General features: G+C 34.7%; 4 protein-coding genes and 4 pseudogenes across 7 annotated transcripts; 4 read left to right on the forward strand and 4 right to left on the reverse strand.

Moving 5' to 3' along the window:
- Positions 1 to 23,156: 23,156 nt before the first annotated feature.
- LOC120163094 lies at positions 23,157 to 31,036 on the reverse strand (annotated as a pseudogene).
- A 1,777-nt stretch (positions 31,037 to 32,813) lies between these two features.
- On the reverse strand, positions 32,814 to 33,840 carry LOC120163189 (annotated as a pseudogene).
- A 163-nt stretch (positions 33,841 to 34,003) lies between these two features.
- On the reverse strand, positions 34,004 to 35,238 carry LOC120163191 (50S ribosomal protein L3-1, chloroplastic-like). The gene is made up of 3 exons (XM_039173186.1): positions 34,772 to 35,238; positions 34,334 to 34,416; positions 34,004 to 34,240 (listed from the first exon to the last, which is right to left on the reverse strand). Exons 1-3 carry the CDS (start codon positions 35,148 to 35,150, stop codon positions 34,004 to 34,006), a joined length of 699 nt encoding a protein of 232 aa, XP_039029117.1. The 5' UTR covers positions 35,151 to 35,238.
- A 3,116-nt stretch (positions 35,239 to 38,354) lies between these two features.
- LOC120163164 lies at positions 38,355 to 39,324 on the forward strand (annotated as a pseudogene).
- A 2,849-nt stretch (positions 39,325 to 42,173) lies between these two features.
- On the reverse strand, positions 42,174 to 45,237 carry LOC120163165 (probable apyrase 7). The gene is made up of 4 exons (XM_039173164.1): positions 45,114 to 45,237; positions 43,607 to 45,001; positions 43,470 to 43,472; positions 42,174 to 42,852 (listed from the first exon to the last, which is right to left on the reverse strand). The coding sequence occupies exons 2-4, from the start codon at positions 44,742 to 44,744 to the stop codon at positions 42,323 to 42,325; spliced, it is 1,671 nt and encodes a 556-aa protein (XP_039029095.1). The 5' UTR covers positions 44,745 to 45,001; positions 45,114 to 45,237; the 3' UTR covers positions 42,174 to 42,322.
- A 17,730-nt stretch (positions 45,238 to 62,967) lies between these two features.
- Positions 62,968 to 87,255, forward strand: LOC120163090 (protein MODIFIER OF SNC1 1-like). 4 transcript variants are annotated; one of them, XR_005519628.1, is made up of 12 exons: positions 62,968 to 63,114; positions 63,206 to 63,247; positions 65,614 to 65,688; positions 80,838 to 80,918; positions 81,026 to 81,070; positions 81,201 to 81,570; positions 81,985 to 82,087; positions 82,589 to 82,666; positions 82,773 to 84,006; positions 84,076 to 84,343; positions 84,421 to 87,013; positions 87,091 to 87,255. XR_005519628.1 is itself a non-coding variant. In XM_039173103.1 (12 exons), the coding sequence occupies exons 3-11, from the start codon at positions 65,657 to 65,659 to the stop codon at positions 86,920 to 86,922; spliced, it is 4,713 nt and encodes a 1,570-aa protein (XP_039029034.1). In that variant the 5' UTR covers positions 62,968 to 63,114; positions 63,206 to 63,247; positions 65,614 to 65,656; the 3' UTR covers positions 86,923 to 86,939; positions 87,014 to 87,255. The 4 variants fall into 4 exon arrangements, 3 of the variants coding, with proteins under 3 accessions (XP_039029034.1, XP_039029033.1, XP_039029035.1); XM_039173103.1 differs by having other exon boundaries at positions 84,421 to 86,939; positions 87,014 to 87,255; XM_039173102.1 differs by having other exon boundaries at positions 84,421 to 87,255.
- Positions 87,256 to 89,317: 2,062 nt separating this feature from the next.
- On the forward strand, positions 89,318 to 95,004 carry LOC120163091 (annotated as a pseudogene).
- A 24,757-nt stretch (positions 95,005 to 119,761) lies between these two features.
- On the forward strand, positions 119,762 to 124,899 carry LOC120162974 (ubiquitin receptor RAD23c-like). The gene is made up of 12 exons (XM_039173008.1): positions 119,762 to 119,865; positions 120,859 to 121,017; positions 121,343 to 121,396; positions 122,250 to 122,311; positions 122,387 to 122,440; positions 122,587 to 122,764; positions 123,363 to 123,515; positions 123,594 to 123,635; positions 123,742 to 123,789; positions 123,879 to 123,988; positions 124,072 to 124,150; positions 124,773 to 124,899. Exons 1-12 carry the CDS (start codon positions 119,800 to 119,802, stop codon positions 124,836 to 124,838), a joined length of 1,071 nt encoding a protein of 356 aa, XP_039028939.1. The 5' UTR covers positions 119,762 to 119,799; the 3' UTR covers positions 124,839 to 124,899.
- Positions 124,900 to 144,179: the final 19,280 nt, after the last annotated feature.

Consider the following 144,179-nt stretch of genomic DNA (forward strand, 5'->3'; position numbering starts at 1 on the left):
ACGGAAATCAGAATGTCGCGGTATTAGGCAATGTTGAACCTGCTGGTAGGCCGCGTGTTATTCGTGATCACTTAAATCCGATGTTGGATGATCTGAATCCTGGGATTGTTGCACCCGACATTCAAGCTGCACATTTCGAGCTGAAACCATTCATGTTCAATATGTTGAATTTTATTAGGTAGTTTGGGGGTATGCCAAATGAAGATGTCAGGCAGCACATTCACAATTTTCTAGAAGTTTGTAATTTTTTCGCCAAGAGGGAGTATATGAGGATTTTCTGAAGTTAAAGTTGTTCCCGTATTCATTGCGTGACCGAGCAAGGGCTTGGTTGAGTGGTGTACCAGCTGGTTCGATGGAATCGTGGGCTGATCTTTGTAAGAGTTTCTTATTGAGGTACAACCCACCGAATATGAATACATAGCTAAGGAATGACATATCATCTTTTCTCCAGGGGGACAACGAATCCATGTACGAGTGTTGGGATCGTTACAAGAGTTTGCTTCGAAATTATTCAAATCATGGTTTTCACGATTGGACTCAAGTTGTCATGTTCTATAATGGAGTCAATGCACCCACGAGGATGTTATTGGATGCCTCGGCAAATGGGACATTGCTAGATAAATCATCTACTGAGGCGTTTGCTATATTGGACATAATTACTAATAATGATTATCAGTTTTCTTCCTCAAGACTTGGGAGTGGGAGGAGAGCACCTGGAGCATTTGAGTTAGATACCAAGGATTCGGTGTCCGGTCAACTCTCAACTATCACCAATATGCTGAAAAACTTACAACGCTCTACTGAGGTGAAGGAAGTGAAAGCAACTAGCTTGGCATGTCTGTTATGCCAAGGCAATCATCATGAGAGCGAATGCCCAAGCAATCATGAGTCCATCAACTTTGTAGGCAATTACAATTGAGGCAGCAACAATCCTTACTCTAACACTTATAATGTTGGATGGCGTCAGCACCCCAATTTCTCATGGGGAAATCAAGGAGCCCACAATGCTAATCAACCTACTCGGCAGCAGAATAACAATGAGCCTCAAGGTTACCAAAATGCTATGCCATGGCATAATGTTAACAAAGGAGCTTCAACTTCAGCAAACATGAGTTCCTTGGAAGCTACAATTCAAGAGTTCATATCTACTACAAAGACAATGTTGCAAGACCATTCTACTTCAATTAAAAATCAAGGAGCTTTACTTCATAGTCAAGGCGCCTTACTTCAAAGCCATAGCTCGTATTTGAGAGTTTGAAAGGTCAAGTTGGTCAGATTGCTACGGTATTGCAAGAGCGTCAGCAAGGGCGATTGCCAAGTGATACTGAAGTCACTAAAGGGCCTGGAAAAGAGCATTGCAATGTGTTAACTCTTAGGAGTGGAACACAAATCAATCAACAAGTCAAGGGGCTAGTGCGCCATAATATGATAACTCTACTCCCACTACTGAAAGTGGTGAAACTGAATTGCATGACGATACCATTACTGAGAAGGACAAGGAGGAGGGTTCTACTGATGATTCAACTAAGGCACCAGATTCTGATGCCAAGGCAAAAGCAATTCCTACTACTGCAGTTAAGGAAGCGAGACCTCCACCACCCTTCCCGCAAAGATTGAAGAAGCATAGTGATGAAGTTCAGTTCAAGAAGTTCGTGGACATTCTTGATCAGCTCCATATCAATGTACATCTCTTGGAAGCTATTGAACAGATGCCGATGTATGCCAAATTTCTGAAGGAAATTTGTACCAAGAAGAGGAAAGTAGAGACTGTTTCCACGACAACAGAATTTTGTTCTCCATTGAGTAAGTTGCTGCCAAAGCGAAATGATCCGGGCAGCTTCATAATTCCTTGTTCTATTAGAGCTAATTTTGTTGGAAAGGCACTATGTGATCTTGGATCAAGTGTCAACTTAATGCCGAAATCGATATTCTTAAAGCTTGGCATAGGAGATGCAAGACCTACCTCAGTTATTTTACAACTTGTCGGCAGATCCCATGTTAAACCTGAAGGGAGAGTCGAGGATGTCATAGTGAGGGTGGATAAGTTTGTGTTTCCAGTCGACTTCTTAATTTTGGACTGCGAAGTTGATGCCAAGGCACCTATTATTCTGGGAAGACCTTTCCTAGCCACTGGACGTATATTGATAGACTCTGAAAGAGGTGAACTCACCATGAGAGTGTCCGATCAGTGTGTGACTATCAATGTGTTTCGAACGCTCAAATATGTGAAGAATGCCAAGGTATTTCTGAATTGAACTCAGTGATTGAATAAGAAACTGAACATCTTTGCCAGAACAATTTCATTCAGCTAGTAGAAAAGGAATATTTGGTGGATGATGAAAGGTTAATGGAGTCCGACGACTTTCCAATTTTGGAGGAGCAATCTAGCTTACTACAAGCTAGATCAAGTATGAATTTTAAACCTCTGAATTTTAATGAATTCATTCCTCCTAAGCCTTCATTATTGTAAGCACCTACTCTAGAGCTTAAGACTTTGCCAGGGCATCTTAAATATGTTTATTTAAGTAGAGATGAGACTTTACAGGTGATTATTTCTGCTAAACTTACTACTAATCAAGAGCAAAGTTTGTTAAGTGTGTTGATGCAGCATAAGAAAGCAATTGGTTGGATTATGGCCGACTTGAAGGGCATTCATAATCTGCATGCACAAGATTCTGCTGGAAGATTTCCACGGTAATTCAATTGAACCACAACGAAGACTCAACCCTGTTATAAAGCAAGTGGTGATGAAAGAAATTCTGAAATGGCTTGATGCTGGAGTGATTTACCCTATCTTCAATAGCTCATGGGTGAGCCCTGTCCAATGTGTTCCGAAGAAAGGAGGCACGACGGTGGTTACTAATGAGGAGAATGAGCTATTACCCACTCGCACTGTTACCGGATGGAGGATATGCATGGACTATAGAAAACTCAACAAAGCTACAAAGAATGACCATTTTCCTCTACCTTTTATCGACCAAATGTTGGATCGATTGGTCGACAAAGCATTCTATTGCTTTTTGGATGGGTACTCGGGGTACAATCAAATTGTCATCGCACCAGAGGACCAAGAGAAGACTACATTCACTTGTCCCTATGACACTTTTGCCGTTAGGAGGATGCCTTTTGGACTCTGCAATGCCCCGGCAACGTTTCAGCGCTGTATGCAAGCTATATTTTCAGACATGATTGAGGATTTTCTGTAGATCTTCATGGATGACTTTTCTGTTTGTGGGAACAATTTTGAATGATGCCTCGGCAATTTAGCAAAAGTTCTCAAAAGATGCGAAGAGGCTGAGTTGGTCTTAAATTAGGCCACAAAATTTCACACAAGGGTATTGAGGTGGATAAGGCGAAGATTGAAGTGATTGAAAAGTTGCCACCACCAACTTTGGTCAAGGGGATAAGAATTTTTCTTGGACATGTTGGATTCTATAGAAGGTTTATCAAAGACTTCTCCAAGATTTCTAAGCCCTTGTGCACATTGCTTCAACAAAACCAACCCTTTATGTTTGACGAGTTATGCCTCGGTGCATTTACTGAGTTGAAACGACAACTGATCTTGGCACCCAATGTAGTTCCTCCCGATTAGACATCATCATTTGAGCTGATGTGTGATGCAAGCGATTATGTCGTAGAAGCTGTTTTAGGGCAACGCCGAGGTAAAATCTTTCATGTTATTTATTATTCTAGCCGCACTTTAAATGAAGCACAATTGAACTACACTACCACTGAGAAAGAATTACTTATCGTGGTATTTGCTTTTGATAAATTTAGACCTTACCTAATAGGAACTAAAGTTATTGTTCACACTGATCATTCGGCTATAAAATATTTAGTGAACAAAAAGGATGCCAAACCTATACTTATTAGGTGGATCTTACTTTTGCAAGAATTCGACTTAGAGGTAGTAGATAGAAAATGAACTGAGAATCAAGTTGTTGATCACTTATCTAGGCTAGAGAACAATTCTGAATGCCATGACACTTAGATATTAAAGAGGAATTTCCTGATGAGAAACTTTTATATGCCGCGGTAATTCCGTGGTACGTTGATATTGTTAATTTTCTTGTTAGTGGAATTATGCCTTTTGATTTAGATAGCCAGGCTAAAAAGAAATTCAAGCACGATACAAGGCATTATTTTTGGGATGAGCCATATTTGTTCAAGCATTGTGCCGATCAGCTCATTAGACGATGTGTACCCGAAGAGGAACAACGTGATATTTTGTACCATTGTTATTTTGCCCCATGTAGAGGCCATGTTGGTGGAGCAAGGACTATTGCTAAGGTCCTACAATCAGGCTTTTACTGGCCAACTCTGTTTAGAGATGCCCAAGCATTTTACAAAGCTTGTGATCGATGGCAGCAGACTGGAAACATCTCCAGACGTCATTAAATGCCACTGCAAAATATTCTGGAGATAGAGCTATTTGATGTGTGGGGCATTGATTTCATGGGACCATTCTCATCTTCTGAAGGAAAATTATATATATTGATTTTTGTGGATTATGTGTCAAAATGGGTGGAAGCAATAGCGACAATAAGGAATGACTCCAAGACCGTGCTCAAGTTTCTGCACAAGTATATTTTCACTCGGTTTAGAGTACCCCAAGCTATTATAAGTGATGAGGGAACCCATTTTGATAACAAATTGATTGCCAAGGAACTGAAGAAATATGGAGTTCGACACAAGATTGTCATGGCATATCATCCGCAGACAAATGGCCAAGCAGAAATTTTCAATCCCGAGATCAAGCAGATTTTGGAGAAAGTGGTGAACCCAAGGCGTAAGGATTGGTCGCCAAAGTTGGATGAAGCACTTTGGGCTTACAGAACAGCATTCAAGACTCCTTTGGGAATGTCACCCTTCAAGCTAGTATATGGGAAAGCTTGTCATCTCCTGGTTGAACTTGAACATAAGGTGTATTGGGCCATCAAGCGATTGAATTTTGATGCTCAACTAGCTGGGGAGCAGAGATTACTAGAACTTAATGAAATGGAAGAGTTTAGAGCACAAGCATATGAGAATGATCGGATATACAAGGAGAAAACCAAGAAGTGGTATAACCAGAAACTGATGCCACAACATTTTCATGTGGGGAAACAAGTCTTGCTTTACAACTCCAGACTTAAACTCTTTCCTAGGAAGCTCAAATCTCGATGGTCAGGACCATTTGAGGTGAATTATGTCTAACCCCATGGAGCTGTTGACATCAAGAGAATAGACAATGGGACGATCTTCAAGGTCAATGGCCAGCGTTTGAAAGCCTACAATGGAGTTCCACCACCGTACAACAAGGATGTGTTACGTCTGCACGATGCTGAAGCGTGCTAAGAGAAGAACCAAAATTCGATGCCATGGCATTGAATTTATGTCTGTGCATAAATAAAATTTAAAATTTAAGCTTTTGTTTCATTTTATTTTGTAATTAATTTTTAATATGATTTGTAGGGACCACAGTGCTACAAAACCATGCAGGAGCGGTTATCCAATTGGAGGAAAGGACAACGCATTAATGGGAGAGATATTTCTTTGATTTTATTTCTTTTTAATTTACTTTAATTCTGACATTACTTTTCTCTCTCCATAGTTTTATGCCATCATTATCATTTCTTTTGACAGTTTTTTTCCTTCCCCATACACGCATAACCCCCACCCACTAATTTATCTCTTAACCGTCCTATCAACCATTTTCCCTTCTAAATATTTAACTTTTTCTTTTCTCTTTCATCCTTAATATTTTCTTCTTAACTTTTACTTTTTATCTCTCATATTCTTCATCTTCTTTCCTCTTTTCTCCATAGCCAAAACTCTACAAAGCTTTTGAAAGTTATTTCCTTTTCCATTTTTTTTCTTACTTCACAACTGTTGAAAATGGTGCGCACAAGACCGGCTGCACCTGAAGGTTCCAAGTTCCAATAGTTTGAGAACAAGGAGGCTAAGGTTCGGTTTCAAAACTTCAAGAACCGCAAACTCTTCTTCGAGTTCGGTTTCATTTTTACCGAGGAGAACGATGGTGGTTTTGGACCCGATGTAATGGATATGGTTTTGATGACCACGGTAAACGGAATTTCCCTGGCTTCCCAGACAAAATTCTGCCGACATTCAATGCTGAGGCATCTCCAGAGCCTGAACAAGGTGAAGACGATCCTCCAGTTGATAACCCAACACCTGATCCGCATCGATCTGAAACCCCTGAATATCCACCACTGTCTCTGTAGAAGAAACACCTAGTCCTGTCCCTGCACCTGATCCTTCGCCTATACCCCGTAGTGGTCGACGCACCAAGACCACGGCTGGACGTAAGAAGATTGCGCATCACTACTCTTCTTATTCCGAGTCCAGCCCAGCACCCCTTCGAAAGCGCACTAGGCGAGGAGCTGCTAGCACCTCCAAGGCCACGCCACCACGCAATCATTGAGGTACCTATCTTGCATTCATTTTCATTTAGTTGCATTTCATTGCATGGCATTTAGTTTATACTTAGTTTAGTTCTCTTTAAGCATTGAGGACAATGCTTCCCTTAAGTTTGGGGGAGGTAGTGTTCTTAGTAGGACATATGCATGATAGTATTAGCATAATATTATGACATGGCATCAGTAAATGGTAGGACAGTTAGATAGAATGTTTTAAGGATACCCGATGATGATGATTTTGTTAGGCTAGAATCTGAATGTAAATGACTGTTGAGAATGATAGAACTCACTCTAGGGCTTGATGCTTTGTGAAATTTTTTACACGATTTGTATGTTCTCTATACTTAGAAAATTTGGAAAATTTTTATGAATGAACTCTAGTTAGTTTTGGCATTGAAATATGGTATTGTGCTTAAAAGAAAAATAAAAAACAACTCCCTTATAAATGAAACTGTGAATAAATGCTTAGGCATAGCTGTAGAGGGACACTCCTCTTTGCCGTGGCATTGCCTGGAATTCTCTTTAATAAATGGCAGCCTTGTGCTTATAAGTGAATGAAAGAAGTCACGAGATGAATCTACTTAACTAGCTTGGGGGTGGAAGGTATGCTCCCTTTCACCTAGAGTGTGGGAGAGTAGGTGTGATGAGCTGACTCCCTTCGTAACAGCAAGTTAAAAAAATCAGAAAAGAAAAAGGGAGTAAAGAAAATGTGCTTAATGAATAAGTAAATGCCTTGACAAAAACTACGGGACTTGATTAGAAATTGTCTAAGTTTGCTAAGTATAGATTGGATACAATCATGCACACATACACGACCACAAAGAATCTTGACCTAGAGAAAAGTACTTGATTTCTTGATATGTCTAGCATGTTGAAGCCTATTGTTCTGAGGGTTGAAATTCGATTTCGTCCTACTGTCTTATTGTTGAAAATTGCCATGACATTCTGCTTGTGTAACTGCTATCCATTGCTTGAGGACAAGAAATAACTTAAGTTTGGGGGTGTGTTAACTTCCTAAAAAGGCTACTTTTAAGGCCTTTTTCACTTAAGTTATTGTTTGTTTAAAAGCTCATTTTAGGCATTTTAGGATCATATAGTTGCATATAGTTGCATTTGTGGTGGTAATGCTATTTTATTTCTTAATGATGCTGCTTAAAGGAAATGTGCAGTTTGTATGTGGTGTGCAGGGAATAGCAAGCAAAAAGGACTAGATGAGAAGTAATGCCACAGCATCACACGTTGCTGAAGCAGATTGAAATGCCTTAGAATTTCTGGCGTAGAAAATGACAAAAAGATACAGTTGTATGAGGACAGCTGGCACTGTACGTGGAATGATTGTTGTAGCCACATTCTAGAGGACTAAGGCCACCTGGAGAATTAAGTTCATGGTTATGGTGTGATTCTATGGGTATGAGGGGTATTTCGCACCTAACAACCTAATCATTACCCCTAGATCCTTTTATTATAATGACACTTAAAGGAAAAGAAGAGACGTGAAGAAGAGGCACACGCATAGAGCAGAAAAAAATCAGATTTTTATTTCCTTTTCTTCTTCCTTGGGTTTTCCTCCATTGGTTAAGCTCCAAGGAGTGGCGAGCTAGGTGCCGAGAGGAGCTAGCAAGCTAAGGTGATTCGTGGTGGCCGAGTAGACCTCTGGTGGCGCGTCGAAGACTTCTTCTCACTTCCTTTTTTGCTACTATTTTTCGATTTATTTGTGGGTTGTTGGAACGAATATTTGCATGACTTTGTGTTTGGATATTTTGAACCCCACCATGAACTAACTTATTTGGTGGTGGTTGGTTTAATGGATGTTTAGACTTTATTTTGATGATATATTTGAGTTTATTTTGGTTCTTTATTTGTTTTGCTTATGAATGCTTCACCATCTAGGCTTGTAAGAGGCATGGAAATGTCCATTTCTTAGATGAAGTTTAGGTATTCGGGAGAAACCTAAGCTAGAAATACTTGTAAGTATTCGAGATAACCGAAAGATAAGATCCTCATAAGCAATGGGTTATAGTATTTCCAAGGGGCTTTGAACCGGCCTAGGGATATTACAACCTAATCCCTTAGATCTCGGGAGAGACTAGGATAGGATTTCAACGACTAAAAAGGGTGTTTTTATCAATAGGGTAGGCTGGCCAACATCGTTGAGTGAGAGCATATGCCTTGGCATCCTATTCTGTTAGGTTCCTTTGAGAACATTTTAGGAAAGCCATGTCAAGCAAGTAAAGACTAGATAACTTAGATATACCTGATAAATAAGTTTAGCATCCTTAGATCAATTCCTACCATTCAATACATTGGAAGCTTGTCACGTGAGGATTATCTTCTTTTCATTTTATTTACTGTTATTTACCATCTTTCATTGCCTCGACATTACATCATTTTCAACACCAAACATCTTATCTTGCCATTACATTTCCATCTGCTAAACCATCAGACCATTCATCTACATCCACTTTCATACACATTTTCATTTTGCCATGACGTTTGTATATATAAAGACTAACTATACATAGATAGATTAGTGCTTAGCTTTGGTTAGACTTTCGTAATTTCACCCAATCCCTGTGGAGATGATACTCACTCATCACTGTATTACTTGAGCGATTGTGTATACTTGCACATTATTTGCGTATATTTCATAGTACTCACAACACGCAACAATAATAAAAGTATTTATTATGTAATATATATTAATGGTTTACATTAATAATATAAATAATTTTGGTAATAAAATAATAATTAATTTGATAATAAATGAATATTAGTATTAAACGTGATTAGTTCTCTAAAATATAAATATAAACTATATCGTTTAATTTTTGTACAAAAAATTATCTAACAATTATAACATAAATGAAAAATAATATAAATATAAACTATATCGTTTATATAAACTATATACTTTATTACTTTATATAGTTATGCATAGTATTTCTATAAATGTAACAACCCGATTTTCAAAATAATATTTAATTGAAATTGGAGGGTTTAATTGTGAAAATTTGTGAAAATTAGGACTAAATTGAAAGATTTTAAAACTTGGAGCTTGTTTTAGAGTTAAAGAAAATTCAGGGACCAAGCCCTGAATTTACCCTCGGTAGGCATTTGTTATTTATGCGTGATTTCTGTTTTGAAAAATAGAAATCAATTTCACAAATCCTTCCTCACGCACACAACTTCCAAACTCGATTCCGACGCCGTCCGAATTCTGATCGTCGTTTTGAAACCACCGTTGTGTTCATCATCGAGCGAGGAACAAACTCTTCAAATTAATTGAAGTGAAAATGCGGCTAAACGTCGGGAATTTACAGTCAAAGTAGCGACGTTTTTGTTAGCTCTATCGCCGAGAAAATCTTAAATTCACCGCTGATCGTTGCTCCGTTTACGACACCTCCCGCACCATCGTGTTCCTTGTGCCATTCCGAGCCCACCGGTGTTCCCCTTATTCTCCGGCGGCGGCGGCGGCGCGTGGGGAGGTGAACCGGTCAAACTTCCCGATTTGATGAATTCGAGCTCTCCGCCGTTCAAAAATTTGAACCGAGCTTTGTAAGTATCTCGAAAACGCTCAAAATAATTTTTAGAAATTTTTTCGTAATTTTTAGAGCCCCGGAGGACACCTCACGCGCCGCAGTAGGGCGAGTGAGTGACCGGTTCAACCGGTTTTCTTAAGGGTTAGACCGGTTTGACCGGTCACGACCCGACCCGTTGACCCGACCGACCCTTTGACCCGACTCGATCGTTGACCGTTGACCGGTGCTATTATGGTAAATAATTTAGTTTTGGTGCTATTCTGGTAATTAATTCGGAATGGGTGCTATTTTGGTAATTATTTTAAAAAGGGTGCTATTTGTGTAAAATGTTCAACAGTTTGTTGACCTCCTTTGACCAGAACTTTGACCGGATTTGACCGACTATTAAACGATCGTTAATCTTTTCCGAGTATACCTATCCTGATAGTTTTCGACGTGCCGAATCCGTTTCCGTGGTCCGTTTCGTCAAATTCGAACCCGAAGGCCTCTAAATCGATGGTCAAAGTGGTTTACTTTGACTTTGACCAAGAATTTGAATTTTCGTAAAGTCATACTTTATGTTTTTCGACGTCCTGATTCCGATTCCGCAATCCGTTTGGCCAAATTCAGACTCGAAATACCCCAAATTGATAGTCAAACCCTAAAAATGCTTATATACTTAAGAATTTTTTATTTGAACAATTAAGTAAGATTTGTGGCTGATAAATTATTATTGTTTGAAGGTACAAGAGACTATCCGGATCGTTCGACAGCTCGACCCAGCTCTTCTAGATCAGTTAAACCACGTGTGCCAGTATTCACCCGTAAGACCCGTAAATTTTATGATTTTAGAGATTTATTTATGTTACCCATAAGTAATATAGTGTTACTATAAAATATGTTCGAAAACTATAGCAGAGCGTGGTGAAACCAGCAATCAGTAGATCTATTATTGAACCTATTATCGAGGTGTGTTCCCTACTTATTACTGAACTATTTTATTGGTTTTAATATGTGGTACACCGAATTCATTGGTTATTGTTTTATGGATGCACCAATTTAATGTGACAATTTATGGAATATGGCTGCTATCTAATTTTTGTTTTGAAATGGTATATGATTACCATGTTTTTGGATTTATGGAATTTATATCACGGTGCAATTGAATTTTGGAATTGAATTTCGATGGAATAGCTCTGATCAAGCTAAATGGGCCTAATGTGACTCTTGAGGGCCCCAAGATGTTTCATTAGGTCGGCTTTCCTTTGCTGTGTGCTTAAGGGTAAGCTATATGGACTTATTGACTTGGGCTTAAGGATACAAGCTTCATAGCCTATCCTTAAGTCGGCTTTCTTTTTGCTATGTGCATAAAGTAAGCTATATGGAAAATAATTTTGGGAACTACTGATGGTGTACCAGAAAAGGGTTTAAACTATGATTTTCAAAAGTTAAACTCTTTTATGAATTTGTGAGATTTACTGGACTATGATTTGTACCTATTGTGATTTTATGGAAATGTTGGGACACACTGAGCCTAGCTCACCTTTCGAAAATGTTTTCCCCCTTTCAGATATTGTTGGTTAGATACCTCGGTTCGAGCACTTGGAGGATCAACATATCTCTTGAAGTAAATCAGATTGTAATGTTTTTATTTTTGCAAGTTGACTTTATTTTGGTGACATGGACCTTATTTTAAAATATCGGATTTTATAATGATGACTCTTTTGCTATTACTGTTCGGTTTATTGTGATTTTGAATTTGAAGACATGTTTTAAATTAATTTATTACTTATTGGTACTATATTTACGAGTTGGATTTTGATAGTATAATTTGTTTATAATTTCATGTTATTTATAATGTGATTTTATATTGATGGAATAACGTTTTCGAAAAATGTCTTTAATAATCATAATGTGATCCACTAGACTTAGTCGAAACGCATAGGCCGGGTCTAGGGGGTTACATTTATTGGTATCAGAGATTTTGGTTTTTAACCCTCGGACTGGGTATGAGTCCACATTGAAAATACGGTTTTTGAAATATTTTACAAAACGAGTTACTAAGGCCATGTCATAAAGATATTAAGATTTTAACTATGTTTGAGACTCCAAGTGCTTATCTAACCTTAAGTTTACCTTATGTAGTAATCTCGAGATCCACCAAAATGAGTGCTAGACGTGGTCGTCGAACTAGCCGTGGACGAGGTCGAGTGGCTAGATTTACAGATCCGATTGATGAGATACGAGTAGATCCCCCACCTCCGATAGGTGATCCTGCTCCTACGACTCCAACGAATCTGCCTCCAGCCGCTGGTATTGGCATGACTACACCGATCATAGGAGCGACCGATATTGAGTCAGAGTCTACCGGAGTTGCTTTGGATGAGAATTTTGGTAGACAATTTCTGCAGTTAATACAGGGAGCAGTCAGAGCTAATGGTGTTGTATCTGAGGTTCCTATTTCACAGACGTTGATTGCCAATGGAGTTAGAACTTTTGGGGGACAGATTGGTGGAGCTCCTACTAAAGCTGAGGATTGGCTCCAGGATACAGAGAGACGCATGGATCAGTTGGGTTTGGACTCAACTAAGAGATATCTGGGTGATGTAGCAATGTTAGATGGTAATGCCTACACTTGGTGGGAGTCAGTGACCAGTAGTGTTCCTACCGATCGTTTGACCTGGAATTTCTTTAAGGATCACTTTCGGAGTCGTTTTCTGGGAGAGCGCTACTTAGCTCAGAGACGACAACAGTTTCAAGACTTGGTTCAGGGAGAAATGATTGTTTCTGAGTATAAGATCGAGTTCTTGAAGTTGTTGAAGTATGGATTTAGTATGGTACCTACTGAGAGAGATCGATGTCGTAAATTTGCCCTTGGACTCATATACGAGCTGCGTAGGCAAGTTGTAACCCATCAGGATGAAATATTTGATGTGCTGGTGGGCAGAGCCAAAGATGCTGAAGAGGTGGAGGTTTTAGCTTCTGGTAGAGAGCGTGTTGATCAGGAACGATCTAAAAAAATTTCAGGCCCGATGGAGTCATCAGCACAGTCCGGGAAGAGGACTCGTACTTCAGCCCCTCAGAGAAGCAATACACGTTTCAGGCCTGCATCATCCTCACCGTTAGTTGGCAGTCGAGGCGGTTCCTCATCGTATTATAATGGGCCCCTTTGTGAGTATTGTGGTAAACAGCACTCAGGAGAGTGTCGTAAGAAGATGGGTCTTTGCTATCAGTGTGGATCTAGTGGTCATTATCGGAGGGATTGTCCTCAGCTAGCTTCGTTTGAGCAGACCACTACCCAAACTCCTGTGCGTTCGCAGACTACAGTACAGACCCCAATTAGAGATCGTAGTCAAGGAAAGACTCGAGGATCAGCGTCCAGGACAGTCAGTAGAGCCCGTCCTTAGCAAAATAGAGGGCCAACAGCTTCTGAGGCTAGACAGCCATCTTTGGTTTATGCAACTAGACGTCGTGATGACAGAGATGAGACTGAGGTTATTGCAGGTACATTTACTATTTATTCTATCCCATACTTTGTATTATTGGACAATGGCTCCACTCACTCCTATGTATCGAGCTCGGTATCTCGAAACCTTCAGATTCTGATTGAGAACACTGAAAATACTGTTACAGTTACGAGTCCAGTAGGACAAGCGGTATTAGTGAATAAAGTATTTTGGCGTTGTCCTCTTGAGGTTCAGGGAGAAATTTTTCTCGCTAATCTTATGGAGCTTCCTTTAGAGGAGTTCGATCTAATTCTTGGGATGGATTGGTTGAATAAACACAAGGTAAATCTAGATTTCGAATACAAGCTGGCTACTCTGAACACTTCAGATGGTCGGACTGTTGTGTTAATTGGTGAACGACGTGGTTATCTCTCCAATATAGTTTCAGCGATGGAAATTGATCGTATGATCTGGAAGGGATATGAGACATTCATTGCTTGTATTTTGAACACCAAAGGTGCATTGTCCACGATCGAGGAGATTCGTACAGTTAGCAAGTTTCCTGATGTTTTTTCGGAGGAGTTGCCTGGGTTACCTCCTGATAGAGAGGTAGAGTTCGAGATTGAGACTTATCCGGGATCTTCACCTATTTCTATAGCACCTTATCGTATGGCTCCAAAGGAACTTAAGGAGTTGAAAATCCAATTGCAAGAATTATTCGATCGAGGATTTATCCGACATAGTACTTCACCATGGGGAGCTCCAGTTCTGTTCGTGAAAAAGAAGGATGGGTCGCTAAGATTATGTATTGACTATCGGAAATTGAACAAGATGACGGTCAAGAATAAATACCCACTACCCAGGATTGATGACTTATTTGATCAATTGCGAGGAGCTGTTGTATTCTCTAAGATTGATCTTCGTTCGGGGTATTATCAATTGAAAGATAAAGGATCTGATGTTGCAAAAACGGCCATTCGCACTAGATATGGTCATTATGAATTTTTAGTGATGCCTTTTGGTTTGACGAACGCTCTTGCAGCTTTCATGGATTTGATGAATCGGGTGTTCCGACCATATTTGGATCAATTTGTGGTGGTCTTCATTGACGATATTCTGATCTATTCTCGTACTGAGGCAGAGCATGACGAGCATTTGAAGATCGTTCTGCGGACTTTGAGAGAGCATCGTCTATATGCCAGACTAAGCAAGTGTGAGTTTTGGCTTCAAGAAGTGTCGTTTCTGGGGCATATTATTTCTGCGCGAGGTGTTCAGGTCGATCCCAGCAAGATAGAGGCTATTATGAATTGGAAACGACCTAAGAACGTATATGAGATCCGCAGTTTCTTGGGCTTGGCTAGTTATTATCGACGTTTTGTTGAGGGCTTCTCGATCATTGCTTCTCCTTTGACAAAGTTTTTAAGGAAGAATGTGCTGTTTGACTGGGGCGAGGCACAACAGGAGAGCTTTGAGAAATTAAAGGTGGTTTTGACTCAAGCACCGGTGTTGATTCAACCAGAGTCCGGGAAGGATTTTACAGTGTATAGTGATGCGTCACATTCAGGACTTGGTTGTGTTTTAATACAGGAAAGTAAGGTGGTGGCTTATGCATCCCGTCAGCTGCGACCGCATGAGTGTAACTATCCTATTCACGATTTGGAGTTGGCAGCAGTAATTTTTGCCTTGAAGATTTGGAGACACTATCTTTATGGAGAGAAGTGTTATATTTTCACGGATCATAAGAGCTTAAAGTATCTTCTGACCCAGAAGGAGCTTAATTTAAGACAGCGTCGCTGGTTAGAGCTTCTAAAGGATTATGATTGCGTAATTAATTATCACCCTGGTAAACCTAACATTGTAGCGGATGCTTTGAGTCAAAAAATGGTATCGGAGTTGAGGTCTTTAATGGCCAAGATGAATTTATATGACGATGGCACTTTGTTAGCAGAATTGCAAGTTAAGCCGACCTTGGTTGATGAGATCAAGGCTAAGTAGCCCCTTGATAGCTCCTTGCTTTCCATTTTAGAGCAAGTAGAGCAAGGGACAAACTCAGATTACACCCTTGATCAGGATGAAGTTTTATACTTCAAAGGTCGGTATTGTGTGCCTAATGATGCTGAGTTGAGGCAGACTATCCTTACTGAGGCTCATAGTAGTCCATATGCTATGCACCCCGGTGGAGATAAGATATACCAGAATTTGAGAGAGAGGTATCATTGGGTCGGCATGAAGAAGTACATTTTGAATTTTGTGGCTATGTGTTTGACTTGTCAGCAAGTTAAGGCAAAACATCAACATCCATCAGGTTTGTTACAACCTATCAAGATTCCGGAATGGAAATGGGAGCGTATTACTATGGATTTTGTTACCGGCTTACCTATGACTCCTTCGAAAAAGGATTCAGTTTGGGTGATTGTTGACAGACTTACAAAGTCAGCTCACTTCATTCCTGTGCGGGTAAATTATACTTTGGACAAGCTGGCGAGATTGTATATTTCAGAGATTGTACGATTACATGGTGTTCCATTATCTATTATTTCTGATCGAGATCCAAGATTTACTTCGAGATTTTGGAAGGCGCTACATACGGCTTTGGGAACAAGATTGGATTATAGTACATCCTTTCAACCACAAACTGATGGTCAATCTGAGAGAGTGATTCAGATTCTGGAGGATATGTTGCGGGGTTGCGTAATCGATTTTCATGGTAGTTGGGAGAACTTTTTGCCGTTGGCTGAATTTGCTTACAATAACAGTTATCAGACCAGTATTCGTATGGCACCCTATGAAGCACTCTATGGGCGTAAATGTCGCACTCCGATCTGTTGGACTGAGTTGCGTGATAGGAAAACATTGGGACCTGAGTTAGTACGAGAGACAGAGGACACAGTCAGATTAATCCGTGATCGTCTGAAAGAGGCATTCGATAGGAAGAAATCTTATGCAGATCAAATGAGGAAGGATATACAATTTGAGGTTGGAGATCAGGTCTTTATGAAAGTTTCACCCTGGAAGAAATTATTGAGATTCGGGCGTAAGGGTAAATTGAGTCCAAGATTTATTGGACCATTTCGTATCTTGAAGAGGGTAGGACCTGTTGCATATCAGCTTGAGTTGCCTTTTGAGCTCAGTCGTATTCATGATGTCTTTCATGTATCAATGTTGAGGTGATATCATCCAGATCCAGATCACATCATTCAGGTTGAGGATGTAGACCTGAGACCTGATTTGTCATATGAGGAGGAGCTCATTCAGATCTTAGAGAGAGATGAACGAGTTCTTTGGAATATGCGTATTCTAATGGTCAAGGTTCAGTGGAGTAATCGAGGCCCCTCAGAAGCTACTTGGGAGACATTGGAGTCAATGGAGGCTCAATTTCCTCATCTATTTTCATAAGGTAAATTTCGAGGACGAAATTTCTTGTAGAGGGGGAGAATTGTAACAACCCGATTTTCAAAATAATATTTAATTGAAATTGGAGGGTTTAGTTGTGAAAAATGGAAAAATTTTGAACTAAATTGAAAGATTTTAAAACTTGGAGCTTGTTTTAGAGTTAAAGAAAATTCAGGGACCAAGCCCTGAATTTACCCTTAGAGTGTCGGCAGTCATTTGTTATTTATGTGTGATTTCTGTTTTGAAAAACAGAAATCAATTTCACAAATCCTTCCTCACGCACACAACTTCCAAACTCGATTCCGACGCCGTCCGAATTCTGATCGTCGTTTTGAAACCACCGTTGTGTTCATCATCGAGCGAGGAACAAACTCTTCAAATTAATTGAAGCGAAAATAAGGCCAAACGTCAGGAATTTACAGTCAAAGTAGCGACGTTTTTGTTAGCTCTATCGCCGAGAAAATCTTAAATTCACCGCTGATCGTTGCTCCGTTTATGACACCTCCCGCACCATCGTGTTCCTTGTGCCATTCCGAGTCCACCGGTGTTCCCCTTTTTCTCCGGCAGCGGTGGCGCGTGGGGAGGTGAACCGGTCAAACTTCCTGATTTGATGAATTCGAGCTCTCCGCCGTTCAAAAATTTGAACCGAGCTTTGTAATTATCTCGAAAACGCTCAAAATAATTTTTAGAAATTTTTCCGTAATTTTTAGAGCCCCGGAGGACACCTCACGCGCCACACGTGCCGCCGTAGGGCGAGTGAGTGATCGGTTCAACCGGTTTTCTTAAGGGTTTGACCGGTTTGACCGGTCACGACCCGACCCGTTGACCCGACCCGATCGTTGACCGTTGACCGGTGCTATTCTGGTAAATAATTCGGTTTTGGTGCTATTCTGGTAATTAATTCGAAATGGATGCTATTTTGGTAATTATTTTAAAAAGGGTGCTATTTGTGTAAAATGTTCAACAGTTTGTTGACCTCCTTTAACCAGAACTTTGACCGGCTTTGACCAGCTATTAAACGATCATTAATCTTTTTCGAATATACCTATCCTGATAGTTTTCGACGTGCCGAATCCGTTTCCGTGGTCCGTTTCGTCAAATTCAAACCCGAAGGCCTCTAAATCGATGGTCAAAGTGGTTTACTTTGACTTTGACCAAGAATTTGAATTTTCGGAAAGTCATACTTTATGTTTTTCGACGTCCTGATTCCGATTCCGCAATTCGTTTGGCCAAATTCAGACTCGAAATACCCCAAATTGATAGTCAAACCCTGAAAATGCTTATATACTTAAGAATTTTTTATTATTTATTTGAACAATTAAGTAAGATTTGGGGCTGATAAATTATTATTGTTTGAAGGTACAAGAGACTATCCGGATCGTTCGACAGCTCGACCCAGCTCTTCTAGATCAGTTAAACCACGTGTGCCAGTATTCACCCGTAAGACCCGTAAATTTTATGATTTTAGAGATTTATTTATGTTACCCATAAGTAATATAGTGTTACTATAAAATAGGTTCGAAAACTATAGCAGAGCGTGGTGAAACCAGCAATCAGTAGATCTATTATTGAACCTATTATCGAGGTGTGTTCCCTACTTATTACTGAACTGTTTTATTGGTTTTAATATGTGGTACACCGAATTCATTGGTTATTGTTTTATGGATGCACCAATTTAATGTGACAATTTATGGAATATGGCTGCTATCTAATTTTTGTTTTGAAATGGTATATGATTACCATGTTTTTGGATTTATGGAATTTATGTCACGGTGCAATTGAATTTTGGAATTGAATTTCGATGGAATAGCTCTGATCAAGCTAAATGGGCCTAATGTGACTCTTGAGGGCCCCAAGATGTTTCATTAGGTCGCCTTTCCTTTGCTGTGTGCTTAAGGGTAAGCTATATGGACTTATTGACTTGGGCTTAAGGATACAAGCTTCATAGCCTATCCTTAAGTCGGCTTTCTTTTTGCTATGTGCATAAAGTAAGCTATATGGAAAATAATTTTGGGAACTACTAATGGTGTACCAGAAAAGGGTTTAAACTATGATTTTCAAAAGTTAAACTCTTTTATGAATTTGTGAGATTTACTAGACTATGATTTGTACCTATTGTGATTTTATGGAAATGTTGGGACACACTGAGCCTAGCTCACCTTTCAAAAATGTTTTCCCACTTTCAGATACTGTTGGTTAGATACCTCGGTTCGAGCAGTTGGAGGATCAACATATCTCTTGAAGTAAATCAGATTGTAATGTTTTTATTTTGCAAGTTGACTTTATTTTGGTGACATGGACCTTATTTTAAAATATCAGATTTTATAATGATGACTCTTTTGCTATTATTGTTCGGTTTATTGTGATTTTGAATTTGAAGACATGTTTTAAATTAATTTATTACTTATTGGTACTATATTTACGAGTTGGATTTTGATAGTATAATTTCATGTTATTTATAATGTGATTTTATATTGATGGAATAACGTTTTCGAAAAATGTCTTTAATAATCATAATGTGATCCACTAGACTTAGTCGAAACGCATAGGCCGGGTCTAGGGGGTTACAGATTAGTGCTTAGCTTTGGTTAGACTTTCGTAATTTCACCTAATCCCTGTGGAGACGATACTCACTCATCACTGTATTACTTGAGCGATTGTGTATACTTGCACATTATTTGCGTATATTTCATAGTACTCACAACACGCAACAATAATAAAAGTATTTATTATGTAATATATATTAATGGTTTACATTAATAATATAAATAATTTTGGCAATAAAATAATAATTAATTTGATAATAAATGAATATTAGTATTAAACGTGATTAGTTCTCTAAAATATAAATATAAACTATACCGTTTAATTTTTGTACAAAAAAATTATCTAACAATTATAACATAAATGAAAAATAATATAAATATAAACTATACCGTTTATATAAACTATATACTTTATTACTTTATATAGTTATGCATAGTATTTCTATAAATTGCATCGAATTGAAAAATTAAGAATATATTTACAATTAAACCATGACTAAAATGAAAGAAATTAAAAATCAAATACAAGTGGAAAAATAATGATTATTGGATGAACATGAGCCTAATTAACCCAAAATATCTTGTTGGACAATATATTTGGCACCAACTTTCCAAATTTTTCTATTCCCTCTAAATTTCTCAATTTCCCTCTAAATTTCCAATTTCTCTATATTCTCAAATTTTCCTAATTTTCCTCTAAATTCCCAAATAAAATCAAAATTTTTCACACAAAACTCTTTCTTTTAAAAAATTTTCTCTCACCACTCACTTTGAATAATATATATATATATATATAATTAAACATAAGTGACTAAAATAAAAGATTCTAAAATTAACATTAACATTAACATTTAATGTATTTCCCGCGTGTTCTTAGTGTGAATATATATAAGTATATACATCAATATATATATATATATATATATATATATATATAATTAAATGTTAATGTTAATTTTAGAATCTTTTATTTTAGTCATTTATGTTTAATTATATATATATATATATATATATTATTCTTATTATTCAAAGTGAGTGGTGGGAGAAAACTTTTTAAAAGAAAGATTTTTGTGTGAATTTTTTTGATTTTATTTGGGAATTTAGAGAGAAATTAGGAAATTTTGAGAATATAGGGAAATTGAGAATTTAGAAGGAAATTGGGAAATTTAGAGGGAATAGAAAATTTTGGGAAGTTTGCGCCAAATATAGTGTCCAACAAGATATTTTGGGTTAATTAGGCTCATGCTCCTCCAACAATCATCATTTTTCCACTTGTATTTGATTTTAAATTTCTTTCATTTTAGTCATGGTTTAATTGTAAATATCTTCTTAAATTTTCAATTCGATGCAATTTATATAAACACTATGCATAAACTATATAAAGTAATAAAGTATATAGTTTATATAAACCTTAAGCCCTAAACCATAAACAATAAACCCTAAACCTTAATGTATGTATAAACCATGTATAGTATATTTAAACTATATATATATACCTATATATATATATATAAATATAAACTATATAAAGTAATTTACTTATATAGTTTATAGAAACACTATGCATAAACTATATAAAGTAATAAAGTATATAGTTTATAGAAACCCTAAACCCTAAATAGACTAATGCACACACATATATACTATATTAATATAAATTATAACATATAAACTATATATTTTATATAGTTTATACATATATAGTTTATATATATATATATATATACTATATTAATATAAATAATATTTTATAAACTATATAATTTTTATAGTTTATATACTTTTTATAGTTTATACATATATAGTTTATATATAAAGTTCACATAAACATAATTTATATATATAGCTTATAATAATTATATAGTTTATAATAATTATATAGTTTATAATTTTATATACATAGTTTATATACATAGTTCACATAAATATAATTTATATATATAGTTTATAATAATTATATAGTTTATAATATAAATATAGTTTATATATAATTTTATATTATATATATTATATTTTTTTTAATTTTTTAAATGAATGCAAGTTAGTATATTTTTCATTATTTCTTCACATTTTGCATTTATTTCGATTTAATCCTTTTGTGTTTTTTAATTTATTTCAATTTTAAGTCTTTCACTTTTATATGTATTCAATTTAGTCCTTAAATTTATATTTACATATTCCATTGTTAGTTGTTATTTATTTATATTTTTGTAATTAGCCCATAATATTTTAAATGTGTTTAATTTAGTCCTTTTTTATATTAATTTAAACCTCACATTTTAAATTTATTTCGATTTAGTCCCTTACCTATGTGTGTTGTTTAATTTATATTTTAAGATTTTATTTGTAATTTTACATTTCTTCAATTTTGTCATTAAATTTATATTTTTTACAAATTTGATCCATGAATATTTATTTCTCTTAATTTACTCGAAATCATATACAATTACAACTTGCAATTCAACAATAACGAAAGATGACAAAATAATTAATCCAAAAAATAAAAACGACTCTATCTGAACTCAATCCGTATCCGATAAACATCCGACCTGAATTTTATCTGTCAATGATGTGACCCGATCTGAACAAGATCCGACTGAAGTCCACCCGAACCTGAATTAACCTGGTCTTTATCTGCTTCGGACCTGAACTATTTTTACCTGAACTGACATCGATCCGAACTAAAAATGACCCGACCTGAACCCGATCTGGATCTGGTGTCAAATCAACCTGAAAATAACCCGAACTGATTTGACCTGACTTGAACCCGATCTGGATCTGGTGTCAAATCAACCTGAGTTGGCCTATACCCGATTTTACCCGACCTGCCAAGATCCGACTGAAACTTGTTCGATTACCTGATTTTACAACCCTAATCTTAGTAGGCGGGGCATTTGATGGAGGAGCCATGAATCCAGCCAGGGCATTCGGCCCGGCCTTGGTAGGTTGGAGGTGGAACAATCACTGGATCTACTGGGTTGGTCCATTGATAGGCGGTGGTTTAGCCGGTCTCGTGTACGAGTACATGATCATCCCCGCCGTCGAGCCTACACACCAAACGCACCAGCCCTTGGCTCCTGAAGATTACTAGTCAATGTTTGTACCTGTACCTACCCTACTAAATTTGGTCCATGAATGCCTGTTTTCTTTTTCTTTTATGTTTGCACGTACGCAGTGTAATGACAGTAATAAAAAAAGGTGCAGTAAGTAGAGAACGTTTCCTTATCTTCAATTAATTTCTCCATTAATATTTTACAGTAACATAAAGATCCGTATATTCATTCTTTGAGAGTGTACTGTTAATTTTATATTTGATGTTAGTGTTATATTAATGTATATAACTATTGCAATGCTTATGTTAATGATGTTAAAATTGTCATGCCATGATTATGAGAATGAATTTACCATCCAAAATACTGTTATGATTATGATCACTCTGTTACTTTGTTAGTGTAAAGATTTTTGCTTAAAGCTTGTGGAATGGTAATTATGTAAATCTATTGGTATTTTGTTGTATTATACGCTGTTCAAACTCAAATTCTGTAAGAATAAGCAAATTCTCTAGAAATAAGAACATTCCCTTTTACTGCTAAGGTCACTCGACGGTTCCTCAATTATAAGATTAAACTAAAAGGGGTAAAAAAGGATATATATTTTATACAAGGATTAATAGTGTAATTCACGAAAAAATATTAATTACTTAACATTGAAGCTAAAAGAAGAGGCCGGCCAGAAAAAGGTAGAGGAAAAACAGAGAGAAAATATGAAAAAGAAAGTTAAAAGGTCATGGACAGAACAATTGCTCTTCAGCAATCCGTCAATTTACGTGCTTGAACAAGGCCTTGATACTTTACAGCATACATATTTTATTTGTGGGGGAGAAAAATAAAATAAATTTTGAAGCAAAATACAAATAATAAGAAAAAGCAAAGCTATAAGAGCATGAATGGACCTCAGCTACCACACAAACAATAACACAATTGGAGAAGTTCACCTTCAAGTTCAGCATATCTAATATGAATCTCTTATATTTTGCGGCCGAAACAGCCCTTTAATCCATCTCTGTATCTCTTCGATACGAAAATGAGGATCCACTCTTATCTTTCATCAGGGTTTACCTGGTTGATGCCAATGTGGCTCAACTGTACATTCTCGTTCCAGGAGGGGTCGGCTGGAGGCAGCTGATATTCATCGGGTTTCAACGCTAAAGCAAAATCTGGCAATGTCGGAGCCGTCTCCATGATTCTGAATAACGATACCAACACTAAGGTTATTGTATTTTTGTTTAAGTAAAATAAATTGCTGTCGAATTTGTAATAAGAAACCGTACACTTACTTTTCATAAGAGTAGAGGTCACGGTTTATCCGCACCTTGCTAGAAGTGTCTTTCGGAATTTCTCAGATAGATACTTCATGGTTCCCCAAAGAGGTGGGTTTCTGCACCAACCATCAGAAACCTTTAACAAATAAACTACAAGCCAGTATAATCTGCTGGCAGGGACAGAATGTACTATCGGGAAAACTCGCCTTTCTAGAAGAAAAGGCAAGGTTTTCAAGTATAAAGCAAAAACATAGATTTGGTCCAATCGAATCGAGCATATATGAAACATGAAAATCATGTTGGCAAACATCAAAAAATTACCTAGGTGCCATGATCTAAGAACACAGATAGATGCTTCAAAAAATTCAGAAAATGATGAAGAATAACTATTCATATTTATCATGGAGGACAGAAAATACTGTTTATGGACGTTTTACCGAGGGACGAAGACAAACGGGCAGACAGGGGCCTTCCCCCACCCCCCCAATTAAATGGGAAATGTACTTTTTTAGTCCCTCCTAGATAATAATAATAAAATTTAAGCCTTTTAGCTCTTTTAATAAATGGGAAAATTACATTCTTAACCCCTCATAGGAACTAATTTTTATTCACTCCTTTTAAAATAATTTTTTTAGCTTTGACCCCTCAAATATTTTATAATTTTATCTCATCCCCCGTCAAAGTTTCTGGCTTCGTCCCTGGTTTACCCTCATAATAAAATCAAAATTCTACCCTTAGAGAGAATTTTCACCAGATAGATTTATTAATAGGAGATCCAAGGCTTGCAGATGGTTTAGCAGTCAATTTTCACAAGAAGAAGAAGGATCTGAGCTGGTATCCACCTCCACCTGATTTTTATAAATTCAATGTGGATGGGGCTGTTAGAAGTGATGGTTTGCAGGGTGGAATTGGAGTTCTGTTGAGAGATTCGAATGGCTCTACCGTGATCTTTTTCTCTAAGCCTGTCGGACCTGGTCCTCCTCTGTTTGCTGAGTTGAAAGCCATTAAAGAAGGAATTGATCTATTTCTACATTCGGATTGGGCATTGAAGGGAAGACTTATTCTCGAAAGTGATTGTAAAACTGCAGTGGATTGGATTTTCAGGCCTTATGAGGCTCCTTCGGTCTTCAGTTCTTTGGTTCGGGAAATTGGGAATGTAATTTCTGGGAGGGATATTATGGTTAGGCTGATTCCTAGGGCTTGTAATTGGGAGGCAGACAAGTTAGCTAAGGAGGGGATAGGTTGAATGTCCTTGGTGTTAGTGGTTATGTTTGGTATTTTATTTCGGGTGATGTTGTAAATTATAGTTGTATGTAATTCTGGTTTATTAATATATTGAGGTACTCTTTTCCTCCTTCCGCTAGTTGCCTCTTCTCAAGAGGCAACTATGAGGGAGGTTTTTAATGAGACCTCCTATTCCTATAAAAAAAAAAGAATTTTCACCAGAAAATTTCATTGGCACCATCAACACCTCCAGAGGATGAGATTTTCTGGTTAAAGTGACAAAAAGGTTGTCAGAAGTATCAGTCTGAAGCACAGAGCAATCTAGTTGTACAGGGTGCTGGTGCCCCCATGGCATGATCTGGCTGCCGGAAACAAGATTTGGCTGGCCAATGAAATGAAAAAGGAAAAAACAAAAGGGAGAAAATTTCTTAAAAAAATAAAATGCAATTTTATGAAATATTATTATGGAATTAATTATGAGTATATAAGAAATTATTATTGATTTTATGCAAGCCTAAATTAGTCTTTTACATTCACTAAAACTCTATTTGTTGAACTAACCAAACATAATTTATTAATATAATATTCCCGCAACATCTCTTTCCAATGAACCAAAATTTATATAATAACTATTCTACTCCACTAATCCATCGAAGCATGTGGTCACTGGCTAAATGTCATACCACAAAAGGCCAATTGGCCACCCAAAAGCTAAAGGGTGAATGGAAGCAAAATTGTAAATCCGGAAATGATCCAATATAACTTACCTGGATAAAGGACGAGCTGCATTAAACACCTTACAAGCCCTCTTACTTTCTTTGAAATATTCATCAGCGGCTTGCAGAGCAGCTACGGCCATACCATGAGATTTCTCTGTATTTCCCTCATCAAGGATCAAACCATGATAATAATATGCTGCGGCCTGTATTTGCATAAACCAACATGACTAATTAAACAGTTACGATTATCCAGGAAATGCAACCTCAAGATAGTAAGAATTTCTAGGATTGTATATTAGCGGCAAGGGAAACATGTTGACTAACAAATTGATTTCATATAGCAATGTCAGCTCAAACCTACAAAAGTATAAGTAAACAAAAGAGAGGCTTTACAAGTATAATCCATCTATTGCTCCTTGACTGGCTAAAATCCAAGTAAAAGAAGAGAGTTTCCAAAATTCATTCCAATTTATCTTACAGTTACTAGTTGAATCTGAAGTAGGCTCGTTAAGATTGCTACTGTCAGTTTTTCAAAAGGAAAAAAGAAAAAAAAATTACTACTTTTAGGAAAGAGATTTATCATTTATGTCGATTGGGTAAAAAAATTCATAAAGCACATTATCAAAAAGTCAGTCTTCGCATCTTTTATAAAATGTTACACATTTCAAAGATATCAGATGGTAAGCACTGGCAAAGTAGCTTAAACAAAATAGTGATCCTTTTCCTACAGACAAAGTCCAGGATCTTTACCCAATTTTACTCATTAGAATTAAATTAAAGTAAATAAAACTTTGAGAAGTTCAGTTACACCGAACTACTTCCCAAGTGCCAACCTAGAGTTTATATACAGTAGCAGTATTTCAAACCCAATGAAGACGACTTCGCATTATCAGGATAATCATCCCCAAAGTAAAATGAACGTCTGATCATATTATTGCAATACAAAATTAACATCATAAAAAAATTGATCTGAGAAAGAACAGATTTGAACTAGTAAGGTACAATCCTAATAGCCAAAATATAAGCCACTGGAGATTTTTTTTTTTTGATAAAAAGCCACTTGAAATTAAAGTTGACAACACCAATCCCTTATACCAAAACAAGTGATCATACACACTCAAAGTCAAAAGTAAAATTCATTGCAATATCCTAGAGATATAGACACCATGCCAGAGAAGGCCCAATGCAGTAGAAGTACAAGTCAATAGTTATGTATGCTCAAACTTAGGTGTAGCATACAGCTATAGAGGGTTTAAAAGCGGATAAGAGGCAGAAATTCATCATCCCTATTAGAGGGTTAAGATTTTTCATATTACCATATCAGTTGTGTAATTAATCATGCAAGGTTAAAAATGATGTTAACTTTTGGCTCTTGAAAACAAAACAAAATGTAGAGGCCTACCGCTAAGCCAGAAGAAAACAATAAAGAATTATTCATTATTAGAATTAGTAGTAGTTAAGCAGTTAGTATTGGGCTGTTAGATCGTTGGACTTAGGAGTTTGTTAGGTCCAGCTGTCAGTTGGGTTATCAGTTAGTTGGTTACAGACTTTGTTTGTATTTAGGTGAAAATACCATTATCTTGTGAGGCTGGATCCATTTGGTAATCAGTAAAAAAAAAATCAATTCACTTTTCTTTACTCTGTTTATCATTTTGACTAAAATCCCTAACCCTAGCTGGCTGCCTCTTCTTTATCTTCACAGTCACTGCCGATCATCATCATTTCTGGCCAGCTATGGCCCCCTTTTCACATTCATCTTCAACTTATTTATTGAAAATTTGACTCAAACTATGCAAACCAAGTGACAGTCTATGGATCTTTCTTTCTTAAACATTACTGCCACTATTGCAGCCCAAAATGACTTTTTTGTCCTATTTATTATTTGACTCAATTTCCATGCTCATCACACTTCCTTTTTCGCAATCACTTGATTCTGCCCAAATCTGCCCATCGCAGTTCTCTCACTACAATGTACCACTTGCTGTTTATTCATCATGCTGATAACCTTGTCTAATTTGCTAGCTAATCTCTTACTTAACTAGAAGAGGAATATAGCCCGTACTGCTCGAAAGTCTAGAAAATATCCCTTTGATTGATATTTACTACGTTCAGTACTAATTGTTATTATTCCTTCAAAATAACATATACTGATATTTAAATTCAATAACCATTAGGAGAATATTTACACAATGACTGTGTTTTCATGACCAAAACAGAATAGGGAATGTAAGTAAGGGTGAGGCACCTTAGCTTCAATGTATTTCCATTTTATAAAATGCCGGTGCTTTTTACCCCATCCATTAGATAATGGAAGATTCATAGTAGTATCTTGAGCCTATTAAGAAATGGAAATAAATATCAATATATGTTTGAAACTCACTAACTAAATATATTGAGACAAGATGAATGATTCAGAAAATGCTTAGTGAAGAATGAAGACGAACCATGAATTCTGCTGCTAAATATTTTTATGAGACTATGATAAAAAAAGATGCTGTCAGACAAGGTCCTTAATCTCATTCATACTACATCTGAAAAAGAGTATCAGCGACATAATAGAAGGGCTACACACAAAGTAAAAAATAAACAATAATATATGATGTTGGAAAATGAATCAGGAGAAGTGAACCCAAACCCACGTGGGAATGATCAAGAAACCTAGGACTTGTAGTGTCTAAATTCATGGACAACTATAGGTTGATGCTCAAGACCAAGTAGGATATAGAAATCATTCAAGTGTAGCTCAGGATGTAGATCTTTGGAGATTCGTTAAGTCTGTTTTGGTACACTGGTCCTATGAATGAGATTGGCATTGGAATGTGTAATCGTAAACCTATTGATTCACCTAAACATGCAAATAAGACAAAAGTAGCACTGAATTTAAGATTTTATGTGCTTAGCTGGTCAAAACATTAAAAATGATAAAAACAAAATTCATACCTGCTGCCAGTATTTTACCATCTCACACGCAAGCCTTCGTTTCACAGCTAGAGTGGCCTTGGTACTATCAATTGCCATTCCAAGCTGGATATCAACACTCTACACCAAACAAAGATAACATTAAACCATGAGACTACAAAAATTCCCGCGCTACACCTATGCCAATTGGTTCCTAGACACACACAGACACACATTATCAGAATTAAAATGTATAATTCAAATATAAAAAGGCGAGACTTTGTGCAGCAGTATTCAGACATGTCACTGCAGTGTTTTATAAGAAAAACGGAAGAACTGGTTTTTGCTTACTAAAATGTATTTGTACTCATTATAAGAATAAATTCAACAAATGGGTACATATTTGTAAACTTGATTCACAAGCAACCTAAAAATTATTGCCTACATTGATCCGGAGATTAAGTTAGTACTTGTCCTAATGCTTGCGAACAAAGCGCTCGAAGAACTCCTTCTGCTAGATCTACTGGTAAATTTCTCCTACAGTCGAAGTAGAGATCAATAAATTATTATAAAATTTGGAAAGCGAGAAACTGATTGTTAATATATCAAAGAAATTTCGAATTCAAGTATATCATCTTTGTACACCTAACTTCAGATGGCAACTGGGGAAGAACATGTCTGACAGCACAATCCAAGTACCCAGCTGCCTTCAAGAAAATATCAATCGAGGCTCGCCTGCTTTCTGTTTATTGAGAGAAAAAGGAAGTCCCCTCACATTAGGTCCATGGAAAAAATGGTTAAAGCATAAGTAAGAATGAAAATCTAAGCTGAGAAGAAATGGTCAACAGATTGTCCAGTAATCAACCTTTTACACTTTAAAACAAAATTGTGGCGCAGAAGAATGAAAACAGAAGTCAATAGCATCCAAAAAGAATAATCAGCACTGAATAGTTTCTCTTTCTTCTTACAACCTACCTTCTGATACTTTTGGTTGATAACCATCAGCAGAAGTCCTTGGAAGAAGTAACAAGTTGCATTGTGAAAATGATAACATCGCCATCAAATGCAAAACTGACAGAACCTCATACCAAGCATTAAACATCGCTGTTTCCTGCCAAAAAAAATTGCTTTACATCAAACCTGTATTCCTCAAAGAGTAGAGTGACCAAATAATAAAACAAAAAAAAAGCAAATAAAAGGCATGTTGATAACAATAGCCTAAACCCACAGTCTCACCTCAGCATCCTCCTCCTGATTTACCCAAATAAACTGTGCTTTGTATTGTAGCCGGCTCCCTGAATAATAACAATGAACCATAATGTTAGATTTCGCCTTATACAGCACACAAACTTTTCAAGGGAATGAATTTAATAGTATGTTTACCATCTGTTACTAATCCTAAAAGCACAGGCAAGTAGTCCTCAAGAGCCTGATGAAGATCTGCCAAAGTTGAACCTGCTGCAGACAATATGTTCAACTGAAATATCAGTAAAATGCTTGCTACAAACTTTTATAAGGAAACCAGGTTTGCCTGCAACAAGCCATGCTGTGTAGCAGTTTTCCTCCTTGTCCGTGTATTTGTAGGGGCTTCTTGGCTGGCCATAACAACTATACGAGTTCTCAAGGCAGTAAGGCGTTCCACTAATGTCTTTGACAGGTGACCACCAAGTGATTGAAAGAAGTCTACAGGCTTGGGAATTCGTAAGCCTGGCACATACACAGAAACTTCCCCAATATTTCCCGGCAACCTCCTATTTCCTCCAGAATCCTTTGGAGTTGAAACCAGACATCCCATATCTTAGAGTATCTATATCTGTCAATCCAGGCAAAATTAGTCAAATTCCACAATAAAACCAACTTATTTCCAGCATGAAAGACAGTAATTGCAAAGAGTGGCCAATATAATCTGATAGATCATAGAAGTGAATTGCGTAAGTAAATAAACACAGGTATGTGTTGAAAAAGAAGCTGAAATGTGTATGCAATATCCAAAGCAATATAGGGAGAAAAAACTAATTAAATGTCCAACCTATAAAGCAGAAGTAGTAGGCAACTCACGAGCGCCATAAAAGAACTCTTAACTACATCTCTCCAAAAGATTTTCAACCTTTTTTCCTTAAAAAAAAAAAAGATGCTTTTACGCACCTTGTTGTCCCTTATCAGAAGAAGGAGAAGGCACGGGTCAAAAGTCTAGTAGTTTCTGCATCCAACAAAAGTCCAAAACCTTTTTTCATGTAATGAATAAAAATGAAAGGAAGGCGAATTAGTAAACAGACCAAAAGCAAGTGAATCACAAGATAGCCATGGGAACTAGAAAATTTCATTACCTTTTCAGTAGTTAATAGTGGACGGGCTTCCATTATAACACAATTATAGATGGTTTTGCATGCAAAATTCAGAAGAACAATGTGTGAAGAATTATGAATTCGGTTAACAAGCAGCTTTAATAACAATAATAATTGAATGTAGTGAAGGTTACAGCTAATCAAGAAAGCATCTTGGAAATTAGGAATCAAATCAAAGATAAAGCAGAAAGAAGAAAGCAGAAAGCAGAAAACCAATCATCAGAAATAAAAAAACGGAAAGAGGTGAAGATAATTCAAAGTTTTCAATTCAACGAAAAAGGAGAAAAAGAAGTTGAATTCTGACCACGCGCCAGAGTAGAGAGTCAAACTCCATAGTCCAAATCCTAAGGGTGTGTTTGGTTCACGGAATGTAAGATTACTAGTGGGAATAAAAGATTACCAGGGAATAGGATTCCTGGGAATGTTACATTACTGTGTTTGGTTGGTTTGGCAGGAACGTAAGATTACAGTGTTTGGTTGAAAGAATAAAAGATTAATAGAATGTATATTTTACCAAATTGTCCTTGTTCTATAGTTTTTAACGAGTGAAATTCTAAATATTTAAATAAAAATTATTTATATAAAAATTCTATTTGTTGATAATATATTACTTGAGTATTTAAATATATCATGTATTATTTTAATTTTAATTAATATTAATTTTTACATAATTTATGTAAAAATATATTAAAATTTTACATAAACATTTAACTAAAATTTTACATTGTGAAAATTCTTCATAAATATTCATAATAATAAAAAGATGTAAATGATTTTTGTTATCTAAGAATTTTCGAGTCAAGTCGAGCTCCATTTCAGAATTTCCGAGTCGAGCTCAGCAATATTCGAGTTCAACTCAGTTCGTTTACACCCTTAATATTAGATGATAATATGGAATGGGTTTTGATGAATTCATTTAATTGATCCATTAATTAAGCTCAACTTTTTCATGTTCGATTTTGCACCAGAGACCTTAATTTCTATAGATTTTAACTTTGGACATCCCAAAAACTGAAATTGAGATATATAAATAATGTATTAGTTGATAATAGGGAATGATTTTTTATGGATTTGTTTAATCGATTCATTAAGTAAACAAACTCAACTTTCCCCTGTTCAGTTTTGCGCTAGAGACCTTATTTTCTATAGAAAAATTAACTTTGGTAACAATGGTTGATGATATGATGCTTCAACAATCATTGCAGGAAAGCAGTGCTCATGACATCCCAATGATTGAAATTGAGGTATGTTAGGATATGTTTTGCTTTAGGTGATATGAAATGCATGTGTTTGTTTTGCCTTTTTACTCGTAAACCAGTAATACCATTTGTAGAAGTTGGTAAGTCAAGTGTAATGTTCAAATACTAGCATGTTTTTTGTAGCTTAGAGATTACTTTCCAGTAAGATCTGTTGGTTTTAGACAAATAAATGTGGCATGTCAAGAACACTCGATCTAGTAATGTTGAGATAGGGATTGTAGGCACCATTTTAACAAAGTTAGATAGAGGTTCTAGAGATGATGCAACTTTGAGTGATAAAGAGGTGTTCGGGAAGCCAATCAAACTTGCAGGATATGGAGAGCACATGAAGGACCTTAAACTTTTCTATTTAGATCAAATGGTTGGACACCTCTCGGGATGGGAGATGTTTTCTCATTGGTTGAGAAGGCACAAGAAGTTATATGCCAAGAAGATGCTGAAAAATTGCAAAAGAAGATAATGAGTACAAAGTTTCACTTCAATTATTTCCTAAATCAGACTCATGCAATTACTCGGACTAATTGACCAATGGATTAAGTACAAGATATATTCTAAAATAAAAGTAAAAGAAGAATTCCATCTGCATCACAACTCATTCGATCAAATCCCATGCTATGTATTCCTTGAAATAAAACCATAATACATACTAGAATGGCTCTAGTTGCACCTACATGTTGAAAACATTTATTTACTGCCTATGTCCTGAATGAAAGTATTTCGGTTTATGGGAATAAGTTAACCAATCGCAAGTCTACATATTTGCTTCAGGAGAGGCAAGTTCCTTTCGAAGTAGCCTCACCTCCCTCTTCAAGAATGGAGGCAATGCAAAAGCAGCCCTATGCATCTGTCAATAGAGAATAAATATTTTATTTCTACCATAAAATGGTTAGATCACAAAAGAAATTACAGTAGAAGAGATCAGACTTTGCAGGCCAAGATGCTAAGCCATCGAGAAATAAAATAGACCATCACTCTAACTCGATGGGGTTCATTTCCTTCCACGAAACAAACTATAATAGCTTCAAGGAGTCAATGTTCATAACAAAAGTAAATACCAGGTACTCTGCAGAAGAGTGAAAGAGTGAAAACTGAACTTGATGGAATGAGTTCTCACCTCAGAGTTGTAAAATCTAAGTTCTCTCTTATGATGGTAAGCTCCATCTAGCTTTTCAATAGGGTTTATGGGATTCAGAAAATCAACCGGTAGTCCCTCTGTGGAGCATAACAGGAAACCAATCACACCACTGCATTGCAAAAGAAAAGGAAAACAGAAGTAAGAAGTTGGAAATGAGATAGGCTATGATTCGAAGACAGGTCTGCAATTGGTAAATGATACCATATAAAATTACCACTGTCAAAAGCATCATTAATATCTAAAAGAGAACCAAGGGGAAATAACAGCTTAATTAAATACCTAGGATAAGTTGGAACACTTGTCCATGTTACAGAGGACACCACCAGGCCTTAATGCTTAAGCTATAGTCTCAAAAAATGGTTTTCTACAAGCTCTTGAGCATGACCTAAATTGCAAACCGAAGGAGTAAAAGCTTGAATGATGTTGAGTCTTAAAAGAAAAAATACCATGTAAATGTTCTTTAAGAAACCATCAATGCTAAAAATAAAATTTTATCAGATCATACATTACAACGTACCTACAGGATCTAATGAATCAACAATGATCGCATCATACTTCGCTTTTGGAACATGACGAAGAAACTCAATAGCTGTTAAGATTATATGCAAGTAAAACATCAGTTTGGGAATTAAAGCATCATGCTTGACCACGATTGAAAGTCTCCACGATTGAAATACTAAATTTCGAGTACATGAAGTTAAAACAAAATGAGTTATGCAGGACTTGCCATTTTTAAAGTAGCAAGACTAACCAAATTGAAATGAAGTACAATACATGAAACTAGTTCTTTGGTATGTTCTTCCCAACAATCTTAGCCGGGGTTATACGTAGCAGATTTCCAGGCTTACTAGGGACAGCACCTTTGATCATCACGACTCGATGCTCATTGTCGATTTTCACAATCTTGAGCTTTCTGATCTTTCTTTTGCTTCCTCCCATTATACCAAGTATTTTCTTCCCCTTGTACACACGACCAGGTGTTGTTCCGGCACCAATAGACCCCAATGCTGTATGACTCTTTAGAACCATGAGAAATTTGACCTCTTTTAAAATTATAGCGCTTTATTCCACCTGTGTAAAAATTGGGGCAAAAATCATGTATGTTATTACATTCCACCAATAGGGAATTTGAATTGCCAAACCAATAAGACCCACATTATGGTAAAGGAAGCTAAAGCTTTCAAAGAAAAACCCTAGAATTCCATATCAAGATGATAAAACAATGTGAAATGAGCAAAGAACATACTTAGAAGAGAAAATACCAACCAAAAACACAGAGTTCGAATAATATGTGTATGATGCATATAACATCAATAAAAAAGAAAAAGAATACACCCATTTTTGAACTCTGCAATTTGACCAACATGAAATTGAAGTCTGTAACACCAGCATATATTCATGATGAAGCAGTGAACCACACAATTAATTCACTTCAACTTACATATAAGCATTATATGTTCATTCATCAACATCTTCAATAATGTTAAAATCAAGCAATCTACCATCAATTGATCACCTTCAAAATGCAATACATAAATAAAATCTAACCTTGAAATCCTTTCCCAATAGTGGTCCCAGAGACATCGACAAGATCACCTTCCTTGAAAATCTCCTCAACAGATAACTTCTGACCAGTCTCAAACTCCTCCACACTTTGCAACTTAAATTCCTGCAAATGCCTCATGGGAATAACACCAGCTTTCCCCAAATGGCCCAACTCAGGCTTCGTCAGCTTCTTGTCTCTAACTCTCCTGTACCCAACTTGAACAACATCATAGTCATCGGTAGCCGATGTCTTAACTTGGGTCACTATATTTCCTTCTCTGAAACCTTCGACAGTCACTGGAACAACTGTTCCATCGGTTTCAAAGTAACTCATCATTCCAAGCTTTGTGCCCATCACTCCAACGCCTGCTTCCGTACTCATTGAGACTATATACGAAGAAGACCTCTTCTGGGTAGTTTTGAAGGCAACCAAAAACTGGGTTTTTGTGGGTTTTGAGAGAAAAAAAAGATTTGAGTGGCTTGCAAAGGGATTTTAATTTTGGGAATTCCAATTTTGAGCCATAACCAAGTCGAAGAAGAAGAATATTTTAGCCCGAGCGAAGAAGAAGATTTTAGCCCGAGCAAAGAAGTAGGGAGAAGGATATTTTAGACAACGGGGATGGGAATAATGAAATACCTAAGGGAGATGGGGGATTGATATTCCCGGGAAAGCAGAGTAAAAAATCACTGTTGGTCTTAATATTTTCCTGGCACTTGGTAATGTAGCTGATCCAAACGTGGGGATATTTCTCCGGGAAAAAAATATTCCTCCCAGGAATGAATTATACCTTGAACCAAACGGGACCTAACACTAGCTGGGAAGGTGAGTAGGCTCTTTTGGAAATGAAATTCGCAATTATAATGAATGAATTACTTGTATGTTTAAAATTATGAGATGGGAAACGCCATTCTACTACTACTTCTTCAATTAAATAGTAGGCTTGGGATCACAGTTCATCCCGTTTCAGCAAAAACTAAAAAATTAATCTTTGGAATAAAATTTTTCAATCTACCTTTGACCCCTGTCGTTAACATTGTTTACTTCCTTTTTAATTTTAAGAGAAAATAACCTCAGTATTAAAAATGCATCATAATATACGATTTTAATCAAATTTTTTTGGATTTATCAAAATGACCAACTAAATCGCAATGCGATCGATAATTCGCAACGCGATCTCCGGTATCGTAAATCAGTTTCCAGATTCGCAACGCGATTCTGACTATCGCATTGCGATTTCCCAAATTCGCGTTGCGATTTTCCTAATTCGCAATGCGAATACGTAAATCGCAACGCAAATTTAGAAAATCGCAATGCGATTACGTAAATCGCAACGCGAATTTAGAAAATCGCAATGCGATTACGTAAATCGCAATGCGAATACGTAAATCGCAATGCGAATACGTAAATCGCAATGCGAATCTGACTATCGCAATGCGATTTACATAGCGTCATTCGTATCAAACGTGTATTTTTTTTCAAATTCCAAACACGAATATATTAATATATCGGAACACTGAACCGTCCACAGTATGTCCCATAATCGCAACTCATAATCTAAAACTCTAAATCACAACTCAATCTCATCTCCATCTCTTACTCTCTAAGGCGACATCCGTCCCCATCTCCGACGAAATCAGTCCCCATCGCCGACGATATCAGTCTCCATCTCCGGCGAAATCATTCACGGTCAGAAATGAAAAATCAACCAAATCAACCACAGAGGGTTAATTTTTTAAATTATTTTTATTTTGAAAATTTTGCATTACTATTAGGTTTTTCATATTGAAATTGATGATAAGTTTATTGGTGTTTTCAATAATAGATTAACCATTTCACTTAGATTGCTTATTATATTCATTCGATTGCTGCCAATACTGCTAAACTGTTTAGTCTTTAACCCTGTGAAGTTAGTATTTGTCTTTGTTTTGCCTTTTGGTTGAAGTAATGCAATCCATTCAAGTTTCTTTCAATTTTAGTATTTGAAACCGAGAATGACTATCGCAATGCGATTCTGTCGTTGCGATTTTCATTTCGCGTTGCGATAGTCATTTTCGTGTTGCGATTTTCATTTTCGTGTTGCGATTTAAAGTTTCAGAAACTATTCTTCTTCTGCAAATTGAAACTTGAATGAATTGCATTACTTCAATCAAAAAATAAATACTAAATTCACAGTGTTGCAAATTTAAGTTTGAAGAATAAACTATTACTCTTTATGTTTATTGTTCATATCTTCACAGTGTAGTTTTTTAGTATATCTAAATTGGTATGTTTATTGTTTTTGCAGAACTTTTATTCGACTCAATTGACCTTAAGAAATAAAGTAAGCCTGGCCAAAACAATTGCGTCGAAGCTTTCACCTACACAAAAAAAAAATATTTGAGGATACTTGCTTCGGGCCATGGCTGAAAGTACAACATCCGGGTGGAGATGCTATGTTGACCCATTTGTTTCTTCAAACCATGACTAGCGATCTACCAGAGACTATACAACGTCGTGATGAAGAGATATGATTTGATTTTCCACCGGCGTATACGTGTTTTGGAAAATCGCAATGCGATAGTCAGAATCGCGTTGCGAATATGGAAACTGATTTGCGATACCGGAGATCGCGTTGCGAATTATCGATCGCATTGCGATTTAGTTGGTCATTTTGGCAAATCCAGAAAAAGTTGATTAAAATCGTATATTATAAGATATTTTTTGTCACTGAAATTATTTTCTCTAATTTTAATCCGGATTAATATACATTTACACAAAATAAAATATTTTTAATCTTTTATAATAATAAAATTATTGATGTAATATTTTCTAAAAAAATTGAATAATCTTTTAACCTAATGAAAATAAAATATAATGTTAAATATAATTTTAAAAACAAAATTGGTTGAATAATAAAAATAAAAAGTAATAATTAAGATATTAAACATATAGTTTATCCTAATAATAATAAGAGTTAATTGCATCACATTTTCTCAAGTATAACCCTTTTTTAAATTCATCCCTAAACTTTTAAATATTTTAATTTCATACCTAAACTATGATTATTATTTTAAATTAGTCTTCAAACTTTTGAACATTTCAATTATATCCCCAAAATATAAAATTTATTCTAAATTAGTCCCCAAACTTTTTGAACATTTCAATTGTATCCCCAAAATATGAACTTCATTCTAAATTAGTCCCCAAACTTTTTGAACATTTCAATTTCATTCCCAAATTCATCCAAATTAGTATATGCTTATAGCTAGGGATAAAATTGAAACATTCAAAAGTTTAGAGACTAATTTAGAAAAAAGGAATAGTTTAAGGATGAAATTAAAATATTCAAAAGTTTAAGGATTAATATAAACAAAACTCATAGTTTAGAGATAAAATTAGAATATTCAGAACTTTAAAGATTAATTTAAAATAAATATTATAGTTTAAGGAAATATGATGGAATTAACTCTAATAATAATAATAATAATAATAATAATAATAATAATATCACTGTCGGTGGGAGAGGAGTTAACCCAAGCAGCGTTCGTAAACGTGTCAACTGACCAATCAGGAACAAAGCGGTAAATCCACGGAACACCCCTTTAAATACTGAACGTCTTCCTCAACCAAACAGAGAAAAACTGAAAACTGCAAAAAAATAAAAATGGCGAGAGCTTCGATAATGGTGATAAACCTGCTATGTTTGCTGGTGCTCCTGCCGGACAACCGAATCGCCCCGGTACGAGGTGGTACGCATTGAATCCGATTTCGAAATCAGGCACTACCGTGGCGCCACGTGGATGTCTGCCACCGTCAACGACATTTCCTTCCAAAAAACCAACTTATTTGGGTTCCACAGGAGCTCAACTGCACGGTCTCCTCTCCTCTAAATTTCACAGTTTTTATTCTCATTCAATTAATTTTGGGTTTTTCCCTTTAATTTCTGGATGGGATAGGTTATTCCAGTTTATACAAGGTGCGAATCTGAATTTTTCTCGAGTCGCCATGACATCGCCAGTGGTGACGAGCCTAATCCCAGGAGCTGGGCCGCTGCACTCATCGACCTATGTTATCCGATTTTACTTGCCGGCCAAGTTCCAGGACAATCCACCGACGCCACTCCCGGAGCTGAACTTGCGACCTTACACATGGGATCCTCACTATGTTGCTGTGAGGAAGTTTTCAGGATTTGCTACGGATGATACAGTGGTTAAAGAGGCTGAGAATCTGGGTACTAGTTTGAGCTTGTCACCATGGGCCAACTCTACTACTACTACAGATTACACTTTCTCTATTGCTCAGTATGATCCACCCTTCCATCTTTTTAGCAGACTCAATGAAGTGTGGGTGGATGTTGATGCTTCCATTTTTGCTGGAAAAGCAACCATTTGAAAGATTATCAACAAGGTTGGATTACTTCCCTTGGCTTCTTGTGTGTGAAACTTCTATATTTGAATACTTGATCATATTGTAATCTGGTTTATGTAATTATATATGCTAAAGCTCTGTATATCATTAATGTAATCTAAACACTATTGTATGTTTAAAGAAGTTATCCTCTTTGTCACCCTCATCAATCACCCCCTTCTTTTGTAAAATATTTATTCATAAAATATTCTCAATATAAGAATTTGTTTCCAATATTAATTCATATGTATTTCATCAGAATTTATTTCCTCTTTTTGAACAAATTTCTAACTCTTGTTCTTTTAAGGGTTTTGATCTTATACAGGACCTTCTTAAGATATAAAACATTTGCAATTTAATTTAGGGTAAACTGTATAAATGATCACTAAGTTTCAAAAATAATAAATTAATTATTAACTTTATTAATTTATAATAAACCAATCACTAACTATTAATAGCAGTTAATAGGATAACAGAATACTGATGTGGGGGAGTAACCGGCTGACCTAGCACTGCTTTTACCACGTGAGATTGCAATTTTGACCAAGTTTGACTATATTGTTCTAGATTCTACTTTTCTCGTCTCTCCACCGCCCTACCTTCACTACCGTCTCTGTTTCTCTTCCCATGTATTTCTTTCTCTCTCTCCAAACCAACCCTTTTGCTAAACTAAGTGAGCTCATGGCGGTTTAACCGAGCCAAGTACACGATTGTCAGATTTTTCTAAGCTTTTCCATGTATATTAAAGATCTTTAGAGCTATATCTTCGTATCCATGAGTCGGCCAATGGTATTCAATAAAAACGGGAAACCGGAGCAGTGTAGGGGGAAACTATTCATGCATTTGGAAAATCTTAAGACTTTGCCATAACTATGAGCAGGCCAATGGTACTTCTCTTTAGCCTTTCTTCTGCTTTTTTGTACAATGGTTACGTATTCTCTGCAATTGGATGTTGTATCCATTGGCAAGAACACGATCCTTCTTCGGAGTTGCATTTGAACGTGTGTTCTAGGAACTTTTATTTTACATTGCTGTCATATTGTCCTGCTATTATTCTTTGCGTAGTATTATTCCCAGATTATTCCAGGAAAAGAAAGGAGAAGGATGCAAAGTAAATACAAAGAAGACGAGAAGTGAGTGATATCTTGTGATATAATACAACTCATGCAATTGGACACTTGTGTATTGAAGGTACGTAAGTTGAAATTGCATGATTCTAGTGCATATTTTGCTTAAATCCTAATAGCCTTCACCGGAAAGCATCCAATAATTTATGTACTAGAAAACACTAATTTTCATTTATACAATAGACGTGGCATTGAAAAAGCTGAGTAAGAAAGACAACATGTATATATAGGGAGGAAACTACAGTTCTTTTGATTAATTTGGTCCGATGTGTTGGGGCCTTGTCCGGCTTGGGCTAGTATGGTTGGGTGTGGACTAGTCTCTCCTAGGGTGGAATCCTTCTTGTGGCAGGTTGTGCACCAGAAGTTGGCACTGAAGTGTGAATTGTTGAAGCGGAAGGTTCCTGGTATCATTGACACTAGTTGTCCTTTATGTGGGCTGTTTCCAGAGTCGGTTTCTCACTTGTTCTTCACTTGTTGTGTTCTTCACTTGTTGTGTGTCATGGGGTTTATGGTGCAGGTTCCTGCGTTTGTGGAATGTCCCATCTCCCCTTCCTTTTGATCCCCCGACTTTTTTTCAGGCTTGGTGGGGGCTGGTTCCGAAGTCTGAAATATGGAAGTTTATTCCGGGAGCCGTGATGTGGTCTATATGGAAGTATAGGAATCGTATAGTTTTTGAAGGGGGTCTCTTGATTAGTTTAATCTTTTCTTCCTAGCGCGGTATAGATTGGTGGCTTGGTTCTCTGCTAAACATCCTCATTTTTCTTCTTCCTTTGATGTTTTGGTAGGCGACCCATCTTTTGCAGACCACTGCGTGAGCCAGAAGAGACTTGTTTTTCCTCGTTCTATTTGGGTTCCGCCACCTGTGGGATTTTTTAAAATGAATGTTGATGGTGCAGTTAGTTGCGATTGGCAAAAAGGGAGAATTGGCAGGGTTCTTTAAAATTCAAGGGGACTAGAGTTGGGTTCCTTCTCGGAGGCTGTTGGACAGCGTCCTCCTGCATTAGCTGAATTGTTGGCAGTTAAAAGGGGGTTATTGTTTTTTTATAGATTCCAACTGGTGCAATAAAGGGCGGTTGATATTAGAATGTGATTGTCTCTCTGCTGTGAATTGGTAAAAAAACCAGAAATGTTGTCCTATTTCGATGGGCCTTGTTTTGCAAGAGATTGTCTCTCTACTTAGGGATAGGGATGTAATTGTTAGGCATATTAGCAGAGGGTTTAATTGGGTGGCGGATAAACTTGCTAAAGATGGAATTGGTTGATTGGGGGTTGTGTGTAGGAACGGGAGTTTGCTCTTGTGGGGTTTCTTTTGTATGCATGTTAGTGGGAGTCGTATGGTGTATGATGTTGACCTTAATGTAGTATGGTTATGATTTTCAATAAAACTTTGAGACACTCTTTTCTCCTTCTAATGTCCTATTGAAATATTTTTATTTCATAGGGTATGAAGATTTTTTTAATGAGGTCTTCCATTTTTATAAAAAAAATTAATTAAAAGATTAGAGAGAGAGCATATGACGAAAAAAGGTTTTAATAGAAGGGGAAAGAAAGGACGACAAAAGAACTCACATGGGTTTAGAGATGGAGTGGTGATGAAAAAGGGTTTTCTTTCTATTGAGGTATTATAAGTTTTTTTTAAAATTTTCTTCTTTTAATAACGTCGAGTCTTTTGGAATAGATTTAAAGTTGGAATAGATAAATTCTTTTAACCTAATAATTTAGGTTGGATTTTTGAAGTGAATTTATTTGGTTCAAAAAGTTCAATAATTTTATTTTATTTTTTAAAATTTCTACTTCAGTTGTATTCGTATATTCGTTTATAGAATTTCAACTAATTAAACACCAATCACGACTTTACACAAGAATGCATTTATAGAATCTAAATCTATTTTAACAAAATGTCAGATTCTTTTGCAACCTATATAGTAGTTTCTTCAAAGAAACTCCCAAGCTAACAAATGAATGAACGAGTTTTGGTTGTACAATCAGACTAACTACAACAATTACTCAAGTGCTATGTCAATGTGAGCATGTTTGATATCAATTCGATCGGCGTCTAGCATGAACGTAGTAAGATGGCAACAATACCCCGACATTGGAAATCTTCCTGCCGAGCATAGGCAGCTTGATTTGGCTGCAATACACTACAAGGAAAAGGGTTAGCAATATAACTAAAAGGAAAACAGTGGATGAGATCTTCAAGTTTTTTATAGTTGAAATGCTTGCAAGAGCTTCATTAGCATTTAGCTGATGAACTATTGCAGCTCCTAACGTCCACGAAATGTCGCCTGGGCCGAAAACTATCTCTGCATTGCCGAGGCATAAAGCATCTTCAATAAGCGATGCTAAATATGACACCAGGAAACAATAGTATCCAGCGTACTTTTGTCTTTGGATATCAATGTTCCACTCGGTCGATGATGATGAACATAACTGCTCACCCTTGTCCCAAATCTCTGTCACACTGGCTCTTGTACTCAAGTTTAACATGTCGTAAACAACAAAAAACCCAGATAAAGCATGAAAACGTCCACTGTGATGGGCAACAGGTGTCAAATTTAGTATGTTACCTGTGGAAAAATTAATGATTGTAATAAGCATATAAATCCCGACCAAAGAGTAGGCCAAATATCTAAGAGAAAGGGAAATGTTTATCCAGATCTATTATGTGCAAACAGAACCAAGGTAAACATCTAATAAGCCAGTGAGATTAACCAATAAGCAATGCTTGCACTTACTACATTAGCAACTGTGAATTGTGGCCATGATTATGATCATATTTAAAATAAACTGTTTTTGGAACAGAGCAATAGACATGTTATGTCTGCTGCTGCCAAATATCAAGATTCAGAAGTGTGAGAATGCATATTTTCCATCTGCATCCATAAGAAATCAATAAACTTCTCTTCCTCACACGACGAAACGGGCCAATGATAATTGCACAAAAAGATTCACGAGTGTTCTTCCAAAAGCTCCTAAGCATTGTCTAACTAATAATCACCAACTATTTCCAAATAACAAGTTTATTTCATAAGATGAACACGAATTGGAAGTTTATTTCATGGTTAAATCAAATCAGCATATTATCCTTCAAAGAAAAAACAAACACATAATCCGTAGACATTTTATATGGGACTGGGAAACAGTAGCCATTAAGTTGGATCTATTAAACAAAACCAAGCCAAACTGCCTAACCTTTTGTATGTTAACAGTTATCCCTAAATTAAGAGTTGTTTAGTTATATGAATACAGTGGAAGCAACAGATCAATGATGATGAAGGCCTAAGGTTTTAGAAAAAGAAGCAGAGTATGTTTCTAACTTACCACCATAAGAAGATAAATTTGCTTCACAGTTTCTATCAACTTTGTGCTCTGACCAATCTGAATCGCTATAGTTCATTGCAGCCGCCTTCACAAGCTCCTTGCATTGCTCCCAATTTAGGTCTCCAACCAAATGTATCGAAGAAAATCGATTTTTATAAATTTGAACTTCAGAATTTTCCAAATCATCAGTTATGTTTAGCATGGTGCAACCAGAACAAGTGTAATTTTGCACAAAATTAGAACTAAGACAAGGGTGCCTGAGTTCTAGTTTGTTAGAGGCATATCTCCTATCCGCTTGATTTCGACCGAGCATGACCACTGTCTGATCAAATGCCTCATTCAAGCCAAATGCTGGTAACGAGTATGCTAAAATCTTATGATTAGTTGAACCAATATCTGATGTCATGACATTTCCGTTGTCATTCTCGTCAGCCACTTCCACCACAACCTGCAATGATGAACCTCCTAGATCAAGAAGTCCAAAGGTAGATCCTTTTGAGGAACTTCCAAGGCTACCCATTTTATAGTTCAGAGCAACCCAACCATAGTAGGCCTCTTCTTTACCTGTCAGAACCCTGATCCAGTTCTTAGTATATACAAAAGAATGTTCCCTTAGAACAATCTCTACATCATCCAGGACCTGCTTAGCATCCCTGGAAACCAACCTTCTCAACCCAGCAGTAGCTAAAACAATAATGGAAGTATCTACATGTCTTTCACAAGGTACCCTCAGTTCCGTCCATGCAATCAACGGTTCTAAAGAGGCCCTAACTCCTGAAGCATTACCAACAAATTTGTCTAAACCAGGCTCAGTTTGCATGCAATGATAGTGGCAAGATTCACTCTCGGTCGAATCATCTGGATAATAATGCAACAAAGAAGGCAGGCCCTGACTAATTAAACCCCTTTTTCCCCACTCAAATACATTCACTCGTGTTCCGGTGCTTCCACAATCCACGACAACAGTATAGTACGAACTCTCGAATACATTTCGAGCCTTCACGAAATTAAATGCAAGATAAACACCAATAGACGATAACAGAATGAGAAATCCAACAGAAAAAACATTCAAGACTCCTTTCCATGGATTGTATTCCTCAGCTGGGAACTTAACTTTGGAAGGTGATTTGGGTTCCATTTCCAGATTCTAGGTTCTATTCTAACAACCTTTTCAATCGCTCCTTTGAAATTCACCAATCATAATATTAACGCAAATAAGCATCCACAATTTGCAAAACAAATGGAACCAAACAACCGCAGCTTGCTCACCCAGTTCATAATCATTGTTCACTATCAAATCCCACAACTTTTTAATTTCGTTTTTGATTTAAAACAATTTCACTTCACTCGAAAAAGACCAACCACAACTTCTATACTTGTTTCAGTAGAAATCGTCTGTCAGACAACGAATTTTAAGATGATTAGAGCTATGGGTTCTTATATAAAGAATCAGAGTGAAGACAGAGAATACTTGAGAAAATAAAATCTGAAAACCAAATACACGTACCTTAATTATTGCCTGAGAATCCCACCCATTACTCCATTTCTAATTGTAGCTGTCTCTGTGAGAAGAGGGAGCAGAAGATCGAGAGACCAGCTAACAGAACGAATTGATTCATCCATGGATGATTATTAAAAAGGGTAAAGTATATGGTCATTTCTTATTTGGGTAAACTACAATCCACTCACCCAATTATTGGTAAAATTATAAAACGATCATTAAATTTTAAAACATTATAATCAAGTCACTTAATTTAATTTTGTTACAATAAGTCACACTTTTCGGTAAACATAAAACGGACATCTATAAAAAATATATTACTCGTACCGCATAGAGCATGCACATTAACGTTGATGATCCTAAGGTATGTCAAGAGTATTATGACTCACATTTTCGAATTATAAAGTATCATATACCTTCAAATGATCATTTAATTCAGTATTTTAAATTAATATCGGATAAATCATAACTTCAAATAATAGTAACATGACCTATCAATAATTCACAAAATAATTTCGAACAATCATAACGTAAGTCATAACTTCACTTAATGAAATTAGAATATGTACACATACATCAAATAGTCGACTGATAGTTTGAACACTTAATCATATATATATATATATATATATATATATATATATATATACTAATAAATATTATAAATTAAGACTAAAATCATATTTTTATTTTTTTTCATTTTGATCCATATAATTTTAATTTTTTATAATTATAATTCAAACATCATCATAACTTAAATATTTTCCTTAAACTCCCCGTTTCATTTTGTTATATTGTCAATTTTTTTATAAAAAAATCATTTTAGTTCTTATACTTATAATTTCTTTTAAATCTGGTCTTAAATAAACCCAAAATCGTCGATAATTGCTGACAATTTTACCAAAGTAAATTTCAACTACTTGGAATTTTAATAGTTACTATAACATTTATTTTATTTCTCTAAATATTTTTTTCCTTGTCACTATTTCTCTATTTTTTTCAATCACAATATTTCAACAATTTAACCTATTTTATCCATCATAATTATTCAAACATAAATGGCCATTTTTATAATTTACGTGTTTTCCAACCCATAAAACAACTTTAGAGTGAGAATCCTTTAATGTTTTTTTTTATTTTGTGTAAAGTACATAGGGTACTATTTTTTTTTTGAGTCATCAAATTATTAAAAGTTAGAAAGTGATTCCCCAATTATAGGACGTTGCTTTGTTGAGTCTCTAGACTATTAAAAGTTACAAAATAGTCACCTGACTATTCATATGTTTCAAACTCATCATTTTTCGTTCAACCGTATGAGCTAAACGTTAACCATTTGATTGAGATATGATAAGATATAATCCCAAAAATGTTTGAGTTGTATTTTGTGGATCGACTCTTCGTTTACATTATGTCATTGAGTTAGTGCTTGAAATACTATGTCATCGAGTCAATGTTTGAAAGCAACGACGATTCTAGTAAACGTCATTAAAATATGATTTTATCATATTTCAATTAGTAGGTTAACGTTTAGCTCAGACGATTGTCAATTATTAAACAAAAAATAACAAGTTTGAAACATATGAATAGTCGGGAGACTCAACAAAACAACATTATATAATCAGGGACTATTTTATAACTTTAATAGTCGAGAGACTTAACAAAGCAACAGTCTATAGTAGAGGGACCATTTGTATACTGAAGACACTAGTTTTTATTTCATTTGTTTTATTTATTATTATTATTTTGTTTTATTATTATATTATATTATTATTAAATAATTAATTAATTTTAATACATTACAGGCCCAAAACCCGGAGCCCAATTACAAATCAACTCGTCCCAGTTTACATGCCCAGGCCTAATCAGATACAAGCCCAACCTAGATCTAGCTAAACCCTAAACCAAATTTAGGGTTTGTATCATCTCAGTCAGCCGCCAGCTCTTTTCAACCGTTGGATCTGGCCTTGATCCAACGGCCCAGATGACTCCAGCAAAGAAAACCTTAGGGTATCATAACCCTAGGGCCATGTTCAGCCGCCGCCTCTGCCATGTGCCTCATCCAGCCTCCACGTTGACGATTCAGCTTCCAGCCGCCTCGCCAGAAACCTCCACGCCGCTTCGTCGTTGCCACGACACCAAACGAGGATTCCAGAAGCCAGCTGCCCCCCACACGTTGATGCCCCAGGGTGAGTCACCACATAGTTCGCTGACTCACCGAAATTCACTCTTGGGACCGGTCCGAGACAAGATCCGACGAGGTTATAAAAAGCCATCACCTGCAAGATAAAAAAAGGGCAACCAACAGAGAGCAACCAAAAAAAATAAAGACAGAGAGCAGACAACAACCACGACAACAACCCAAAGAGAAAAACAGAAAATAAAAGAAAGAGAGAGAAACTTACCAAGGAGATTATTGTCATCGGAGCCTCCCTACGCCATTAAAAAACCAAAATACTGAAGGTAACAAGCTTAGATCTAGGTTGGGTTAAGGATTTTTAGGCTAAACGGTCCTCGGTTTTGGCTTTAGGGTATTTAGGGCTTCGTTTTAGTATAGTTTAGAATTTTTCGGCCTCCGTTAACGGTGGCTTTAGGGTATTTAGGGCACGGTTGTCGGCCGGAACTCTAATCCCTCCGATGAGGGATTTGAAGAGAGAGGCGAGAGAGAATGTTAAATTCTCTCAGTTAGAGATAGAAGAGAGAAAGGAAAAATGAGAGGATGGCCCTACGGGCCGGCCATATTTGGGTTTATATACCCTCTCCCAAACGATGCCGTTTAGGGGAGGGTATCTGTGTAATTTCCCTTTTAGGGAAAATCATTTCCGTAGCCACTCAGAATTTATAAATTATAAATTGTCTCTATTAATTATAAATTAAAAATTCATATATTTGATTTATAATTCTTTATTTTCAAAATTTTTATATATACTTATTATTTTCATAGTATTTATATATATTATTTTATTAATATTTCATTTTATTTGCAAGTATTTTATTTCATTATTTATTTTTCTGTCAGAGGTTTGAACATTTTTCCTCACACACAACACTTGTATTGCATAACATAAAGCTCTATAATTGAGTTTGTCCATTTTAAGTGGGAGTGAAAGCGACGTCTTCGTGAGAATTTATTCTCCGTGTTAGACCTAGCAAGTAACTTTCGGGGTTCAGATGCTCTATGTCTTCGTGAGAATTTATTCTCCGTGTCAGACATAAAGAAATGTGTCCCCTCGAATTGAACTCGGTCTGCTTAAGTCTGTAATGGACTAGGATTGAGGATTGACAGCCCAAGGGGGCATCAACAAGGACAGTTCGAGTACCTTTACTCCTATAACTAAAAACCTGCATATAATAAACCCTAGAAATTCTCTTAATCTAAGACAATACTGAAACCATATCTATAGGTGTACACAAAGGATAAATAAGCTCTAGCTTTTAATTTATTTAATTTATTATTTTTCTCTCTGAATAAATGCATGCGAACTAGTAATCATGTTGTTAGGTTAATTTTTCCAAACAAAGCATGGAACTAGAAAGCGTGAGGTTAGGATATATTATATACCATGATAGGTAGAATATTTTCTTTTCATTAATTGGTACTTACCAATTTATTTATTTCCTTTCTCATTTTTGTTTTTCATACATTTTGTTTTGTTTTAACTTATTTATATTAATTTCTTCTGTTTTTTGCATGCATTACATGATCATGGCATAACCAAAAGGTGTTGACTTAAAAGACTGTTCATCAAATTGGAAAGAAATCGTAAATGAACAAAAAGTTTTATGATCAAACAAAATATGATGCGGTCAATGAAATACATCCTGAAGAAACTCCGAGGATCGAGAGAAGTTCTGTATATAGAGAACCGGTTATATTAATACCAAAAGTATTACACAAAGATCCTACCAGATTGATACCAAAACCAGTCTATGGTAAGAGCATCAGTCAGGGCATTCAGAGTAGTGGAGGTTTTTATGAAGCTCAAGCATGTTATTTGAAGGACTTGAACGACCAAAGCAAGAAATTGAGCACAGAAATGAAAACCATGCATAAAGATTTTCTGAAGATCAGTCAAGCCTTTCAAAATGCTAGCCTAGAAAGTACCCCAGAAGAGTGGATCACAGGGGTCACCAAGCTGAAAAAGAACTACAACATATATGAAGATCTTGTTCAAGAACTTCTTGGACAGAAAGGATCTCTTACAAGGGAAAATGTGCAACTCTGAGAAGTGACACAGAAGATGAAAGAGAATCTCATGGAAGAAGTTGTAGTCCAGACAAGTCATATGGTTCTTAAATGATAGATTTAGCTGACTTTACAAGGAGATGAAGCAGACTGAAGACTCAAATTTTGAGCATGAATGGAAACTAACCGGGCTTTGGAGAAGTCAGAAGTGAAAGATATCCCTATATGTAAAGTTTTGTTTGATGTACCGAAACTTTTATGTTCAATGAAATCTGTTCTAAGATGATCACTCTTGAGTAACACCTTTTCATACATACATTTGCATTTTGCATCCTTGCATTTTTCATTTTGTATTTATACTTTTATGTTTCATTTTGTATTGCACAATTTACATTTTTATGGTTACATTCACATTTTTATATTTGCATTTTTACGTTTGTATTCATATTTTCATTTTTTGCGTTTGCATCTTTACATATTTACATTTTGTTTAAAAATATTTTGCATACATTTAAACATGTGGAATAATTCGGGGAAGATTCCATGACAGAATTTTTGAAATCAAAGTGGAGCTAACTTGGTCTTCCTAAAGAGAGATAATAGCTATGAATGAGATTTTAGCAAGGGTTGGTAGAATTGAGAAATTGCAAGAGCAACTTATCAAGACTCAACAAGAGATGACTGATCATGCAAAAAAGTTTCAGGATGATTCAAAAGAGCAAATGACCAAGCTGATGAACCTGATGAATGTTGTGATACATGGAGAGAAACCCTTAGAGGATTCTGTTGTGAAAGATTTGAATGGAATTATGAATGATATAGCTGACACAATGGAAACAAATGACCAGGACTTTGTCAGGGAATGTGGAAATCCAATAAATCTACAAAAATCGGGTATGACCCCAGAAAATGCAACAGAGATCAAGCTGAAGCGAAGTAAAGAAGAGGTTCAAAAGCCATTGAAGAAAGCTAAGAAGGGAAAAAATAAAGTGATACCTCTCATTCCAATTCTAATCCCATATTCAGACTTGTTACCATTTCTCTTTGAAAGTGGTCTTGTAACACCCATTCCTCCTAGAGCATATTATTGGCGTCTAGATTGGCAAGAGGTCAAAGATTTATGCAATTATCATTTTGGAGATTTTAGTCACTCTGCGAAAAATTGTATAACCCTGAAATTAAAAGTCTAAAATCTTATCGAAGAGGGGTTGCTATATTTTGAAGATAAGAAACCTAAATTCCTCAAAAACTCAAAGTTGGTTGAAGAAAAGAGATCTTTAAGTCATCATCTTCCTCATGATGTTGGTCAAGAATCAAACATTCAAAGCAAATATATTAGTCATCAGTCACAAGGTCTTCAAGAAAGCAAAGTAAACAATTGTAAAGAGACAATGATGTCAGGGGAGAATCTACCATGTTTTCCTTCAGTTTCCCTTCAGTTTCATGAAGCAAGATATATTATAAGTTGCTCCAGGCCCAGATTATTACTCCATGTCGAGCTAAGCCTTTGTTGCTTCCATATCCAAGTTGGTATAATGAGAAAGTCTTTTGTGACTATCATGCTGGAGCCCGAGGACACTCCATTGAGAATTGCGGTAACTTCAAACTACGGGTTCAAGACCTTTTGGTTTGGGGAATCATAGAAGTGGATGATCAGTCTATTTTGGTCAATCAATTGGGAATCAAACCCCAAAATATAGTGGGTAGCATTAAAACAAGTGAAGTACATACAACAGAGGAAGAGAAAAACAAAGCATTTGAGCCAAAGATAAAACGTTCAATTTTCAATACCTCTCTAATTATAAATGATAAAGAAGTAAAAGGAGAGGTAATTCGAGATTGGCCCACAGGTTTAAAAATGAATGAGAAAGATGCAACTCTGAAGAAAACTCAAACACCTGTATCAGATTTTCTAAGGACAAGTAAGGCAGTGGGCAATATAAAGAGTCTGGTGAATACTACTCCAATCATAGCTGCAAGATGCATTCAGAATCAGAACAAAACTGTCATCACCAAAGAAAGTTGTTCTGAATATAAGCCCAATTTCCAGTCAAAAAAAAAAGATGATAGAGTTTGTTCAAGAAGAATGAGAGATTTGTGCATCTGAAAGTTTATCCAAAGAAGTTGACACAAAAGATGATCAAGAAATGGGGGGCAAATGAGGACAAGAACTCTGGTCCAATTGCACACTTAACCTTATAGGAGTAATGAGGCATGATAAAATAAATAAGTGGAAGTGTTATCTACCATTGTAGTACTTTCTATTTTCAGCATCTTGTTTGAACTTGTTTTTTTGTTCCTTTCTCCGGTTTTTGTGCAATAAATAAATTTGTTTTGCTTTTATGGTTATGAGCAAGGAATCAAGTTTTAACCTTGAGATTATTGAGTATCAAGTAGATTAAATATTCTTTTAATTTTTCAAGAGTTATAGATATTTGGAAAATGGTAAAATTATATCTTCCATATCCCATCCAACGCCAATTACTCGACCCGTACCAAAACCAAATTCTGACACTACAATTATCTGAGACTCTGAAGAAATGTCTCTACCTATTTTTGAGACACTCACTCTAGATGTTTATCTTCTCGGGTAGAATTGATTGATGACACTACATTCCACCATATACATGACTTCATAAGTCACACATTTGTCCTTCCAAATACAAAAACCATCATAAACAAAAAAAAAACCTCAAAAGAACCAAACTTTCAATTATCCGGGAATCTTCCTGCAAGAAAAGATGATATGAGGCATCATGAATCAACTTATTGAAGATGATTTCGAGTGATTGGGGCATACTCAAAGAAGAAGGAAAAAGTGATTAATTGAAATAAATATATCATGCATTAATTACATTTTTTCATGTAAGTAAAGTTAATCTTGAATATTCATCCCCCTGGAGATACCTCTTTTTACAAGGACTTCTATGTATGAGATGACTAAACTTCGCGCACAGATCAAGCACGCCAACTCAGTGTCATATCACCCAAAGATGAATGGGGCATTTGCAGGAGCAAATAAGAACCTTAAGAGGATCATTACAAAGACCATTGAAGCTTACAAAGATTGACACGAGAAGCTAACTTTTGCCTTATATGCATATTGAATTACTGTGCGAACATTTACTGGGGCAACACCTTATTGTTTAGTCTATGGGATGGAAACAGTATTACCAATTGAAGTTGAGATCCCATCATTTTGTATCCTAAAGGAGGAAAAATTGGAGAAGACTGAATGTATCCAATTTCGATTTGATCAATTAAACCTTATTGATGAGAACCAATTGAAAGCTATTTGCCATGGGCAGATGTTTCAGAAATGGATGATGAAAGGTCACGAACAGAAAGTACATCCGAGAGAGTTCTAAGAGTGTGATCTAATATTGCCTATACATAAAGATTTCTATGGGAAATGAATGCCTAATTGGGAAGGGTCCTATGTTGTAAAAAAAGTCTTTTTCGGAAAAGCGTTGATCTTGGCAAAAATAGAGGGGAAAGTTCTGAGAAACTAAATAAACTCAGATTCTGTCAAAAAATATTATGCTTGAGAGAAAAATGACAAAAGGAAAAGGAGGCGTTCAAAGTAATTGAAGTATTATACTCATCAAGTAAAGAAAAAAAAAGAAAAATGAAAAAAGATGAAAAATGAAAAAAAGAAAAAATGAGAAAAAAGAAAAAAGAAAAAAAGAAAAAAGATGAAAAGGAAAAAGGAAAAAGAAAAAAAAGGGAAAAAGAGAGAGGAGAAATTGAATCAAGATGGGTGACTCCAAGGAGCCTCAAGTTACAAGATTGATCAAGTACAATTAATTCAGATATTCATATTCAACAAGAAGAGCAAGAAATGATGAAGATATGAGAAAATGGAAACAAACCCAAAATTTGGCAATCTAGAAGGATCCAGATGATGGAAAAATCCCCAGCAAGGCAAATCCAAGCCAAGCAAAGCAAGATTGAAGGCATCTAAAGAGAATATCTTCAGAATTCATTCCGCCTCTCAAGATTGATTTTTATTTGTAAAAATTAGTTTTTAAAATCCTTAATGCATGATATGAAAAATGATAAAGGGGAGTTCAAGATGTAAATTTTTAAATAACATCTTGAAACCGAAGGAGGATTCGAGTTGAAAACCTAAAAAGGCGGCTCAAATATTGAATGGTGCAACAAACGACATAAGAGACGATCTTAACCTCTTAATGAAGCACCACACATCCCAAAGATGTTCCTGAGAGTCAGACACAAGAAGTATCACTACCAGATGAGCATAACAACGAGAAGTATCTCTATAAGATGAGCATAACAACCATTTTTTCAAGTTAGTGGAAGGCCGAAGCGACATACTGAACCAACTTGAAAGAACCTACTTTACCAAAATCAACCTACACCTTAAATCAGTCAATAATTTTGACACTTGCCATAGGACTATGATTTTTGAATGATTTAAAAGTGTAGTTGATTTATTTGATATTCATTAAATTCATTGTTTATGATTTGATTATATTGTGAACCTGAAAGGGGTAATACTTTACAAAATTCTTTCATTCTTCAATAAAGAAAGGAGAAAAAATATTTTCAAACAGGACAGTCTCAAATGAGGAAGGTCCTTGAAGCAATTGTTTCTTATTCTACCTCTGTTGTATAAAAAAGAATGAACGAGGCCAGAATAATGAAGCACTTCACATTTTTGAAGGCAAGTGGTCCAAGAAGACAGAAAGTCTAGAAAATTGAACTTGTGGCACTCTCCTATGACATTATTAGCAGCTCATCAAGAAAGATTATCGTTTATCTCATGCTGAGGGCGATAAGCATCACCAGACAGATTATTTTCCCCAACCATCAATTCATGTTCTCTAGAAGATTACATCATAGAGCCATGAACAAGTCAATACCTGCACTCTGGTTATACTGTGATGCTAGCTCAAGTCTTGATACATCATTGCTACTTCTTCTATGCCGATCATTTTCCTTGTCAAGATAATATCCATTATGTCCTTCAGAAGATTGCTGAATTTGAATTTGAGGACTTATGGCACAAAATAAGACATTGGAACAGAATATACCCTTATAGGCCTTTTATATAGGGTAACATTGGTTACAGGATTCCAAAAGTTGAAGATGACCAGCTTTACTATCAACTAAACCGTTCCATGATTCGAAAAGAGTGGGATATATTGGAGCAGCAGAAGAGACAGTTGTCGTAGCAGTCATTGCAAGAAAATGCACCAACAAAAATCTTCTTGTTCATCCTGATGATGTATATTTCTTCCAGTAAGGTTGTTACATTGGATGCCACTGACAACAAGGTTGAATTTGACAAATCTACTCATCAATTGCTCCAACCGAACATCATTCAATTCTTGCACATCTGTTTTCAAAGATATGCTAAGACAGTAGAAGGCGACCTCTACATCACTGATCCCAGAAAAAAAAGAGACAGGACATTGATATCACCGGAGAACATGTCTCTAACAGCTCCTCATGTATGGTTTTTAGAGAAACCTAGAAGCATTTCCACCTCATCAGGTTCAAGTGGAATAATTTTATTCCTTCCAACCCATACCAGATTCCATTTTCAGCAATCATCAAGAACATACTTCTGGACACTCGAAGGTGACTCATCGTCATAAGCTTCAAGAGCCTTACGTATCCTTTTTGTCAATTTGGCACTTCTTGTACATGGTTGTAAACAGTTCAACTTTATCCCAGGAAGGTCACCAGTTTGTTGTCAATGGAAAAACATCATGTATGGTGCAATAAGAAAGTAGAATAAGAGGAAATTTGTTCTCAATTGGCAGATTATGAACATAGCCCCTTTTCAGTGTAGCAGCATGAAAATACTTCGAATCTATAAATTCTGGCTGTACATCAGTACTGTGACATTTCAGTCCAAGAACCAACTGGAGCAAGTGTAACACCCCCAACCCGTGTCCGACCCGGATACGAGTCCGAAGTGTCACATTGACTTTTTAAACATTCATTCGTATAAAATAGTGGGTAATTTAAAAACTTTGATAACATTTAAATTATTTCAAAACGTTTACAACAGATATCAGAGTTCATACCATTTATATCTTTAGACTACATGCCAACTACACTCTGTAAATAGTACATACATTTTCTGATCTGACATTTGGTAAGGAAAACTGACCTGTCTTGCTCCGCATTACCCTTTCCTCTTCTCGAAACCTACGTGTGAAACAATCACACGCTAAGTCGAAGACTTAGTGAGGCATAACGACTTACAATGCACTTCATAACATATATCAATACATGCATGTTCTGTTCTATCATGTTATACCAATTCCATGCATTCTTCGTATCATATAAAATCATATCAGATTAATTACAGTAAATACATACAGACACATAATTCATCATTAACAGTTTACCATGTAATCACATACTTTTATTGTTAACCTTTTCAATCAAACACTATACACACACAACATCATATGGTTCACGTAACACATTTCAAACCACTTATAACCCCATCGTATACATATCACATTCAGTATGCTTGTTTAATCACTTTATTAGCCCATGTACACTAGTGAGAACTTAAGGTATGTGAGTACATTGAGGTTGTGCACATATGCTGTCACCACAGCTCGATCAATGTCCCGAAGGACCAGTCCATAGATTCCGAAGAACCTAGGTAATCAGTCCATATGTCCCGAAGGACATAGGTAAACAGTCCATATGTTCCGAAGAACATAGGTAAACAGTCCATATGTTCCGAAGAACATAGGTAAACAGTCCATATGTTCCGAAGAACATAGGTAAACCCTCGACCCTTGGCATGCCAACTATACCCCTAGCTCTCATATCACATAACATGGGCATTATCATTTATAACAGTTCACATTACTTATTCATATTCTTTCTCTTATAACCACATATCTTTTCTTTTCAGTCACGTATCACATGTACGTGTAATCATTGATCTCATAACATATACTTGTTTTCACATATATATTTCATATCATTTCACATATACACTTTCATATCACATGCCATATAAGCTCATAGCTTCTTTTCATATTCTCATAGGATCACATATATCATGTCATATGGCTCATATCTTTCTCATGCAGTCACATAGTTCAGTTTCACATATGTTCATATATATACATTACATAGCACATACTTCTCATAATATTACATTCAAAAGCATGTTAACACATATAATCATGCATACATACAATTCATGTCATTCATATATGTATAATCATATATTCATGCATTCTAACAGAGGAAAAAGACTTGTCGCAAGTCTTGTTTCCATTTAGCACCATAAACTAATTAATATGCACTCACCTGGTCTCACTAGTCAATTCCAATCTCTTATCTTTCCCCTTGATCGATCTTACTTGCCAAACGTTCCGGAATTCTTTATGCGTAGAATCTACATAAATGTACATTTCGAGATACCTACACCTTGTAATTGAATACTAGCAACTTAAACGAACTTATTAAACCAATATTAACATTTTTCTTTAGGGGGAATCGGTTCCCTACCATGGGGGTATCGATTCCCTCAAGACATTCTGGAATTCTGTCGTTTGAAGGGGTATCGGTTCCCCTTGAATGGGTACCGATTCCCCTTGCCCAGAAATCATATTTTCAACCCGAAAATTACTTCATTTCCTCTCAAACACTTCATATATCATCCCCTTTTCATTCTTAACTCTAGTACACATACTTAACCCAATCTATATTCATTTATTTCATCTTAAACCTCAAAATCCTATCTTCCATATGAGATTCAAAAATCATACCAAATTTTCAATATGTTCTAAATCCAATTATATCACTCCAAATCTCTTAATTTAACTATTGACAAGTCAAATTTAACTTCAAATTCTACTTATCAATTCCTTTCCAAAATTTCATATAAAAACTCTAAATCTTTAATCTCTCTTAACCCCTCCATCCTTTGTTTTTAAGATGATTTAAGCTTTCCTTAAGCTTAGTTATCATCTAATAATCAAAACCCAACCTTAAAATCAACAATTCATTTACAAACAAAGAAACTTACCTTTGGCTTGCTCCCCCACGTATGAAGAAGAAGAAAGGAGAAGAGCACTCTGGAGAGTTCTCTCCCCTTTTCACGTGTATATCATTCCTTGAATGATCAAATGACCATTTAACCCTTAATTTCCTTTAATAATTACTAAATAACCTTCAATATATATTCAAATAATCATTGAATTATTTCATTCTTCTACTTTAGTCATCAAATTCTGAAACTTTACAATTTGATCACTAACCCGGTATTGAGGATGTTACAGCAAGTGCCACTTTCTCGTAGTAGAAATAAAGAGGCCCAATAGCATCATCTAGAAGTGTTGTTTGAGATATCTGATCTGGTTCGGTAAGAACCCCAAAACCAATCATTGGATTAGGAAGATGAACTGCATGATCGTCTTCATTAAGAAGCTTCTTTTCAAGCTTAATCTGTTTCTTCATTTTCCAAAAATCATAGCCAGAGTTTCATCTTTGCTTGTAATTGGGGTCATTGCATAATTGCTTCCTATCTTCTACTTAAAGAAGTGCATCAACAGCCTTAGCCATTTGAGCAGCACATATAAAATCAGTCAACTCTGTAATTGATGAATTCGGACCACATCTCTCCATGGCTATTGAAGCATCAACCTCTGAATATCCTATTTTTGTCAAGTATAACAGTTTATTCTCCTCATCAGAATAAGAATTCAGGATTTCCTCGGTATCAGAAAGAACTATCAATATCTGTGAAATCATCCTGAAAGATCGCTTCATAATTAGATGAGTTGTTATCAGAATCAACATGTTGCATGGGTGTGGATTTTTTATGAGCCTGTACCACTATATATGTAGTCTTGTTATTGCATCAGATTACTGTTCGCATAAATTGGTTTCTCTCCCACAGAAAAGTATATTTCTGAGATGGCCTTCACTGAAAGATGATAAGCCACTGTGTCAGCCTGGAACGGATTACCAAGCTATTTATATTGCTCTGTCTAACTAAATCCCTCCAGATACAGAAAATGGCCACCTCATTCAGAAGACACATATCTCAGACGTTTTTGTTAGAATGATTGAGTACTTCTTAAGTTTGTGACAACATGAAGAGAATTTCTCCAGTTACTTGACAATACTATTGTTTAGTGACACCAAAATGAGAGTATTCAAGATAAAAAGATTTGGGGCACGAATAAAGCTACAAGTACCTACAACAGTTCATTGTCAAAATTGGACCTCGTGGGGATCATGACATTTCAGTCAAACAGACATTGAGAGTGAATCAGACATATCTAGAGGGACATCTTAAGGGCCCATTTCAACCAGAAATAGAATATTGGGGCATTTTGAAGGCTCATAACAATATGAATATTTGGGCATTCTTGGAGGCTCATCTCAACAAGAAGTAATGTTGAGCATACTTTTAACATCTGTATTAGCAAATGTTGGGGCATTTTAAAGGTTCCTTCAGACAGATCCATGTGGGGCATTTTGAAGGCTCAGATTAACAAGAAGCAAATATCAGGGAATGCTGAAAGCCCATTTCAATCAGAATTAGGACTGTTGATGCATTTTTGAACGTTCGTATCAACAATGCTGGGACATACTGAAGGCCCGTATCATCATGTGTTAAAGATCATTACCTTGAACAAATATTTCCAATAAGACAGAAAGAATGAAGAATGAAAAAGGTGAAACAGTGACAGTGGAGCTGACTATACATTATTGTTTTGTTCATCAGATAATTACATCAGGATCATATTGTTGAACAAATCTCTACTCAGCAAGAATGGTTTCAAATACTCAATCTTCTTAAACCATGTGTCACATAACAATATGTTATTTGTTAAGCTACATCACAGTTGCATAAATAAGGATGGTCCCTAGGCAAACCATTTGATCCAGGGTTCAGTTCCTCAAGATCTCGGCTTTGAATTTGGTTTTTTGTGTGACAATAATGATTGAACATATTTCTTTGAGATTTTTGGCAGTTAGTTTTCAACCGCGCTGTTGAAATCACAAAGTTGTTTTTCACATCAGTGTTTGTTTACTTGATGATATTAAATAAAGAGGCTCAACTTATGTTATTCTTATTCCCGTTGTTACTAGGGTTATCATTACCAGCCAAGGTGAACTGAATTTTCATCTATTCGGTTTATCCTGTGTGTTTCATCCCCAGCGGCGAGAATTCCATAAACCTCCTTCTGTATATGGATCCTATAGCTGAAGTGTTTATACTTTCTATAATGCTCATTTCGGAAGAAAACGTGATCGATATCACACTTGCCCTTGCTCGAGATGATATCAAGATCAGTTGGTATCTTTTATTCAACTCGACACTAGCATATATCGTGAATTTGACCAACTTTTTGGTCATACCAACATCTCACTTGTATCCCCACTGAGTTTTGTTCTCAAACGGTTTTGTGACATCATACAAAAGTGTTGAACACTATGAAAGAACTTTCTTGATTAGAAATCTGTGCAGAAGCCACAGAAAATGATGAATGTGTTGTCAAAATGTTTTACGAACCAGTGATTATGGTGCTGAGCCAATGTTGTGATCATATGGTTTTCATTTATTGATGCAAGATGAAGTTCTTCAACCCCAAGATTAGAAGTTAGATATGATGAAGATTTCTTTCCACATAAGGGAAGCTGAAATTTTGAACACAAGAAACTAGTGGATCCAACTAAGATTGAACGACAGATTGTTGTTAAGCATCTCAACATGATATGGTAAGAGATGTCTTGTTCGAGATCCAATTAAATATAGAGACATGAAAGAAATTAGGATAAATCTTCCTTATGATATGTTTCAAAGAGTCAAATTAGAACAGACTCTACTCTCCTAATTAATCGCTGCTGAGTCAGACATATCTACATCTACATTCTTCAAAGATGATAAATTCTCTTTTTAAAGATGATAGATTCTCTTTTCGAAGATGAAAGCTTTATTGGATTTCTACACAAGTCCAGACAAAGAAAGCTGATGTTACCAAAGACAAAATGGGGCATCAAAGTCATAGTTCTGACTACGGCAAGAGTTCCACAAATAAAACATTTCTTCTGAGACTTAAATGAAGCAAAGAAGACACAAAGATACAAGTTGATCAGATGATTCTACAGAAATGCAAGCTTGATAGCATAAGTTTCTACACTGATATCTAGAGGTAACCCTGACAATAAAAGATGAAGTGAAAGAAGACCAAGTTCACCACTTTGAAGTCAAATGAAGATTGCATCAACATTCATGCATTCATAAGCATATCATTTACACAATAGATAATGCATTACATTGATACATATGATTGTATTCAAACATAAGGTTTTGCAGATCTTCATATGAAAAAGAAGATTCATGATGAACAATACCTTACAAGAAGAATGTAGAATTCAAAACCTCGAATGCAGGAATCACGCCAACATCTGAAGAATAGATGGACGCAATCCACAAGAATGAACATTATTTTGAGATTGGGTCATGTTACCCAATCAACATGTTATTTTGAAAAATAATGAGAAAACGATTTCCATAGTTTCTCATTCAATCTTTTATAAAAATAAAATTGTTGAAAAGTAAGAAAACGATTTTCATTGTTTCTTACTTAGTAAACTATTTCCCACATCTGTAAGTCCTACAGTGCATGATGTTTCCAAAAAGCCTTCGGGAGCTTTTTGATGTTTTCAAAACCTTCGAGTCAGCTGTAAGCCCTACAGTGCGGAATATTTTTTTAAACATTTCCAGAAGAGTTCATAATGAGAAGAACTCATCTGAAGAAGGAAGAATAAGTTCATAATTAGAAGAACTTGTTCAAACTTTTCGCTTAAATTCATCATTCGATGGATCAACATTGCCAGGTAGAGTTCATAATGAGAAGAACTCATCTGAAGAAGGAAGAAGAAATTCATAATTAGAAGAACTTGTTCAACCTTTTGCTCAAATTCATCACTCGGTAGATCGGCAGTGCCAGGTAGAGTTCATAATGAGAAGAACTTATATGAAGAAGGAAGAAGAAGTTCATAATAAGAAGAATTTTTGTTTTAACCTTTTGCTTTAATTCATCACCCGATGGATTATCATTGCCAGTTAGAGTTCATAATGAGAATAACTTATCTGAAGAAGGAAGAAGAAGTTCATAATAAGAAGAATTTGTTCAACCTTTCGCTTTAATTCATCACTTGAGGGATTAGCTTTTCCAGAGAAAATTCATAATGAGAAGAACTTATCTGAAGAAGAAGAAGAAGAAGTTCATAATGAGAAGAGCTTGTTCAACCTTTTGCATAACTCTTTCAAAGAAGGAGATATATCATCATCAACATTTCCAGAAGGAGTTCATAATGAGAAGAACTCATCTGAAGAAGAAGAAGTTCACAAGGAGGAGAATTTGTTCAACTTTTTGCTAGATTACATCACAAAAGGAGATAAATTGTCATCCCCAGTGGAAAAGTTCATAATGAGAAGAACTAATCCCAAAGAAGAAGAACTTGTTCAACATTTTCATCATAATAAAATGAAGTCAAATGAAAAAAAAAACTTATTATCTTTTCGTCTTTGCCCTATTCTCGTTAGCACAAGAATGAACAAAGAGGGGCAACTGAAGACACTAGTTTTTATTTCATTTATTTCATTTATTATTATTATTTTGTTTTATTATTATATTATTATTAAATAATTAATTAATTTTAATACATTGCATGCCCAAAACCCGGAGCCCAATTACAAATCAACTCGGCCCAATTACAAGCTTTATTACTTTTTACATTTTAATACTATGTTTTAATTTTATTAATCATATTTTACTTTCATATATTTATGATTATATATATTTATCATTAGTATTATTATTTATTATTTATGTCAATATATATATATATATAAATAATATTTATCTAAGTCTTATAAATATATATAAATAATATTTATTTATTTTATGAAAATCCTATTTATAAATTTAATATATTATTTTAAAATCATTTCAATCATATTTTAAAATATATTTATCAATATTAAGAAAGGACAGTCTTAAAGCAACTGGATGTCTATTTTCTGATATTTTTAAATAAAAAAAATAAATATTTTAATATATAAATCTATTTTTATATTATTTTCTATTAAAATTTATTTATTTTTTAATATTAAGAAAAGAGCTGTCTTAAAGCACCTAGAAGTCATTTTCTGATATTTCTAAATAAATAAATATGTTGTTTAATAAAATATATATATTAATATATTATCTTAAAATTATATTAATAAACTTAACAAAATTATGAATTAAATATATTTTTGAACTTTTAAATTTTCAATAATAAAGATAATTTATAATTAATAAAGTATCAAATTTGGGCGTTGTAGGGGTGCTAATCATTCCCTAAACGTAACTGACCACGAATCCCTTTTTATTTCTAAAAAGAACGAATTTTTGGTTAAACGCAAATCAGTTTATCTTTTAACTGATGTTTTCTTAAAAAACTCTTTTAAAATGTAATTTTTAGACTTAACCTAAAAAGATCAATGTCGACTCCCAAAATATTTTTAAAAAAATTATTTTTTATCTATATTATTTTTTTTTCAAGTAAAAAATTTGTGCCCGAAAATCGACATTTACTTTACCCTTTTGTTTTTTGAAATTAAAACAAAATAAAATATTCCTGATTTGATATTAAAAACAGGAGTCACTCGTCCAATCACCATCCCCAACTTCCTTCTTTGTTTTCTCTCGCTTTTTTTCTTCTTATTCTCTTCCGATCTGCGGCCTTCACAGCCTCCTCGCCCTCCTCCACTCCATATTTTCCAATCTCGCGATCTAATCGAACTGCGAGGTTTCGATGTCTTTCTCTTTCTCTCTCTTCTTATTTTATTTTAGTTTTAAATTAAAGGCAAGCATATTTATGATTTCATTTCTCTTTTTAGGGTTTCTTTAGAGGACGGCTCCCCAGTTCCATCTTATCTCAGGCAAGGGATTCCTTGTTTTTTGTTTTCTCTCCTTTCCCATTCTATGTATTTCTTATATTCTAGAGTTTGCTTGTTGCTTCCCGCGAAACAACCGTTCGATAAGAAGACATGGTTCCAAAGAGATGTCTATTGTCTTCCTAATTCATGAGCCATCTGATTCACTTTTATTTTGAGCGGGGTCGTGATTTGATCTTCTGGGGAACTAAAATAACTGGAAGCCGTTTTGTTCGGTTTAACTTTTTTTAGGCCTTAAATAATTTATTTAGCCTTGTACTTTAAAGGGTGATAATACTTTATTGATGTGAATGTTCTATTTCCTTTTTGTTTATCTTTTTAATTTTGGGTATCACAAAATGTAGTACAGAAGTTTTCTAAAGAGAGAGTAGAAAAAGGGATCGCTGCAGATATAACTGCTAGTGATGTTAGTGAAGAAGATATTTACAAGACATGTTTAGTGTTGTGAAATCACGGTTTACCAAATGCCTGGGACGGGTGAATTTTGAAACTTGGGAAGGGTGATTTTTGGACTGGTTATATTGTAAATGTGAAGAGAATAAGAAGATGCTGGACATGGGTTCACTAAGAAGCCCCGTTTAGTAGTGTGGGTCTTTTGTTGTCCTTACTTATGAAATGCAATATTGCAAGGAAACAGGAGAAATAAGCAAACTATAAATAGTGGAACTGTATTTACTTGCTCAACTGATACTTGGAGTTTGTAGGATATTTGGTTTCTTTTGAGTTTTTACTAATTCTGCAGAGAGTTTAGAGGTGAAGATAGATGCTAAGCCAACAATATACTCTCCATTTTTGATTGGTGAATGATTATTTGCTTCAGTGAGTTTTACTTGATAACATTTTTGTTCACATGCTGAGTTAAAATGTTGGAAATGCTCATTGACGATAATTTGGATGGACTATGATGCATAACATATTTTCTGGTGGTTCTAGGGCTTTGAGAAGCTTTTTGTCAAGTTTGGTTATATTGTTTCTTGAGAGGAGTACTAGGGCTGCCTGTAGACCTAGCTTGATTGATTTTTGTGCATTCTTACAGATAGGATTTACAAAATTGGCATGTAGTTTATAGAAGTTATTGTATGAGAAGACTGAATGCATGCTTATGCCCTCTGTATGTAAATTTTGTGGAAATTTTTGGGATAAGAAAGTGATAAATGATAAAATCTCTTTTACTCTGGTTTGTTGCTTTGCAATTAGATAAAAGGAGGTCCAGCTTATTTACTAATATTCATAATATGTTTATTGGTTTGTATAATTGTGAAGATTGGAAAGATAATGAAGTGGAAGTTTTATGCTAGCCTATCGGGTGCATTCAGTTATTGCTTCTGCCATGTTTGTGATTTTCCAAAACTTTGTAATTTCCTTTTGTTTTTACTTCTTTAACTCCCAAAGTTTTTACTCTGTATATCATAGTATTATGATATTCTAAACTTCTTTACACTAAAACCTTTGAACATGAATTTTGTATGATATTTTTTTTTCAAAAAAAATATCTGAAGTTAACATTTTTCATAATCTTTGTATCAAGTCAGATATGAGCGTTCAATTAAAAAAATAAGGTTTATTTATATTTTCTAAAGGAATATGAAGCCAAAATTTCGTGAGATAAAATTAAATACTTTTGGTTTTAATATTTGAAAATATTTCAGATAATATATTTCTTGCTATCATTACTGGTAACCAGCTAGTGTGAAAAAACTTTTACATTCTGTTACTAACATAACTTTTAGGTCATTGCTGTTTTCCTCCCTTTTTTCATTTTTGTCAGTCAAACAAAATTAAATATTTATGGTTTTAATATTTGAAAGTGTTGCAGATAATTTATTTCTTGCTATCATTACTGGTAAGCAGCTAATGTGAAAAACTTTCACATTCTGTTACTAACATACCTTTTAGGTTATTGCTGTTTTTCCTCCCTTTTTTTATTTTTGTCAGTCAAACAAAATGTTATATATCTATACCTATGTACTGTTTTCTGTCTTTCTTTTCTGGCCATCTTTGCATCAATACTCAACTACCTTGTTAAGTGTTGATTATTCTGTTTTCTATGTGCTATCAGTTCTTGTATGATATCATTGCGGGATCTTGACCTATAAGGAATTGGATTTCAGGGGATTGGTGTTGACTTTCTGCTTGTTGCTAAAGTTTTAGTTTCCTAGATTAATACGCAGAGACAAACATGTAGTGCATGTCTTTTCTGGGCTGAGATTTGCATACTAAGATAATATTATTGTTGGATATTCCATGTAGCATATTCTGCTTGTTTACAACATTATATTGTTCTCAATTTGAATATTTTTTGCTCATTGAAAGTGTTCAAATGATGGAAATCAATTGTTCTTTCTTTTCAGGTGTTTCAATCTTTATGAATGACCTTGCAACAAATTCTGAACCATGACATCAAGTCCGCTATCTGGAGAACGGAGGTAATTTTGTTTTTCGAAATCTTCCATTGTTGAGAAACTTGTCTGAATGACAATTTTGCTGCCTTTTTAAATTCGACCATTTATACTCCTACTTGGCTTCTGGTGTTGGTATATTGACAGAAACTTAAGTGATGTTTTTACCTAGGAATTGCTTCATGTGCTAACTATTAGAGAGTCCTAGCCTAATTGATTAAATATGTTTGGAATTAATTCTTTAGGATATATTTGATTTTCCTTGGGCACTGTTGAACTAATTCAAAAGGATGAGGAAATTATAATGACTATTGTACTGATTTAGAATGCTACTAAACTTGTCCTCCACCTTTACTGTTATATTTTATCTTTTAGTGTTTTAAATTGTTTTTTTATAAAAAAGAAGGCCTCATTAAAACCCCCCTCATATCCGTCAAGCAACAAAGACTCAACGAACATTGGGAGGAGGAAAAGAGTGCCTTAGAAATTTTATTTCATAATATCCAAGTACAATAAGAACACACTTCCACCAAGTACCCTTGGAAGCATTCAACACTGTGCAAAGATGCACTACAATTGTGCATTTGTTATTACCCTACACAAAACTACCTCCTAAATAACTCAGCCAGGAAAAAACTTATACAATGACCAAAGCTGTGAACTAATCCCAAGAAAACAAAACAACAACATAAATAAATCACCCCCACTTAACCATTCCCTAGTTTGGCGAATTTATCAGCTTCCCAATTAGCTGCTCTCACCACATGACATACTATAACACCTTTATCAACCACAATCTCTGCGATATCTTTGACTAAGGATAGGAACATCGGGTTGGAACTAGCTTTATTTTTTATCCAATCCACGACCATCGTACTATCGGATTCCAAAATAAGCCTTCGGTTTGCCGACATCCCCAAATCCAGAAACAAATTCAATCCTCTCTTCACAACCATCAATTCTGCCATAATAGGAGGTCCGGATCCAATACTTTCAGAGAACGAACCCAACACCACTCCTTTCTTATCTCGAATCATCCCACCAATGCCATCCTTCGACCACCACTTGTCCATAGCACCGTCTACATTTGCTTTAACAAAACCGAAAGGAGGTGGATACCAACTAACTACCTTTGAGTGATTGACATCACACTGGGAGGAACGAAGGTTCTGAGACAATGAGTGAGATAGGTAGAGAGAGAAGTGCAGAAAACTCGAAAAAGTCCATTGCCTCTACTGAGGAATGGACAGTGTTCATTGACAATCTTAGTAAGAGGGTTTCAAGACGAGTTCTTAGAGAGTTTTTTAGCCCTTATGGTCAGGTTGTGAGAATATTCATTCCGCGGTTTTTAGAGAAATCAAAGTACAAGTCCTCAACATTCGCTTTTGTCCAATTTATTGATGAGGAAAGTAGGGAAAAAGCTATCCAGTCTGTGAATGGGAGATGGTTCGATGGGAGGAGATTATCGGTAGGGGTTGCTAAGTATCAGAAGGGAACTAAGAAGGAGGTCGATGATGGGAAGAGTATGTTGAGGTTCAAGTCAAGAGAGCAGGAGTTGGTTTCAAATGGGCTAAAGGCAAAGTCGATGCAAAGCTTCAGGGATGGCAGAACGTATAAGGAAGTAGCGAGGTCTGATGTAAACAAGAGAAGAGAACAAGAGTCGGAGATGTTGGTGGAGGGCAGCAAACGAAATGCTACTGGTGTGAGGAACGTGTGGGAGATGCATATTGCGTCAGACAATTTCAAGTGGGTGAAACGATCATTAACAGGAATAATGAAATCAACTTATGATTATGAGTCGGTAAAGGAAGCCATGGAGATAGAGGGATTGGGAATTCAGGTGTCGAGATGGGGTTATGCTTGGAAGGCTTGTATCATCACTTTTAATTCTGTTGATGAATTTTCTTATGCTTGGGAGAACAAGAAGGAAGTGTTGTCCTTGTGTTTCGATTGGTTAGCTCCAGCAGTTAATGAGAATGGTGTTCCTTTGGCTTTGTGCCAAATAGAACTGTGTGGTTTGCCCTTATTGTGCTGGAATGAGGCTTTCTTGGAGAAGCTTACTAAGGATTGGGGAAGGTTCATTTGTTTTAAGGAAGAATCAAAGATGAGATACGACCTTTCGTCTGCGAAGGTTTTGTTAAGGGTGGAGAGTCCCTTCGATGTTCCAGAAATGGTCATTGTAGGTTCTTATGGTAGATCTTTCAAAGTTAAGATTCTCATGGGGTCTGTGTTGATCCAGCCGAATGAACTGGGGAGGAAGATGGAAGCGAAATTTTCAAACAAGGTGAACAGGGATTCTGTCCTTTCCGAGTCAGAGGAGGACTGTGTTCCAGAAAGAGCAGTTGAAGGAGAAGATTTTGCAGAGATTTCTGTGCATAAAGTTACTTCTTGGCTGAATAATGGTCATAATAGTGGTATGAATGGAGGTACTGAGGGTCAGGCTACTTCAAGAAAGTCAAATGCAGGAAAGTCCAATTGTGGGCTGTCAGGTTTTGTGGAAAATAGGTCTGTCCAAGTGGAAGGTCACGTGGGACTAGGTCTGAGAGAAAGTTCTTCTCCCGATGAAAAAAACCAATCTGATGTTAATGAGTCTCCCCTAAACTCTACTATGAAAATCTGTCCTTATGGGCCTGCATATAACGTAAAAAGAATTGGAGACAAACTAATTTTCCAGCCCAATAACATTTTAGTCAATCCTTTGGTCCCTGTAGAAGTTGATAATCCTAGGCAAGTGATTATAATTTCAGGGGGGGAGAAGGAATTGGTACAAGCTGAGCAGGGCGTCGAATTGATCGTAGAGCAGGCTATTGAGCAGCGGAGTATAATTGAGGATAATGCGATAAATTCTCATAGACAAATGGACATGGATAGGAATAGTGTATCTGCTGACCATGAGGTGGAGGGTAGATTCTTAGATAAGGAGAGCAGTTTGGAGTCTACAAAAAATTCTGGTCAGGGCTTTTCTCGGTCAACAAATCTAATGAACAAGAGAAGGTTCAGAATTGCTCCTTGTCATTCGGGTAGTGTATGTTCGGAGGGTGAAGTGGAAGTAAGATTTCATGATAGAATATATAGGAGGGTGACTGGTAGCACGGACAGGGAGTCAGTGGAATACGTTAGGGAGGTGTCTCAGCCATCTCAAGACTCTGTTCAAGCCAGGCAGGAAGCGGAACATACTAGGGAAGTCTGTGACATGCTGGGAATTTCTTTTAAAGGGGGGAATCAAATTGTAGAGGATGAGATTTTCAAGATGGAATTGTTGGGGATTGGAAAGGCCTCCTGATTGTACCTTGTGGATTGTATTTGGTGTTGAATGTTATTAATTAAAATGTCAAAACTAAAAATGATTACATGGAATATTAGGGGGCTTGGGAAGTCTGAAAAAATCAGGGCAGTGTCGAGGTTGGTTCTTAGAGAAAAGCCGGCTATTTTACTACTTCAAGAATCAAAATTGAATGTCTGTAGAAGTGGATTAACAAGAAAGCTTGGGGGTAATCTGCTCAGAGGCAGCTGTTTTGTTCCAGCTGATGGTTCGGCAGGAGGTCTAATATGTTTATGGAATGAGAATGACTTTGAGGTTAGTGCACAGATTAACAGTGGAAGATTTATGGCATTATCAGGGAAGTTTAAGATGAGCAATTTTGAATGTGTCATTATCAATGTGTATGGTCCATCAGTAGAGGCTGATAAAGAGGAATTTTTTAGGGATTTTTTATGTGCTGTTCAAAGCATCAACTTGCCGGTCTGCTTGGGGGGGGACTTTAATGCTTATCTAGACCCTGAGGAGAAATGTGGGTTTACTCAGAATTGGCACTCTATGGATCTGCTTAGGTCTTTTATTCAGTCTTCAAATTTGATGGATTTACCGCTAGTAGGGGGGCGATTTACATGGTCCAATAATAGAGAGTCAACTACATGGGTAAGGCTGGATAGATTTTTGATTAGTGGATCATTTTTAAATCAGTTCCCAAATGTGATCCAAAAATGCTTCCCAAATCCCTTTCGGATCACAATCCAGTTTTGTTGGTAGAAGAATGCAATAATTGGGGCCCTAAGCCGTTTCGGTTCTATAATTACATGCTTCAGGAAGATGGGTTTGTTGGGGCGGTGGAATCGTCATTATCAAATCTAAGGAGGGGTATTGGTGGTAGGGGTCTGTTTTCACTGCTTAGAGGAACTAAGCAGGCTATTAGGAATTGGCCAAGGAATAATCACAGGGGACTTTCCGATGCTATTTCTGAATTAGAATCCAGAATTAATGGTATGGAATTGAAGCTACAGGAAGAGGGGACTTCCTTTCAAGAACGGGACTTGATGATTGTTGCGAGGAAGGAGTTGTGGAATTTGCATAGGAAGGAGGAGAGCATTTGGCTGCAGAGGTCACGAGTGAGATGGAGTATTGAGGGGGATAGAAACACAAAGTTTTTCCACATGTGTGCGTTGAATAGGAATAGGTTTAACACCATTTCTTCATTGAAGGTAGCTGAGGAAGTTATTTCAGAACCGGATCAGCTGAGAGGCTTTGTTTTTAATTATTTCAAGGACAATTTTAACTCGGTAACAACCCTAGAGGTGGACAAAATCAATTTGCCTTTTGCTAAATTGACAGATGATCAAAAGAAGCTTCTTGAAGTTAAATTCTCAGAACAGGAGGTGTGGGAGGCAGTCTTCCACTCGGACAGTGCCAAAGCACCGGGGCCAGACGGTTTCACCATGGGTTTCTTTAAGAAATTTTGGCCATCTCTGAAGTCATACATTATGAAATTTGTCGAGGACTTTTATAATGGAAGGATTTGGGAGCACGGGGTCAATCATTCATTCCTAACGTTGATTCCAAAGATCAGAAATCCTGAAGGTATAGAAGATTACAGACCGATAAGCTTAGTTGGCAGTTTGTATAAAATAATTTCCAAAGTTCTAGCTAGAAGGCTTGCGGCTGTTATTAGTGTTCTGGTTAGTCCGTCACAGTTTGCCTTCATTCCCGGAAGGCAGCTACTGGACTGTGTCTTCTTGGCTAATGAAGTTATTGATGATTGGAGGAAAAAAGAGAGGAAAGGTGTTGTTTTCAAGGTGGACTTTCGAAGGGCTTATGATTCGGTGGAATGGCCGATATTGTTGAGACTCCTGAGAATTATGGGATTTGGAAATAGGTGGCTTTCTTGGATTGAGTTGTGTATCTCCTCCGCTTCAATTTCTGTTCTTGTCAATGGTTCTCCGACCAATGAATTCAAGATGGGGAAAGGGTTAAGGCAAGGCTGCAGTTTATCTCCTATGCTGTTCAATATTGTTGGGGAATTATTGAATCTAATGTTGATTAAGGCCGCTGATTGTGCTCTGTTTGAAGGGTTCAGTGTTGGTAGGGCGGAAAATAAGTTTCATTTGACGCATCTACAATTCGCAGATGACTTAATACTTTTCTGCAGGGACTCTTCTGCTCAAATTATGAATATTAGGAGAGTTTTGAGGATTTTTGGCTTAATGACAGGCCTCCAACTTAATTTATCAAAGAGCAAGTTATTTGGTGTTAATATGGATGAGGAGGTTCTAAAGGAATGGGCTACGTTCGCAGGTTGTGGTGTTGGGGCTCTTCCTATGACATACCTTGGTATACCGATAGGCACTTACAGAAATTCGGATCTGTTGTGGGAACCAGTTCTGCAGAAGTTCAATAGCAAATTAGAGGGCTGGAAAGCAAAAACATTATCGATGGCAGGGAGATTAGTATTAGTGAAGTCTGTTTTGTCGTCCTTGCCAATTTTCTTTCTCTCTATCTTCAAAATCCCTCTAAAGATTAATCAAAAGTTGAATTCTCTGATGGCTAAATTCCTTTGGGGGGACGATCCCTCGAAGAAGCGGATTCATTGGGTGAATTGGAAAATTGTGTGTCAACCGTACGAGGAGGGTGGTTTGGGTGTCCTGGATTTGTCGATGGCGAATAGAGTGCTTCTGGGGAAGTGGGTTTGGAAGTTTGCAAATGATAAACATTCTCAGTGGAAGGAGATGATCTGTTGCAAGCACAATATTACCAATTTGTCTCTTTCAATTAATAAGGCTGTTAACCCGCAAGATTCATGGATATGGAGAGGAATTGTGAATAATTATGAGAAAAATGACGATATTGGGAATTGTCTGAGGTCCAATTCCAAGATCCAAGTGGGGAATGGTAGATCAATCGAATTCTGGAATGACATTTGGGCTAATAATTCCACCTTAAAAGAACAATTCCCTAGGATTTATGCTTTATCGATAAACAAAACGGGGAAAGTTGTGGACTTTGGCTGCTATGATAATAATTGTTGGAGTTGGAATATTTGTCTAAGGAGGAATTTATGTGATTGGGAATTGGATCAATGGATATCGCTAATGACTTTGATTGATAATATTGTCTTGATTGATGCTGTTGATGACTTCCTAATTTGGTCAGGGAGTGGAGATGGTTTGTTCTCAGTTAAGGCCTGTAGATCAGCTCTTATTCGAAGCTCTGGAGGAAATTTTCAGTGGGAGAAATGGGTTTGGTTTGGATTGGCTCCCCCAAAAGTTGAAACATTTTTATGGCAATTATCTCACCAGAAATTAGCTGTTAGAGTGGAATTGAAGAAAAGAGGTATTCCTTTGGAAGAGTTATCATGTCCTTTATGCCAAAAGGAGGAAGAAACAATTCATCATTTATTTATGTTTTGTCCTGTAGCTTGGGAGTTGTGGAATTTGTTCATCAATTTATGGGAGGTTAATACTGTTCTGCCCAAAGATCCCCCGTCTCTACTTAGTTCATGGTCTGATTTGAAGGCTTCTTCTTCTATTTGGAAATACATCCCGGGTGTTGTTATGTGGTCGATTTGGAAGGCTAGGAACTTAGTGGTGTTTGAAAAATGGAATTTTGAGAGATCTACACTGTTCTTCATTTGCAGATTCAGGCTGGCCAAATGGTTTCTAGCTAAATTTCCAGAAGTTAACATCCAGGTAGATCTATTAATAGGAGATCCAAGGCTGGCAGATGGTTTAGCAGTCAATTTTCAGAAGAAGAAGAAGGATTTGTGCTGGTATTCACCTCCACCTGATTTTTATAAATTCAATGTGGATGGGGCAGTTAGAAGTGATGGTTTGCAGGGTGGAATCGGAGGTCTGTTGAGAGATTCGAATGGCTCTACCGTGATCTATTTCTCTAAGCCTGTCGGACCTGGTCCTCCTCTGTTTGCTGAGTTAAAAGCCATTAAAGAAGGAATTGATCTATTTCTACATTCGGACTGGGCGTCGAAGGGAAGACTTATTCTCGAAAGTGATTGTAAGACTGCAGTGGATTGGATTTTCAGGCCTACTGAGGCTCCTTCGTTCTTCAGTTCTTTGGTTCGGGAAATTGGGGATGTAATTTCGGGTAGGGATATTATGGTTAGGTTGATTCCTAGGGCTTGTAATTGGGAGGCGGACAAGTTAGCTAAGGAGGGGATAGGTTGAATGTCCTTACTGTTAGCGGTTATGTTTGGTATTTTAATTCGGGTGATGTTGTAAGTTATAGTTTTATGTAATTCGGGTTTACTAATATATTGAGGTACTCTTTTCCTCCTTCCGCTAGTTACCTCTTATCAAGAGGCAACTATGAGGGAGGTTTTTAATGAGACCTCCTATTCCTATCAAAAAAAAAAACTAACTACCTTTGAAGACCTCTTTTCAGAGCACATCACACGATTAGCTAGCACAATATCCCCACAAGGCTATCAAAAGAGACCATCAGTTTTGGAAATTTTGAAGAAAACCATGCTGCCACTCTGTACCTCGAGAGAAAAGATAAAAGAGCACAATCCAATATCCCATTATTAAAAAATAATATTGTTTCTCATTTTCCAAATCGACCACATAACGGCTTCTGAGATAAACCCCCAAACACTTGATATGGGTACAAGATCAGCCCAAATTGAAAATAAAGCTACAGGGCACTCCAGAATTGCAAAGGAAACCTCCCAACGACACAAAAAGCTAGCCCATAACCCCAAATGGAAAAAGTCTTTTGAGAGGTGCAATATGTGTATATATAAATAAAACAAGCTAAAAGTATATAATCATGATAACGAATCCTAAAGCTCTGTTGTTGGACTCATCCATTTTGGTGTCATTCCCCTATTGAAACTGACTTGGGTATGGGATTTGTTCTGGATTCCTTGGATACAACCTCTATTAATTGGGAGGAGGAGAAGTGGAAGGGAGCTGGTAAAAGATAGCAGATCAGAAAGGAGCTTAAGGGCAGATCAGAAAGCAAAAAAGAGACAAAATGGGAAAGGAGAAGGGAGAAAAAGAAGCAGCAGCTGCAATGCCCAAAAGGTGATGATAATTAGGTTGAAAAGCGATTTTGGCATGGGCTTGAAAAAATTCATAATTTGGGCCTCAGCTTGAGAAAAAAGAAAAGAGATGAGATGATAAAATCGCAAACGGAAGGGGAAAAGAAGCAAAATTTAGGCATAAAGATGAAATGTGTATGGCCCAAAATATTTTTAATTTAAAATATAAATTCAATCCAAATAAATCTAGTCCAAATTGGGAAAGATTTGGGTCGTGAGTCTAATGGCTTAGTAGTGTATCTGTTGTCGGAAGACTATAGCGGGGGAAGAAGTAGAAGTTTCAGGTGATCTGCACCATGCTTTTTGTTTGGAGATGGAAGTTCGGATGGTATTTAGCCAACAAGATGAGTTGATGTGGTGGAAAGGCGGCTATGTGCGTGTTTTTTTTTGTATTCTTATCATGTGAAAGCTCCGTGGCCTTTGAGTTAGAAGTTGGCTTATATGGTTTTAGTCAGTTGTCACCCTTGGCTTTTATTATGGTTGTTTTGTTTGGTTGGGAGTCTATCGAGCCACGTTTAGGTTTTTAGTTTGGCCAGTCTGTTTTTTAGGCTGTTCTTGTTGCTTTGTTGGATTAGGTTGGTTCTGGTAGGATTGTTTGTGGTTGTTTTTGTTGTTTTGTTTATATTGGGGGTGGCTCCCTGGTTGTATCGTGTTCTTTCTATGGTTAATAAAATCCTAAGGCACTCTTTTCCTCCTTCCGCTGATTAAGGAGCTTCTCTATAAGCTCCCTTAATCATGAAGGAGGTTTTTAACGAGGCCTGCAATTCATATAAAAAAAAATCTAGTCCAAAGTATTTTCATTTATTACTAATGGATTCAAATTATTGAAAGTTTATAAAATAAAATATTTTCAACTCAATTGTAGTTTTTACAGAAAATATAATCTTATAATGTTGTCGGAACCAAAAAGGAAGTGAAAGAAGCTCCCGCCTCTCTCTAGAATCCAGGGGATTTAAAAAATCCATTCTCTGAAAATCTCATCCACACTCCCTGATGTCACTCCATTTACAACCCAGCGGTCAGCCACCGCTTCGCTGTCGCACCAGTCACCGTCAATAAGCTTCGACCGTCGCTCGCCGACATCGGAAAAGAAAGAAAAATACCATTCGAAGCCTCTCTTCATCCCGGACATGGTTCTGACGCTGGTTTTTTCAAAATAGAAATAGGTCGGCGTAGATCTAGAAGAACTTCGAATCTCCCGATTTCTGACGAATCTCTCCCTGATGAACCATCAAATGAGAGAACGAACGAATACGAGACGGAGCTGATGAGCATCCACCGGCGCTCGTATAACGCAGGAATGCAGATTTGAAGACGTTCCATAAGAGGAAGAGTTAACGAGTTGTTACATCGGTTCGACCTTCGTCTCCTATGCTTGGTTTATATCGGATTTAGATTTAAATCCAAGATTAGGCCTTTTTCTGGTTTGGATTAGAGCAGAAACCGATGGAGACTGAAAGCAATAACGGATCTTTGTTGCTACCACCGTCGTCTCCGCATAATTATAGGATAACGAAGCCTATATCCCTTGCGGGCCTGACTAAGGCTAATAATCAGCAGAATACATATTTGAATAAGTTTCCGATTAAGTTGGGGCTTTACGAGAGTAAAGAGGAAGCTGCGAAAATAGAGTAGGTTCTTGGTCATATCTCTGAGGATGGGTGTTGTGGTGATAAGTCAGGTGCAGTAGTAAGAAGTGGGAGAATCGGTTTTAATTATTGGTGGAAGGAAGGCTACCCAAAAATCAATAATGGGCATAGAACTGGCTGCTTTACGTTATACGTTGAAAATTTACCAGATAAGATCCATTGGAAGAGGTTTGGATCTTTATTTTGTTCCCACGGTCAGGTTATTGATGCTTTCATTCCAACCAAAAGAAATTCAAAGGGAGTTCGTTTCAGGTTCATTCGCTTTGCAACAATTGGAGAAGCCAGGAAAGCAATCTCAAAGATGAATGGTTGTCGCATTGACGGTAACAAAATTGGAGTCTCTTTGGCTAAATACAACCCAAGACATTCTTTTTAAGAAAGTCTTCGCCAGTTGTTCACCAAAAGTCTGAGACGAACGTTGTTACAAGGAATAATCTCTATACAGTAGACGGTGTTGTTGACGAAGCTAAACTTCAAGTGTTGGGTAACTGTCTAATGGGGTGGTGCAAGAACATTACCAAAATCGGCAATCTTGCTAGCCAAATGCAAGACAAAGGACTCACTGGTTTCTCGTTAATGAGAGCTGCTGGGAATTTTGTTCTAAAGATATTTGAGGACTCTTCTACGTTGAGAAGGGTGAAGAATGAACAATCTGAGACTCTTGCAGAGTGGTTTTCCAGGGTTGAGGCTTGGTCAGAGAGTTTAGTGGTGGAGTATCGTCGAGTGTGGGTAGTTTGCGAAGGAATTCCTTTTCACGCTTGGAATTGGGGTACTTTCAAGAACATAGCAGCTAGGTGGGGCAAATTATTAGCAATTGACGAAAGCTCTCAATTTCCTTCATCTTTTGATCGGGCAAAAATTCAAATCCTCACATCCTTCCTCTCTAGGCTGGTTGCTCCTCCGCTGTCGCCAGACGTCGTGCCGGCTGCCACCTCCAGTGGTCGTTGACCACCGTATCTTCAAGGTCTGATCGCCTCAACGCCAGCAACAAGGATATGGGCTTCGTTTCTTCAGGGAGAACCTTCAATACAGTGGATCTACGCCGATGTTCACCACATCGGCTGCTGTCGCCGGTGGCTTTTGAGGCACAATCAAACTTGTTTGGCTCGCTCAAATAGCAGTAATTCAGATCTGAAATTGGATTCACGAAATAAGGCCCCCACCTCCTCAAAAACGACAGAAATCATTTCGGCATATAAGTTTTCGATCTCCTTCGGTGTTGCCTCTCTCGATCTTTCCTCGCCGTCTCGACCTTTTATGTGCTATGTTCTAGATAGAACACATACATAAGACAACTGCAAGATTACTACACATTAACAGAAAGGCCAAGTCGAGAAGTGATGGATCGGAGGACTAGGTGTCGGGTCTACGGACAATAGTGGAGCAGAGGTTCGAAAAGTTCAGGATCATCGTCTCCGGCGCATCGTCGCGATTGCAGCTGGGTGCGAATAGTGGGCTCTCGACGATCAAACGCACACAAAATGGTGCTGCGAAAGCCGCCTCTAATAGATTTGCTCAAGTCATGGCTTCGTAGACCACCGATGAAGACGAGAGGTTTACAGCTGATGTAGGACAATTTAAAGAAAGACGCTGGAGAGCAGCATGAAGCTACTGCACTTTGTGATGAACTTAAAATGCTACAAGAAGAGAATGAAAACCTACTTGTCTAGCTTCGTTCTGCTGAAGAAAAATATGAGGAAGCAGAAGCAAGAGTTGGGGAACTTGAGAAACAGGTTGCTTCCTTAGGAGGTGTATCACTGGAAGCCAAATTTTTAAGTAGGAAGGAAGCACCTTTGTTTCAAAAAGAGCTCTTCATCGCAGATGTGGTCCAAGCTGGAACCAAGGAGTTCACCACAAAGAAGGAATTTAGGCCTGAAGGTTTGCCTCCTTCACAACGAAGAAATTATGGGATTGGGAAGCGATCTTTAGTAGAGGCATCAGCAGCTCAACCTGCCGAAGATGTTGTCCACACTGGAACCAAGGAGTTCAGCACAAAGGGGTGTAGTGGTAACAACTCTGGTGAAGGAGCAAGAACTGAGAGATACGAATTTAATGATTGGTGGAAGGAATGCCATACAAATGTGAGTAATGGGTACAAAAGTGGATGCTTCATGTTATTCATTGAAAACCTACCAGAGAAGATCCATTGGAAGAGACTTGGATCTTTATTTTGCACTCACGGTCATGTTATTGATGCCTTCATCCCTAACAAAAGAAATTCGAAAGGGGTTCGTTTTGGGTTCATTCGCTTTGCAACAATTGAAGAAGCAAGGAAATCGATATCAAAGATGAATGGTGTTCATATTTACGATAGCAAAATTAGAGTCTCTTTGGCTAAATATAAACCTCGACAGTCTTATTGGAGAAGTCCTCGACAGTTGTTCAACGTAAGTCTGGGATGGAAGATGTTTCGAGGAATACACACTGTGAAGTTGAGGGTGTTGTGGACGAAGATAAACTTCACGTGTTGAGTAACTGTCTTGTGGGGTGGTGCAAGAACTTCATCAAAATCGGTAATCTGGTTAACTAAATGCAGGTTAAAGGACTAGATGGTTTCACGCTAATGAGAGCTGCTAGAAATGTAGTTCTAATGGTTTTTGAAGATTCCGATTCGTTTAGAAGCGTGAATAATGATAAAATAAAGACACTTGCAAATTGGTTTTCCAGAGTTGAAGCTTGGTCAGAGAGTCTGGTGGTGGAGTGTCGTCGTGTGTGGTTAGTTTGCGAAGGTGTTCCTTTCCACGCTTAGAATTGGGATACTTTCAAAAACATTGTAGCTAAGTGGGGAAAATTATTATCAATTGACAACAGCTGTGAGTTTCCATCGTCTTTTGATCGGGCTAAAATTCAAATACTCACAAAGGCTCAAGTGAGAATTAACGAGTTGTTGGAGTTGAAGGTCGGTGCTAATTTATTCAAAATCATGGTGCATGAAGTTGATCATTCCTTCAAACCAAATTCTTGGGTCCCTGAAGATTGCGATATTTCATTTAAACTTGTTCTGTCAATTGGATCGTAATTGTTCGACAGCTGTATTCAGAGGCGTTTCTTTTAGTTTTTTGTTGCAAGTATTGGATTTCTATTTTTTTATGTTCTTTTGCAACTTGAGGTATATTTTAGAAATCGGGTTACTGTCTTTGGGGCTTTTTGTTTGACGATAGGGGATTTTTAGGTGATATGGTTTTTTGTAATGGTTTTTTGTAATGGTGTATATTCCCGTATGAGGGTATTCAGTGTTTTCACATGTCCTTGGTGTTCTATTTAATAAATTATGAGGCACTCTTTTCTTTCTTCCAATGTTCTTCAACATACTTCTTAGTATGTAGAAGAATACGAAGGGAGTTTTTAATGGGACTTCCAACTTTTATAAAAAAAAGAATTGATGAGTCGTTGGGTTTGAAGGTTGGTGCTAATTTTTTTAAAATCATGATTCATGAAGTTGAGCCTTCTTTCAAACCAAAGTCTTGGATCTCTGAAGAAGTCAATGATTCATTAGATCTGATTTATTCTCTTGGGGCATCGTAAGAGAATTCTCTGTCAGGATCGTCAGTGTTTTTCTCAGGTTTAAATTGCCTCGTCGAAGATGTTGCAATTGAAGTTTCCAACATAGAAAAGGTTTCACTCATGAAGAGTGCCAAAAGTGATGAGAATTCGAGTAACAAATTTGATGAGGATGATCTTTAGTGTTAGGTCAGGAATGTCTCCTTCTCCTTGTTTAGATTCAGGGTTTCATTCAATGGAGGCTTTGGATCAATCAAAATTTAATATCGTGGAGCATCTAGTTAATAAATCAGTTGACCATTCTGATGGAGTTAGCCCCAGGGCGTCGGAAGATGTTCTTATGATGGGTCTCATTACTTCTAATGGTCAATCCGGTGACGCAATACAAGGAAGATACCCCAGCAGTGCCCCCTTTCCCTGGGAAATTAAGAAAAAATCGTGTGGTGAAGAAATGCAAGCAAAAGAAAAGAGTTCTGAATTAAGTTGCAAGGAAACATTGATCGACGGGAAGGAAGTGTGGTTTTGTTCCATTGAAGATATCTTTAGGAGAAGATTTTTTTTGCTGATTTTGGATCGTGATGGTATTTTATGGAGTTCCCTTCAGAGGCGGATTTTTCCTTTTTATGGTCGCAGGTGTTGTTTTTCTGTATGTTATGTCATTAAGTGTTGGGTTGTTTTCTTTTGCTGGAGGTATATCTTAGGTATAGGTTGATTGTCTCTGGATTTTTGTGGTCGAGGAGTCGAGAGTTTTAGGTGGTTATGGTTTTTTATAATGGTGTATATCCCCGTTTGAGGGTATTATGTGTTTTCATATGTATTGGGTGTTTTATTTAATGAAATATTAGGTACTCTTTTCTTCCTTCCAATGTTCGTTAACATACTTGTTAGTATGTGGACGAATACGAATGGAGTTTTTAATGAGACCTCCAACTTTTATCCAAAAAAAGAAAAGAAAATATAATCTTATTTATATAGAATACTAATGTATTATATATTTTGTAAAATATTTAATATGCGGAATAAATCCTCAAACCAGTATCCTTTTATTAGATCCTTTTGTGCCAAATCCACATGTCATAGGTTCAAGACAATTTATGAGCCAGACATCTAGACTTGTACCACAAAACCTGTACCTGAGTCCCGGCAACATAACTCTAGAGAGTGGTCCAATTATCTACCAAACATGCCAAATTTTATTTTTCTTTTGCTGGCTGATATTCATGATTTCCTTATGGTTCCATGTCTGTTGCTGAATGCTCAAATATCTAGTAGATATTTTGATTCCCTTTCTTACTATTAAAGGTACATCTAATGAAATAAATTATAAATAAATAAATCAGAGAGTCCTTCAATTAGTCTGTCTTTTTGACGTTTATTGCCTTACAAAAGCTTGTCCCTAGATGCATTAGGTGTGCGCTTGATCGATGTACCAGAAAGGGCTTCAGGTGCTTTTTCTGTTTTGCGCTAGTTGCAGCATCTAGGTCACGCCGTGACCTCACATATTTTTACAGTTATCACATAATTTTCGAGTGAGCACAGAAAATGTTACACCTTGTTTATTGGTATTATCTGCCCTTTTACTCTACTGTTTTGCCATTTTCTTCTTCAGTATGGTTCACAATAATGAATGGGTCTTAGCTTATCATGCGTTGCAATGAAAATTGCTTTTGTATCTAAGATGCTAATTTTAATGCAGATGGGCTTCTGCAAGACGAAGTGGCATGACTGTTTTGGGAAAAGTTGCTGTTCCAAAACCTATAAACTTACCTAGTCAAAGGTAACTTTTTTCCACACTGCATATTCTTCTCTCCTTTTCTCAAGGTTAAATAAACAAGCCACTGGAGTTCTTCACTTTAAACTATTCTTACTTTCTGTTGTTTTAAGGTTAGAAAACCATGGTCTGGATCCTAATGTGGAAATTGTACCCAAGTGAGTAGTACCATATCTAAATGCCTTTTTCCCTTTTTAACCTTCCACCCCTATTGTGATTTCTATGTGAGGATTGTTGTTTGGATGGTAGAAATACTTATCGGTTGCTTTGGTGGTTCTATACATATAGGGGTACTCTTAGTTGGGGGAGTAAATCATCTTCTTCATCAAATGCATGGGGTTCCTCGACATTGTCTCCAAATACTGATGGTGGTAGCAGTTCACCTAGCCATCTAAGTGCCCGCCCTTCATCTGGTGGCAGTGGCACACGACCTTCAACCGCAGGGAGTGACAGAGCACCTGAATCTACTATTGCTCAGGGTTCAGATTCTAGACCATCGTCATCTTCTGGGCTATTGGCTTCAAATCAAACATCACTTGCATCTTTGCGTCCTCGAAGTGCAGAAACAAGGCCTAGTAGCTCTCAGTTATCACGGTTTGCTGAACCTGTTCATGAATATTCAGGGACATGGGGTGGAACTGGGACAGCTGAAAAATTGGTATGGTCATGTAGTCAATGAGTTCATTGGTTCTAACTGATTTTAACCATAAAGTTTCTTTTATGTAATATATAGACTTATTGCTATTTAAGTATTTGCTTCAGTTATAGTTTAAAGAACATTGTGGTTACTGTATTTGTGATTATGTGCTCAAGGTTCCTTTCTGATAATTTGTTATTGGGTGCTTACTATACATTGAGGTGCTTGCTGCATGGTGTTGTTGCATTGGTTTAATACGGTTTGTGAGTTCAGCAGTTTTGAGTGGCGAAGTGAGATATTTTAATATTTTAGGATTTGGCTAACTTGATCCATTTTTAAATGCTTCAGTTCCTTCCAAGTATTCCTTCTATGAAGTCTTCTCTCGTGCATTTTGCTCCTGTGTCTAAATGTGGCAGTTACAATTGTTCATTGCAGGGAATGTCATCTTCCAAGAATGATGGGTTTTCTCTCACTTCTGGAGATTTTCCTACTCTTGGGTCTGAAAAGGATACCTCTGGAAAAAACACAGAGTTGCAAGGTTTTTTATTTTTTTGTTATTTCTGATGTAGATTTATTCGTGCAGTTTAAAGGTCGGTCTTCTTTTAAAACTTTACATGAGTTTGTGTTCTCAAATGAACATTTTCCCCATGAAAAACTTGATATACACATCCTGATAAAGAAAAAAAATGCTGCACCAAGTTTTGAACATTTAGGTTTAAACATTTGTAGTGCAATCACTGTAAGGCAAGAAGTTCTATATTGAAAGCTTGATTCGCTGAAGACAAATTTCTATTAACAAACAAATCATATTGGACCTAACAAGGTATTTGGATTGTGTATTTAAATGTTGATCGATGGAGTTTGTTTGATTGGCATTTGATGCCTCATCACCAGGCTGTGATATTGATATCAGTTACAGTTACGTATTTTCTACTTTGATTTGAAGTTTGAATAATCACAGGATAATTTATGGATTTATGTCCTTCAAGTGGGCTATTCTATTCTGTTCTTTCTCAACTCGACTAAACTTCGACTGCAGAGCATGGTTCCCAAGGTCGTCCTGGCTCATCCTCTGGAATAGCACCAATGAAAGAGAGAACTGGAAATTCTGTTGTTGGTTTGTGTGCAACTTTCTGTTCCTATCATTTTGGTTTTGCATCAACTTTTGTTATATTGGATATTGGCACTCTGATATGATTAAGTTGTTTATGCATTTTTTTCAGTTGACATTTCTGGAAATGAAAATCAAAAGAGTGGAGCTGCAAATTTTTGGAGAAGAGAGAATCCTTCATATAGTGAAGATGGAATCCGACCAAGCATGGAGAAGTGGCATGCGGATACCCAGGGACCTCATCCATACCCCAATACTGGTATCCATCCTCAGCATTATGATGGTTGGCATGGTCTACCAATAAACAATCATCCAGGTGGTGTTTGGTATAGAGGACCTCCTGCCGGTCCTCCATATGGGCCACCAGTTCCACCTGGGGGATTCCCTATGGAGCCCTTTCCTTACTATCAACCTCAGATTCCAGGTAGTGCTCTTCCTAATCCACGGCCAGTTCCTCCAGGAGTAGGGCCAAGGGGGCCTCATCCAAAAAATGGAGATATGTATAGAGGCCCCATGCCTGATGCTTTTGTCCGCCCAGGTATGCCAAATAGACCTGCATTTTACCCTGGTCCAGTGCCTTATGAGGGCTACTTTGGTCCTCCCATGGGCTATTGTAATTTAAATGAGCGAGAAATGCCATTTATGGGAATGCCAGCTGGTCCTGCTTATAATCGGCATCCAAGTCTAAATGCTCCAGATCCTGGTGGTTCTCATGCCAAGCCTGGTGGCGGCCATGGTCCTCCTGGAAAAGCACTGGCTTCAAAGCATTTTGAATATGGCCATCCTCATGATACACGAGGACCATACAAGGTTCTTCTTAAGCAGCATGATGGCTGGGAAGGAAAAGATGAACACAGGTCAGAGGATACTGTGACCAGTGTAGAGAAGGGTGATCTAAAGAGAACATCATCATGGGAAAATGATTGGGAAGTGGACCAAAGAAAGAAGGAAGAAGTGAATATGAGGGCAGTGGTTGAAGAAGCTTCCACTCAGATTACTGACCACCATGGAAGGGATTCTATCTCATCTAAAGTGAAGTCATCTGAAGGTGTAAAAAATGCTAGGGCATATGGCGACATTTCAGCACAGAAAATTGAGCATACAGAAGACCATGGTGCCGCAAAAGATTCCTGTCTCTTTCAGAAAATAGAGAGTTTAAACGCAAAATCTCGTGCCTCTGATGGGAAAGTAGCGAAGCATTTTGCAAATGAAGTTATTGGTTCTCGTGCTGTATTTCATGATAGAATGCCTGCTTCTGGAATGACTGGACCTACTTCTAATGAAGTAGGTGTTTCATCTGGAGATAAGAGAATGGACATGGCAGCTGTTGGAGTAGACAACAGCAGGTTGCTTTCTTTCTAGATGCTTTTATTTGATAATTTGCTTGTAGCTCTCACTTACACACACGTTTACAGGAGATCTGCCCATAGTAGGCATGGTAGAACTGATCATCGAGGCAGGGAAAGATTCAATTCTGAAGATGTTGATGGATGGAGAAAGAAACCTCCGGTTATAGATTCTTCAAATGTAAAATCCACCACACGTTTTGAAAACAATTCTGATGCAAATGTGGAAGACCATGTGCCATTAGAGGCTTTAGAAAAGTCTGCATCATATCCCCCAAAAAGGGATGATGGTGAGTTGATGCCTCCTGTGTATGATCCTAGTGATAGTGAAGCACAGGTAATTTTCTTTATAATATATGCATCATTGTTTTAAACCTAAATTAAATGTACAAACTTATTTGACATTTTCTTCAGCGAGCTATGATGAGAGAACTTGCAAAGCAGCGGGCCAAACAACGACAAAATGAGGAGGAAGAGCGGGCTAGGGACCAGAAGGCTAAGGCTCTGGCTAAATTAGAAGAGTTGAACAGACGTACACAGACAGCTGAAGGTTTAACTCAGAAGCTGGAATCCGTTCCAGATATGACTGTCCAGAGTAAACAAGAAGAATCCAGAACACTAGCTGATGATGTCCTCCCAAGCAGATCTGAAATAACATGCTTGGTTTCAAGCCCAACTATAGTTGCAGATGTTGGTCAAATCAGCACTGGGGAACTTGAGAACACTGTTATGTCCAATCAACAACCCTTGGTGTCAACAAGGAATGCTCACAAGGCTATGGCCGAAATGCATAACCATTCTTTGCCCTTGCCACATCCAGTTAATAATGCTGATGCTGCTCTCCACGATCACCCACAGGTTAGCGATGGTAGCTCTTTGAAGCAGAAGCATGTGGACTATAGGAAAAAGGATCCTAACTTATCAGATAAGGGTTCCAGTGAGAAGTATATCACAAGTACAACTGAATTGCCAAATATTCGTACCGATGCAGTAGTTGATGGGGCTTCATCTGCTGAGGCTGTCACATGTGAAATTGACTTGATCTCTGTGTCAGTTTCTACCCTAAATGTTGTGAACACTTCCACAATACACCAGAAAAGGAAAAATAATAGGAGTGGTAAGAACAAACATAAAGTGGTGGAGGCATCATCTTTGGCTTCTTTATCATCTGGGATTTCAAAAGAAACAAGTCATACACGTTCCTCTGTTGAGGGTATGAAGCCCAAGTCTTCTGAATGTAAATTGGGTATTAACTCATTTAAGTCTCCAACTGAATCAAAGGATGGAAACCAGTCTTCAGCGCAGGACTTAGCTCTTCCTTATGAAGAAGCCTCTAGTCAAGTGAATAACCAGTGGAAATCTCAGCAGTCTCGCAGGATGCCACGCAATCCACAAGCTTATAAATCTGCAGTCCACAGTGGTGATGCTGTTGTCTGGGCACCTGTGCGGTCACAAAACAAAGCTGAGATTATTGAAGATGTCAGCCATAAGTCGGCAGCTGAGAATGATGTTGCTCCTCAGGCAAAGAATGATGATCAAGTGCAAAACAATGCCAGAAATAAGAGGGCTGAGATAGAGAGATACATCCCGAAGCCTGTTGCAAAAGAAATGGCTCAGCAAGTAATTTCTCAGAAAACAGTAGCTCATTTGGACAATCAGACTGCAGCAGATGAGATTGCAGGAAGAGCAGATCCTGGGTCCCATGGAATTGAATGTTCTAAACAGTCCGGCACATCCACAGGGATTGTGGGGAACACTAATGAGTCTAGGAATGATGGTAGGCAGGGAAGAGGACATGGATCTTGGCGCCAACGTGCCTCGGCTGAGCCATCTTTGCAAGGTTTGCAAGATGGACTTCATACCAATCCTAGTAAAAATGCTGAGAAATCAGCTGAGCAGAAGCAACAGCAGAAGGCTGCTTCCAGCCTAGTGAAAGAGCAGCCCAAGTATGATGAATGGGATACTTCCGATGGTTGGAACATGCCTGAATATCCTGATTCTACCGTACCATCAGTACCTGTTTTAAGACATCAGGGGACGACAGGCAGAGGAAAACGGCATCCATTCAAGGGACAAAAAGGTGGGGGAAACAACTATAATTCTGATCGCAAGAAAATTAACAATGCTGAAGCTGATCAACTTAACCCACCATCGTCAGCACCTGAGATGGTTCGATTAGACTCACCTGCTGAATCAAAAGAGAATCGTGGTGTTGGGGATCGATCATCATCTCATTGGCAACCAAAATCTTCACCCATCAATCAACGAGGAAGCAGGCCTGATAGTGATCAAAATGTTGGTGCTGAAATTAGTAGGACAAACAGAAAGGATTCTGCCCCTCAGGCTAAGAAGACACATCAACTTCAACCAGACAAAGAAACCAGTAAAGCTGTGACCGTGTCTCATAAAGATCATGTCTCTGAAAAAGGAAGTGTTGAAGAACAAAATGTCGGGCATCATGAGTCTAAGAGGGAAAGGAATGTAGTTTCACTTAAAGGACGCCCACACTCCCCAAACGAAGGTCCTGGTCTTCCAGTCGAGGCACCTCCATTTAATATGGATACAAGAAATGAGCAGCGCTCAACCACAGGGTTCCGCAAAAATGGAAACCAAAATAACCGATATGGTAGAGGGCATGATTCCCGGGGTGATTGGGGCTCATCTGGTCAAGAAATGAAACAGCAAACCCCTGCAAACTGTGAAAGGCAGAGGCACAATTCACATTATGAGTACCAGCCAGTCGGACCCCAAAATAACAACAAAAATAATAATAATAATAGAGCAAATAATCCTGAAGGACCAAGAGATGGATCTCATGGCACAGGTGGAAGGTACAGGGAGAGGGGTCAGAGTCACCCAAGGCGTGGTGGGGGAAACTTCCATGGACGTCCAAGTGGCACTGGTGGTTATGAGTAGTGAGGAAGGACTTCAGGGTAGGTATTTTATTTTATTTTTGGTAAAAACCGCTATCTGCCATGGACAACGGTCTGATCCCTCGTATTTTCAGGTATCATTCATGAGTAGACAGCTTTTTGTGCTGTAAGACTATTAATTCTCTTAACTGATGGTATATGGATTGAGCAGGGCTAGGAGAACGACAGATGATGGTGTCCCTAGGGGAAAAAATGATTGAAGGTACTCTTGTAGTTTTCAACTGTAATTTGGTATGGCCACAGTTTGTATACCGTGGAACCTTTGCCACATTGGTTTGAGCCTTGTATTTCAGTGAAGTAAGCTGTTTTTAGTCTCCCACTTCTCTCTCTATCTCTCTGTTTATGTGTGTGTGTGTGGGGGGGGGGTGGGGGGGTGGGGGTGTGAATTATCGATTTTCTCGTCTCTATGTGCGCGTGTTAGAAATCTGTTGCACATATTTTATTCATCTTTTTTAAAAAATATCTATTCTACTGTTTCAATTTGATAAATTGAATTGATTTTATTATCAAATTCGAATCAAGTTTTTTTTTCTTTGCGAGGGTTTATTTTCGTTTTAATATTTATTCAGTTATAGAATAAAGAAAAAAAGATAACCGTTGTAATTGGCAATTTTTTTTATAAAATTTAAAATGAAGCAAATGTAGATTAGATTGGTGGATCATAATGTACGAGTGTCTATTACATTGTAATTGAGTTTTTGGATCAAGTAGAATTATATTTTTTTGAAAGCGATTTGATAATATTGTATAGATTTTTTTTCATTAATTGTTTGGTATATTACAATTAGTTATACAATTTTTTTTTTAATAAAATGAACTACCTGAAAAGTGATTTACGTAAAAATTAAGTTAATTTTTAGCAAATATTTTACGGTATAAATTTTCATATTATAGATATCAAATATAATAAATTATTACTTTTAAAATATTAGACTAATTTAGTCAATATTATTTATGTCAAAATTATTATTAAAATATTATTTTTTATGATTTTATTAATAAATATATTTTAAATATTTTAATAATTAATATGTAAATTAATAAATATATTTTAAATATTATTAAAATGTTTTATAATATTAAATAATATTACTCTTTATTAATTATTCAAAAATATTTTTAATAAAAATATTAAATATTATTAATTATATTCATGATCTATTATATATCTGAGTATATTGTTACAATATTAAAATAACTTATTATATTATATTATTAATAAATATATTTTAAATATTTTAATAATTAGAATTTTATTAACATAATACTAAATTATTATATTAATATTAAATGTATAAAATAATATTACTAAAAAATTAATAATATTATATTTTTAAAATAATAAATTGTATTAATTTTTTTATTAAATTTAAAATATAATATCATATATTATTATAATATAATTGAAATATATATTAATATAATATTGAATCATATTATATAAGTTAGGATATACTTACACAGTGTAAAACTCTTTTAGTTTTACACAGATTTAAGACCGTTGTATAAGTAAAAATAGATGACTGAAATTGACTCCTTATTTTTTCCAAGTGAATATCTTCTCATTTCTCATTTCCTACTATTAATCTCAGTCATCTATTTTCATTCATCCAACGGTTCTAAATTTGTATAAAACTAAAAAAAATTAATAAAATGTTTTAAGTGTTTATATTTTAAAGTGAAAAGTTTAGAAAATATTTTGCGAAAAATAAGATGATAAAACATTACAAAAAATACAAAAGAATTAGGAAAATAAATTATATTAAGAAAAATCAATTATAACTACTAAACACATGAAAATATTTTTTATAAAACCGATTATAACAATCAAACACTAAGAAATATTTTTCAAAATATATTTTTTAAAAAATATTTTCAAACTATGGAATACAAAAAACAAAAACAAAAATATTTAAAAAATATATTTTTTCAGCTATTAAACACTCCCTTAATTCGAATTCAAATGGCACTCGATAAAACGTTCGATGAAGAATTTTGAAATTGTAGATGGGATACCATAATATTAGGATAAGAAAACAAAAAAACAATGGCACTGAGGTGACGCGGCTGAAAGGATAAGTATGACAGGACATCAGGTTTTTATTCTGCCTTGATAATATCACTACGCTCTGGTTGATGTAATTTGAAATACAGTATCCATCACAAAGACAAGTGGACAACTTTGATTATTCAATTCCTGTTTGTTTTTAGTAACCTAATGATAGAATGTGGGTTAATTAAAAATAGTTGACAAGGCAAATCTAGACTATGGATTTGTTAAAAGAAACAACTATGGAAGGACAAGAAAATCTGGTACTGTGTGCGTTCTTTTATACCTGGGCTTTGCTTCCAAGCTCTTTGCTTTATTGTTTATATGATTTACAGTAGGAGTAGAGCTGTAGAGGTAGAAGATTCTACAGCTACCGATCATCACAAATATCCATTCATTCATTCATTACTCCCTTTCTACTTTCGAGGAAAGAAAAAACAAAAGGATTGATGTGAATTGCTCAATTATCATCTTTCATTCGCTCCTAAATTTCATTTCTTGAGATATTTTCCCAGTTTCCCACTTCTTTCATATTCACCTTGCTTGTAGAAGACAAGAGTTACTGCTACTTAACTTTGAATTCAATACCCTTCGACTTCTGTTCTGTTCGTGGATTCCTGTGTTTTGCTTTTTTTTTCTTTTTTTTTGTTGATATTTTTCGGTCTGGGAATTCTTCAGAGTTCTTCAAAATATATTGCTACCCACATGGGATTGGTTCCAACTTGGAAACCCAGAATCGCAGATCTCAAACTCCTCCAATATGGATTCAAAATTGGGTGTAATCTTCAACTCCCGTTACTCCCAATGCGTCCGCGAGGCTCTCGACGAATTACCCGACAATTTCACCATCACGGATCCTTCAATTCCAGGCCACACAATCGTTTTCGCCAGCCGAAGAAGAAGTAATCGGTCAAAACGGGAATATATTTCAGGGGCCCAAAACTAATCGAAGAACGGTGATGGAAATAAGAGAAGAGATTCGTGAAGAGGGGTGTTAAGTGAATTTGGTGAATTACGGTAAAGACGGGGCGCCGTTTTGGATGTTGTTTCATATGAGTCCCGTTTTCGGCAAAGAAGATGGGAGGGTGATTCATTTCGTGGCTGTTCAGGTCCCGATTACTAGGAGACAGAGGAGGAATCGTGGGGTTAGCTTGAGTGAGGATGCATCGGCCCTGAATGAGATTATGTTCGGCTCTTGTAGGAAGGGAGTGGATACCAATTCTATGCTGGAATTGGGTCTTCTCTCCTTGGATTCTGGTAGTAATGGTTCCTTTTCTCAGCTACATCTTTATATTGTAGCCATTATTGTTTGATCAATTGTAGTTGCTTGAACATTTGATGCAATTAAATTATTGCTGGTTTATCAGAACTAGAGCCAAACTAGCTTTTGTATTTGAGCTAAACTAACCGGACACTGTAGGAAGAATATTTCCATTCAGTTTGTTATCAATTGTTTATGGAACAATTTGAGTTATGACAGCGGTAAGTGGTTTACTCTTTTTGGATTCGACAGTTAGCCGTAGTCAGTGATTTTGAAAGGACGTTGAGTGAAAATAATGTAAGAGAGAAAGAGAGAGAACGGGAGATGAGAGTTTAGATCTCTGTCTTTAGTCTTACAATAATTATCCGTAGATCTGATCTCAACAGATCTCTTGGGTCTGTCAATGATCTTATCAAAGAATTATAGCTGGTCGGAAGATATGAAGTTCCCGAAGTTCCGGTTTACAGAAAACTTCTTCTGGAGATTTCAGTATCTGGAGGAACTGTAGTGGGATTGTGGCTTCCGGAGGAGTACCTCCGGAGATACGACACAAAATTACATTTAATGTGAAAACATGTTCATAAATAGCAGTTTTAACGAATATGCTGATTGCCATATCAAACGCATTTCTCAATTTTCTTTCAAATCATTTCTTTGACCTTTTGGATTGAATTTTGGACTTTTGGTTATCTAAGCTCACTTTCCAACTCAATCACTATAATTTTTGTTAATATAGTTGTGTAATTAGTGCCTACTTTTTGCACTTTGCTCTGAACTTTTCCCTATTCCACCATATCAATTTGTCATTCAATATCTGCTAGCTACTTCTTGCTTTCATTCTTTGTTTCAATGACAATAATTGATACTAATATTCTCATCTTCCATTGCACTTGTGGGTTTTTTCTTCTTTTGATTCTCATAAGTGTATATTACAGTATCAGATACCGAAGAGACACGCAAGGCAAGTGATTCCGAGAAGCGAACTGCAGCAAATGCAGTTAACAACATCTTGTCTGTGCTAATCCGCTGTAGCGAGCCGACTGGCAGATTGGTCTGTGGGAAGAGATGCAGTGTACCTGGGGTAGGCTACATCAGTGCATCACTAAATAAATCACTTGGTAGAATCAAACAAAGCTTTGTGCTGTGAGTTGTTTGCAAATTCGTTGTTTTCAATTTTTATAACAATAACCATCTTTACCAGGGATTTCTGATGTCTCGTTTTTCCTGTTACCTGCAACATATTTCCATGGCCTTGCAGAATTGATCCACTGCCTATAGTTTATGCAAGTGATGCCTTTTTAAATTTGAAATTGACAGGTGCTTTAAGTATCTAATTTACGATACTCGGCATCATAGTCAACCTCGTATAATTACTTCACCTGTGAATAGGGAAAGAATTAGGGTAGATTTTTTTGTAAACTCATTTAAGGATGTAGTTTATGTAGCTGATTACGTGTAACAACCATTTCCCGTATACGTTCCCGTACACAAGTCACAAGTGTCACATGATTTTTAAAAACATTTTCTTATTTATAAACCTGTAAAATTTTGTTTCGAAATTTAAAACAAAATATTTTTAATATAAGGTAAAACATTCGTTGTAAACTATTACAAAGTTATAACTTAAATACATTACATAACATTTTTCTTAGATTCATAAGCATGTCATCTAATTATCAAAAAAATATATGATTGTCCTATAGTTATTGATTAGTCAACCTTAGATTGATGTTCTTTGCTGCACTCCTGACTCTGCTAAGTCTTTGTTTTTACCTACGCGTGAAATCAACACACATTAAATATTTACTTAGTGAGGCATAGTAATTTAAATGAATTGAAAATTCATACATAATCATATTATAGCTATTGAAATACGAACTAAATCGTATACTTCATAAAAATCAGTTAATCATCTCAATTAAACCCATGTTTCTTTTATATAGTCATCAAAACCATTCTTAGTATGCCCAACATACTTCTTTTTCTGTATTTTGTTCCCAGTTATACTTTATTTTGCTCAATATATGTTAAATAAGAATTTAAAGTACAAACATTGCACTGAAGTGTCGAAATGGCCATTCACCTTTTATGAATACCATGAGTGTCACCTTTCTGTCCATAATTCATCGTTATGCATTTTCATTTATGGCACCTTTCTGCTAATAGTGCATCGGTATGCATTTTCATTTATGACACCTTTATGCCAATAATGCACAATTATGCATTTTTATTTATGACACATTTATGCCAATAATGCATCGTTATGCGTTTTCATTTATTTCGATAACATCGATAACCATAACACAACATTAAAATTCATCCATTCATTTTAGAGCAGTTCATACTCTAAAACTTATTCATAATATCATTTCTATATACATTATGAAAATATACCAAAATGTTGTAAAATATATATTTAACAAAACATTTGAGATTGACTCATCGCGAGTCTTTCTCCTTTCATACAAGTACTATAAATGCACTTACCTGATAAGCCTCGCTAATAAGCTGTAATGATGTCCGACTATTCGACAACTTTATCTTTGCCCTTTTTCTTGCTTAACTCAGGAGCTTGGTTATGATTTACACAAGCATCCATTAAAAACACATACCATACCAATGTTAGTATATTCCCTAACATTTATACTTTAATAATACTCAAAAGTACTATTATTTTCAATTTCTATTACAATTTCAGCCTATTTTACAATTCCAGACTCAATACTATCGGTATTCCTACCATGGTATCGATACTTCTATAATATGATACCGATACTCCCTTTCAGTATCGATACCATTTCTGCATTCTGGAATCCATGGTATCGATACCCACATTAGTATCGATATTGTTCATCGTAATTCTTCAAATTTAAACCTATAGTATCGGTACTATTCTTCCAGTACCGATACTCCTACCCAGATTTTCCATTTTTCAGCTTGACTTTTACCAAATTTTCGTTTAATCTCTTACTTTTACCTTAAACTTAACATCACTTAACCCAACTAACTCTCCTCCATTTAGCTTCTTATAACATCTAAATTCTCCAAAGAACATCTCAAAATAAGAATCATACTACTTTTTCTAACATGTTTTTGATCACATCCAAGGTTTCTAATTTCTTATTTACTTCTTTGACAATTCAAATCTACTAATAAATCTCAATAAAAACTCATATTTTAACATACCATTCAAAAACTCATTTTCTTCAATCTCAAATAAATTGTCCATTTCTTAGTTTTAATCTTCTATAACCCTTCCTTAAGCTTCCACATCACTTAAGGTTTCAAGAACAAACCAAAAACGAAAGGAAAAACTAGATAGCTGAAGCCTTACCTTTGACTATGGAGGAGAGCACGGTCACGGGGAAGAAGAAGAGTAGATGACTTAGTTTTGTTTTCAACTTTCCCCTTTCTTAAATCCCTAATAAAATGAATTTTAAATTCATTTCACTCTAAAGTACCAAAATGCCCCTTCATTCTTCCATTCTTTCTAATTGGTCTTAATTAAATCATTTCTTATACTTTACTATTTATTCAATTTAATCCTCCAAAAGTTTAAATTCTTTCAAAATAGTCACTGACCTAATATTTGGGGTATTACATTACGTACTTCTTTGCCTCGATAGGCATGAAATGTTGGGGCTTAATTTTGCAGTTTTGAATGGTGCTGATACAGACACTTCAAGTTTACAACAGGTAAACTGCTTTGATCCAATATAAAAATCGAAACTTCCCGGGTTATATAGTAACTCAAGGACTTTCTTGCTTACTCTTTATTCCAGATAAAGGAAAGCATTCAAACAGAACAAGCATGCACAGTACGTATCTTAAGTTACAGGTTGATACTTTGACACTTCCAATGTTTATCGAAGTACAGGTTTGTCCCCATAAGGTCTAATCATGTATGTCTTGTTAATGTACCAGGAAGGACAGAAGCTCGTTTGGGAATTGCCTTCACTTATCACCTGTTCGTAATTGCTCTGGCAAGGTAATGTGTTATTGAATAGGTATTATCTTTTATATGTCCAGATAAATTCTATGATCTTAATTTTTGTTGTGCTGTTGACAAGATGAATATTATTTACTCTGGTTGTTGGTCACTACTAGTCTCTCTTCAACTTCAAACACTGAAGTTATTGCCGATAATCGAGGTGGAGAACTTGAAATATAGGCTAAGACTCAGTTATTGCCGATGATCGAGCTGTTAATAGCTCATAAATCTGGATTTTACATGTTTTAGTTATTCTCTATCATCTAAAGCCTGCACGGAGAGAATCAATGCTTTAGAGATTGTTATAGTTTTTCTTTTGTGCTTATGATTTGCCCTCTCTTAACCTAATTATATCTGGCTCAGATAGCTTACTTTGTGGGCGTTCAGATAGAGGAAAAGTGTAAGAACACATGCCGACACGGGCTAAGTTCTGAGATGAGGCAACTTAGCACCGTTGGCACGGTGAAGGTTGCAGTGAGGAGCTTGTCAATGGCTGCGGGCTCCTCCAAGTCATAGACGGCTTCTGTATTCTTTGTAGCTGTATATTACACACCAAACACTTGAATCCAGTCTGAAACTTGTAATCTCGTACCGGTGTAGATTATCTTTTGTAATCTCGCCAACGATTACCTGTCCGAAGTGACAAAATGTAAAAGGGAGAAAATGGTACTCCATTTAGAGAAGGAAAAGGAATCATGGACGAGAGATTGTTGCAGGGGTTCATAGGTATGTAACGTTGTTTGTATAGGAAATGTATCAATAACGTTTTGCTACACTCGAGTCAAGTTCGAGTGCGACAGCCACACCAACTAGTTTGTTCTAGTGCGCACTTCCTCGAACCATTCGGTGTACGACACACTGTTGACGACCTTACGGCAAGGAAGAAACCGATGATTCTGATGACAAGCAGCATCAATTGCCGACGACAGTTGAAGCTGACTCTGAACCATCCGTAGTTGCTGCCTACCCTTCCGAGTCTGATGCACCATCGCCTCATCCGAGACATCGACAAGTTAAGCGTTTTCGAGTTTAGCTTTGTTGAAGATCCGTCGATGGTGATGATAACAGTTTTTCCTCTATGAAAATTTGAGTTTAGCTTTGTTGAAACTGAAAATCCAATTAATTTCCGAACAGCTGAATATTTAATCTTAGAAATCAAGGAAAATTGTAATTTGTGTTATTAAGGATTGGAAAAAACTTTAAGGAAAATTAATATGAAATAAATCTATTTTATAAAAATAAATTAAAAAAATTAAAATTAATATGAAAGATTTGAGAACTAAAACGAATTAAAATAGTTTTAAAAACTTGATTGATATGAATAGTTTACCCCTAAATATAGTATGCATATATGATCTTAAAATGGTTATTTTAAATTTATTTTTATAATTATAAAATATAATATATTAATAGTATTGCAATTTTAAAATAATAATTTAAATTATTCAAATATAAAAGTAATTTAAATAAATAATGGTCGTTTAATAAATTTGAATTTAAATTATATATATATATTAGTAAAAGAAATTTAAAAATATACTAAAAATTTAAGTGTTAACGACTATTATTTTTTTTCCAGAAATATCACTTGTCGAAACGATTTTTCTTAAGAAGTTAGATTTTAAAAGTCATACCATTTTTAATTTATCTCATTTGGTTAATTTTTAATTTAAAAAATATGTTATTTAGAAAATCTCTCGTTTCGAGAAAATTTGGGATTCCTTTTAAATAAAAAAGTATGGTTCGAGGAGTCGCCTCCAATATTTGATTAGGGTGTGATTGGACACCCAAAAACGTTTTGTCATTTTAAATAAAAATTAATTTTAATTAAAATGATAAGTTAAGGTTTATGTTACCAAAAATCGAGTTTGGGAGTTGCTTACATGTGGGGAAGGATTAGCACACCCACATCGCCCTAAATCAGTACCTAGTTGATTAATTAATGTCTTTGCAATGAAATTTATAAACTCATTTAATTTGATTTTGGATCCCTTAAAACAACAAAAAGTTAACATTTAAAAGTACCAAAATAAATTAAATTAAAATTACCAAGCCATTAGAAAGATAAAGAATATTCGATTATTTAAAAATATCGAGACCATATCGTAGGTGAGTTCTAACGACATTTTCTCAACAAATTTAAATAGCTAAACATTTCATTTTCTTTCATTCCCAAATTTTAAAGTGATGAATCAAAATTTTTAGGTGTCACTGATGAGATACACTTTTAATTCAAAATCATCAAAACGACCCTCTAATGAGGTAAGACAAGCCACTCAAAACAATTTTAAAATAAAAGGTATTACCCTTAATCCAATTATGTGATAAGAATCAAATTATGCACGTGAGGCTATCATACGAGTTATGCAAAATGATGTATTTACAAACAATTACAAATAAATAAATATATACATGCAGTCCACGAGCATATAGAAAAATAAACACCCTAGTAATTTTAAAGACAATAAAAATTAGACATCATCAACACTAAATTCTAGAATAATTAAAGAAAAACCATTTTAATTATCATTAAAACACATGTATATATATGTATTTATATTAATATCATGAAGGACTAAAACCATAGATATCTAAAAATAAGAGGGCAAAATGTGAAATAAAAATTACATTAAATAAACATGTCAACAGCTAAAATGCAAATTAGCAAAAATGCAAGCACTTGGACTAGTATAAACCTCACACATTCGTAGAACTATAAATAAAAATTAAGCAAAATTACATTCCAAATGTTAAATAACATGTAATTACAAACAAGGTAACCCAGGACGAAAAAAATGCACATGAAATATAAGGCCAAATTTAAAAGTTCATAAAATTCTAATTTTAGGGACAAAATGGACTTGAATAGAAACTAAGAGGACCTGTAACCTTAATAACCCACACGCCAAATATGGCTGCTCTAAACACTGCCGTTTTAATTCCTGCATATATCTATATAATTTTATGTGAAAACTAAACCTAGCCTCACTTCTCCACTTTCAGCCGTTTTGCTCTCCTCTCTCCCCTATCTCTTCTACGCTAAACAGAAACTTCAAACAAAAATCATGGTGACCACCATGGTGACACCCTACGCTAAACCCCGATAAGGTTCTCAAGGAACTTAAAACTCTCTGACCAAACCCTCTCTTTTACCGATTCATAACCCACTGAACCAAATGCCCAGACCGAACATGAAATCGAACCAACAACACATTTCCTACTTAGATTTAAACTTAAAACCGAGCCTCTTGTACGCATACAAGCCCTGACTTCGATGACAAATGATTAGGTAAATTTCTCCCTATTTTTTATTTTCTATGTTTTGAAAGAAAAATAACAAACCACACATAGAATTACTGAATATTTCGAAAAAAGGAAAATAACATGTTTATGGATTGCTTGTATTGCTTTTGAAAATATAGGGAAGACCCCTGTTACACGACTTGATCTTTGAATTCGGGAATGTTGTTTACACTGCTTATGTTTTTCTTGTTGTTCTGTTATGTAAAAAATAAAGAATGGGAAAACAATTTTTCGTGTTGTTTCAAAAATGGTCTCCGGTTCCTCTTTCTTTCTACTGATGGTTCTTTTTCTATGATGACCGATAATCTCTTTGGATTCCTTTTTTTGTTTTCTGTCTGTATCTCCCTTTCTTTTCGTTCCCCCGTTTCCAGTGGTTAATCTCCTCTAAAAAAACTGAACCCCCCATTTCAGTTTTTTTAAAATTCTGCTCATGATAATGGAACCTGACTTTTGGGTAACTTCTGATAACTTGTTAACCTCCCATATATGTCTTCATTTTTTAGGGAGTATTCACGTGGGCTGGAGGCTGCTTTGCTGGGTCATTATTCTTGAATTGAACCTCCAACTGGCTTGGGATATGGTTTGGGTCGCAAGTAATTTTCTATAAGCTCGGACAAAACGAGCATCTACAGCTGCCCCTCTTTGCTCATTGTCGTGCAACGAGAATAGAGACAAGATCAATAGATGATCAAGTTTTTCCGGCCATGAGAACTTCAAAAGATTAATCCGCTTCTCTATTACTTCAGGATGAACGAGACTTGAAAATCTTCGAAAGATGGGCCCACTCCACTATTCTTTCAGGGAATATAGGACTTGAAACATCTTCGGAAAACGGGTATGCTCCATTAAACATTCAGGGGAGATCATACTTAATCTTGATTTCATTTACTACTCTTTCGTGAAGGCTTAAGATTGATTTGCTTCACTACTCTTCCGTGACGACTTAAGATAACCCAGAGAACTTATCATCTTGCTCGAAAGGCTTACAGATGACCCAAAGAATTTAATCATCATGCTCAAAAGGCTGACATATGACTCGAATGATTTAATCATCATGCTCGAAAGGCTTACTGATGGCCCAAAGGATTTCAGCATCATGCTCGAAAGAGTTACTGATGGCCCGAAGGATTTAATCATCATGCTCGAAAGACTTACTGATGGCCCGAAGGACTTAATCATCATGCTCGAAAGACTTACTGATGGATTTACTTTACTACTCTTCTGTGAAGACTTACAAATTACCCGAAAGATTTAATCATCATGCTCGAAAGACTTACTGATGTCCCAAAGGATTTCATCATCATGCTCGAAAGACTTAATGATGGATTTGCTTCAATATTCTTCCTTGAAGACTTACAAATTACCTGAAGAATTTAATCATCATGCTCGAAAGACTTACTGATGACACTTACTGATGGATTTAATCATTATTCTCGAAAGACTTACTGATGGACTTGCTTCACTACTCTTCCATGAAGACTTACAAATTACCTGAAGAATTTAATCATCATGCTCGAAAGACTTTCTGATGGCTTGAAGGACTTAATCATCACGCTCGAAAGACTTACTAATGGCTTGAAAGGCTTACTGAGTGCGAAATATTGGAAATCGCCTTCTTACTTTTCAAAGATTTCATTTTCTTAAAACATTACTTTCTTATTTTTCAATTTCATATGAAGACACCCTTCCCGAAGGTATTCCAGATGGCCCGAAGAACTTATCATCTTGCTCAAAAGGCTTACAGATGACCCAAAGGATTTTTAATTATCATGCTCGAAAAACTTACTGATGGCCCGAAGGACTTATAAAATGCGAAATTGTTTACTAGGTAAGAAATCTTTCTCACTTTTCAAAAATTTCAATTTTCAGATTTTAATGAGAAATCTTTCTCATTTCATTTCATAAAATGACTTAATGGTCGGGCCACATGCCCTGATTCAAAGTAATGCTTCCTTTGTGGATTAGCCCCCTATGTTCCTCAGGTTTTGCCTCTCTAAACATGATTCCCTGTATTCGATGTTTAACTTCTAACTTTCACTTGTCGGGATTTTAACATCCCGCATCTTTTTTTTTCATTGGAAGATCTGTCAAAACCATGAGTTTATGCATGAAACACGAATTCAATTAAATGTATCAGTGTAATGCATTTTCTTTTATGCAAATGATGTTCTCATGAATGCATAAATGTTGAATCGATCTTCATTTGCCTCCAAAGTGATGAGCTCAGTCTTCTTCCATTTGATCATTCCTTTCCAGGGTTTGCTTGCAACATCTCATAATTTCCAACTTGCATTTTTGAAGAGCCATTTGATCTTCTTATATCTTATTGTCGTCTTTGTTTTTTTTCCTCATTTCGGATAAATGGTTTCCTCTCTCAACTTCTTTCTATGGTCAGAAATATGACTTTATTGCCCAATTTCCATCATAGACTCAATTGCACTGTCAGAGTTATTTTTCCAGGACTTTGCTGTTGATTGATACTCGACTGACTTCCTCTTCAAGTTAAGCTCTACTCAATATTCAAGGTTTTCCCGTGACACTCCAAGTTGTAAGACTCATTCTCAATGTCTTCTTGGTTTGAATCTTGTCATCTCAACATGGAATGGGTTTCTGATCATGCACCAATGTGGGTACTCATGGCTCTTTTTTTGCCAACATGGTCTCAATCTAGTATCACAATAACAATATTATCAAATAGCTTGAGGGTTTCTCATCATATTGCCACAAATACTTAAGAAGTGATCAATTTTTCTATCAGAATGTCCTGTATTTTTTATATGAGTTGGGATATGAGTGCCCCTCTTCCAATAAGGTAATCATTTTCTTCTTGACTGGGTTAGCGATAACATCACAAGAAAATGTTACAAGTTTTATTCTCCAGTCCTTCTAATCTCTCAGACCACTTGCTTTCAATATTGTGAAATGTTTCATTATTCTGACATCATTTATTCTTTCTACAATAGAGGCAGAATGAGCTTCACTAGCTTCAAGGACTTTTCACCTTTGAGACTGTCATGTTTGAAAATGTTTTTTCTTTCTCTTATTTTAGGGATCAAAGAATGAAAGAATTTTATAAAACATTGCCCCTTAATTCAGGCTCACAATCAAATCAAATCATAAACATGAGTTCAAAGAATATCAAAAGAATCAATAACTCTTTAATGTTTTCGGAGTTATAGCTCTTTGACAAGTGTCAAAATTGATGGGTTGGTTTCAGGTTGGCTTTATATTTTCTAAAGTTTCGGCCCCCAAAATTTCATTTCTTTCTCGGTGCTTGTGAACATCGAAACATGCTCCTATTTCTTGGCTTGCTATTTTAATCGGATGCAGACAAAATGACGCAACCAATCATAATCAATTACTAGACTTTCTAGAACACCTCTATTTCGGTTCTCTGAAATCTTCCATTTGTTCAAGCTTCATAGACTCATCTAACACAGGCAGTGCAAAAATATCGATGTAAAAATGAAATTCATGAGTGCTCGTGTGAAATTAACTATAACAGGTGTTCCTTAACTCCCTTAGTCTATCTTTACCGAAACTCCTTATTTATAAATTTATTTAATTTGCCATGTTTGGCTAGCTGAATTCAACTTTATTGTATATATATTATAATCGCCTTTATCGGGCTAGCTGAAGGGTTCATCTCATCAAAAAGTGTTTGACTTGACAATTGCAGTGGAGCAAACACCGAACTACCAAACATCCAAGCAATGTCATGGTTTGAATACAAACTATTCATAAAGCTAGGGCTTTTGTGTTTCCTCTATACCGAATTGCTTTAGTGGAATAGCTCAGCTTTATTGTTTACATATATAATTATATTTTGGGTATACGGATTCAATTTCTTAAGCTTGTCAAGAAGAACCTGTTATAATCTAGGTGTTGTTGAAAGTTAGAAAATCTCATCTTTAGAGTTCAATTTCTAAGTAACTGACCTAAACCAGATTCACCTACTCGACTATTCCATCTGCAAAGATTATAATCATCATTGAATGTCATCAACAAAAGTATGGTCTAGTCAGTTTTGTAATGTCATACGCAAAACATGCCCCATTTTGTCCGCTTCTATCTCCTTTTTCAACAAGCGTCTCTATCTTGATTGTAGCTGTGGGCAGAATGGTTTGGTTGCACTTTCATTGGCCTCGGTGTAAGGTATTTACCTTTAATCAAATGGGGATACATATCTGAGATAGAAGTTTGGAACATTTTCAAAGTATTTTTCGATCGTGGGACTTTCCTTGGTTGATTCGAACGGCTAGTTGCTTCTTTTCTTTTACAGTTGCGGGAGCTATAAACGTGACATTCATTCACCTCATCAGCTTTTTCCTTTTGATCATTTGGGCTTTTAGAAGTGACTGTAACACCCCAACCCGTATCCGACCCGGATACGAATCCGAGGTGTCACATTGACCTTTTCAAACATGTACTTGTATAAAATAGTGAGTAATTTAAAACTTTTATAACATATAAATGACTAATTTACATAAAAGACATTTTCATTATTACAAAACCAATCAGAGCGTATATATTTCGCTTATTTATTTACATATAACTATTCAAAACATTTATAAAACTGTTCATAGCTTAAACACAATATATTCTTTTGAAAACATGCCAACTAGAACTTTATATACTAAAATACATATTATTCACATCTTTTCTGATCTGACCTTTAGTAAGGAGAACTGACCTATCTTGCTCCACATTGCTCTTTACTCTTCTCGAAACCTACGTGTAAATCACTTGCACGCTAAGTCAAAGACTTAGTGAGGCAATAAACATATAAAGTAAACAGTAACTAATAATCATACATAAACAATTACTACTATCATTTCATACAACTCATACTTTTACATGTAACAAATATATATACATACATATATGTCATTATCATTCCTATCTCTTATCTCATGTTCCTATGATCTCTTATGTCCATATCATATATCTTATAAACTTATTATTATATATCATCATTTCAATCAATTATACTCATTCACATATACCTTAACCTGTACTCATGTATATCATATAACATATACCATATATACTATAATAAAACACGTACACCCAGGCAACGATAATATCATCTTCATTTTTATTAATATTATCTATTTAATAGCCCATGATACACATGTGAGAACTAAAGATATGTGAGTACATAGAGGTTGTGCACTAATGCTGTCACCACAGCTCATATAATTGCACCGAAGTGCCACATATAATTGCACCGGAGTGCCGCATAGAATTACACCGTAGTGCCATATAATAATGTCCATAAGGACCACATATCATTCCTTAAGAATCATATACATATACTAGGGATCAAGTATGTGTCTCACCAGACTTCACACATGTTTCAAAGAATACATATATGTCCCGAAAGACCACATATCATTCCTTAAGAATCATATACATATGCCAAGGATCAAGTATGTGTCTCACCAGACTTCACACATGTTCCAAAAGAATACATATATGTCCCGAAGGACCACATAGACCCTCGACTCTTGGCATGCCAACTATACCCCTAGCTCTCATGACACATAACATGGGCATTATCTTTTATATCCTTTTACATATTCATGTAACCATATCATATATTAATATAAGCTCATGGTTTCATTCACATATACATGTAATCACGTAGTTCATGTCAACTCTCATATGAGTTCATATTCATATAAACATATGATTCACCTTCACGTATCACATATACTTTCTGTTTCATATAGCTTATAACATTTCTCATGTGTTCATATGATATGTAAATCATTGTCATCTCATCATGTTATCACATAAACATATATTCTTACAATACATACAAAAACACCTCAATACCTATATTCACATATACCTATCATTTCATTATCCTTATTATTATTCTTATCATCACCATTAATCCCTTTTACTTACCATATTCATATCAATAACACATATACTCATGCACACATATAAATCATAACAAATACATACTTCTATGAATTCATGTTTTTCACTATTGGAAATAGACTTATCACAAGTCTTATTTTCCCCTTGAGCCTTATATACTAGAGAATGTGCACTCACCTTAGCATTGTTTGCTTTGAATCAATCTTAATCCTTAGATTGTTCCGGAACAAGCTTCATTCTATATCTACATCATAATAATACATTGATACATATCAATATACTAATTGATATCTTCTAAATTGTCACTTCTTAGGCTAAAAGAAAATCCCATTTCATATTTTAATGAAGGTATGCATCGATGCACTGCACAGTGTATCGATGCATTCCCTACCGATGAATCGATGCACTACTTGTGCATCGGTGCACAAAATACATTCGATGTTTGTTTATTGCTGGGATGCATCGATGCATGCCTTATGCATCGATGCACCAATTGCATTCGATGTTTTTAGATTAAAAGAGTACATCGATGCACTACCTGTGCATCGATACACCTTCAAACAATTTCTGGGTTTTAACCTTGATGCATCGGTGCACTATGAATATGCATCGATGCACTCTGCCCATAATCCTCTTTTTGAACCCAAAAATTCATTCTTTTTTGGATTAAATCCTTCATATTTCAACCCCTTTCATATTCCTAACTTACATATATACATACTTAAACTCATTAATATTCATTTATCTCATCTTTAACCTCAAAATTCCATCTTTCATATGAAAATCAATAATCATACCCAATTTTTCATGTTATCCAAACTTAATTCTAACACTTCTAACTTCTTATTCATATAGATGACAAGTCAAATTCATCCTCCAAATTCATTTAAACCTTCTTATTCAAAATTTCACTTAAAAACCCATTTTCTTTAATCTCTTCTAACCTCTTCATCTTTGAGTTTTCACTTATCTTTAGACTTCTTTAAGCTTTCTTACTTTCCAAAGAATCAAAACCAACTTAGAATTCAAATAATAATCAACTAATAAAAATTCTCACCTTTGCTCTTGGCTTCCACGCGTGAAGAAGAAAGGAGAAGAAGAAAACTCTGGAAACTCATTTCCCTCCTTTCCCACGTTTTTATATCCCCTAAAAGAGAAATAAAAAAATATTCTCTTAGAAAAGACCATAATACCCTTATTACTTTCAAACTTTACTATTAAATCCAACATCAAAATTCTCCAATTAAAATTCTGAACTTTTAACTTATTTCGAAATTGAACACAATGCTTTCAAAATTCACATTTAGGTCACTAGCCTGATATTGAGAATGTTACAGTGGCTTTCAAGTTTCCTTTGTTGATTGCATTTTAATTGACTCCCCGGTTGTCATAAAATCCTTGAAATCATTCGTCGACTTTCCTAGCATTAACTCAAAGAAATGAGCTGAAAGAGAATCGTGAAACATATATGATATTTCTTCTTCTAACAAAGGAGGCTGAACTTGTGTTGACACTCATCTCCATCTTAGGGCATATTCTTTAAAGTTCTCAGTAGCTTTCATCCTTATCCTTTGAAGGTCATGACGTTTTGGGGCTAAGCTTTTAACATATCGATATTGCCCCAGAAAAGCATCAGCTAGGTTGACCCATGTCTTAATCTTCTCTTTGTTTAAACGGTTATACCATACTACAGCTGGCCCAACAAGACTATCATGGAAGTAATGAATCAGTAAATTATCATCATTTAAGTACCATTCCATCTTTCTACAAAACATCTTTAGATGAATTACGTAACAACTAATTCCATCATATTTCTCAAAATTAGGCACCCTGAATTCGTGTGGGGTACCCAAATTAGGAACCAAGTTGAGTTCTTTAGCTTCCAACTCCTTGTAAGAGGCATTAACAACCTTTATATCCTTAATGGTTTCATTCAACCACTTGAATTCGTCTTCAAATTGCTCATAATTGACGAGGCTCTTCCCTAGGTTTGAGTTAGATGCTCCAGGGTAAATTATCACTGTTGATGCATTAGTATGATGACATTAATTCCTTCACCAGCGATTTCCTCTCTATCAACAGCCTTAGTTGCTAGCGCCTAGATCATTTGATTCGATACACCTTGCAGAAAACTTGATTCTTGATTCATCATATCTTGTGGCAATCCGACCAACTGCTCTTGTAACTGATCTTGTGATTTCTCATTAGATAGCTCTATTGTTTTTATTCGTTTGTTCAGGATGATAAGGAGTAGTATGAATGAATGATCTCGGTATTACTGTCACATAACCTCCCATAAATTATTTCCTTGTTTTCATAATTAATGCATATAAAATGCTTAAATAAATGCATGTAATGCAAATGCAGATGACGAATGCAAATACAAAAGGTTTCATTCTAGAGTGACCATCTTAAAACAACTTTCATTGAACACAAAGAATTTGATACATCAAACAAACTTTACATATAATGGACAACTTTCACTCCTAACTTTTCTATCTCATTCAAAAGCCAACTTAACTTCCACTCATGCTCGGGTGTTGAGTTGTCAATCTGTTTCAATTCTCTTACAAAGCCAGCTAAATCAACCACTTTATGAACCACACTGCTTGCTTGGGTCATAGCTTCTTTCATGACATTGTCATTTTCCTCTACCTTGAGTTTCGATTCTCGGAGCTGTACACATTGTTGTTAAATTTTCCTTGCAAGAAATTCAATGTAGTTATGAAGTTTTTTCATAAGATCACTACAATTATCCACAATCTTCATCAACTTCTTATTCCTGGCTCTAGTGGCTTCCAGTTCAGCGTCATTCTCTCTCTTGTGGCGTTGATATAAAATTTCCATATTGGAAATGAACCTATTCAACATCTGATTTTCAACTTGTATCGTGCCTTTTTTCTACAATCTATAAATAATAAGAAAACTTCTCTGTTCGACCTTCTTGCACCTTGCAATTCTTTCTCCATTGCTCAGTATCATTTTTAAGTTTAGTGACCCCTATTATCCACTCCTCTGGGGCATCTCCTATACCAGTAGATTTAAAAGCTTGGTTGATCCTTTGAAAACCATCCCTCATGGCTTCCATCTCTCTACTCAGTTTATCATTTTCAATCCTTAAATGGCGAATCTGAGCTTCGTACTTTGGCAAACAATCATACTCCTAGATGTCCCCACTGATACCCTTACCTTTGGTCACTTTTGGTTCAAACTTAGTAGGACAATCTGTTACCAAACTAGATCAACCTTTCAATTTGAACTCTAATACTCCATGACCCATAAGATGTTGGACTTGATGTTTTAAGGCAGATCAATTCTCAATGGAATGTCCTAGAATTCCAGCATGATATTCACAACGAACGTTGACATCATATCAACTTGGATATGGAGGTTTCCAAGGTTTCACATAATATATGGCCACTTCTCGGGCTTTTAACAGCTCATCATACAACTCTTTATATGATATTAGGATGGAATCAAAACGATAACCACCTCTCAACTTTGATTGAATTAGAGTTTTCAGGTTTATTTCCTCTATTGTTGGGAGTAGACTATCAAATACCAACGAGTTCTAACTGCATGACTTCTTTTCATCTTTCTAAACTTCTGTAGTTGTCACTACTTCATTAATGTTTCCAAACAACTTGTTGATATAAACAATGATTGTGTGTGATTACTCATATTGGCTAGTATCAATAGGTTCTGAAGTAATTCCTTGTGTATTGACACCTTGAGGTTATTTTCATTGAGATCTTTCTTTTCGTTTGTAGAAGTCACTCTTCTTTTGGCCAAAGCATCTATTTTATCCATCATCTTGGACATCTGCTCTTTCATCTCTTTCATCTCATTGTGCTCTTCGTCAGACATATGATCTTTGTATGCACATCTCTCCACTATTCTCGAAGCTTTCTCATGATGCCATTTCTCTGCTGCAATATAGCCTGCTTGATCACAAAACCCCTTGTCCGTCATGAAAACCTTCTACTAGGACGACCACTCAGAAATCAACACCTTTTGATTATGTCATGATAATGCAATGCAGACAAAGAGAAAAACAACATAAAGAACATATTAGTACAAATAAGATAACAAAATGAAAAAAAAATCACAATAACAAAATAAATAAATTAATAACCTAATGCAAATGTCAATGCAAATGCACAAGGTGTTAATTCCAAAAGTGACCACCAAAGAACAACCTTCATTTAGACAACAAGAATTCAGTACACCATGTAGTCAAAATATAAATGTGATTCATCATTTCTCTATTTCCTTGAGTCGTACTCTTCACATAATCTAACATTGTACCCCAAATTTGTCGGCGTATTTTATCACCTTTGATGATGCCGGATGTCCTTAAATTGAATCTTGGAATCTCCATTTTCCCCTCCAATATAAAGTGGTCTTCATGTCTTTATGAAGGGTCTTCCCGTTCTTGGTATGACTATATCTATCTATTGAGTCAACATCTTGGCCTTTGCACCTTTAAAGGAATTCTTCAATCAGCTTCAGATTTTTTCATTCATCGGATGTCCTTCTTCATGGATCGTTTGAACATCTTTGGATCTCTCGGTTTTTGACTACATGGTTAAGAATTTCTTTCCTCAATATGGCTAGCCTTCTTATTAGTTAATCACTTGCGAATTAACACCCTTCGATGACATAAAGATGTAAATGCAATAAAATCACAATAAAATAGACACATAACGAAAATGGGTTAGTACACATAAGATAAACAACAAGATAGTAAGTACCGTAAACATCAAATAAAACATACCCTCACATGCTAGCTACCCAATCATGCTTTAGTATATCCTACCTGACATGATATCTACCCTCATGCTTTGTTATTCATAAAAAATCCTAACCACGTGGTATCTAATTCACATGTTTGTTCGAATAATAAACCTAAACACGTGATCTCTAGTTCGTATACTTCTTGCAAAAATAAATAAATTCGAGAAAAAAGTTAGAATGAGTTTTCCCTTTGTGACTTTTGAAGATCCGCGGACAGAGATTTAGTATAAGACGGTCAAAGTTTTGGTAACACTAACAGGATCCTCGAATTGTCCTTTGATGGTGCCCCCTTGGGCTTGCCAAACCCTTGATCCTCACCCATTATAGGCTTAAAATGAATCGAGTTCAATTCGAGAGGATACATTTCCCCATGTCCATGCGAGGAAATTCAATGTTTCACTCGTAAACATGAGGCATATGTACCACAGAGATTACTTGCTAAAGCTCGTGCGGAGAAAAGTACTTTTTCTCACGTAAGCGTAGCGTTCACCTCTACCTAACGGGACAAAGCACAGTTAGAAGGCTCTAAGTATCGAAAGGTTATAGCAACAGTGGGAGAAACTCATAATCCTTTGCCTCGATAAAAAAAAACAACATACTAAGTAAAGGTCAAAAAGTTGAAACATGTAAATCACACGTCAGTACAACTATTTATTAGTTAATCAAATTACAAATTACAATGCAAACAAAATTTAAAATAAACAAGGGATTAAAAACCAAATTAGAACGAATTTATAACTTTCATTTGCAAAGACAATAACTAATCAACTATCGGTCTGACTCTCTAAAAAAAAGTCCTCAGCGGAGTCGTCAAGCTGTCGAAACGATTTTTCTTAAGAAGTGAGATTTTAAAAGCCACGCCATTTTTAATTTATCTCCTTTGGTTAATTTTTAATTAAAAAATATGTGATTTAAAAACCTCTCGTTTCGAGAAAAAATTGGGATTACTTTTAAATAAAAACGTATAGTTCGAGGAGTCACCACCAATCTTTGATTAGGGTGTGATTGGACACCCAAAAATGTTTTTTCATTTTAAATAAAAATTAATTTTAATTAAAATGACAACTTGAGGTATGTGTTACCAAAAATCGAGTTTGGGAGTCGGTTACATGTGGGGAAGGATTAGCACTGCCACAACGCCCTAAATCGGTACCTAGTTGATTAATTAATGTCTTTACAATGAAATTTACAAACTCATATTTAATTTGATTTTGGATCCCTTAAAACAACAAAAATGTAACATTCAAAAGCATCAAAATAAATTAAATTAAAATTACCAAGCCATTACAAAGATAAAGAATATTCGATTATTTAAAAATATCGAGACCAGATCGTAGGTGAGTTCTAACGATCTTTTCTCAACAAATTTAAATAGCCAAATATTTCCTTTTCTTTCATTCCCAAATTTTAAAGTGATGAATCAAAATTTTTAGGTGTCACTGATGGGATACACTTTTAATTTAAAATCGTCAAACGGCCCTCTAATGAGTTAAGACAAGCCACTCAAAACAATTTTAAAATAAAAGATATTACCCTTAATCCGATTATGTGATAAGAATCGAGTTATGCACGTGAGGCTATCATACGAGTTATGCAAAATGACGTATTTACACACAATTACAAATAAATATATACATGCAGTCCACGAGCATATAAAAAAATAAACACCCTAGTAATTTTAAAGACAATAAAAATTAGACATCATCAACAATAAATTCTAGAATAATTAAAGAAAAACCATTTTAATTATCATTAAAGCACATGTATACATATGTATTTATATTAATATCATGAAGGACTAAAACCATAGATATCTAAAAATAAGAGGGCAAAATGTGAAATAACAAATACATTAAATAAACATGTCAACAGCTAAAATGCAAATTAGCAAAAATGCAAGCACTTGAACTAGTATAAACCTCACACATTCGTAGAACTAAAATAAAAATTAAGCAAAATTACACTCCAAATGTTAAATAACATGGAATTACGAACAAGGTAACCTAGGACAAAAAACATGCACATGAAATATAAGGCCAAATTCGAAAGTTCATAAAATTCTAATTTTAGGGACAAAAATGGAATGGTATATAAAGTAAGAGGACATGTAACCTTAATAACGCACACGCTAAATCTGGCTGCCCTAAACACTGCCGTTTTATTGCCTGCATATATATATATATATATATATATATATATATATAATTTTATGTGAAAACTAAACCTAGCCTTACTTCTCTACTTTCAGCCGTTTTGCTCTCCTCTCTCCCCTATCTCTTCTACGCTAAACAAAAACTTCAAACAAAAATCATGGTGACCACCATGGTGACATCCTATGCTAAACCCCGATGAGGTTCCCATGGCAATTAAAACTCTCTGACCAAACCCCTCTCTTTTACCGATTCATAACCCACCGAACCAAATGCCCAGACCGAATATGAAATCAAACCAACAACACATTCCCTACTTAGATTTAAACTTAAAATCGAGCCTCTCGTACGCATGCAAGCCCCGACTCCGATGACAAATGATTAGGTAAATTTCTCCCTATTTTTTATTTTCTATGTTTCGAAAGAAAAATAAAAAACCACACATAGCATTACTGAATATTTCGAAAAAAACAAGGAAAATAACCTGTTTATGGATTGCTTGTATTGCTTTCGAAAAATATAGGTAATACCCCTGTTACACGACTTGATCTTTGAATCTGGGAATGTTGTTTACACTGCTTATGTTTTTCTTGTTGTTTTGTTATGTAAAAAATAAAGAATGGGAAAACAATTTTTCGTGCTATTTCAAAAATGGTCTCCGGTTCCTCATTTCTTTCTGCTGATGGTTATTTTTCTGTGATGACCGATAATCTCTTTGGATTCCTTTTTTTGTTTTCTGTCTGTGTCTCCCTTTCTTTTCGTTCCCCAGTTTCTAGTGGTTAATCTCCTCTAAAAAAACTGAACCCCTTTTCAGTTTTTTTTTAAATTCTGCTCATGATCATGGAACCCGACTTTTGGGTAACTTCTGATAACTTGTTAACCTTCCATAACTGTCTTCGTTTTTCAGGGAGTATTCACGTGGGCTGGAGGCTGCTTTGCTGGGTCATTATTATTGAATTGGACCTCCAACTGGCTTGGGATACAGGTTTGGTCGCATGTAATTTTCTGTAAGCCCGGACAAAACGAGTATCTACATCACTCTTGGAAAAAAAATAAGGGTAAACTATGCGAACAATCCCTTTGTTTTTGTTCTAATCAAATTTGGTCACCAATTTAAAAATTAAGTATGCATGATCCCTAATGTTATTGTTCCATTCGATTTTAGTTCCTAATGTTACCGATCCATTCGATTTTAGTTCCTCAGCCATGTCACATATTCGTTAAGGGTTAACGGCGAAGGAACTTAAACCAGATAGACCAATAATATTAGGAATCATTTACCCTTAATTTTTAATTGGTGACCAAAGTCAGACATACTCTAAACAAAAAAAGACTATTCACATAGCTTACACAAAAATAAATACAGATTGACACCATTTTCATATGATTAACGGATAATAGTACCCATTGGTAGGTGTCGTTGGCCAACATGTTTTAAGAAGAAAAAATTGGCACGGCTTCTAAAACTGTGCGACTGTGTCAAAGATTGAATTCCATTTTCGTCCACTTTTAATATTTGGTAATTTTTTGTCATTAGTCCCTATATTTTATGCATTTAGTCCATTTAATCTAATTTGATCCATTTTAATTCTTTTGGTTTTCGAATTATGAATTTTTTCTTGAACCAAACGTTACGTGGACAACAAGTTTAAATTTTAATAATGACCTAAACAGTAGTCGTTAAATCTACTCGATCGAGTTAGATTTTATGATTTTATGAGTAAGTTATAATTTTAGTTCATATTCTTTACACTAATCATTTTATGTCCATATAATTTAGTGACATTATCCATAATTATTCGGGTCAAACTAAAATTTTAAAATTAAAAAAAAACCATGACTAAATTTGACAAATTAGAGTATAAAAACATGATTAAACTATAAGAATTTAAAATACTAAATTCAGAGAATTTACAACATACACATAATATGAAAATTATTATTTGACTTAATAGATTTAATGACTATTGACCGAGTTATGCTCAAAATTTAGTCATTTTGTCTATATATAGTTTGAATCAAAACTGAAACTATAAAATTTTAAAGTATATGAATTAAAACTTATCCAATTAGAATAAATGGACCAAATGTACAAAAATCAAAAGATTATAATAAGAACCTATTTGATAAAGAAAAATATTGTTATCCTTAAAGATTTTAGACTTGAACAGTTATAACTATATAGTATATATATTATTAGTTGATTAAGAATTTATATGAACATATAAAACATTGTAATAACTAGGGATAGACATGAGACCCGAACTCAACAGATTCTGACCTGTTCCGATCCGATCAGATTTTTTTTTAAATTCGTATTCGAATTGGGTCAGATTCTTTTAGAGATTATGTTCGGGGTCGGATTCGAGTTTAGAGTGAAAAATATCTAACCCGACCATAAAAAAGTAATTTTACTTTATATATTTAGGGCTAATTGTAATAACACCCCCTCTTTATATTATTTTCAATTTAATCTCTATTTTTATTAAATAAAAGTAATATTTTTTATAAATATATTATTTCTAGTCAATTTAGATTTTATCTTAAAAAGGCGGAATATATTCAAATAGGATGGTGAGTGTATATTTTTGAGTTGGGTTGGATCAACTAAAAACCTGATCCAATCCGACACATACCCATCCCTAGTAAAAACATGAAATTAATATATATATTTTGGTTATCCTCCTGGTTCCAATACTTTACCTTGACTAATCTGAACGACTGGTATCACACACTTGATTTTGATGGACGAGTCTTCCAATAAAGACTTTTTTACATACACAATGATTCGAACTCGAGACCTTACTTAAGCTATATTAAACTGATTACCTTTTAAATCAATCCTACTTGATGAAAATATATTTAATAAGAAAAGATAGTTGCATAGTCTACCAAAACTGCCGACTGAAACAGCGGAATACGATTCCTGATCACCCTACGTCTCTAACGTCATCTGTCGTTGTTTCCATGACGCAAACTCATTACAACACCCCATGCGTCACCTCCCAATAAAATACTATACTACTGACACAAAAGAATATTGCTCAATTATATATATACACACGTGCAAAACCTAATAGTATACTATGATTATCATTATTTTTTAAGCTCATCATCGATACGCTTGTTATGGAATCGGAGAAGAGGAAGAGGGGGGATGACGGAAAGAGGGTCAGGGGAAGGGAGTCGACGGCGGTAGCAGAAGAGGAGGTGGAGGAAAGAGAGCGGAGGGAGGAGAGTCGACGGCGGTAGCAGAAGAAGAGGAGGTGGAGGAGTTCTTTGCCATACTCAAAAGGATACGAGTGGCAGTGAAGTACTTCGAGAAGGTAAAAGGCGGCGGAGGCAAGGTGACGACGGGTAATCAATGGAGGCCGAGCTTTGTGTTGGAAGATTTCGATGGAGATAAAAACCAGGAGGATTCTAAAGAGGATAAGGGTTTGGATCTTAACCTGAAGCCTGCTGTATCTAAACAAGATAATTAAATATATATATATATATATTCACTCACTCTCTGTTACTCATAATTTTCCTTCATCTCTTCATCATCAAAATCACGATCGTTAAATCATTGATTACTGCACTCGAATCAAATTAAAAGAAGTAAAACATCATTGACTGACATAAATAATTTATTCTTATCAACAATCGGTGTGCCTAAAACGTTTCAATAGATAGAAAATTAATCAAAATGAACTACATACCACATTAGATCCTTAGTCAAAAGATCAATAATCATATTAGAGTCTCTCATAAATAAATAATCATCTATATGATTTACCTTAAAATTTATTTTACAACATGTCTATTTTATTCCAAATTCTAAAATCTAAAATCATAACTTTAAATCTTAAATTTAAACCATAAAACCTAAAATTTAAATTCTAAACTCTAAACTCTGAATCATAAAATAGATATGTTTGTGTAAACCAAATTTCGTGTTAGATAATTTCCCCATGCAAAATTTACATAAAAAAATTCAGTCTTTTATTGAAAACTTTTGGACGGATAAATTTGGAGTTATTATTGTATTTTGCGTAAAAACCTTTTCCACAACACTAAATATTTTAATCATAACTCCTAAAATCTAAAATTTTAAAACCTAAAATTATAAATTCTAATCTTTAAACTCTATATTCTGAACATCTTACATTTTAAATCCAAAAATCTAAATTCATCAATCAGAGCCGTATCGAACATTTTTAGAGTTCTAAACGAAAACTTAAAAATAGGCCATTGTACAATGCAAGTATATTCTATTACTTTGAACAATTAATTTAATATTACATTAATAAATTGTAGGAAAATAATTAAATTTTGTCAAACATTGTTTTCATTATTTAAAAAAAACACTTAAATACAACTAAGAGAATAAATAATATTTAAATGTGAGTATGATATTGATCTTGATTTTGAATAATAAATAAATAAAATAAAGAATAGTGTATTATTTTACAGTTAGATTGAGATTGGAGAAGACTAAAGAATATTTGAAAAACTTAAGTATGCGATATTTGAAAAAAAAAATATGATTTGATTTAATTCGAAATTAAATGAATTAATGAGAGAGATGGAAAAAAGATGAGAAATTGAGAATTTTATGGAATTAAAAAAATTAGGGGTCTCATTTATGAAAATAAAAAGTGTGACTAAAAAAATTACGAGCCTCAACTGTAAATGAAAAAAGTGAGATTAAAAAAATTAGGGGCCTCAATTTGTAAAGGTAGAAAGTGAGATTTAAAAAAATTGGCAGACTTGTGTAAATTAAAGTTTACATTATCTGTGTATCAAATAATTTTCTTAAATTTAATGTATTAATTAATTTTATATAATATTATATGAATAAATAAAAATAATTTTTTATTGAATGAAAAAGAATTAAATACAAATGATAAGATGAGTACTTGATCGAGTCGAGTGGATGAAATTCAAGTTATTCGAGTTTATGAGTTTCATTTTATCTTTCAAATATTATTTGAATTATTTTTAAGTCTAGTTTATGAAATTCGAGTCGAATCAAATATATTTGTTTGAGTTTCTATTCAAAATTAAATATAATTATTTATAATATCACGATACTAAATGGTTTTAATTTAAACAATTCTCTTTAACCATATATGATAAACATATATATTTCTTCATATTTTTTAACAAATAATCTAAAACTATATAATATAATTATAGTAATATTTTTCAAAGAAGATATTTTGAGGAAAATATTTATGAAAATATAAATGAGTCAAAAAATTGATGGAAAGAAAGAATTTGTAAAGAGTTGTAATCAAAGGATCATATTGTATAAAATGAAAAGTTGGGGGAATAAATTAAAAAAGTAATTTATTGTCAAAACAGAAATTAAAGTTACACATATTATAAGTAGTGGAGCATATAGTTCAAATTTAGTAAAATAAATTTAAAATGAAGAAAAATTAAAAATAACAATGAAATTATGCAAAATTAAGGAACTAAATTATTAATAAATGAAATTTATTATCAAAAAGAGAAATTAAATCTACATAGATATTATATAGTGATTGAGGAGTATGGGTTTAAATTTGGTTAAAGTGAATTTAAAACAAATAAGAAATTGAAGAAATAAAAAATTATGGACCAAATTATAAAACAATTAAATTACTTAGCTATGTATCAAAATAATATCATTTTAATTTTAATTTTCTCAGTTACTCGAACTTTAAAATTTAAATTAACTCGGATAATTCAAAATTTAAATAATATAAATAGAATCTAATTGTTCATCCCTAATAAGTGGTCCTGTTTAGCAAACGCCAAATATTTTGCATTTGTTTTTTTTTTAATTTATATTCAAATAAATCTTTTATTTAATTTGAATTTTATTTTTTTCGTAAACATTATAGTTTGTTTAAATTAATATTTAAACATATAAAAAACATGTAATAATTTATTATCGAAATGTTTAATAATATTAAAATAATTTATCTATTTCAATGTATACAATATACTAATTTTATACATCATAAAAAATAATTTCATTTTATATTAATATACTAATTTAATACATCATAAAAAATAATTTCATTTTATATTAAATTGTATAATAACAAATTATTTTTTAAAATAATAAAGAATAATCAATAAAGGTACAGAATATATTTTTAATTTTTTATTAGTTATCAAAATGAAAAGTTATAGTTTAATTTCGTCAAATTGTCCATGTGGATTTATTTTCTTTTCTATATAGGTTGTGTGTAGAATTATTTCCTCAAGCAATATTATTATTACAATACACGTCGAAAGTTGCTAGGATGACATAATATTTTTTTTGAAAAACATTTAGGTGGTGTTTGTTTTCATTGTTTAAGGTCTTCAAAGCCCTTATGTCTGTGCCGCGCAGACCACACGTAGACATTGAGCTTCGCAGACCATTTTTTTAGAAAACAGAAGCTCTTCTAACGTCTGCGCGTCCTCTTCTTGATGCAGACGTGGACTTATATCTTCAAAACTCTTCTAACCTCTTCAAAGAACCATTTTGCTATTAATTTTTTAAAAATTATAAAATGTCATTAGATTTAATGAATTATTACAAAATAGTCACTATAATGTTCTAATAAATTATAAAAGTTCAATAATATAATAATTATTTTATAGTATTTAGATAAATTTATTAATAATTTTATAATCTTTTAATAAATTTAATAAGTATTTTATAATTTTTTAAACTTTATTGACGAAAATGATCAATTGTATATAACTTAACGATATCTAATATACTTATTTGAAAAAATATATTAAACTTAGTAAAAAAATATTATACAATTAAACTTAGTAAACTTTTTTTATATAAAAACTTAGAAAATCACGGGGACATACAATTATTAGCATTAAAAGACAAAATAAATGTTTTAATAAAAAAATATTCACACTATTGAAAAATCTGATTCTTATCATTTAATTCTGGTAAAGTACGAAAGTCCCTTTATACATAATAAATAAATAAAAAACAAATAATATATTTTTTCTAAATAGAAAAATACTAATTGATGTATATTATATGGAGTATATATATATTTTTTTTGATGTTACTAGAATCAGATTGTACCACTCGAATAAATTAAGATGATTTAAATGATATTATAAAATCGAGTATTGATATATTTGTGAATCGATAATAATTGAGAATTAAAATATAATTTTTTAACAATTACTTAAACCGAAACAAAGAGATTGAATTAAAATCAAATTAATTTCATTACCGATTGATTTAATAATAATTTTTAAAATAATATATAATATTAAAACCAAAATCTAATAGTCCGTAGATGTAATAATTTATAATAATAAAATTCGTATAATATTTATTTAATATATTTTTTCAAATAAAGTAAACTAGATATCGTTGAGTTGTATACAAATGATCATTTTCGTCAATAAAGTTTAAAAAATTATAAAATATTTATTAAATTTATTAAAAGATTATAAAATTATTAATAAATTTATCTAAATACTATAAAATAATTATTATATTATCGAACTTTTATAATTTATTACAACATTATAGTGACTATTTTGTAATAATTCATTAAATTTAATGACATTTTATAATTTTTAAAAAATTAATAGCAAAAATGTTTATTTGAGTATAGTTAAAAAATCAGTTTATTTATATTTCAGTTTATTTTAGCAGTCTGCAGACGTTAAAAAACAAACAGTCTTCTTCTTGCAGACTGCAGACTTTTGGTCCACCTCTTCTGCTGTAGATGCCTGCAGATGTGGTCCGCAGACTACAGACTTTTACTTCTGCAAAAACAAACACCACCTTAGACTACATAACCTCTTTATCCTAACTGTATGAATGCTCAAAAATCTATAATATTATAACCTTACTAAAGATATTATGTCATCCGAACTTCTTCTAAAAGACGTAGATATATACTGTAACAATCACTCGATATAAAAAATAATGGGTAAACTATTCCAACGGTCACTAAGGTTTGGGTAAGTTTTTGTTTTCACCGCTAATGTTTCAAAAGTTACAAATCATTCACTAACGTTATCGTTTGTTACAAATTGGTCACTCGCCGTTAACAGACGTGACGGAAAACAGACGTGGCCTATTAACAGCAGTTAACAGGCTTACATGGATGGTATAATTACACAAATAGTCCATGTTATTTATATATTCTTTCAATTTGATCCTAATTTTAATAAATTAAAATATATTTATTTTTCATTTGACTCTGCTGTCATCCAGTACTTCTTCTTCCCATATCATTGTCATTACATCATATAAAAGAAACCCTTTCATCATCTGTGTTTTATTTTGCAGTTTTTGAATGTAATTCAAATGGGACTATGAAGTGTACATGCATGTTCCTAATGTGGAAATGTAGGGTTTTCTTCACCAAATTTAGGTAATGGGTTTTGATTCTTTCATGCATTTCCTTGTTGAAAAAAAGTTCGAATTTACTATCGATCATATGTAAGTCCGAATTCGAACATAATGTTGATGGCATTGACCTTATGGGGACATTTAGAGTTTATATTCTGTTTAAAGGATTCTTGAGGGCAAATCACATGCTTTTATGTGATGGGTCAACTCTCATAACATTAAAGAAACAAATTAACTTGAGTTTTAATCTACTCTTTTTGTTGCTGTTGATCAGAACCCAAGAAAAAGAAAAGAAAGAAAAGATAATCCTTTTGCTTGCAGGTACACCAAAAGGGAGAAGATTTAAGTAACAGAAAGACAAGAAAAATTAAAGAAGCCGTCCCTTGTTTCCTCTATACCATCTTATTTTTCCATGTGTCACAAAAAGGTCCCCAAAGTGTACAATTGTGCTGTGAGGCTTATCTTTATCTTTGTTGGATGGGACTGTAAAGTCTCATGCAAAATCTGGGGCTAAACAATAATAATCTGATAATTTGTAACTTTTTAAGCATCAGTGGTGAAAACAAAAATTTACCTAAACATTAGTGACCATTAGAGTAGTTTACCCAAAAATAATTTCCTTTCTACTTCAGATGAATTTTCAATTTCATCACATTATCCAAAATTTTTTGCCGTTCAATTTATGAAGAAAATATAAAATTTATTTTGGCCAGGTTAGTGGACTCATCACCGTTCGATATATTTAATCTATTTTTTTTCTCTTGGTTTCGAAATTTCACTTTAATTAATTCGAATAAATCTACATCGTATATTTGATTTTGATATACAAACCTTTCCAATAAAAGTTATATATATATATATATAAATTCTCGAATTTAAATCCTATGTTTCCTATATAAAAGCATAGAAGCGAATGCACATGTAGGTTTTAGATTTGAAGCTGCTTAGATATTCAGATATTATTTACTTGCCAACGTTCTTCTTTATTCAGCTATAAATAATATTGGCAGATTTTAATCAGAGAAAAAAAAGGAAATAAGTGCGATCGAAGATGAAGATTTTCATCAAAGCTCTCAAAGGCACTCACTTCGATATAGAAGTCAAACCCGAAGATGCGGTTAGCTTCTTTTTTTTTTAAATTAATTTTTCATTTCATTTTTGTTTTTACAATCTTCATGTCGTTCCTGCTAGTTTTTTTTCCTGCTTGTCCTTTTATGTTTTACCCCAATTTTTGAACACCAAATTGGGTTTATGTAGGACCGTACAATTTACAATTCGTTGATATCATTTGGATTATTACGCGCGTGGATGAATTAGTGAAATTTAAATCGGCGATCGCAAATGATAATTTGTTTAGTTTCCGTATTTGTTTGATTGAATGTGTTCATTTATTTTGTTGGGAGGGTTTGCCTAGTTTATCCCAGTGAATTGATACTCCTCCAGTTAGAATGGAAGTATTTTATCTTCTGGATGAATTGATAATTATGTGTAATTTATCAATTTCCATGTTGGAAGAGGCATTGGAAGTGTTGTCAATATTTTTCTGAAGGAAGTCGGAATGTGCTAGTAGTTTGCCGAAAGTAGTGAATAATATTTTGTTTCCGGGCTTTAGTTTTGCTTGATTCTTTGATTTACTTCTGTCCTTTAATAAGAATATATAGATTTCCATGTCAATGGTAGTTCCATCATACAAGATATAAGGTACAAGTGGAAAATACACAAACATTGAACACAGAAATATGCTAATATTCATTTCTGAAATGGTCTTTTATTGGGACTGAACTTTTTTAAATTATGTGATTGCCAGATTGAAGTACACCAGTTGTTTTTAATAAATTTCTGTACACAAGGTGCTATTGTTAGACAGAATGAGAATAAAGTCCTGCATTATGCGTTTAGCCATAATCTAGGGGTTTTTTGTTCAAAGGTCGTGGATATCCTATTATTTTGACGGACTGTTATTATTTTAATTGTTTTTTATGCCTTCTTTTTTGCAATTATAGTCATGCCTAGGTATGTCTTGGGATATAATGCTTGGTGCAGCTGCCTTTTACTTTATCATTGTGGTTTTCTACAATTCTGCAACTAATATTTGTGAGTTTTCTTCCAGGTAGGTAATGTCAAAAAGAAAATAGAAACTGTTCAAGGAGCACAAGTGTATCCTGCTGCACAACAAATGCTTATCCATAAGGGCAAAGTTCTTAAAGATGAGACGACACTGTCTGAGAATAGTGCTGAAAATAGCTTTATAGTGATCATGTTGGCAAAGGTGAAATTAGTTATTTCCCCCATTCCCCCCTCTATTTCTCTAACTCTTGCTAACCTTGCTGGCCTGTTATGCTTGCTTACTTGTAATAAATGCCTAAACTGACACAGTTTTTCATGTAGCTGTTTGATTCAGAAGTTATCTTAGTTTTGATTTAGGATGGAGTATGGTGCCATTAAATTTTTTGAAATCTGGTTGTTCCCTCGGCTTAGTTGCATGTTACAAAATGTCAATTTGTTACTAAACAAGAAACAAAACTTCTCTTACATTGTTTATGTTAATTATTTTCAGTTTGGTACTAATCCTACATTGTTTTCTCTTATGCTAGAATAAGGGTTCATCTGGTGATTGTGCAACTGGTTCAACAACTCCAACAACTAAAGTAAGACTATAATTTTGCCAGCTCTCTTGCTGCGTTTTCCATTATCTTTTCTGAATATTAATTACCTTTATGCATAATTGCTTGTCAGCAGTTATTCTGCTGTGATTTTTTATCTATATCACTGAAAAGACATTTTCATTCAACATGAACTGAAAAAGGCATTAGGATTTTTTTCTCCTGGTGGAGGATGTTCTGTTCAATGCTGTGACGACTGATTAGAAGGCAGCTTGGATTAATGTAATTGTATATGTTTAAATCATTAAATGTTGTAGGTGGTGAATAGCAGTGCTTTAAGTTTTTCAGATATGGCACATGGTTGAGTTGTTTTGTATCCAAATGCTTACTATCTTACTTGTACTATTGAGTGGTAAACAAATTGCAAAATGTTGAAATCTTAGTTTTTCTATTACTAACTTGGTCCCCCTTTTAACATTTTTGAGTTAGTTACCTAATCTCTTATCTGAGTTACTTGGTTCCCTCTTGGCTTTCTCTCTCTTCCCTTCTAATATCATATCAACAAATAAATGGCCGCTATCCTATTCTCTCTTCATGGACTCCACTAGAACAGTTTAATTAGTTAATTTTCCTTTTGATCTATTTAATGCCACAGTGTGTGAATCTGTTATAACTTAGCTATTCACTCTCACAGAACCATTATGTGAATTTTGATCTTCAAGTTTCTTTATGAGCATGAATAGAAATGTGTTTATTCCCCCTAAAGTATGGAGTGATTTTTGGATAGTCTCTTCTGGATTGTGTGCTTATATGCAGGTTGTTGAGTAATGGTTTTAGATGGAAATATTTCTTTCTCTTTTCTCATAGTTGATAAAATCTTATCTCTTTTACTCCCCAGGCAAGTGTACCGCCAGTGGCTCCAGAACCAGCTTCTACCGCTCCACTTGCAATTTCAGCTATGTATGTCTATCTATTCTTCACTAGTTAGGATGCAATGGCTCCATTGTGGATTATTTCTTATCAACTCTTTTTCAGGGTTACACCTGCACCTGTAGCTGAATCTAGTCCAGTTGCTTCAACTACTATAGCGTGCGTAACTTATTCTACGATAATAACTTCATGCTTTTTGAAGGACTGGAAGCATGCTTTTGATTTCATCTGTCTTCTGTTGCTTTAAATAGGAAAGTTCCACGTGTTTTGTTTCTTAATCTCTTGAATAATGTCTTTTGAAAGAGGTTAGAATCTGATGTTTATGGACAAGCGGCATCAAATCTGGTTGCAGGAAGTAACTTAGAAGGAGCAGTCCAGCAGATTCTTGATATGGGCGGAGGGACTTGGGATAGGGATACTTTTGTCTGCGCCCTTCGTGCTGCTTATAATAACCCCGAGAGAGCTGTGGAATATTTGTATTCTGTAAGTAATTCCTTTGTGCCTGACTTGAAATGGTAATATGCGTGCTTTTTTGATGAGTGCCTCCTGTTGCCAACTTATTCGTAGGGCAATTGAAATTTTGTCATTGCCATTGCTTTATTCTTCTCCTTAATCTAGATGGTACTACTCTCATAGGTGTTAGAGATCTTCCTTGTAGGATTCTGGTAACGAAGATAATGCCATCTTTGTCTTTTATAATTAGATTATTTCTACTTTCACCTTGGTTATTTCCCGTCTCCCAAAATGTGTTTCCTTTGTTTAACTTTGCTGGTCCTTTTTATTTGGTGGATCTTGCAGTTTTTGGAGTAGAAGTATGGCATATTTGTTTGTTTTGTTTTGTTTTTTTGTTTTCAAATTTAATGAAAAATCGTATGCCTTATATCAAGAATAGTGATACTCATTTTGTTTCCCTCCTCCCCGAAAAAATGAAGTTTGAATTTATATAATTTGCCATTTCTTGTCCCTGGTCTTTATGACTTAAAAATACTCCTTTCCATTTATCATAGCAAGCATTCATTTTATTCACTACTGTTGAGTTGCTTCTTGTTATTTCATTATGAAATTTTATTGTACATTTTAGGGTATCCCTGAGCAAGCTGAAGCTCCTGCTGTGGCTCGTGCCCCTGTAGCTGGGCAAACAACTAACCCAGCATCACAACCTCAACAGCCGCCTCAAGCGACAGCTGTTCGTACAAGTGGACCCAATGCAAATCCTGTAGACCTCTTTCCCCAGGTACAGTGCAGTATATATTTGATAAATTAGATGACGGAAAACTTAACTGTTGACCTGATTGTCTGTTATTTGATACAGGGCCTTCCCAACACACTTGATTTTTTGCGCAACAGTCAACAGGTCTCTCTCTTGTCAAATGGATGTACTTGGGCCTTTTTCAGTTAACTGGTGTTTACTTATGCAACTTCTTACCTCAAACTACACTCATTTTGCTTCTCTTTTTCAGTTCCAAGCTTTGCGAGCAATTGTGCAGGCTAACCCACAAATATTGCAGGTTATTCTCTGACCCCTTGGTTGTTCTGGTCATCTGTGTTTTCCTTATTCCTGTATTTTCTGAAGGTTTTTGTTTCTTTATTATTGCAGCCTATGCTTCAAGAGTTGGGGAAACAGAATCCTCATCTAATGAGACTTATTCAAGAGCATCAGGCTGACTTTTTTCGCCTGATTAACGAGCCTTCTGAAGGTGGAGAGGGTTGAGTTTGTCCTTTTTATTTGCTGACTTTTCGAGCCTAGTTGTGCATGTCTTTGACTGCATATTTGCTATTTGTTGTCATAGGAACTTATTGGGGCAATTAGCCGAGGAAATGCCACAAGCTGTTCAAGTCACACCCGTGGAGCGTGATGCCATAGAACGGGTAAATTATCGTTTGTTTAAAGCTGACTTGGATGTTTGCATTATCGTTTCTTAGCTATCTTTGATTTTGATTGTTTGTAGAAATATCTTGCTCGATTTCTTTTGCCTTGATTAGATCTGTCAACTTTAACATGAACCTGAATATTTGAACCCAATTTGGTATGAACCTGTCCAACTCAAACCCGAATTGACCCAAACCTAAAATAATTTAAACCCTAACAACTCAAGCCCAAAATGATCTTGAAGAGAGTAGAACTCAATATGATCCGAACTTGTAATGACTCGGTTTGAAAAACATGAACAAATTAAACCCAAAACAACATGAACCCGCAACTGTTCTACCCGAAATGACAAGAATCTAAAATTGACCCGGCCGGAAATTTTTGCCCGATTCAGATTATCTCGACTCAAAATAAACTTAACACACCTAATTGATAGGGTCTAGCCATGATCATTGCAATGAGATTAGTTCATATATATGAACACCACGCGTTAAATACTTGTAGTAGGTAGTAGTTTTGGATGAATGGTAAAAAATATAGGTGTCCGGTTAGATAATTGTCACCTATTTCTTGAATTGGATCTTGTCTTATAACCTCAGCTTGGTTCGCAATGATATACAGCTAGAATCAATGGGGTTTGATAGAGCAACAGTGCTTCAAGTGTTTTTTTGCCTGCAACAAGGATGAGGAACTGGCAGCCAACTACCTTTTAGATCATATGCATGATTTTCTGGATTGATTTGGTAAAGAAAATGGTTAGGGGAAAGCTCATTCTTTTCCTTTTATTTTTGGGGTCTTTGGTTATTTCTGTTCCTCGCCCTCTGCCCCCCGCAAGTTTGAGCAAAGTGATGTCAAGTGTTTTGGTATTGATACAAGGGATAATGTCCATTTTAAGGACCATAATATCGTTATATTCAGCTGCTCTTCGCAAGTTTCGTGCATTACTTTAATGTGTTAAATTTCCAGTTATCCTGTTTTGTGCAAGTGGAAAGTAATGCAAAAATATTTGGTTTGGTTGTAAGCCATAACGTTTACTTCTGGGTCAAAATTATGGGTACTTCTGTTTGCGGTAGCCTAACTTAAGGTTAATTTGTAATGGATTTTAATCTAAAATGTTATTTTATACAATTGATAATAATTTTGGATACAATCAAGAATGTTACATTGCGATAAGTTTTAATCTAAAATATTACATGTCTATTTTAAAAAGTTATACAATTAATAATAATATCGATTGAATGATTTGATAGTAACTTTTAAGTTGTAATTAGAATAATTATGCAATTACGGAATTGTTCTGGAAAGTTTAAAGTTTTTAGTTTCAACCTAAAGTATTATTCAGTTTGTTCCCAAAAGAAAACGTTAATAAATTTTTTGATTATAATTAATTTGTTTTTTCTAATATTATATTAACCTGTTGTATTTTAGATTATCTCAAACTAAGTGGCAAAATTTGATAGGTGAGGTACAAAATTAGGGATGAGTATGGGTCGAGTCGGGTCGGATTTTCTATCAATTCAATCTGACTTGAAAATTATATATCCTGCACTCGATTCGAAAAATATACACCCTCTACCTGACCTGAACCCGATTTAATTTTTTGAGATAAAATTTGAATTCTACCCAACACGAAATAATATATTTATTAAAAAATATTATTTTTATTCAATATAAATAGAGATTTAATTGAAAAAAATAATATATAGATGAGTATTATTATAGATGAGTATTATTGCAATTATCCTTAAATATATAAGATAAAATTATATATTTTTAGGTCGAGTATTTTTCACACCAACTCCGAACCCGAACACTGCTTCTAGAAAATATGATTCGACCCGATCTGAACTCGAATCTTTTTAAAAACTTCGATCCCATCGGATCAAATCAGGTCGGAAACCGTCAGATTCGGATTCCATGTCCATCCCTATGCAGAATCCCCTCCTCTGTAATATACTATTATCATGTTCCTACGTATGGAACCTTTCGTGTAAAATGAATATTAAACCTGAAAATTATACAACTAGTGCCTTTAAATTTCATTTTTTGTGAATCGATATGAATGATAGGTTAAGCATTCTTTCTTCTGCACATATTAAAGTGCTTTCAAAGCCTTTTCATTTGATAATAAATAAATTTGGATATCATGTTATTTTGAGTTACCCAAACACAATTTTCCAGTACACGTTTTTAAAAAAAATTAGTAACCGAGTTTATACCATCATAGTAAGGCGTATTTTCCCCCGCTTTTGTTAAACCTGGCTCTCTTTAGAAGAGTCCGAGTGGAGCTGCTTTTACTCTTTTTCACAGAGATGAGTGCTTTGCACTTGGCTCTTGGATGCTCTTGGCTTGCCTGTGTGCTCTCCTCTTTGGTTTCGTTGAGGGCAGGTCGTCTGTTGCTGAATGTAGATCTCTTTATGTGTCGTCTATCTTAGTCTCACATAGTGTTGGTTTTATTGTTTGCCTAAGGTATGGTTGCTTGTAAGCTAACTATGGTTACATCTCGTTGTATGATGTTACCGTGAATAAATTTTGAGCACTCTTTTATCCTTCCGCTGTCGCAATTTAGCTACCGCTGGATTGAGTTACGAAAGGATTTTTAATGAGGTTCATCTTTCTTTTTTTTAAAAAAACTTTAAACTATATAATTTCTTTTCTAATTCACTAGACAATCACCCAAAGCATTAGATAATCATGGACAACTAAAACCCAAATCTCAAATATTGAGTCCAAAATTAAATGATATCAAAGATTGGGATTAGTTAATGTGATGCTTAGTTGTTGATGAGGGAATTTTAAATTTCAAGGTGGGGATATAGAAGAAAGGGATTGGAAGTATCAATGACAAAATGGTGATTTGTGCAAAAAGGAGAGAATAATGGATCAATGGAGATTTTTGGTTCATATATGAGTATTTATCATGAATATTGTTAGTGTTAAATTAATTTGAGTTCAAATTATGGGAATTCTATTAATTGGACTAAAGGAATAAAAGTGTAACAAGATATGAACCATGAAAATTTTGATTTGCAGTGAAGTACTAATTATGGGAATTCTATTAATTGGACTAAAGGAATAAAGAGAATATTTCATTTATGGAAACTTTTCTTACATGGAATACTATTAAAAGAAAATTTTGAGACCACCAACTCAAGCATTAAAAAAAATGAAAAACATATCCTTTTTCCTCACCTAAAACATGAGAAAATCTCATCCAATGGGAAAAGGGTTTCATTTTCTCTTCTTCCCCTCATTATTATAAGTCTAAGGTTTTGAAAATGAGGGTGTTTAAAGCCAAGTTAAAAAGAAATAATGATTTAACAAATTAAATATAGGTGGTTATATATAAAAACAGAAAGAAATCTTTAGAGAAGAAAAGTTTTGATAATGACATGTCGTCGGCCTAGTGCACCCAAGTTAGATATATCAAGAATAGCACTTTGTGTACCCAAAATTATAAGTATACGGATGGATCGAGTGGTAGGTGGGGCTAATTTCTTCTTGGATCAGATTATGGAATTACAATTAAAACAATAGTGGAAGTGTGAGGCTTGTCGGGGTACAGGGGTCGTAAGGCTACGTGATACACAATAGTATAATCCGTTTGATTCCTATAAATAGAAAGTAGAGATTAAGGTTTTGATATGTAACTAATCTTGTAATTTTTTGACATAGTAAAAATTTCTTCTTCTCTGTAACACACCAACCTGTAACCGACCCGAATACGAGTCCGAGATACCAGGCGACCAAGTGAAAGTGAACAGCCCCGAGAAAATCTTCTAGGGTCTTCTAAGAAAAACTAATAATTTGAATATAAAAAGAAAAAGAAAAAGATTCTTCTTTTTCTTTATGGACCCTTTCCTTTGGACCTCCGACCAATGAGGTGATGACACATGCATGCGTGCATATAAACTACTTAAAAGTGGGTTCCAACCCTGGGTGGCACTATGTAACTCAATCCATTCTAGGGCTATTGGTGGATTTTTTTTAGCTGAGACTTTTAGGAAATTTTTTCGAGATAAGGACTTGCAAAAGTCGAGTAGTCGAAGAAGTAAGGTCTCAGACTCCTTTCGAATGTTGTCATATGGGGAGAGCTTTCCTTACAAAATAACAAAACATTTGAACTTATTTTAAGAAAATACGATAATATACTATTAAATTATGTTCGGTATAAAATTTTGAGGCAAAAACGTATTTATGAACAATACTATATGGTATGAACAGTACCCTACTACAGTACCAAATGCTAAATTTTCCAGATTGCAAACAGGGAACCGATTCCCTGCTACAGGGTACCGATTCCCCTGCTACAGTACTTCCATAACACATATATAAAACTCGTAAAAATTTAACCGTTCATTACTATACATTCACCATTTATATATATACTTTTAAAACGTTATAAAAGTCGATCAGAGCATTCATACTAAAACATTTCTTACATGCTAACATACTATACAAAATCAAAATACATTCTTTATCAATTACTTCTGATCTGATCCTCTAGCAGTGTTGTTGTTCTTGCCACTTCTATTTATGTTATTCTTGGTTCTTGGTACCTACGTGTAAATCACTTACACGCTAAGTCATAGACTTAGTGACGCATAATAAAATATATAACAATGAATTCATGAAACATGCACTCTTACCGTTCAATTGTAACATTATAACCTGCATGTATCCATTACACTACAACATATATGATCATGTCATGTATATATGAAATTTATCGTCTTATTCAAGTTTCACTTCACTTTATCTTTGTATTGCCCATGTACATTATTGAGAACATGAGGTAAATGAGTACACTGAGGTTGTGCACATATGCTGTCACCACAGCTTGTATAAATTCCCACTAGGGGCACTAAATATTTGTCCCGAAGGACCACTGTATATGTCCCGAAGGACCACTATGTCCCGAAGGACCACTGTATATCCCTCGACTCTTGGCATGCCAATTATACCTACACCTCTCATATTAAATAACATGGGCTTAAATATTAATACATTTCTCATTTTCATATTTCTTTCATCACTTTTCATATAAATACATATTTCACTTCACATGTACACATATGATCATTTCCATTATTTCACATACCTGAATTGATTCTATGACAATTACATTCTTTCATATAATATCATATGAAAGCATAAACACATTATGCAAGAAATCACTGAATTCAATATATATATATATGGATGCATGTACATAATAATGAAATCATGAATTTAACTATAATAGATAGACTTATCACAAGTCTTTTCACCATACAATTCTATCTAGTATGTACACTCACTTTAGCCTTGCTGGATTTGAACCAATTCTAGAACTTGTCTCTTTCTCAATCGTTTCTAATCCCTCAATCGTTCTTACTTGTCACTTGTTCCGGAACTCGTTTAGGCTCGATATCTACATAAACATAATTTTTGAGACAATTATCAAAAGCCTAAACCTTATAACTTGATACTAATAGCTTAAACGAGTTTAATGAACCAAACTTCAACTTTTCCTTTAGGGGGTATCGATACCCTACCCATAGGGAATCGGTTCCCCCTGCATAATCTGTAAAAACCCAAAATTTACTATTCAAACCCAAAAATCATCAACTGTTCACTAAATTTTCTCATACAAAGTTCCTTTCATACCACCAAACTTAACTACAACCATTTTAACTAACTTCTATCATTTCAACACTTTAGAATCTCCCATACTTCATTCAAATTCTTAAAGCTAAGAATCATCTAATTTTCCTTGCTATCCAAACTTAATTCTAACACTTATAACTTATTATTCATTCCTATGACAAGTCAAATTCAACTTCTAAATTCACTTATTAACTCTTTTTCAGAAATTCACTTGGAAACCCATTCTCTTTAATCTTTCATAACTCAAAACTCTTTGAGTTTCTAAGCCCCTTTTTCCTTCCATCATGTTTCCTAAAGCGTCATGAATCAAAACCATGCTTGAATTTGAAGAATTAACCAAAAGAAATCAAACTTACCTTGAACTTGGGTCTTCACGTTTGGGAGAAGAAGAAGATGAAGAAAGAATGAAGAAGAAATGAGAGAAATATGGAAAAATTTGTTTCCTACATAAGCCCCACGTGGGTTTATAAAATAACCCAATTAATATTTTATTCATCGACTTGTTCAATGATCGTTTTACTCTTCCTTCATTTGCTAATTAATCCTACACCAACATCTTTCAATTAATTCCTTCACTTTTCAATTTATTTAATTTGGTCATTGCATTTAAAATTCTTACAGTTAAATCACTAACCCGATATTGAGGATGTTACAAATCTCCCCTAAGAAAATTCATCCTCGAATTTTCATTGCACGAACAAATGGGGGCACTGATGCCACTTATCCTCTTCACGTTCCCACATATCCTCTTCACGTTCCCACGTTGCTTCTTCTACCTTGTGATTTCTCCATAGCACTTTGACCAAAGGAATAGTTTTATTCCTTAGTTGTTTCACTTCGTGAGCTAATATTTGAACATGATCCTCCTTGTAACACCCCCAACCCGTATCCGACCCAGATCATAGTCTGAGGTGTCACATCAACTTTTAAACCTTTACTTATTCAAAATAATGAAAAATCCCCATTAAAGAAAACTTACTATTATTTCAAAATAAAAGTTTTCACATTTATCAGAGCATATACAATTCAATCATTTATATGACATGCCAACTACATCTAAAAGAATAAAATACATATTAAACATTTCTTTTCTGATCTGAACTTTGTAAAAAGATGCTGACTTGTCTTGCTCCTCTCAGCTTCTATATTCACTTTCTGTAACCTGCGTGTGAAACACTCACACGCTAAGTCGATGACTTAGAGAGGCATAAAAAACACATATAATGAAATCCATAACCACTAATCATGCATGATTATTTTATTCTATCAAATCATACAACTCATATACTTTTTCCATATAACAATTACATACTTGTGCACATACATGTCATTATATTTTTATTATACTCTTATACTTATACTTATATCTCTTATTTCTTGTTCATATGATCTCTTACGTTCATATTCTATCTCTTATAACAAATTCTTATATCATCATATAAGTCATTTATACTCATTCGCATATACATCAACATATTCATGTATATCATGTAACAGATGCAATCACCCATAACATATATCATGTATAATTCATATCAACATCATATACATATATTACATACATTGTTTTCACAGTTATCTCTTTATTAGACCATGTACACATGTGAGAACTATAGATATGTGAGTCTATAGAGGTTGTGCACTAATGTTGTCACCACAGCTTGTATAAATGCACTGAAGTGCCACATAGAATTGTACCGTAGTGCCGCGTAGAAATGCACCGAAGTGCTATATAAGGTTGTCCCTAAAGACCACGTAGGAAATTCCTTAAGAATCATATACATATGCCAAGGATCAAGTATGTGTCTCAAAAGACCTCACACATGTTCCAAAGAATACATATATGTCCCGAAGGACCGCGTAGACCCTCGACTCTTGGCATGCCAACTATACCTCTAGCTCTTATGTCACAGGCATTAATATTTATGTTATCATACATTCACCTATACACATAGTATCATAGTTCTTTCACATAGCTCATTGTCATATAAATCACATATCACATATACATATAGACATATGGTTCACTTACGCGTAGAACATTTTCATAGGATTTACATATCACAGAGCTTATCACATATAATTGTATTCTTTTTCATATAATCACATAGTCATATAATATTTCATATGACATATACTTTCTCTTTCATATATCTCATGTCACGTATCATATCTTGTGATCGTAATCATGTTACTTATAATCACATAAACTTCTACATATGGTTTAACATCATTAAACTTAGTTCACTTTCCATATTATCATACATTTATATAATCTTATATGTCCTATCATTAACCTATAAACTTACTCATATACTCATATATACTCTTTAATATAATTTGTATAGTAATGCTTTCCATATTATCATACATTTATATAATCTTATATGTCCTATCATTAACCTATAAACTTACTCATATACTCATATATACTCTTTAATATAATTTGTATAGTAATGCTCTATAATTGTATCATATACTGAGTTTACCTAAGTCCTCATTTATAAAATTTATACTACAAGTTCAAATAGTTTCATTCTATCCTATACATAGTTTCTACTTATCTTATCCCACTTCCCCTTTTATTCACATACATCATCTATATACTAGTTTTATATATTTATTTAGTTCAATTTCCATGACTTCTATAATAATCTTTCATAAAGTTTTGTAATTCTTTACTTTATAACTCATAACCCGTAGTTTCCTTAAGATATAAATCTTCCCTATATACTTATGTATCACTTATGTTTATGCCCTCAATTTATACTATCCTCATAGAGTCTCTTAACCTTTCTCGTGTAATCACTTATACCATATAATATGACTTATTACTTGGTATCTTATGTTCACACACACACACACACACACACACACACTATATATATATTATATCAATGATTCATTAACCTTGTACTTATGTCACATGTTCATTTCATTCTTTATGTCTTTATCATAGAACTTATTTCATGTTCTTCCATTATTACATAATAATAGTGTTTTACACAAATCATATAGCATGTACAAAGCATATCAATATCTTTAGTCATGCATACATACAATTAATGTAATACATATAATCACATATAGCACATATAATTATGAAAAACACATAATCATGTTCATGACTTCATGCATATTACTCTAGGAAATAGACTCATCACAAGTCTTATTTCCATTCAACACTATATATCACTAGTATGCACTCACCTGCCTCACTAGTCAATATAAATCTCTTATCCTCCCCTGGATCAATCTTACTTGTCAATGATTCCGGAACTCGTTTAAGCTCTGAATCTACATAGTAATATATTGATACATATCAGTATACTAATTAATATATTCTAAACTATCAATTCTTAGGCTAAAAGAAAACTATTTTCATCTTTTTAATAAAGGTATGCATCGATGCACTCTACAGTGTATCGATGCATTCCTTAACATGTGCATCGATGCACTACCTGTGCATCAGTACATAAATCACCTTTGATGTTTTATTCTTAAGGGAATACATCGATGCACTCCTTATGCATCGATGCACTAATTGCATTCAATGTTCATTTATTTGAGAGTGCATCGATACACATTGAAGATGCATCGATGCACATAACCCAAAAATTCTATTTTAAGCACGAAATTTACTCTCTTTTCAGCTCATCTCTTCATCTTTCACCTCCTTCCATATTCCTAAGTTTCATATACATACTTAAACTCATTTCTACTCCATAATCATTTTTAAACTCAAAATTCTATCTTTCATATGGAATTCAAGAATCATACTAAATTTTCTACTTGTTCTAAATTCAATTCCATTACTTCATATCTCTTAATTAAGTTGAGGACAAGTCAAATTAATCCTTAGAATTTCAAAAACCATTATATATCAAGAGTTCAATTCTAAACTCTTAATAGAAATTCCTTTCTAATTCTCTCTTCTTGATGTTTTAAGTTTATATAAGCTTTCCTTAAGTTTATATAACCCCCGAAGATTCAAAACCAACTTATAAATTCAAGAGATTAACAGCTACAAATAAAACTTACCTATAAGCTTGAGCTACGGGAAGAAGAAGAAGTGAGCAAGAAGAAGGCTTCCAGAAATGTCCCAAAACCCACGTGTATAACTCTTATTTAAAGGGGAAAAAATATACTTTAAGCTGAAAAGACTAAATTGCCCCTTTAATTATCCATCTATACTATTTAATCCATAATCAAAATTCTTTACTTAAATCCCAGAACTTTAACTTATTTCAAAATTGAGCACAAAACTTTAAAAATTCTCATTTTAGTCACTATCCGGATTTTGGGATATTATAAATCTCCCATCCTTTAAAGAAGATTCTTCCTCAAATTTTCACTGCATACCTTTATAATATCATGCCTTCTAATATTTTCATGTTGCTTCCCTTTCTTAATCTTTCATGTTACCGCTAGCAAACTTACCATTTTCTCATACTCAACTCTTCATATACATCCACATCTTTATAAGTCCATATAATATCATTCATTATATAGACAGTAACCCCAATCCTTATTCCTCAATATTATAGATCAATTGATCTTTTTCATCATTCTCTATGTGCTTTGCACATAAATCAAACTTTTGCTCATTTCTTAATCCTTGTCTGTAGTACTATATACACAATCTTTTCATATAACCCTCACGTATTTTTTCAAAGAATAATCATTGATTCTCGTTTTCTAATAATTGAAAATTGTATCATTTCAATATCAAACTTATAACTTATATCTCAATATACCTCTTGTCATACTTGATCTTTTAAACTCCATCTTTGACTTTACTATCCCTTTATTTTTTCATTCCTTCAAAATCAAAATTTTCTTATACACATATCATATCTTTTCTTTAATGTTCACATATTCTTTTCTTATCATTTATACTCATATCTGATTACCGATCTTCATCGCATCTTCATAACTTTGATAATCCGCTTTACTTATATAAACCTCATTCTTTACCATCTCTTGTACTTGTATTTCCTTCCTCAAATCCCCTTTTTAAACATACAAATACTTATTTCCTTGCCTACATCATATCTATTGATCAAAACCATATCCAATCCACATCATACTTGATTAACTTAACTTTATCTTTTCTTCAAATCTTATAACTTTTATCCATACTATTACAATTAATCAGTAATAGTTTTTCAATTTAGGGCATAAGCTCTAATCAAAATATATTCTTTCTCAGTTGAAATCAACCAGTGCAATTTACTCACTTATCCAACCCACACTCTTATTCATATACATTACTATTCTCTTGTCTCTTCCATTACCTTACATTTCCATGATCAAAATACATAATCATGTCTCAATTCACACCATACTTAGTTAATTTACCCTGACATCATCTTCTAATCCTTTAACTTTAATACACTTACCATCACATAATTATGTTAGTCAGCACCAATTATTCCAATCTAAATCATAAACCTTCATCGAACCATTCATATACATTCATTCCAGTCGGAATTATCTCAGCACTAGTTTACTTAACTTATCAAATCCATATTTATTCTCATACACCATGTAATTTCTGTTGTTCCAACTCAACATTCTAACTTCCTTTATCTTATGAACTGATCACTGATGTACCCATTCTTAAACTCTTCTTATCAATCCTTAGCTTTACTCAAACATACGAATCCTCACCTTCTTCAATATGTCACATTATTATGATCAAAATATACAACTGTATCCCGATTCACCTCATCTTTGGTTGTCTTATCCTGACAACATCTCAAAATTTTAAATTTCTATACATTTTCCATCACATAATCTAGTTAGTCAACGCTAACTCTTTCCATCTAAAATGCAAACCCTTATTCTATCCACATCAGTAGATCTTTTAACTTTCTTACGGTGACACTTGTTCACCATATTCTATCTTATCCATGAAATAATAAGAATACTTCATATCACTTTTCCGATTCAAACATGTGAAAACATTCTATCACTATTATAATATGATTTCAACTTTCTAAAATCAGTCTTTGATCTCATGAGGCACTTCCTGAGGTGTCCGCTCTTCCTCCTGCCTGGCCAGGGCAGGTGAATTGCCATCACAATCAGGAATATCGCCTCTCACTTCACTTTGAAACTATTATAATCAAATTTCTACTATATAATACTAATTTTATTCTATTAGCAAGATAATACACTCCTTACACTTATCAGATCAGAAATTATTGACTTGGTGTTGGCATGTACATATTTTACAACTCATTTAACTTCGGTTTAAGCCTAGAATCGACTAAATCTTAGCTCTGATACAATTAAATGTTACACCCCCAACCCATATCCGACCCAGATCTGAGTCCGAGGTGTCATATCAACTTTTAAACATTTACTTATTCAAAATAATGAAAAATCCCCGTTAAAGAAAACTTACTATTATTTCAAAATAAAAGTTTTCACACTTATCAGAGCATATACAATTCAAATCGTTTATATGACATGCCAACTACATCTAAAAGAATAAAATACATATTAAACATTTCTTTTCTGATCCGAACTTTGTAAGAAAGATGCTGACCTGTCTTGCTCCTCTCAGCTTCTATATTCACTTTCTGTAACCTGCGTGTGAAACACTCACACGCTAAGTCGATGACTTAGTGAGACATAAAAAAACATCTAATTAAATTCATAACCACTAATCATGCATGATTGTTTTATGCTATCAAATGATACAACTCATATACTCTTTCCATTTAACAATTACATACTTGTGCACATACATGTCATCATTTATATTTTTATTATACTCTTATACTTTATATCTTTTATTTCTTGTTCATATGATCTCTTACGTTCATATTCTATATCTTATAACAAATTCTTATATCATCATATAAGTCATTTATACTCATTCACATATACATCAACATATATCATGTATATCATGTAACAGACGCAATCACCCATATCACACATATATCATGTCATACAATTCATATCACACATCATATACATATATTACATACATTGTTTTCACAATTATCTCTTTATTAGCCCATGTACACATGTGAGAACTATATATATGTGAGTCTATATAGGTTGTGCACTAATGCTATCACCACAGCTCGTATAAATGCACCGAAGTGCCACGTAGAATTGCACCGTAGTACCGCGTAGAAATGCACCGAAGTGCTATATACGGTTATCGCTAAGAACCACAAAAATTCCTTAAGAATCATATACATATGCCAAGGATCAAGTATGTTTCTCAAAAGACCTCACACATGTTCCAAAGAATACATATATGTCCTGAAGGATAACGTAGACCCTCGACTCTTGGCATGCCAACTATACCTCTAGCTCTCATGTCACACAACATGGGCATTAATATTTATGTTATCATACATTCACCTATACACATAGTCTCATAGTTCTTTCACATAGCTCATTGTCATATAAATCACATATCACATATACATATAGACACATGGTTCACTTACGCGTAGAACATTTTCATAGGATTTACATATCACAGAGCTTATCATATATAATTGTATTCTTTTTCATATAATCACATAGTCATATAATATTTCATATGACATATACTTCTCTTTCATATATCTCATGTCATGTATCATATCTTGTGATCATGTAATCATGTTACTTATAATCACATAACTTCTACTCATAGGGTTCAACATCATTAAACTTAGTTCACTTTTCATATTATCATACATTTATATAATCTTATATGTCCTATCATTAACCTATAAACTTACTCATATACTCATATATACTCTTTAATATAATTTGTATAGTAATGCTCTATAATTGTATCATATATTGAGTTTACCTAAGTCCTCCTTTATAAAATTTATACTACAAGTTCAAATAGTCTCATTCTATCTTATACCTAGTTTCTACTTATCTTATCTCACTTGCCCTTTCATTCACATACATCATCTATATACTAGTTTTATCTATTTATTTAGTTCAATTTCCATGACTTCTATAATAATCTTTCATAAAGTTTTGTAATTCTTCACTTTATAACTCCTAACCCGTAGTTTCCTTTAAGTAATAAATCTTCCCTATAACTTATGTATCATTACTTATGTTTATGCCCTCAAATTTATACTATCCTCATAGAGTCTCTTAACCTTTCTCGTGTAATCACTTTATCATATAATGACTTATACTTGTTATCTTATGTTCACACACACACATATATATATATCAATGATTTATTAACTTGTAGCTTATGTCACATGTTCATTTCATTCTTTATGTCTTTATCATAGAACTTATTTCATGTTCTTCCATTATTACATAATAATAGTGTTTTAAACAAATCATATAGCATGTACAAAGCATATCAATATCTTTACTCATGCATATATCAATTAATGTAATACATATAATCACATATAATTATGACAAACACATAAACATGTTCACGACTTCATGCATATTACTCTAGAAAATAGACTCATCGCAAGTCTTATTTCCATTCAACACTATATATCACTAGTATGCACTCACCTGGCCTCACTAGTCAATACCAATATCTTATCTTTCCCCTGGATCGATCTTACTTTTCAATGATTCCTAAACTCGTTTAAGCTCTGAATCTACATAGTAATATATTGATACATATCAGTATACTAATTAATATATTCTAAACTATAAATTCTTAGGCTAAAAGAAAACTATTTTCATCTTTTCATAAAGGTATGCATCAACGCACTCTACAGTGTATCGACTTTCAAATACATACTTAAACTCATTTCTACTCTATAAGCACTTCTTTAAATTCAAAATTCTATCTTTCATATGGAATTCAAGAATCATACTAAATTTTCTACTTGTTCTAAATTCAATTCCATTACTTCATATCTCTTAATTAAGTTGAGGACAAGTCAAATTCATCCATAGAATTTCAAAAACCATTATATATCAAGAGTTCATTTCTAAACTCTTAATAGAAATTCCTTTCTAATTCTCTTCTTGATATTTTAAGCTTATATAAGCTTTCCTTAAGCTTATATAAGCTTTCCTTAAGCTTATATAACCCTGAAGATTCAAAAACAACTTATAAATTCAAGAGATTAACAACTACAAATCAAACTTACCTTTAAGCTTGAGCTACAGGAAGAAGAAGAAGAGAGCAAGAAGAAGGCTTCCAGAAATCTCCCAAAACCCACGTGTATAACTCTTATTTAAAGGGAAAAATATCCTTTAAGCTAAAAAGACTAAATTTCCCCTTTAATTATCCATCTATGCTATTTAATCCATAATCAAAATTCTTTACTTAAATCCCAGAACTTTAACTTATTTCAAAATTGAGCACAAAACTTTCAAAATTCTCATTTTAGTCACTATCCGGATTTTGGGATATTACACTCCTCATAAGTCAAGTCAGGTCGAACCTCTATCTCTTCTGGTGACACGATATGAGAGGGGTTTGGTCTATATTTCTGAAGCTTTGAAACGTGGAAAACATCATAAATGTTTTCCATTTCAGGTGGTAAAGCTAATTGGTATGCCACTGGTCTCACTTTCTTAACAATCTCATAAGGTTCGATAAATCTAAGAGTCAACTTTCCTTTCCGACTAAATCGTAATACTTTCTTCCAGGGAGATACTTTCAAGAAATTTTTTCTGCAACTTCAAATTCAATTGCTTTTCTTTTCAGATCAGAATAGGACTTTTGTCGATCAAATGCCACTTTGATATTATTCTGAATTTCCCGATTTTTTTTCTTCCACATCTTGAATCAATTCGGACCAAGAACACTATGATCTTTGAGCTCATACCAGTTTAATGGCGTACGGCATTTTCTTCCATATAAAGCCTCATAGAGTGCCATCTTGATAATGGACTGATAACTATTGTTGTAAGCAAATTCTGCCAACGATAAATATTTCTCCCATGACCCTTTGAACTCAATTACACATGCTCTCAACATATCTTCCCAGATTTAAATAGTCCTTCCTGATTGTCTGTCAATCTGAGGATGAAAGGTCATACTAAAGTTTAGGCGAATTCCCAACACTCCATGTAGGGATTTCCAAAATCTCTTTTGTTCGGAGTTAAAGATAACCCCGAAACAAAATCCATCGTCACATTTTCCACTTCCATTATGAAATGGAAAGCGTGCAATAATCCTGACGGAACTTGATATTCGGCTTTTACTTGTTGATATACCAAACATTTAGACATAAATTGGATGATACTTCTTTTCATTCCTGACCACCAATACCGATCCTTTAAATCCATATACTTTTTTGGTTCCACCCAGGTACATCGTCAATAAACTGCAATAAGCCTCTGTCAATAGATTTTTCTTCAATTCCTCCATTAATCATTTTATTCTAATTCACCATTTGAATTTATAAGTTTTTTTAGTCATCAGATACTTCAAGCTTTTATGATCCATATAAAAGTAACAACGTTCTCCATATAAGTAGTGACGCTAAATCTTGAGAGCGAACACTACAACAGACATTTCTAAATCTTGAGTTAGATAATTCTTTTCATGTGGTTTCAACTATCTAGATGCATACGCTACCGCTTTCCCTTCTGGCATTAATACACATCCCAATCCATTGTGGGATGTGTCACTGTACACTATAAAATTCTTGCCAGATTAAGGTTGAACCAATACAGGAGCTTCTGTCAAAATTTTCTTTAAAGCTTCAAAACTTTCTTGGCACTCCAAAGTCCAGAAAAATGATACATTCTTTCTCATCAGCTTTGTTAAAGGTAATACTATCATTGAAAAATTCTTTACAAATCTTCGATAATAATCTACAATTCCAAGAAAACGTTGAACTTCAAACACATTCTTTGGAACTTCCCAGTCTATTATAGCTTTAATCTTTTAAGGGTCCACCCTAATCTCATTTGTAGTGGTCACGTGGCCTAGGAAAATTACTTCATTTAACCAAAACTCGCATTTGGACAATTTGGCATACAACTTTTTATCTATTAGAATTTGCAAGACGACCATTAGATGTGCCCTATGCTCTTCATGGGATTTTGAGTACACAAATATGTCATCAATAAAGACAATAACAAACTAGTCCAAATAGGGTTGAAATATCCTATTCATAAGATCCATGAAAGCAGCAGGTGCATTCGTTACTCCGAATGGCATTACGATGAATTCATAATATCCATACTCGTTCGAAAAGCTATCTTCGAAATATCTTTATCTTGAATCTTCAATTGGTAGTAACCAGACAGTAAATCAATCTTCGAAAATACCCAAATTTTTTTTTTATTTTTTTCCCATATAATGTCGCTTATCATATAGATAGTAACATCCATTTCCATTACTCAACATCATAAATCCATCTATAATTTCTCATAACAGTAACCAAATTCTTATTCCATAATCATATAACCAAGAACACAACTTTAAATATTCTTCAATGTGATTAAACATATACTTTACGAAATCATACAATCTTTTCACATCACTTTGCATACTTTTCTTTACTTATATATCAAACTTATCCTTTACATCCGAATCACAACACTCATATTCTTTTCATATCACTTATACTTATTTCTGATTACCTCTCTGTATTATATTTTCATAATGCTGATAGTCAATACTACTTATACATCTCTCTTTTTCATCACCTTAAACTTTCTATCAATCCTTAATTTCCTTTATCATACAAATCCTTATCTCCTTTACCACATCACCTTCATAAAGTTAAAATATACAACCATATTCATATCCATATTATACTTGATTAACTAAACTCTATCATTCTTTCAAATCTTATAACTCTATTATCCATACCATTACCACTAATCAGTAACAACTTTTCAGCCTAGGGCATAAGCCTTAATCAAACTAATCATATACATCATTTCAATTGAAATCAAACCAATGTAATTTACTCACTTATCAAACTCATACTCTTATTCATATACAGTACTATTCTCTTATCTCTTTTACTACCTTACATTTCCATGATCAAAATACATAATCTTATCTCAATCCACTCCATCCTTAATTAGCTTACCTTGGTATCATCTTCCAATCCTTTAACTTCAATACACTTACTATCATATAACTCTATTAGTCAACACCAATTCTTTCAATCTAGAGGATAAACCTTTATTCAATCATTATATACCTTCTTTTCAGCCGGAATAAACTTATCAAAAATTCATTTAACTTATCAAATCCACATTCATTCTCATACATCAAGTAATTTACGTTGTTCAAACTCAACATTCTATCTTCCTTTGTCTTATAAACTGATTACAGATGTTCCCATTCTTAAACTCTTCTTATCAATTCTTAGCTTTACTCAAACATACGAATCCTCACTTCCTTCACTATTTCACATTATTATGTTCAAAATACACCAATGTATCCAGATCCACTTCATATTTGGTTGTCATAACCTAACAATATCTTAAAATCCTATAATTCCAATACATTTTTCCTCAAATAATCTTGTTAGCCAATGCTAACTCTTTACATCTAGAATGAAAACCTTTATCATATCCACACTCTTGCTTATACACAATATTATCCATTTATTTTAAACTCATAAGCTCTGGTTTCATATACTTTATACGCTTGTTACTGATGCACTTATTCTTGAACTCTTCTACAAATTCTCACTGCATTATTCGATCTTTTAACATTCTTATGGTGACATCTGTTCACCATATTCTATCTTATTCACGTAATAACAAAACTTCTCTATATCACTTTTCCGATTCAAAACAATGAAATTTTTTTATCACTATTCTAATATGATTTCAACTTTCTGAAATAAACCTTTGATCTTATGAGACATTTCCTGAGGTGTCCGCCTCTCATCCTGCCTGGCCAGGGCAAGTGAATTGCTATCACCTTCATGTTTATCGCCTCCTGCTTCACTTTGAAAGCTCTCATATTCAAACATTTAACATAACAATTTAATTCTATCAACAAGACAGTACACTCCTTACACTATCAGATTAGATTTTTTTCCACTTTGTGTTGGCATTTATACTTTATAAAACACTCTAGACTCCGGTTTATGCCGAGAATTGACTATAACCTTAGCTCTGATTCCATTAAATGTAAGACCCCAACCCGTACCCGACCCAAATACGAGTCCGAGATATCACATTGACTTTTTAAAACACTTTTCCTCACAAAATAACAAAACATTTGAACTTATTTTAAGAAAATACGATAATATACTATTAAATTATGTTTGGCATAAAATTTTGAGGCAAAAACGTATTTATGAACAGTACTATACAATATGAACAATACCGTGAACAATACCCTGCTACAGTACCAAATGCTAATTTTCCAGATTACAAATAGGGAACCGATTCCCTGCTACAGGGTACCAATTTTGCTACTACAATACTGCTACAGTACTTCCGTAAAACATACATAAAACCCGTAAAAATTTAATGGTTCATTACTATACATTCACCATATATATATATACTTTTAAAACGATATAAAAGTCGATCAGAGCGTTCATACTAAAACATTTCTTACATGCCAACATACTATACAAAATCAAAATACATACTTTATCAATTACTTCTGATCTGATCCTCTAGAAGTGTTGTTGTTCTTGCCACTTCTATTTCTGCTATTCTTGGTTCTTGGTACCTACGTGTAAATTGCTTACACGCTAGGTCATAGACTTAGTGAGGCATAATAAAATATATAACAATGAATTCATGAAACATGCACTCTTACCGTTCAATTGTAACATTATAACATGCATGTATCCATTACACTACAACATATATGATCATGTCATGCATATATGAAATTTATCGTCTTATGCAAGTTTCACTTCACTTTATCTTTGTATTGCCCATGCACATTATTGAGAACAAGAGATAAATGAGTACACTGAGGTTGTGCACATATGTTGTCACCACAGCTCGTATAAATTCCCAATAGGGACACTGAATATTTGTCCCGAAGGACCACTGTATATGTCTCGAAGGACCACTATGTCCCGAAAGACCACTGTATATCCCTCGACTCTTGGCATGCCAATTATACCTACATCTCTCATATTAAATAACATGTGCTTAAATATGAATACATTTCTCATTTTCATATCTCTTTCATCACTTTTCATATAAATACATATTTCACTTCACTTGTACACATATGATCATTTCCATTATTTAACATACATGAATTGATTCTCTGACAATTGCATTCTTTCATATAATATCATATGAAAGCATAAACACATTATGCATGAAATCACTGTATTCAATATATATATATATAAATGCATGTGCATGAATATGAAATCATGAATTCAACTATAATAGATAGACTTATCACAAGTCTTATCACCATACAATTCTATCTAGTATGTATACTCACCTTAGCCT

Source organism: Hibiscus syriacus, unplaced genomic scaffold (assembly GCF_006381635.1).
Source record: "Hibiscus syriacus cultivar Baekdansim isolate YM2019G1 unplaced genomic scaffold, ASM638163v2 tig00111427_pilon, whole genome shotgun sequence".
Lineage (NCBI taxonomy): Eukaryota > Viridiplantae > Streptophyta > Magnoliopsida > Malvales > Malvaceae > Hibiscus > Hibiscus syriacus.

Excerpts from the sequence above, each read along its gene's own strand:
- LOC120163191 (XM_039173186.1), bottom strand. The coding sequence starts at position 35,150 with ATGAGTACGGAAGCAGGCGTTGGAGTGATGGGCACAAAGCTTGGAATG. Across the intron at positions 34,417-34,771 it reads TATTGGGAAAGGATTTCAAG|GGTTTTTCTTTGAAAGCTTT; the intron begins GTTAGATTTTAT and ends ATGGAATTCTAG. Across the intron at positions 34,241-34,333 it reads AAATTCCCTATTGGTGGAAT|AGTCATACAGCATTGGGGTC; the intron begins GTAATAACATAC and ends ATGGTTCTAAAG.
- LOC120163165 (XM_039173164.1), bottom strand. The coding sequence starts at position 44,744 with ATGGAACCCAAATCACCTTCCAAAGTTAAGTTCCCAGCTGAGGAATAC.
- LOC120163090 (XM_039173102.1), top strand. The coding sequence starts at position 65,657 with ATGACATCAAGTCCGCTATCTGGAGAACGGAG. Across the intron at positions 80,919-81,025 it reads ATAAACTTACCTAGTCAAAG|GTTAGAAAACCATGGTCTGG; the intron begins GTAACTTTTTTC and ends TGTTGTTTTAAG. Across the intron at positions 82,667-82,772 it reads AACTGGAAATTCTGTTGTTG|TTGACATTTCTGGAAATGAA; the intron begins GTTTGTGTGCAA and ends CATTTTTTTCAG.
- LOC120162974 (XM_039173008.1), top strand. The coding sequence starts at position 119,800 with ATGAAGATTTTCATCAAAGCTCTCAAAGGCACTCACTTCGATATAGAA. Across the intron at positions 121,397-122,249 it reads CAACAACTCCAACAACTAAA|GCAAGTGTACCGCCAGTGGC; the intron begins GTAAGACTATAA and ends TTTACTCCCCAG. Across the intron at positions 123,516-123,593 it reads CTGTAGACCTCTTTCCCCAG|GGCCTTCCCAACACACTTGA; the intron begins GTACAGTGCAGT and ends TATTTGATACAG.